The following is a 113,299-nucleotide window of genomic DNA, read 5'->3' as shown; positions in this document are numbered from 1 at the left end:
CATCCTAAGAAAGATCAGCCACGGACAACCTAGCCCGTGACGGGCCCCAGCACGGCGACACCCTCCCAAAGCAGGGGCCCGGGGAGGCGTGTCCCATCCAGGAAACCTCCCGGAGATGTTCTCCACCATCCTCCACATCGTCCAGCCTGGGCCTCGGTCCAACCAGGACCGAAATTGCACAGAACTTCCTGCTTATGATTCTTCCGCATTGCTAACTGCTTGCAAGGCATCCATGACAAGGAAAGGTCAGCAGCAGAGTTTCACGTCTCCAGGAGGGACCGAGAATTGATAAGGGAAGAAAATGCACTCGGATCTGGTTAAAATAATAGGTTGGACGTGGAACCCAACGGCCCCGCATGCGAGATGGGTGCGGCATGGGGTCCATTTAGGCTTTCAGATGAAACAGATCATCTATTCAGTGCCGTTTTCCCGAGCCTACTAGCATATTACAGGAGAATAACAAAGACATGGAAGACGTGGAGCAGAATTAAGCCATCTCTTCTCATTGTTATCCTGCAAAATTACAATTTCACTATATCTAAGCTGGAACATGACTATTTTCCACTATGAGTCCCCTCTTGTGTGTGATATGTGCACTTATTTCCTAGCGATACTACTATGATTAGTATTATAACAATAATTGCTTAAAATACGTGATAAAAATGATCATTTTTATAGTGGCATATGGTCAACAACTCACAATTTTGTGCTTCCAGCCAGCTGCATATTTTGACAGAGTAAGTTCCTTGCTCAACTACAACAGCAAGGTACCACTCCACAGCCTTTCAACCAAGAACTGATATCTTTAGCTCCAACAATCCCTGCGGTCCGCTAGCTAGTGCACTCAATTTATTAAAGAATTCATTACCTCTGTAACCGTTAATAATATGCGACCTCACTTGGCCCCTGCACTGCTCAGATGGTTCCCGGTACTAAAGTTGTGACATTAAAAGAAGGAAATGTAAGGACACGCGTGAACTCAGTCCTGAGAGGGTTTGCATTGTTGTAACTAGTTGCAAAAATAGGCAACTGCAAGTTGCTTTAGGTACATGTATCATGCGGACGAATACAAGAGGGATGCAGATATGAAGAAAAATCGAAAATCAAACTTAAATTGTACCCTAACAACCAAACATCTCATCTCCAATGGCAGAGAGAGTAGCTACTTAACCAAGTGCACATTTTTATTTAAAAAGCCAAACTACATGGAAGTCCCAAAAAAAACCAAGTTAGAGGGCGGCTGGCCCTTGTGTGTGGTAAGAGCACTTGAGACGAACACACTGTCTTTGGGAAAAATAGAAAGACTTCGCTCGCAACTCATGGAGCCTTGCAGCGAAGACCAGACACGTGGCGTACTTTTAGCCAAAGGGATGCGAGACACACCACGGTACTCTATTTGCAGCTGGCCGCCATGGTCTAAGTGACTCATACACTCAGCCGCGGCACTCAGAACAAAGAGGACGAAAGGTGCAACATGTCGGACTGTAATTCAGAGCAGTATCTGTCTTTCGAGTTGGAAGTCTTAGTCTAAAGTGTAAGTATGTTATTAGTGGTACCATTCCGGTGATATTTCTGTAAGGAACAAGTAATTTTGAACTCTTGGAAGTACGTGTATGTGTATGTAACTTACAGCCATCCACCCATCTGCCTGTCCATGCACTTATCCAATATAAGGTCCTGAAGAACCACAGGAAGAACACTCGGGATTGTACGGATTTTATCATTATATGTTTGCCGATCCCCTAAAAGGTGTACAAGATTGGGGGTGTGGCCAAGCAGAAAGAGGGAGTCATGTGACCCAGCATGCTCTGTTGATTCAATTCACCAATTCCTTTGCTCCAAGAATCACTATAGAAGTTTGCCTTCCTTCCCTTTGTCCCTGGTGAGCTGATCCTGAAGGCTGCGTCACGATTCAGTCCCGCCTGAATTCTTTCACTCTCCGAAACGGCGTTTGCTTTTCCTGCCCTCTTCTTCCATCTGCCATGCCCTGGATAAAATGATTCTCTTGGTCCATCCTTTTGTCAAGTGCTTCTGTATCTTCTGGCATATTTCCAGTAACCGGTTGGAACCCCTTCCCAGATTAACAAATCAGGCTGGACACGGATGTCCTGAAGAACAAATGACGGAGATCTTCTGCAAATCTTCTGACTGGAATTTATTGCAGCCAAGCGACCAAGGAGACCAGCCAGGAGAGTCACTAATCCTCTTCCATTTAGCATCCAGCCCCGTTGCCTCCCACAGTTGGCCGCTAATGTTCAGCTCTCATCAGTTCAGTAGTAAGATCTTCTCAGACTGATTCAAGGTTGAGATATGTGGCGTGACAGTGTTGTTGCTGAGCATTGCTTGGTCTTTCTTAGCAGACCAACATAACTTTCCTCCCTTCCCACCACTGCTGTCATTGTTTCCTCACAAATAATCACCGGTCTCTCCACCCATAAGCCATCACTGTCACACTGTCCCCTCTCTCTGAAATCTATGGCTCTCCTCCTCCATAAACAGCTCTTCAATCCCCCCCCCCAAACAGCCGAGTTCATTGTTTACAAACCCCCGCTAAGTCAAAGGTATTAGAAAGGAAACAAGTCTAACGGTAGAGAAACCCATCAATAAAACCATCACACACCCAGACGCGGTGAGCGACCTTCCCTGTGGTAGCCTGCCTCCAGGAAGCTCTCTCTGCAGAGGAAAGACAGGTAGGACATCCCTCTCCGTGCCTGTGTGAGACATCAACTAACCAATCAGCAGCAGTCCTTCTAACCATCCATAAATTTTCCATCTGTCAATCTTCCACCCATCAAGCAAGGCCATGGTGTCTTCCAGTCGAGCACACCCAACCACGATTCGGTTCGATCCGAAAATAGAGTACTGGCTAAAGTCTCATTACTCGGGAGTCAATACAAGCTTAGTAAGTACTGAGCACAGAATTAATACCCAGTACTCAGTATTCAACATCCTCGCCCAGCAGAGTGTGGAAAGTGGCTCTCAGCATTGCAAGAACGTGATGAGGTTCACACGGGCCACATCCAATTTTCTCTAACAGAGCTTAATTCCCCTGGCCAGGTAAAGATTAAAAAAAAAAATGAAATCACAAATAGCTCTTATTCTCACTCACACTTGGGCAGATTAAACTTCCTGTTTCTAAGCACTTGATCCGCTGTTCCTACGCTCCGCTCCATGGTGTTCATTAAATAATTATATCTCAATCAATACTGACGACCATGTCTCAACAGTGGCTGATTATGGCTCGGAGACAATTTGGAAGACTCAATTAGCCACCTCCCATGTCTCTGTCATGCTGAAGACGCGGGGTGGGGGGGGGCGGAATGGCAGGCTGCGGGGGGGGTTTGTTGATGTTAAGTAAGAGCAGTGCTAACATGATGCCAAACTGGAGAGCTTCCATCATATTCTGAGCAAGATTTATACCCAGTTCCCTCCATCCTTTCATTTACTTAATTCTCAGATGGGATGAACGTCGGATGGTGCGTGTCCTTGCAGCACAACGGTGTGGGGGCCTGATGGGGGGGGGGGGGGGTGCTTTATGTCTACCGTCACTGGTTGGCTTTTCATTTTCACTCTGGCCCAGTAACAATTTCTTGTCCTGTTCCTCAAGGTGCTCAGTCAACATGGCGGCATAAAATACTCAAACTAAGAACAGCAGGTGGGCAGCTCCTGGGGGTAAGCGAGCAGGACATATTCCACTGTGGGAAGACCTATCATACTAGTGAAAGAAAAGCAAATATCCAGATGAATTATGGGTAATGCTGGATGGATGGTATCATAAGCTTCTGCTAAAAGAAATGGACCATTACACGAAAACCCATGACAGGTCGGTTTCATGTGCATTTTCAACCCATACTTGAGGAACAGGGTCTTAACACCGATAGCAGCTCTGCCAGGGAACAATAGCGAATAAGTCTGAAATCTGATTGTCCAGCTCTGTCCTGATTGCACAAGCCCCAAGTCAGCTGATTGTGCTGCCCTGCACTGATTGGCTGCTCTCATAATAATCAGTACATATTGCCTAAGTCTGATGCTGGCCATTGAGCTTGACCTTTATTGTTGTGATTCAACACTTGCCAGGGCAGCTCAATCAGGGCTACGGATCTGAAGATTCAGAGTTTTGTAGAGAGGGGCAGTTGAATATGTGAATATCTAACTCCTTCTTGATTGGACTGTGAAAAAGCTCAGTTCTGTGAACTCTGCCATTACCCCCCTCCTCCCATTCGTCCAGACCTCCGTCTATTTTTCTGACTATCACTATACCAAATGCGCCTCCCCCCCCCACCCCACGCAGACACATTTATGGGCTTTTCTGACGCTCAGGCTACCTCTGGCTCCGTTCTAAACATCTTTCCAAGGAATCTCATTTTTACTATTAAATATAGGGAATAAGCATATAGAGACTAAGTGTGATCCTTAAAAACAATGCTGTTTCTTTGTTCTTAATCACGCAAATAAATACGTTCGAGCGCGATGGCCGCACAGAGATTTTCACCTTTCAGATTACCCCTTAACACCCCCAGTGTCGCCTCACGCCGGCCCTTACAGACGACGAGAACGCAGGTTACCTCCGAACAGAGCTGTGCCCATTCAGAATTCTTAGTTAATAATTCAATTAGCATTTGGGCTGGAACGATTTGGCTTTTTAACTCTTTCTGGATGGTTGATGAACTTGGATGGGACACGTCCTTCACTATTAAGGACGGTGTTAAGGCAATGTGACAAGTTTTAAAGGTAACCAGAGTGCAATGCAGGGATAGCTTACCTGTTACTGCCTGATTCCAAAAAACATCATTGACTAATGATACGCTTGGCCCCCTATCCATGAATTATGGCCCTTCTTTTCTCCCACACCTTAAATATTGCTAGAATTGCCTGTGATCTTATCCCAAAAGTCATGATCTGAGGTAAGTCTACAGTAGACATCCCTTCAAACGGTGTAAAACACCCATCTGCTATACAGGGCTGTTGGTGTTTATCTGACTTTGATACTTCAGAAGCTCACATTCTGCTATTGTATCATCAGAATATAATACATTTCTTCTATAATTCTTCTCATCCACAACCTGTGGTCAACTACATCCAACCCAACACCCGCAAACCTCCCAAATCTCCAAACCTCCATGACCTCGGAGCAACTTCATTTCCCTCTACGCCTCTGTATGGGACACCTCTATACCCACGAGTGCCAAGGGTCACCCCCCCCCCTTAAACCTCATTACACTGCTTGTTCCTCTCCTAGACTTGTACTGAAGAAATTCAGACCTGTCCTCCCCAGGACGCACCAGCTGGGGTTACCAATAGCAGTGTCTGAACGGCATCAGTCTTCTGAATCTTCTTCTGTGAGGAATCTGAATTTCTGGATGATCATGAAATGTTACGGGCAAAAATCTAATAGCTCCCCCCAGGACAATAATGAGATATTTGCTGGGGCAGCGAAAGTTACTCTACGGGCAATCTTTACATCTCCTTACACACACAGATCGATGCAACTTTCACGCAACTGGTATTTATCAAGGTCACTTGTGAAGTCTTGCGTTACACTGACACCGTTTTCTGTTTTGATCTCAGTGGAGGACCAGCTTCTGAAATGCCTCGCAGGCCATTTACAGAAACACATGCAGCGCAGACATGCCACCGTTTGGGGTATTAGCCTGTTTTTCCACTTCGTGGTCTTGACGGGACACACCAAGCAACACTGGCTCTGTCTTGGCAACAAACAAACATAAATCCAGATATTTCACTTTCTGGATTTAGGATACATTTGCAAAAAAGCTACCGGGGATTGTGCAGCACCTGTGCTTCGCAGTACAGCCACAGACGTTGACAGTTACTTGGGGCAAGGGAGAATTAAATTTTAAGTAACCTTGGCAAACAGCTAGAGGCTAGCCTTTAACTCAACCTTGCCTGGGAGGAAGACATTTCTGGCTCTGAATTTAATACCAAAGAAAAAAACACACACGACAACTTCCTCTGGCAGAGTGTCCATAATTCAAAGGAAAAAAAATCAATGGTAAATATAAACCATCCATTCTTTCACACATCATTTCCGGACCCTTGAACTTGCAGGAATTGGCTGGTCAAACTGCCATAATATATGACCTGAAGACAGTGTGAAAGAGTTTGACGACGCTACAGGAAATTTCACTTAATATTTTTGCTCGGTCAATCGGGAAGCTTTATATGTAACCTATAAACCATTGCCTGAGATGTTTAATCACTCTGTGGGACAACGCGGTACGGCAGACAACAGCCTGGCGTGCAGCGTCTCCGGACGGCTCCCTTTCGCCTCGGCATGTAGCTCTCGCCTCCTTTTTTATTGCAACACAATAAAAAGAAAACCCGCCTTTACGCTAAACGGATCAAACGCGTCGTGAATAAGGTGATGCTGGACAGGCCCGTTCACAGCTGCGAGTCGGGAGCGGAACATGGGGATGCATCTTCTGTTCGGAGCATAAGCTGCTGGACAAAGGCGCTGTGGTCTTATAAAGCACCTCCACCATGCATGCATATTACTATCCTAAATATCAGTCAGTTCCCTGCAACGATCTGGTCGCCTCCTTCATAACTCTGTTCCTCCGGGCTTACTGCACACGGCTGCTGTATTTCTCGAAGTGTCTGCTAGGTCACTAGTTAATGGCACTGGACATCTACTTTTTTAACTAGGGATAAATACCGCATATAAAAACAAAAACACTCCGACGTCTCATTCAAGCAACTTCGGCGGCGTATGTCACAGTCCAGTTATATTGCATAAATGTTTGCGTTTTACATGCATTTCTCTTTTTTAATCTACCTTGTTTTCCAAACAAACGCATCCAATATAAAAACGCATTTTTCCCTTTAACTGCGAATACACCAGTAACTAATAACGCGGCCGCGCAGGTGTCATTCAACAAATTGCACGTAAATGTCTTACCTCGCAGGGCAGTAGCGCTAACATCAGTAGCAGAAAGATGGCACTAAAAAGATGCATCCTCGCCGGAATGACAGCGTCGCTGCGTCCGGCTCTGCGCTCGATTTTTCCCACCCTTATAATAATATTTTGTTGCGGGGCCGGTCCGCTCACAGCCGCTTCTCCGGTCCCGCAGATCCGCTAGTGGTTCCGTGGATTCGGTGCCGATTGCGCACGGCACACCACATACCCAGCCGGTCCGCTGGATCTCCGCACAAACGCCGATTATGCTCACTGTCCCCCTCGGCACAGTTCACCCTCAGCGCTTATGCAGACGGGAGCGGGTCCGATCTGTAGTCTCCCCGTGTCACTGACAGTTACTTTTATCGGGGGTGGGGGGGGGGGACTAAAAAAACTCAATTCCCGCAAAGAGTGGAGCGGCAATAAAGCATGCGATCCACGATAGTGGAAAATCGGAGGTGGGATTCAGCGGGAGACAGAGACTGTGTGTATGTGAGTGTGAGAGAGAGAGAGAGGGAGTGACAGAATCGCAGAGGTTGGAAGGTGATAAGAGACGAGTTGCCCTTACAGGGTTCCGACGCTGGGGGCAGCACACGGACGCATCATGATCGGGATTGGGCTCCACGTCGAGGTCCAGAGCGCTCCACCCCGCGGTTCACGCCGAGCATCAACCCGGGCACCGCGCAGCACTCCCCAGGACTGACTGACAGATTCCCGTAACCGCGACATTTCGGCTGCGATTGCCGGTTAACTGCACTCCGTTGTGATTAAAGCTAATTACATCTAAAAGCGAAATTCGGGATCGGCGATTATCACCCCGGGTTATGTCAGACGTTTAGCTCCAATGCTTAATTTCCAACTCGGTATCACTTCGACTGTCAACCTGCGCAATGACTGTTCCTGACTTTTGCTGTGATTAAATGTGTCAGGTTGAGCAGTTTGTCTACGGAGAGGGGGGGGAGAGGCTGGGGAATTAGCGTCTCATTGAAAAAAATCTGTCAGTGGTTATCATTTTAAAGCGACCTGAGAGATCTTTACTCAGATAACTGTGTGGTAACTAGAAGTGATGGTGCTCTCTCCTCTGTCGGTGACTCCACTGGACTGAAACAGGGTCAGCCACAGACTGAAGCTGACAATGTGGCCCAGAGCTGGGGGGGGGGGGGATCACAGGTCTTCCAGTAGCAGATAGTGAGTCAACTGGACATGACCCAGTTGGTCTGTCTTATCGTTCATCCTGGCATTTCAAAGCCAGTGACGAGAGCAGAGGTCTTTCAGAGCTCCTTGTTGTAGGTATCTCCACATGTCCATGTTCCAATTCACTTGGTTGCACTCAGTGACAATTTTGCTGGACCTGAGATCCAGCATACATCTTTCTGGTTATTCAGTGCATGTCTGCAAAACAGCTCCCGAGACAAAACTACACACCCCTGCTATCGAGATACATGCAACGTGCAACACTGCAGTAAAGCTACTACAACAGCAATGACCTTATCTGAGGCAAGGACGGAGTGTGTGTGTGTGTGTGTGTGGTCCACAAAAGAAGGCAAAAAGAAGAGCTTTGTGTGTGTCTCTCTCTTTCTGGGGCGAGCAGATGCGCGTGTGTTTGAGTATGTGTGTGTATTAAGCACCAGAACTCAATGGTCCATGTGGGAGTACCATTATTGACCGAATGTTGCCAACCCCATCATTGTATCGATTTTCAGTTTTCAGGAGCTCATTGTCTTTAAAGGAATTGGAAAGAGGGGAAAATGTAGAGACATCCAAAGCAGCCGGACTCCGCAGCTACTGAAAACCCGGCCGAGAAAAGCTTCCTGATGGGATGAGATAGCGAATCTCTCCCGTAAACGGTGTGGACGAGCCACGGACGTCACAGTAGGTATAGCGACTCCTGTCAGACGGTGTCTGGAATCATTTGACTTTATTACGTCGTTATAATAATATTTATTACCATTATTCACAAATCTTATAAGATATTAAAACGGGACAGCTGTGCGATTTTTGTCAGCCTGTTTTTTTGCCACATTACTATTCGCGGCGTGTTCCAAACGATACGTTTCTCAAACTTCAATATGATGTTAATTCCACCAAAAATACCCCTGTTGTTATTAAATAAAGGATATGAATTTCAAACATGACATGGGAAGGGGGGGGCACATTCAAATGCAAAACGTTACCCAGAATGCATCTGGAACAGTGGCTGATCTACTGGGCCGGGTAACTGCTTCTGTCGTTTTTTTTTTTTTTTTTGGGGGGGGGGGGGGGGTAGCCATTGACCTATCAGTAAAGTACTCTTATCATCATACCAGAGCTGTGTTTTTTTCCAGTGCTTGACAGTATCTGCCATGAAACACACACTCATGGTTCTCTAGCAAAAATGGACTACTCAGGAACTTGGGTTCTGACCGGTTCCTGAGTTCACTTGTGTGGCTTTAGTGTTTGTTGAATTGGACAAGGAGAAGCTGCACTGTCCCGGAGAGCCAGGAACCATGCAGGGACCATGCAGGCTTCTGCCAAGAGGCCACCAGCATCTGGCATCTCTTCAGCCTCCAGAAAAGACAAACTATGCCACTCCCCACCGAGGCTGGGAGGTGTCTGACACCCCTGGGTGAAAATGGGCGAGGGGGGGGCATTTGAGGATGAGAGAGGGAAATTGTGTGAATGCACACACACGAACCTGAGCGGGACCTGCCAAACCGGCAAACTCAACAAGGGGGCTTGTGGGTTGCTGTGGCAACAGAATGCTTGGATGAGTAGAATTGGCGGTAGGTGTTTTTCAGTGCGAGTTACACCTTGTCCATGCTCTCAAGTCAGAAAGGTCATGTGAAGGTCGGGGGGGGGGGGGGGTCGCTAATCCACTAATCCACAACCACACAGCTGGGGGATCCAGATAATGCCGGTGCAGAGTGGAGGATATCCAGGGGTTTTACGGTGAACGAGCAAGTTTCCCACTGCGGCCTGGGGGGGCGGTTGAGGACACAACAGCTTCTCTCCTCACCCTAGAGCGGCGAGAGGAGGGTGCTGGCTCCAGTAAGCCACCCGCTGTGGGGGATAAATTGGAAGCGGGGTGGGAGGGTGGGTGCTGTCTCTGGGACTCTCCCCTCCTCCCCATGATGGCTTAATTAGGGCACTGCGATGCAAACAATAGCTGTAAAAGCATCCATGTGTCTGATTCCAAACACTAATTATCTGCTGGGGGGGGCTGATAGGGGGGTGACGGTTGGATTCGCAGAGTTCACCAGGAACGTATTTGTGCAGTGCCCTCCCCACAACCACAGGAGGAAGCATTTCCGCCAATGGACGGAGCGGAGGGCTGAAACCTACAGTATGTGGTACAAGGTGGGGGGGGGGGGACAGGAGTGTGGATTCAGCACTTCTGACGGAAAGCTGGGGAGAGGGCTGGGGGAATGGCAGGGATCGGGGTGTGTGTGTGTGGGGGGGGGAGTGGGGGGGCGCTTTGTGTTCGCTGAAATGCATCCTAGCCTAAACGTGTGGCTGGATGCAGCCCAAACTCCAAACACAGATTTAATAAATCAGCAGTTAGTGGCAGAGCGGGGGAAGGTAGGCGGGGGCTGGGGAAAGCACAACAGCAGGCCTGTGCCCCCCCCACCTCCCCAACCCCCATCTCCAGGCCCTGCCTTTACTGGCTCATTCAGATTGATCCTGGAAAGAGGCTGGAGAGGGGTGAACTAAACAGTGGCTCCAAGCACCAGCGACAGAAAGAGCAGTAATGAAGAAATGAGCGTCGAGAAAATAATTTGAGCGAGTGTTTTATATGTAAAAGATGAGGATGGATGAGCGCGGAGCAAAGCCAGGGCTGCAGGCTCCCAGGGATCCCTGACAAGGGCCTCTCTGTGTGTGAGCGAAATCAGGAGCAACCGCAGTGATCAGAAATCATACACATGCAAACTAACGCAAATATCCGCGCAGATGGGCGGACCTTAAATACCCCCCGCGTCGAGTAATCGCACTGATGAAGCCATCGCTTGCTCTCATGTTCGCACTTCAATCCTGCCTTTTTTTCCCATTTCTAAGAGCACTGCTTCTCACACCGATATATATACCACTGGCCTACATGCACGTGTTAAATATTTCAACATTTTAGTCCAATTAAAACTCCCCTGGACAGTGAGTTTGCACACCGAATACATCTTCTGGAGATTTTACAGATTCCGTTTTGAAGAGGCGGAGACACACTGACAGATCCTTACCGGAGGGCTGGGCCCCCCAACCTCGCTCAAGCCTCCTTTCCCATCCCCTTCTCCCATGCCCTCCCCGGCACGGATGCCAGGGCCACGTCCAGCCGGACAGCCGCCCCTAACTCCTGCATGTTTTTATTATGAGCCCGAAAAGCAATTTGCTCTGCTGCACAAATACATGCTTGGCTACACTGAATAATTGCATCGCAACTCGTGAAAGAGAAGCATTCGCTTTTACTAATGAAAGCTCAGGGGGACCGAGTGTGTGTGTGTGTGTGTGTGTGTGGGTTTGAGTGCCTGAGCGTATGAGACAGGCTATTCCTTATTATTGATTCACAACAATGAAGGTTCTCCATCAGGCCACCCAGCCCAGCCGCAGCCTCCATGGGAAGTGGCCACAAAACTGTCACTGTGTGCTGGAAGATCTCCCCATAATGCTGGAGCTGGTGGCTGTAGCTCCCAAGAATCAGGTACCATGTGACCTAGTTCATTTCACACGTCATGTGACTGTCCCAGTCTCTTTCACACGTCATGTGACTGTCCCAGTCTCTTTCACACGTCATGTGACTGTCCCCTGTCTCTTTCATACACCATGTGACTGTCCCAGTCTCTTTCATACACCATGTGACTGTCCCAGTCTCTTTCACACGTCATGTGACTGTCCCAGTCTCTTTCACACATCATGTGACTGTCCCAGTCTCTTTCACACATCATGTGACTGTCCCCTGTCTCTTTCATACACCATGTGACTGTCCCAGTCTCTTTCATACACCATGTGACTGTCCCAGTCTCTTTCACACGTCATGTGACTGTCCCAGTCTCTTTCACACATCATGTGACTGTCCCCTGTCTCTTTCATACACCATGTGACTGTCCCAGTCTCTTTCATACACCATGTGACTGTCCCAGTCTCTTTCACACGTCATGTGACTGTCCCAGTCTCTTTCACACATCATGTGACTGTCCCCTGTCTCTTTCATACACCATGTGACTGTCCCAGTCTCTTTCATACACCATGTGACTGTCCCAGTCTCTTTCACACGTCATGTGACTGTCCCAGTCTCTTTCACACGTCATGTGACTGTCCCAGTCTCTTTCACACATCATGTGACTGTCCCCTGTCTCTTTCATACACCATGTGACTGTCCCAGTCTCTTTCACACATCATGTGACTGTCCCAGTCTCTTTCACACGTCATGTGACTGTCCCAGTCTCTTTCACACGTCATGTGACTGTCCCAGTCTCTTTCACACATCATGTGACTGTCCCCTGTCTCTTTCATACACCATGTGACTGTCCCAGTCTCTTTCACACGTCAGGTGACTGTCCCTCTTCCATGCACAATGTGACTGTCCGTGTCATGCATCACATGACTGTCCCTCCCAAATGACTCTTGATCATGTGAGCAGAGGCCAGGCATCTGGTTGCCCTGGTGACGGGCAGCAGGTGTGGGGGCGTGGTGCCTCAGCCCCCAGCCGGATCAGCTATCCCAGGCTACGTTAATGAGCAGCTGTCTGTCATCAGTATTCATGAGCCACCGCCCCCCCCCCTCCCAATCTCTGCCCTGCCACTTGCAAGTCAACAGCACTTTGAACAACAACCAACAGGAAATATGCCTCAATCACACTGCTCAAAAAGAACAAACAGACACTGAATTTGGCAGCCAGCTGATCTGGGATCTGTAGTCCAGCACACACAAACACACAAATGCACAAGCCCCCACAAATACATTTACAGATTACACCCCACCCCACCCCACCAAAAAGTCTCCCAGTGGAAACATGTATTTTGGAATGTTCCGGAAAAGGCCTTTTGATCTTTGGCAGCAATAAAACCAAATTAGTGCATATCAGCTCCACGAAGTGTGTGTGTACATTTTGTTTGGGAGCAAAAAGTGAGGCAGTTTATCCTATATCATGATAAATTCTTAAGTATTAGAAATAAGGAGATTGAGAAGATGAAATCATGACTTCGCTTACCTCAGGGAACATGAGAAAGGGAGGAGATACACAGGATTGTCTGGGGAATTTCCTAAAATATCTCTGTCAACAGGTAAGAGCCACAACTTACTGAAATCACATAAATAATAACAATAATAATAACAAACGCTAAGGCTATTCTGTGTATTTTGCTTCTGTCTATCCATCGTCGTAATGCATTTCTCAATTTTCCGTAAGTTCTTCTGGGACAGGGGCGCCGAGAGCTTGGACCCCACCCCAGCACATACAGAGCACATCACAAGACACACACACAAACACACACATCACACTCCAAGGACGGTTTGGAGCAGTGTTTCTCAGCCCAGTCCTCAGGGACCCCCAGACAGTCCACATTTTTGCTCCCTCCCAGACAGACCACATTTTTGCTCCCTCCCAGACAGACCACATTTTTGCTCCCTCCCAGACAGACCACATTTTTGCTCCCTCCCAGACAGACCACATTTTTGCTCCCTCCCAGACAGACCACATTTTTGCTCCCTCCAGCTCCCCACCAGACAGAAACGTGGACCGTCTGGGAGTCCCCAAGGGCCGATTTGAGAAACACTGATGCACCTAAATTTTTTTGACAGGGGTCTCAGGTATTACTATCCATCTCATTTAACATGTTTTTTTAATGTTTAAAATGGCTTTGACAATGCCAGACAAATATAGTTCAATATTTATGAGCGAATCAAGGCGAAATGGATATCAGAATTACTAATTAGATGGAGAGAGTTCTCATGTGTGTCTTTGTGATTCATGAACAAAAGTAGGTGGCAGATATCCTTCTTCCCCGTCTCGCTCTCTCCCTCTCTTTCTTTCTCTCTCTCTCTCTCTCTCTCTCTCTGCACCACTCAATAAATTGTTCACTGCCCCTTTGATCGTTCCTAGAAAACTCTTCAGGGACGGCAATGAAAAGAGCCGCCTTGTTCGTGATTGTTTTAACCTGAATCATAGATGAATTAAATCTGGCTTAGCATGCGAGTGACCGGCTCAGCTCTAGCAGGAGTGTTTTCCAGGGTTTGGGGTCTGGGAGGAGGGGTCACTGAGTGCCCTCGAGCCCACGTGCATTTCCTCACGCGCCCCGTTCATGCCTGTCCCCAGACTCACGTTCCCACCAGTTCCGCTTTAGTTTGAACTCGATTTCAGTCGATTCTCATCAAACTTTAAAATGGCACTTAATTGTGAGTCCCCTCTCACGCACGATACACCCCCTTTTGATGGCGGTTAGTGCATGGGAGGGAGGTGGGGGGGGGGGGGCGCTCACTGTGAAATATAATCTGCCCAGCTTTAACTCCTTTAGGCAAAACACTCCATTCTCTGGGGGACTGAGGAGTTGGGAGAGGACTGTTTATAAATTCATTAAGGGGACTAGGAAGGTAGTGGGTACTCAGACTGCATACCAGGGAAGATAATTAATGTGGGGGGGGGGTACGGTGGGGGTTAGGGAGAGAATGACTAAGAGAGAACACAAAATCAGGAGAGAGAGAGAGAGAGAGAGAGAGAGAGGCAGACAGACAGATGGAGAGAGAGAGTGAGAGGGAGAGACAAGCAGACAGTGAGAGAAAGAGGGGGACAGAGAGAGTGAGATTGGCAGACAGACAGAGAGAGAGACAGAGAAAGAGGCAGACAGTGAGTGAGAGAGAAAGAAACAGACAGAGAGACAGATAGGGACAGACAGTGAGTGAGAGAGAGAGACAGACAGACAGAGAGAGACAGAGTAAGAAGGAGAGAGAGCGAGAGAGAGGGAGGAAGGGACAGACAGAGACAGAGTGAAATAGGCAGACAGACAGAGACAGGCAGATGGAGAGAGAGACAGGCAGACAGACTGACAGAGTAAGAGAGGCAGACAGACAGACAGTGAGAGAGAAACAGACAGAGACAGGCAGAGAGATGGAGGGTGAGAGATTAATTAAAATGGCATTAAAACCGCAAAATAAGTGGAGGTGTCATACAGCACAAAAACAAGTGACCCACTGAGCAAACAGTGGGATGTCCAGGGTTTAAACACACACCATTCCGGATCATTCTCCCAGCGAGGAACCTGGTGCTGGGAAACAAATCATTCGACCAGCACCGGCTGCAGGAAAACAGCCTTGATCTTCCTAAACTAAAATAAACACAAATACCTCCTTTTTTGCTCAGCTTTAATGGTATTAAAAGGTGGATTTTTATTCCAAGCTATTTCCATTGCCTTGATTGGTCGCATTAATATTTCATTTATTTAAAAGTATTACCACAGCAGAGGAAGCCATTTATTTCATGCTGTTTGTTTAGATGCTTAGTTATTTAGGGAGTGAGGATTCAGTTTTATCTGGTGCGTCCTGGAATGAATCCAGGACCTGGGATCTGATCTCTGCTGAGAAGCAGAATCCCAGTTCTGTCTCTGTGAAATTTCTCTGTGTGATACAGACCCGTCCTCAATTAGCTCCTCTCTGCAGCTTTGCATTCACAGACCAGTGTTAACCGTGGGGGGGGGGGGGGGGGGGGGGGCATCCTCAGTGCTGACCCTGTCTGCCCTCACAGGGATTAAATCCTGACTTCAGTCACTGTTGCCCAAACCCAAAGCGACGTAACATTACCAGCCTGCCTTCCAGGCTCAGTATTCAGATCTAATATATATATATATTTTTTTACTTTTTATTTAGCAGATGCTTTTATTCAGTGGAACTGAGGGGTCATGCTCAACAGAAATGACTTTGTCGATTGTGGGATTTGAACCAACAACCTTCTGATCACAGTCTCCCAAATTACTGAGCGACACCCTATCCCCCCATCTGATACCCCAAAAACAGAGACGCCACCAAGACGGACGGCATCAACACCCGACAATGACTGGACTTGGGACTGGGTCCGGATCACATCCACACAGCCTGACAGGCGTTTAGTCGCGGCGGTTCAGTGCCGCCGACAACGCCGTGGGGGGAGCCCTAGTGGGGCAAGGGGCCGCATTTGTATTCGGAGACGTGAAAGACAACCGCACAAATCACATTCCCCTCTGACCCTGGCAGGCGAGCGTAGCGGAGCAGCGCGCGCTAAATGCAGTCACCCCTCCGTCAGGCAAGCAGGTCCTTCACCGTCGTGATGGTCACCGCGTGAAGTGAGGAAGAGGACTGGAGTTATGTGTGGGGAGCAGGTGACAGTCACGGTAATGCAGGGAGCGGGCAGGTGGAGAGTGCGCCCCCTTCAGACCACACGTGGTACTTATAGTACTGCATTCTTTATTAAGCTAAATCATCCCTCTGAGGCGCCCGCCAAGAGATGGAATGGAGACCTCGACATGTCCCGTAACAGGTGTGTTTGCGTCACTTTGTTCCGGCATGTTCTTTACTGTGGTTTCTCAGTCAGCTTCTCTTCCTGCCCTGAGTGACCTATTTGTTATATGTCTGCTGCCTGTGAGCACAGATACACACAAACACATAGACACATCTGTCACTGCGACCCTCTCTCTCACACACACACACACACACACACACACACACACACACACACACTTGTATTCATATCTCTGTGGGGACCGTCCATTCATTTCTATGGGCAAAAAACCTGAATGACAAGCTTAACCCCCACGCAGCCCTGACCTTAACTATAAGTAACCAAACAAAATAATTTTTAGTTTCCGCTGTCATGGATTTTTATAAAACTGAGTTTCCCAAAAGGGGAAATCATGAGAAAATGGGAAATAGGTTTTTTTTTTTTATCACATTGTGGGGACATTTAGTCCCCATAATTAAATACATACATAATTATTATTATGTTTATTATTAATAATTAAACCCATACACACACACACACACACACACGCACACACAGCCCCCTTCTCTTGGTCTTCCTCACGCCCAGCTGAGCTCCCACCACAGACGGCCGCTACAATATTAGCATCCCTGATCATTAGGTTTCTATATTTTAATTAGCCAGAGAGATTCAAGCGACAACTCCCCCCCCCCCCCCCCCCCCCCCCCCGCCTCCGAGAGCTTGGCCGGCCTCGTGTGGATGAGAGAGTACCAAGGCATAGCCCCGCTCCTCGTCTTTCTCCAAAAGAGCCACAGCGGGTGGCATTCCCCTGGGCAGGTCGGCACCCTCGTCACGCGGGAGCCAACCCCCCCCCCCCCCCCAACAGCTCCTGCCTAATTACACCTGCTGCTCGCTCCGCTTCACCGTGTGCCTTTCGGGGCACAGCGGAGGCAGAGTCAGGGGGCCACATCTTTACATAGACTGGCGGTGGAGTTCAAGGTCACATTTGAACAGGGGGGCAAGAATTTCTGGCTACGCCCACCCCCTCCCCGTGCGCCTTATATTGGTTTTGTTAAAGGGGATCCTTATAAAAACACTGGGGAGGGTTGATTAACATACTCAGGAGCTTTTCCGGAAATTTCCACACACTCTGAAAAATCTGCATAAATTTGTAGTCTCTCTCCCTCCCCATCTGATCCCATGGAGGGAAACTCATCTCCCATCCCGTTGCAACAGGTTACGTTGTCACAACATTGCAGGGAAACGTGACCACTTCCTGTTCCGGCCTCCTACAGTTCACATCCCCCAGGGCTCCCTGCGCCCTGACTAGCCAATAAGCTAGTCCCCCCCCCCCCCCAGCAGACAGGGTGCTTCTGAAACAGTCAATTTTGCTTTTCAATTAAAAGGCTCCCTAATGAGCTGGGGGGAGGAAACGCTATCGGGGCGGGTCTCCGTTAGGGGACAGCGAACCCGAAAGCTCAGTCTGGGACGAGCTTTGGGATGGATTAGGATTTGGGCTCACAACTTCCACAAGCATCCAGTAGGAAGATTTCGGAGTTTCGGCACGCTGGTTGTCCAGTCACAGACAGGCCCCCCCCCCACCTGTCTCACATCACTGAATCCAGACAGAGACTGAAAGAGAGGAATGTGTATCACAACAAAGAAGCTAAACATTTCCACAGAAGTGGCATTTATTGCCTCTATTAAAAAAAAAAAATCATTCATTTTGGGGAAACGGAAAGCACTTTTATTTAGGCTGCTGGCCCAACAACCAGCGTTGGGTTAAATTACCTGCAAATCACCGGAGAGCCGCGGTTTGGCATCCGGCGTATGGAAAGAAAGAGGAGAGAAAGAACTCCCCGGAGCATAAAAGGGGGGATTGTGGAAAATAAATTTTCCATCCGCATTTTGATAGCATTGGCTAGCTGACAGCACTACATTGTGGCAGGTCAGGATTCCTTCTCCACGGACAGAACTGCGAGGGGGTGGGGCGTCCATCTGGAATCTTCCAGCATTAAGGTGCACATAGAGATAATTAACGGTAATTACGGGGCTTAATTATGAAGACTGATCTCCACTCGGAATTCACAACCAAAGGTACCTGTTTCCGATCCACCGCGACTCTCAGATGGACTTAACGATAAACCGAAGTGAGAAGAGTGCTCCCTTTTGGACAACTGGAAACGTAATATCGGGCGAACAGAGACGACGGCCAAGGGGAGTGTTTATGCGATCGTGGAATGAAGGGAAAGAGGGAACAACTGACTCAAACTGGGATATTACAAGAGGAAAACGGCAAAATCTGAACCAGGCTGGACCGATAAGAGCTGGCACTCCCACGGACCCGGTCCTCAGCCACATCGGGACAGAGAGCCTGCGGCCGATTCAGCCAGATCTGGGCCTTTTTGTGATATTTTATCTCCTGGTTTCAGAACAAACAGTAAAAGGAAAAAGTGAACAAGTCACATCTTCCCAGAGAGCAGCCAGAAAATCGTACATGAAGAGCTTCACAGTCACTGAGAAGAGAGACTGCAACTTATGCAATGTTACGTTTGACCGACAGTAATTTTTATTCCCTTTTAAAATGTCATTATTAGCGCTTAACTATCGCTAGTTACTGGTCTTGTCTTAAAGGTTTTGGGTAGTTTTTATATTTTATATGCGCAGAAAAAAAGTATTACCTTCAGACTCCGACCAGGATAAGCAGCTTAAAGAGTTGGATGGATGGATGGATGGATGAATGGACGGATGGATGGATGGATGAATGGACGGATGGATGGATGGATACCTTGAGCAAAACCTGCTGAGACAAATCACTAGCACGGAGAACACGCAAGGCCGATTCATTAAATTACATTTTATTTGTCATTCTTCACAAATACAAACTTAACAGGCATTTTAACAGGTTTCTTAAACAATAACTGTAGAGAATATGAGAGTGGTAGCAGTGTCTACCCAAATGGGGTCTCCCGAATGAACACCAGCACCCAGGCATGGACCGCAGGACAAGCCCCAAAGCCACACCGCTCACCCAGCCAGCCCGCCGACCTAGTAGTCAACAAGGAACCACCAAACCGTTGTGGGTTCAAATTCCCCAAATGGATAACTGCCGGTATATAACCCTGAACAGGTAGCTAACCTGAATGGCTCCAGTAAATATTCACGCACGAAAAACTGTAGAAGATGTAGTATGTAGTAATGAAAATCCTTTTAGTTAACACATCCTGGTGCCCAGATCACTGATTTCATAAAGCATATCGGTGATGTGGGATTAGCCTCCATTGTATACAGGTCTGAACAGGTACAGTAGCAGCTCCCATTGTGATCATTGCAGGTGTCACTGGGGCCACCGGGGGCAGCAGAGGACAGATGGGCTACTTACACAGGACAACCCCCAGCCGCTGCCCATTTTTAACCAGAATGAAGGCCTATCATGTCTTACGCATACTTAACGGCCAGTGTTTCAGTTGCATTCTGGGACTGATGCAGAATTACATGCCTGGCAGCAAACCCAAAGCCTTTTGTTTTTTTTTGGGGGGGGGGGGGGGTTTCTCAGAGGAATTGTCTATTTCTCTGTGTTGCCTTGGAGATTAATTTTAGCGCAGTGCTGGAGACAATGAGGCTCTCGGTTATGGTACCACAGGCTGAACAGCATTTTAAATCAGCCCAGCAGCCCCCCCCCCCCCCCCCCCCACCTCCTAACACACACCCGTCTACATCAAAACAATAAAATAAAACACCACTAATTAAAATTTGTCGTTTTATAGCACCTTCAGTTAGTGGGACGCACACATACAAAATAAAACATATAAACATATCAAAAAACAGACGTGTACAGTACACGTACAGAACCTGACAGAGAACGTGGTTCTGATGTTCTATAGATGACATTTAGATGTCCTTGACTATTGGGAGACAAAGCTGTTCCAGGGGGGAGCAAAATTAATTTTGGACACCAGTCACCTGACCGGACAGATAAACCTGACAAACACCTGAGTTTGATGCTTCTGGAATCAGAACCTTAACCCTAGCATGTCGGCAGTTTCTTTCACCGGCGTTCAGGGTCCAATTCACTGTGTGAAAAACGCATTTAGTGCTCATTGATTCTCCCGGACCCGCTGGACCAATCGCTCTAGAGGTCAGGTCGAGGTCGAGTCCCTCGCTTCTTAAATCTGATTGGCCGCCATCTGTGAGACCGCCCACCAATCTGTCCTGGGAGTTTCTTGGATGGTTCGCCATCCAAACCATCAGCGTAGGGAGGGGAAAGCAGTTTAAAGATTCCAATAACATTATCGTGAAGTAAGAACAGGAATACGTCTGAGAAGATTTCCCTTTATAAAAAGTTGCCGTTATCCGTTAGCCAGTTTGCTAAGGGACCTCCCATCGCTTTCATTGTCAAATGTCAATATAAGAGCACGTATCCTCCACGATGAAAATGCATATAGGTGCTTCGTGGGGGGGGGTGGGGGGAGGGGGTGGTGGCTATCCAGCTGAGAATGTCCTTGTGTACCTCGCGAGGTGGATTTTACCCATTGAAACAGACGGGCCCGACCTGGAAGCCGAACTTCTGCTTGCTGTTCCCGAAGTCGGTAGACGGACACGTCCACAATGGGGAGCAGCTCCGATCTCGGAGAGTCGATCTCCAGGATGGTCTGCTCCTGTCCTTCGCGGGACTGATAAATAACGAGCGTCATTGCAGCAGCTCTCCACACATCCCCACACACACCAATGCGTAAATGTCCCTCATGTGACTTTAATATCATTCATCTTCACGTGACACTGCGTGGCCCCCATCCTCACCTGGCAGCCGTCACGGAGGGCCTTGATGAAGGGCGTCTTCTCTTGCGCCAGCTCCTCCTCCCTCGTTCCTCTGAAGCGCAGTGCCTGCCGGTGGCTGCCAGTGGCGCCGTCCAACCATCCCACGGAGTTCTGGCAGAAGTAGGTGAAGTTTTGCCGTGCGGTGGCGCTGAAGAGCTTCAGGAAGGTCAGCTGGACCACGTGGATGGGGTTTCCGTCCAAGTCAATGTAGGAGAAACTAGGTGCAGGAGAGATCAGAGCAGATCCATGCTTTATGATCCACTGTGAGAAGCGTAATCTGTCCTTCAGAACTTCTAGAAACTCCTCACAACAGGGTCCAGATATCCAGAACCGCCGTGAAGCTCAATTTAACCTTCAGAAACCCATAACCATTCCACATGTTAGGGCCTGAATCGCAACGGCCTACCCTGTGGAATCTGTCCCCATATCGAGCCAAACCATCGGGTTCGAAATATACTATATCCAAACCCTCTGGTCATGGTAGCCACCCATTAAGTGCGAAATTATGGTTGCTAAAAGATACATGAAATTGTGTTTCTGTGCATGTATTTTGCGCTGGGGTTAGAGCTTCATTACAGCGAGTTTTATTGCATGAAAAGATGAGGCGATATTTGATGTGTAAATAGGCGTGCAGATTTACCCAGAGGCACATTTCACTGAGAAACGGAGCTTTGTCCTGCTGGTCAACTAGGGCAATCATATCAGGGATGGGGGGGGCTGGGAGGGTGGGGGGTGGTTCCCAACTGAAGACACCACCTGCGCCATCGTTCCGCTCTGCTGTGTTGAAGGCCACTTCTCATGCCTTGAATTATTTACCCGTTTCGCTTTCAGGAGGGAAACCTGCACGTTGACACATTATCTCCTGGATCGCCCAGGAGGCCACTCGCCTCTCCCGTTGGCAAGGGCGATTAAAAGCCAGTCTGGGGGAGGGACACGGCAGCAGGTGGAGGGGGGGGGGGGTGTGTGTGGAGCGAGTATAATAGGTGAGAGATTGTTATGTTCTCCTGTTAGACGATGTGTGACCGTGTGGACATGAACCCGTGTGTACACACACACACACACACACACACACACACACACTCACACACACACACTCACACACACACAAAAGGAAACCGAAAAAGACTGAAGCAGAATATGTGATTTGTGGGGTTTTATAGAGGCTAACAAATAACAATAACCTGAGATCACAAGACGAGAGAGACGGTTGTCCAGAGCATTGTACTCATTTTGCTGTTTTATGCCAACGAGAAGAAAAATCCGCTCTCGTTACTCTCAAACTTCTTACACCGCAGTGGCCGCTCTCTCTGCGAACCCTAAGTCACATGCGTTTGTGCCACCCACACGTATCGGCGTGGGTCCACGCGAGCGACGCACAGAGGGACGGGAAGTGGGTGAAGAGACGCGCATGCGGGCGGCGGCCACAGCCGCGCCCCCCCCACCTGTTTGCCTTTCCGGAATTCGCTGAACCAGCCTCCTGGTGTCTCCTTGTTCCAGGCTGCCAGCTTCACCTGTTCGGTGGCAGGGGGGCGGGGAGAGAGGACTGAAGTTGAGGGGGGGTCCGGAGCCAGCGGAACGTTACGGGTTATTCGTGAGGAATGCTCGGTGCTCACCGACTCAAACTTTTTGTCGGGGTTCAGGCAGGTTTCCCCGTTGGCGGTGAAGTTGCAGAAGACCTTAAAAGAGTCTTTGTGGCATCCTTGATTTGGATCAATCCAGTACTCTCCTGCACCGAGCCAGATTGGGGGGCACAAAGAAATACTGAACTGCCTCATCACGCCACAGCAGAACCCCACGGCCGAAGGGAGCATTAGCCACGGCAATCACAGTCACTCCATTCCCCCCCCGGAACCCAGCTCCCCCCATCCCCACCATTTCCATCACATAACATTTGCGCCATGCAAAAATGAAATTACTGGGGGACAGATAAAATCTTCATTAACACCCCCCCGATATTGTCAAATGGCTGTCTGCCTGAATTGATAATGGCTATCCAGATAGGGTCATATTTATGGTAATATCATAAAATATACAATTAAAACCACATGGATCTCCATGGTAATGTCCGTGCGCATATCAGTAATTATATGGTCGTATATATGGCACTATTTATAGGAGATGATGACATCAGTTTCAGCCAAAACAATGTAACGGTCGACTGAATGGAGCTCAGAATGGTGCTTTAATAGTTTGGAGTGTAAGATGCAGACTGTAGTGTGAAAACAAAATAATCCCTATCAGGAGATCAGCATTATGTGTATCTGCATCTTTATTAGTGAGAACAGAAGATATGTATAGACTCAGTGACTTCAGCTGATATCTAGGGCGACTGCAAATTTCTACGCTGACTTTTCATACTTCTGGTAAGGCTTATATTGATAGCAATGGCAATCTATGTTGTTATCTATGGCAATTGGCGTTGATATCTATGGTAAATGCAATTGACACCTATGGTGATTGCTAATATCTATGGTGATCTATGTTAATGTCTATGGTGACTTCTGCCGATGTCTATGGTGACCTATGTTGATATCTATGGTAAAAGTGTTATCGACAGGCGGATCTCCAGACCGTCTTTGTAGTCCGACCGGCACAGCATCAGCTCCTTGCAGGTACGGGCAGGACTTTCAAACGTGCCCAAAGGTTTCCTCATGATCTCCACCTCCGCCTTCATGGAGTTTAGAGTGGCGTAGACCTCCTCCATGCCGTGCCCCTCAAATGAAGCCTGGTCTCCCTGGTAGTCTTGCGCCATCTCCTCACTCTGCGAGTCTCTCCTCCGGGTTTTCTGGCTACGTCGCACTGGGAGCGGTTCGATTATCGTGGCTGGCGGTCCCTGGGAGGGGCGGAAGGAGAAGGGTAGTTGGAACAGGAGGAAGTAGAAGGAGTACGAGTAGAGAGAGAAGGAGGAGAGAAGATACTTACGGGAGCTCCAGAGGGACCAGGAAGCCCTGTATCTCCTTTTGGACCAACGGCACCCTAAAATTATAGAAAAAAGATCATTCAGTTATGTCGTCACCTAAGATCCTCCTTCTCAGCCTTGTTGTATCTCAAAGCTCACAATTTAGGCACCACCTTCATGCTGGAATTCCTCTAGAGTTCCAATTCCAGAATCTTCTCTTACTGTTTCTACAACCATGGGTAATTATCACTGTATCACAAGTTTACCTGCAGAACACCCCCAGCTTTGGTGTTGAACCAGTCACGTGTTCAAAAGGCACTGGCTAGTTTAGCACAGTCCGCTGAGTAACGCGGTCGGCTCGGTTTAGGGTCAACTCACGGCTGCAACAGACCCCCGAAGGAGCTGCTATTGTCCCCGACAATCACAATCCAGACACACGTGGACCAGAGGCACTTAAATGCTTCCCTGGGATTTCACGAGGGCGGGGATGGGGGTGGGTAGTAGCGGCGTGTAAGAGGCCACCAAACGCACCTGGTTTCCCTTAGATCCCTTCTCACCGGCGGGGCCCTGAACGAGGGAGTCAAGCAGAGAGGGAGAGAGGATGCGAAAACGGTTACGCTTTTTCCAAAACGAGCCTGCGGACATTCCATCATAAATAATGCACTGACATGACAGACAGCGTGAAACAGAGAGAGGCAGCAGCAAACGAGTACAAAGCAGCACAAAGATTCCGAGCTAGACAATAATTCACCGCGCCGTATAAAATTCATTTCAAATTACCTCCAGGTAACAACAAACTGCTGTGTGTGGGGATTTTGTTTTTAACGAAGGTCATCAATAAATATCAAAACCGGCGGTATGTTTTGAGGCCAGAATTTGTCTGCGATGGCACCAGGCAAAAGGCCTGCTGCAGCATGGCAAAATCATCCGGAAATGTTCGTTGGCTCGGGTTCGACTGGCATGCACAACCGCTGAAACAAAACGCCAGAACCCTGAGCCAAAGTCGTTCAGAAAGACCTTCTGCCCATGCAAAAGATCCCCTGGACAGCAAAGGGATTGGGGGGGGCGGGGGGTGACTCAGCAGGTTAAAATGCTGCAGAAGGTCATTGGTTCAAATCCCAGGACTGGCAGTGTCATTTCACCATAAGGCCCTTGAGCAAGACTCCCAGCCCCCAACTACTAAAGGGCTCTCTGACCCCTGCTTTCAGAAAAAAAAATATGAAGATGAAAGCAACCGCAAAAGTCATAAAAAAATTCAAGTGTCTCAACTATACAAATATAACATAAACCGGGTTTTTAAGGAACGTATTAAAAGTGCCACAGCGTCGGAAAAAGAAATGTAATATAATTTACACAATACACCCGAGGAATAAATAAAAAATCATCAAAACAAGGACGGATTTCATCAGCGGGGGGCGACGGAGTGAGACGGGCAGCGCCGGAGCTCGGTACTCGCGTCAGCGCTGCCCGCGGTTCTGGAAAAACCCGTGAACCGCAGCTTCATCCCCGGTGACGTGACAAAGACAAGTGCCTCCGGCCTGTGGAACGGCCAGGTTGGGTTGAGGCCCTCAGCCCTTGGGTGAAGGGGGAGGACCAGGCATCGCAGGACAGAAATATGAAATAATAACGACAGAAAATGGGAAAAAAAAAATTAAACAGTTAGAGCCCCAGTATAACAACCCAGCATCTGAAAGCACCGCATTGTGCTTCATTATCTACAGCAACACAGCATTTAAAGCCGGTTCACATCGACACGACATGTGGGAGTCTTCAACAGACGAACAGATCTAACCGATATTGTAAAAGGAGTTATTTCCACAGTGCCTGGTGGCTCGCTGGGCAGCGCCGCGGGCTCACACTTTTCCGGCTGGGGGTTCCAATCCCACCCCCGCTCAGTGTGTCCACACACGGAAGTCGCATGTTCTCCGTGTCTGCGTGGGCTTCCTCTTGCTACGCCAATATCCTCCCACAGCCCAGAAACATTTCAAACAGCCCGGAGTGCGATGAACTACTTATAATTGTATTTTAAAATCAGTGCAGATAGAATACAAAAGATTAGACCAGTGTATCCCAATCCGGCCCTCGGGGACCCACAGGCAGTTCACATTTGTGTTCCTGGTAGGGTAGGGAGCTGGGAGGAAGCAAAAATATGGACTGTCTGGCAGGGAGCTTGAAGGGAGCAAAAACATGGACCGACTCTAGGTCCTTGAGGACTGGACTGGAAAACATTGGATTAGACAGACAGATAGGGTAACACTTTACTTGAAGCTGTCTTTTACAATGAATTATTGATACCTTCATAATACATTATAATAGTAGTCAGTATAAGTACTCGTATTAACAAAATATTATAGCATCTTCTATTGACAGTCATAAGGTATTATAGGGTTGATTATAATTCTTCATAAATTCAAATAAAGCTCTCATCTACAATGCATTATAAATAACTTCATAATGCACTATAACGGTCGGTATAAGAATTAAGGATGTTTGCCCTGCATTATGAAGGTATCTACAGTGCATTATAGATGTGACTTTCATGATGAACAATACACATGGCTATAATGTGTTGTGCTTCTTTCTAAATATTTATAAGCATGCTCATAATGCTTTATGAATGCATTATAACAAGGCATTCACAGAAAGTATCGCCATAGATACTTCAGTAATCCCATAATAAATTGCAGAAAATCTGTTGAAAATCCCAACAAACGCAACAAAAAAACACTGAAACATCAAAAAAAAACAATAAAGAGCTACTGTAAAGGTGGTCCCTCCTCTTGTTATTGCATCTAAATTCTCTAAAACATTTTCCAGTACTTGATACATACATTTTCTTCTAGTTTTGATAGTTTGGGTGGATTTGGGCGTGGTGTGAGTTTGAGGACGTGGTGACAGGATACTCACAGACAGGCCAGGGGGTCCGGGGGGGCCGTTTGGGCCGGAGGGCCCCGCTACACCCTGAGGAAATGACAAGAGTAAGGACACCCTGCGCCCCAGAGTTCGTGTACATCTGTGTGTGTCTGTGTGTGTGTGTGTGTGCGTGGATAATCCAGTGATCTGTGTTTGTCTCTGTGAATGTGTGTCGTGGTACTCACCCCGTCTCCTTTGGGCCCTTGGGGCCCCTGGAGTCCCGGCAGTCCTCGGTCTCCTTTCTCTCCCATTTCCCCTGGGGGCCCGACGAGACCCAAGAGGCCGCCGTGACCCTAAAGGGACGGAGATCTGGGTCAGCGCAAGAACATACCGCAGACCAAACAGTTAGGGGTCGCCAGACAAGCGGGCGTCTCACCTTGTCTCCTTTAGCTCCAGGGTCTCCCCTCAGACCCGGCAGTCCGGGGGGACCCTTTGGGAAACAAGCGGGAGACACGGATCAGAACCAGGTTGATGGAAGGTCACATGCCAGTGAGACGGGATCCAGGCAGGGAGGTCAGATTTGGGTTGATATTAACATTTTTGAAGCACTGCCTTTTTTTGCCTGGCCAAGACTCGGTCTCCGTCTCCCTGTATCTCTGTCTCCCCTGTCCCCCCTTCACCAGCTTATATTAACATGTCCGCCTGCCACTTCCTGTGCGTTCCTAAGCCCCTCCCACCTCCGTGTGACCGCCGCGTCCCCACAACGACATGCCCGAGAATTCCTGTGACCATCCGACACCGACGGTGCTCGGTCCCTGGAGGAGTGGTTGGAATCGTACCATTGGTCCCGAAGGTCCGGTCTGGCCCGGGGGTCCGTTCAGGCCTTGTTCCCCCTGAGGAAAATATGAGGGAAAAAGAAGTGTTCAGGCCTAGAGAGCAGAAGCCGGTCTCAGGGTGCAGATAAAGACGCCATTTCTCTCCAAGTCTGGCAGCATCAATCATGCCATCGATCGGCGCGTCGGCCGTAATCAGGGTAGTTGGGGGGAGGGAGTTTCGGGCGCAGCCTGACTGACAGGCGAGGGCTGGGAAAAGGCCGCGGGACACAGGCTGAGCGCGGAGCAGCCAGATAGGAACATCAGAGTGTCCTTGTCACAGGTCCAAGGGCTGACATGAAGGAGCAGGCTTTCGGAAAGAGGGGGAGAGATAACTGAGAAGGACATAGAAACGGAGGAGTGGAAGAGGTAGAGAGAGACAGAAAGGGTCAGCGGAAGGTGTCAGGCAGAATGCAAATATGGTTTCCCAGTGTGAGTGTCTGTGTGTGTGTGTGTGTATGTGCGCTCACTTTCCCTGGGGTATGGGGGATTTCAGACTCACAGAAGGTCCCGGAATTCCACGTAGCCCCTCCGGCCCCGGATTGCCAGGGTGTCCCTGGGGTCCCGTCGGCCCCATCTTCCCCACTGGTCCCTCGGGACCTGGTGCCCCCTGTTGGGGGCAAAGGGAACTTCGACTCAGAACTTGGGAGGAACCCAGAGAGAATATCAAAGCATGGTCTCAGATCTCCAGCTCTCACCTTCTCCCCCTTCATCCCCTCCTTGCCCTCATGTCCTGGGGTTCCCACATGACCCTGGAGAAAGACAGATGGAGGGGAGGAGGATGTTTCGTTTCCTAAAAATCGCGGACGAGGCCCCAAATGATACACTCAAACAGTTCCTTATTTCACGGAGCTGCACATAGCTCAGCAGGTTTGGGAACTGTGCCTATGGCCAGGAGGTCATGGCTTCAAATCCCAAACTTGAGAGAGTCCTCATGTCACCACTACACCCTTGAGTGAGGCTTTTCACCCCAACTGCTCCGATGCTGGCTGAGCCAGGCCTGTCTCTCGCAGGAAAAATATGACTGCATGTTTCATGGAGAACAAGATGGGATTCGTGAAAAATAACTAATGAATGAAATACCACATTTCTGTACTAGCTAAATGGCCGCAGCTTTTAGAGATGAGTCCTGGGTGAGGAGTCTGTCGTTCCCCAAGCCCTTGATATAAACCAAGTGCACCTTTCTGGTAAAGCGAAGCCCAGTGACCCCATGTCACTGGCGGCACCAATGCAGAGAGAGTCGTGCAGCTGCATTGCACCAGCTAGATCCCCCTCACTGTGCGGATGGATGGGGGCGATTTAACAGCAAACGGCCAGCAGTTTATTGAAAATAAAAAAAAAAAAACAACGTTTTCAGCACTCTGGGCTTCATCTTGACAGGGCACCGCGCGGACACACGCAGGCACCTGCGGGGGGTGCTGTTCCGTTACTCTGCAGACGGCTGCCGGGGACTGTGTGAAATCTGGCCGAAAAACTGGCACGAGGAAATAAAAAAATCGCTGTGTCTATTTTAATAAAGGGACCCAATAAAAACAGCACAGTTAGAGGAGCTGGCAACAGGCCTGTTCGGATCCCATATTTAGCTAATGATTACCCGTCACGGGGGGGGGGTCAAAACTGCCACCACCAAGTTAAGCAATCAGCAGGCAAAGTACATGACTCTGATTATGCTGTAGAGGTACTTATATTAACCATGATTATATTTGTGAGGATGCTTACATAACACATACCATGGCAACATTCAGAGAACCAATCATTAAAACTGCATCTAATTTTAAAACAAGGGTCAGACGTCACAAAGACTCCTCTATGAGCTGAGAACCAAACCCAGCCCAGACTCCCCCCTCACCCCCCCCCCCCCAAGCTCTAAACTCACCCTCCGCCCTGGGGGGCCTGAAGGCCCCGGTTCCCCTGAAGCCCCCGGGGGACCCTGCAAGGAAAATTTGTTTTTAAAACACAAGCGAGCATGAAAACATAGACCGCCGGAGATGTAAAGGAGACTGGTCAGTGCGGAAGTGGACCGCAACGCAATGAAATCGAATGGAAATTCAGTGCGGGTCACCGAGGCCCGCGAAAAAGAGGGACTGGTTTCCATGGGAACATAAACCCAACTTACCGCCCTGCCAGGCTCGCCGGCGTCGCCTTTCTCTCCGGGTCCGCCGTCAAGCCCCTGTGAGGAGGGAGCACAGCGGAGCTGACACGGCGGAATCGTAAGATCTCGACTTTTAATCGCGAGCTGTGATGTCTTATAAGGTACCACAGCAGAAATGAGATTAAAAAAAGGGTTAATCGAATCGCGCAAGGAATAACTCAGATTTTAGACAGTGATATAGTATGATGTAATTCATGCAGGTCAGGAGAAGAAAAGTGATCTCACTCGGTATCAGGAAAAGGTTTCTGCACCTGGTTTTTAATATATGTGGGATTTTGAAAGATTTCTCTCCCCCCCCCCCCCCCAAAGAAAAAGCAGGAGTTTCTCTGCGTATATCTTTGTGCTGCGTGAAAAGCAGAGAAAGCAGAGCTTCACCAGCACATTCTGCCTTCCTCTAGCTACTATCCAGTTGCTGATCGCCTGCAATTGCTGATCGCCTGCAGTTGCTGATCGCCTGCAGTTGCTGATCGCCTGCATTTTTCACTAGTCTGAGCAAAGAAAAGATAAAGCTCTGAGATAAAGCTCCGATCAGCCTGGGGGGAAATTTCTGTTGTCCTGAAATAACTCCCAGCATAATGCCCCCCCCCCCCTCCAAACAAATAAAAAGATGATAAATTAATAAATAAGAGAGTGAAGTTATTCTCCAGTCCGTGTTCAGTCCTCTGTCTGTTCTCTCTCATTTCCACCTCCTGATCTTCCTCTTCTGATCCTTCTGTATGACCCTGACCTCCCCCCCAACCCCATCCTGAATTTATATGTATGTGTGTATGTGTTTATCTCCCACATGTCTGCATATGTCTCAATATTCATCCATCCATCCATCTTCGATACCCACTCATCCTATGTAGGGCTGCAGGAGCCCAGAGCCGCTCCCCAACACCACGGGTGCAAGTCAGGCAATGTCCCAGGACGGGGGCACCGACCCATTGCAGGGTATGTCTCAAGATGTCATGTTTAAATATCTTTCATGTTTATATTCTAATTATTGCTGTTTACTGCACTAAGCATATGCCCCGTCCATCAAATAGTTGAATATGAATACAAAGACTCTTAGAAGGCGGCCCTCAGCTTTGCTCTTTTCATTCGGAGGTGTCTCCAGACAGCCTTTGTGATCCAGGGCTTGTCATCTGGGGGATCATCAAGGAATGATTATTCTCCCACAACGTGTCAATGTAGAGATGCAGTGAGAGGCGCTGATGATGTCATCACCATCCAGTTCATAAAACGGGGACGGTGTGTGGCTCAGTGGGTTAGGACACTGCGTCTATGACCAGATAGTTGTTGGTTCGATCCCCAGGGTCAGCAGAGTGATTTCACAGTTGGACTCTTAAGAAAGTCCCTTCACCCCAGAGACTGTGCAAATGGAACATGGCCCAAGCTGAACTGCAGAGTCAAAGCTGGGGGTTTCTACTGGAGTAAGTGGCTGATTAGATCTACTGTATGAGCTTGAGGTTGCACCGGATACGAGAACCAAACCACACGCCAGCTGGTCCTGTCTCTCATTATCCCGCACTTCACATCCTGTGTAAATTCTGCTCAGGGAATTTGCAGAGAGAAACATGACTGAAGCCACAAGAGATCCCAAACGAACGCAGCAGGACGCTGCTCTTAAAAACATGCGACAAACCTCACACGCCAGTGGCGGAATGTAAACAACAGCAACCGCATGTGCGGACTCAGAATGCGAGCGGTGCGGCCCTGAGGTCGATTGCCTGAGCAGCAGATTCGTGCTCTCACAGTCACCTGCTCGGGATTTTGCACCACTCGATAAGGGCAGCTATCTCTCCACCTTTCTCCTTTGTTTTTTGAGATCTCCTGAAGGCGGTGAGATGGCAAAGCCCCGGATTCAGCTGACCATCCATTTCTCATTTTGGCTCCCCACCAAGGAGAGTTTGCACTTCTTGCTCGGAAACAATCTCACGTTCCCTATAGGCAGGTGGGGCTTGTAATTTCTCCACTCCCTTTTTTTCCTCTCTCTCTCTCATTCTCTCTTAACTCACCACCCTCCCCCCTCCCCCACACACACACACACACACACACACACACTTTTTCCTATAGTGACTAACAACCAGTTCCAAAGAGAAACTGCTTAGTTTGGGACCTGGGTTCAATCTTAGCCTGAAGAGTTCCTCCGATTTGCAAAACACGTTGGAGGAAATGGAAAATTCGAATGAAACCATAAAATAAATAAAACATAACCAAACATGGGAAAATTAACCAAGCAAACATCTAGAACATGCAAAACACAAATCAAGAAATTGCGAGTTAAGCAGAGGTGCTGGATAGGTCTGCCAATGTTGATTCCATCTTAGGTACAGCTCTCCCTGTTTGCTGTGTGTTACATCAGCGGCTTATCTCTCTGGGTTCTAAGGGCCTTATACCGGTAGCCTTAGAGGCACTGAAGCTTCTTGAGAAAAGAGCTATTAGCAGTATATGCCACCTAAAGTTAGCACCACTAGCAAAGCAGTGGTAATGAGAGACTTTAACCTAGTAGCGCACTGCTAACTGACGACAGCAGAATTACAGACACAAACATACTCCAGACACACAGACACATGCATGCACACACGCTGGTCCACAACGTAACTCACATTGACACCTGGCTCTCCAGGGGGTCCTGGGTCTCCTGGGAATCCAATGGGGCCCTGCAGAGAAACAGACATTTAAAAGACAAAATCACCAACCATTAACTGCAGCATAGCAGGTAGAAAAAAAAAAAACCAAAGCATAGCTAGAAACAGATCTATCGCCACAATCCCCTGGTGTGCTTTCACTCAAATTGGGTGAGTTTCAGAACACAGCGTACCACCAAAACTGAAACTAAGAAGGATTCGTGGAAATCCCGACCTGTTTTCTCACAGCCAAGGCTGACGGGGATGAGCTGAAAAGCAGCAAAATCAGTCTCCAAAACCTTATTCATTTTGACTGGCAATTTTTCCCTTCCACTTAACACAAATGCCTACCAACGGTGATTAAACAACACCAGACACAGGTGGCTGACTGACAGACGAGCCCAATAAGTGACTGGTTCCCACTACGTCACATGTACCAGTGCTGACAGTAGTAACAGAGGCGCGATCGATCGGCTAACAGACTGAGCGACTCAATCAATACTCGGCACCCCCCAGGCACGTGCAGGCCAAGAGCGTATGCAGGGGGTACCTGACAAGGAATTGCACTCTCGGGTAATGGCCGAAGGGGACGGTCAAATCCACTTACTGGGCTACAAGAGCGGAGTCAGCCAAAATCGAACACAGCGTACCGAATCCTCAGGAAAGGAACAGGGGAAAAGGAAGAAAATGAGGCAGAAAAGGCAGGGTAATAAGAGGAGGTAGAAGGGGGCTGGTTAAGGGGGTGGATACACAATGAGATAGGGGATTAAAAAACTGAGAGGGGCCATAGCTGGAAGCGACAGTCAAGGAAAGAGGCATCATAGTCGTTGACGTTGACTAATCTTACCGGATTCCCTTTGGGGCCATCCTCCCCGGGAGGGCCTTTCACGCCAGGGGGGCCTGCAGCTCCAGGGGAACCCGTGTCCCCCTTCTCTCCAAGCTCCCCTTTCTCACCCTGATAAATGCAGGCATCAGCAGGTCAACGCGGGCCGAAGCACAGTCAGAGACAAAGAAGGTAAAGGAGCCCAACTTGCCGGAAGACCAGGTTCTCCGGCTCGCCCTGGGTTCCCTGCTTCTCCATCCTCACCCTGAGATGAGGGAACCAGACATGTGTTACAGGCTCATCTTTTACATCTTCTTGTGAATGGTGAGCTATATCATCATCATCATCATCATCACCTATACAGTCTTTGAATAATCTTTGTCTTTGACCCTCAAGACATGGGAGCTTTACCCATAGATAGGCCTTCCCTGTAGCCAACTATATCCATTGCTAGACCATTAGATATGCAGATGTGGGCACAACTGAGAAAGAAATCCCATAGCATGGCATGATAGATGATGGAAGTCAAATTGTAGGAATCTCTAGGTAGCTGGGTTTCCGTCCCATCAGCTGACTCAAGATGCATAGACGTACCTTCTCCCCAACAGCACCGGGCAGGCCCACCCCACCTGGCAATCCTTGGACACCCTGGAAAAGCCAAAGGAAAGTAGTTGGGAGCGGACAAACAAGTCAGTAGGAATAATGCATCCATGTATGCAAGTTGTGTCCACCCGTGCTGTGTTCATGAACGACCAGGTGTTTCTTTGTGCCTGTGTGATTCTGCACCCATGTTCTGTTCCCCCAGAGACTGTTAGACACCCCAATAACGAAATAGATTTACGTACCACTCCTCCAATGGGCCCCAGGGGACCCATTGGTCCTGGCAGACCCGAGGGACCCTGAAAAGAGACATGCTAATTGGCGAGTGACTGCAGAGATTAAACAGCCAGTGCCGAACGAAGAATTCCGATGAACCAAAGCTGCTCTACTCCCAGCCACACATTTAGACTAGATCATATGACCAGCTACTTCGTCATTCAAAGACAGTCACATAAACTCCAGCATCTGCACAAACACATGCTGAATCTGCATAAAGTACCAGTCAATGAGATCCTGGCGCCAGCCAATTGCCCACGCATTCCTACACATTCTCTGGTGTTTTCGTTCACTCCTGCTATCTGCTTTCACGCGTACAGACGAGCAAGTCTGTCAGTCATTCCGCACTTGGCTATCACTATGTCCAGTTAGCACCGGAAGAGCTCCAGAGGCGAAAAAAAGAGAGAGAGAGATTCCCAAACATTCCCAAGTGTGGGAAAGAGAATGCCAGGCAACGCAGACCAATAAAAATCTGAGTACATTCCTTCATACTTGGCAAAGCTTTGAAATTACTGTCAGATGGGGGGGGGGAAGCTCATTATAAAGCAGAAGCTGACAGTAATCTGGACACACTCTGATTAACAAGGTCGGACCCCTGCCTCCTGTCAAGGCTGCAGTCTCAACAGGGCAGCCCCAGTTGTTCCCTTAAATTGGATCGTCATTCAATGGGATCCTCCCCACAGTAAGAGAGCCACTATTTACAGTAACGGCAGGCACATATACAGGGGTGGGACCAAAGGGGTGCTGGCCCCAGGTGATTGGTCCTTGGAGTGCTCCTTCCCCTGTAACTCTCAGATTCAAAATATACCATTGGCCAATGATACGACTGGGCCCATCATATGAATTATGCTACTCTTGTGTTACCTTAGAACGTCCCCTGAAATGCCTTCGCTCTCAGTGAGGGAGCCCATATTCGCAGTTATGGGGCCCACATTTACAATAACATGGCCCTTGCTCACAATATGGGGGGCCCATATTTATACTAATAGGGCCTTCACTCACAATAAGGGGTCGGGGCCTATATTACAATAATGGGACCCTGTTCACAGTAAGGCGGCCCATATTCACAGTAACAGGGCCCTCACAGAATATCATGGGCATCAGTCTGTCATGGGCTAGAGGAAACAAGGAAACTCTGAAAAATATCGATGCTCTGGAGAGTTTATTACGTTTATTACGGTAAAGCGGCACACACTCACCATGGGTCCTACGTCACTGGTCTCTCCCTTCTCTCCCGGGGTGCCTGGCATCCCCTGCAGAGGTTAATATACAGATAGTCACAGCCACGCGCCGGTGTACAGGATCACCATAGCGATGAGTGCATGTATACATAACCGGTATGTCAAATAGCCACAAAGTAAGGTGAGTCTTCTCTCACCTGTGGCCCAATGGAGCCCATGCCACCTTTAAATCCCTGGAGCCCCTCGTCCCCTTTCTGACCGTACAGACCCAGCTGACCACGGGGACCTGGCTCTCCATCCAGGCCCTGAGATCCAGACAGGAAATAGTTTCACACACACACACACACACACACACACACACACACACACACACACAAGAACCAATGCAGGTTCCATTGTTATCTAGTCAGACGTACTGGTGGTCCTGGCTGACCGATGGGTCCTTGAATCCCCAGAGGTCCTGGGGGTCCCTGGAAACAAAATGGAGTGTGGAGGGGGGGCGGTTAGAAAAAGAAAAGCATATGAACAAAAAAAAATACTCAGAGTCACAGATCCGGCCCCCAAGAGCATGATTGCCATTTGCGTTCCATTTAAATTAGCATCAGAGCCATTCGGTGGACCCAGCGGGAAAAAAACACCGCACTGGAGAGGCATTCGGGGAGAGCGGAACGCAACGCTAAACTCCCGAATAAAGGGGGATGGCGGCTGCATTGTCATTTATGGAGATAGCGAAAGATAGCATGTAAAAAATGGCGTCAGTGGGTTAAGAACTCACCGGTTCACCTTTATCCCCTTTACTGCCCTTCTGTCCTGGACCTCCAGGCTCTCCCTATCCAGCACATAGCACGTCACACACACACACACACACACACAGAAAGACAACCTCAATGACACTAAACATTTGCATACAGCATTATATGCCACACTAGGTAACAGTGAGATATAAACCAAAACACCGCAAAAAAACAGGATAAAAGCTATGATTGCACTCCCCCGAGAGAGCCCAGCCCTATTCCCAGACACACCTTATCCCCATCCTCTCCAGGGGGCCCAAGCGAGCCAGCTGGCCCCAGCAATCCCATGGGGCCCTCGTTCCCATCACGTCCAGCTGGCCCGACCGGACCCTTCTCTCCCTGTGCGACAGACAGGGGGGCGACACGCATGAGTAAACACTAATGGAGTCATACCTTTAGTCGAGGCAAGTCATCGCACAGGATGCGAGCCAGCCAGGTGAAATGAGACACAGACACACAGCCAGTGAGCTGAGAGTGATCTGTGCTGCACAGGGAGGGAGTTCGCTGTCCTCCATTCACAGTCCGGGAGACGAGACGCATGAATCCTGCCTAATGAATGCAGCCGCGAGTTTTCCTGCGAGCTCGATGACAAATAGGCACAAAGGGTGACAGACAAATCAGTCTCCGCGGGATTTAGCCACCAGCGGTAATGTTCCCGTGACAGGTGCTTTCAGACAATTCTCGCTGACAGTGACTGACTGCTCTCCGAAACTTACCGGCTCCCCCTTCTCTCCCATTGGCCCAGGGGGGCCCACGTTGCCCGGTCGACCGGGATGACCAATCGCCCCAACTGGTCCTGCAGGTCCCCCCTCTCCAGGTGATCCCTACATATTATAAAAATGGTATGTGACCATGTACACAGAAAGTAGCTGTTATTTTTTTTTTTTAAAGCCACTCGTACAATAAGTGGAGAACTATCATAAAACAATACTGAGCGTGGCGGGATGGTGACTCAGAGACACTTACAATGACTCCTGGAAGTCCTGCAGGACCTTCTCCTCCTTTCAGCCCAGATGTCCCCTGTAGAGAAAGAAGGGATAATCAGGGAACATCTTACACTGGCCCACCCTGACGTTCAGGTCAGAGGCAGAAAAATGTAAGACAAGATTTGTTTCTCAGTCCCTGAAGATGAGAGTCACTCCCTGAAGATGAGAGTCACTCCCTGAAGATGAGAGTCACTACTTCAATTCTTCGATTCCCCAAAAGATCTCTGGTGAGCAGTCTCACATATAGCTCCACAGCATCTAAGGTATGGATCTCAGTGGTTCTTGGGAAAAGTTTCACTTTATTAGCTATCCAATTATATCAGGACATCTTGAAATGAAATTACCATAAGATCTTAACTGCTTCTTCTCCTGAAAGCCCATTAATCGTATACTTTGGTCTAAGTATCTATGATTTCTCATGCGATTCCCTGATCATTCTTTTTTAAATCTCTTTTAACCCTGTACATTTCGCCGGCAGCAATTCAGACAGAAATACTTTGAGTTTAAATATTGATGGCTTATATATATTTTTTTTTATTTCTCAGGAGACACACAGGGCTGTTAGCAGTAAAATTTTCCCTCGAGAAGCTTTCTAGTTTTCACAGGTTAATAAGCAGAATCCCCTTCACAGCTCGTCACATCAGCTAATAAAAAGCTGAGCCCGGACGCGAAATGCTCAGTCACTGCGACTGTGAGCGGAGCCTGGAGTGCAGGAATGCTGAAGAACTCCAAACATCAGAGGAGGATGCTAAGCTTCAGCTTTGGGAGGGTATCCCGAACACTGAGGCGCGACTGTAAACTCTAGTGTGGGATACGGAGCATCAGAGAGGAGCCCTGAATATCTCGGCGTCAGTTTCCACATGAAACACCAAGCTTCAGAGCAGAAATGTGAATGTCACAGTAGAATCCCATATCAGACCGAAGCACCGGAGTGAAAAGTGGAGGCAAAAGCTACATACAGATATAAAACCAGCCGCTCGTCAACTTGTCAAAAACTGACAGCAAGAAAAAAAAAAAATGTGAATAATGGAAAACCGTGTTACCGTAGTGCCAGGCGTGCCTCTGGCCCCCCTAAATCCCCACAATCCTGGGGGGCCACTCTTGCCAGGAATCCCAAGGGGGCCCGGATCACCCTGGAAACCAGACAGACAGAGAGCGGAACGCTGAAGAAAGACACATCACTGTGTTTATTACCGACATGTCACCCATTAGCTTACTGCAAACCACTGACATATGGAAGGCAATCTGTTGCTGTTAAGATATGCTGCATGGGAAGACGCATGGTGGGATTGCAGCGTGCGTTATTAGTATCTGTTATCGGATAAGGATGGGACCCCTAAGTGTGCACTGGGGGGGGGTTCTTTCCTTAAAGGGGTTTCGCACAATAATGCACAAGCTATGCATCAAAACCCAGGCCTTCAACTTGTATTTTATGCTTTTTAACAAGCTACAGGCCCAAATCTATAAACACTCAGCACAAAGTGACCTCCACAGATGACTGGTCGCTGCTTCAGGTGACTCATTGAGACAATTCAGCCAGCTCAGGTATGCGGCTTATAGTGGATGCGAACCCGGCACCACTGTCTTCCATCCGGCACCCTTGGCCCACCTTTGCGCCTTCCTTGCCAGTTGCCCCATACAAGCCATGTTCTCCAGGTGGCCCAGGTGCGCCCGGGTGGCCTCTTTCACCAGCCGGTCCAGTCTCTCCCAATTTACCCTAGAACACACAAAAAAATACCATTCAACACTGATGTTACTTGGGATGGGCCGATCCACATATTTTCAGTTCCGGTCCGATTCTGATATACAGTTTCCGATACGATACGTATTCCGATACAACGTAAAGGGCACGTGCTGATTACAGCGCATTGCTGCACCCACCACGCGACGAACCACCTCAGGGATGAGAACCTGAGTACAGCCATGCAGTGGGCGTTACCTCAGCACCACATTAGTCCGAATGGACCGGTATGAGTCTTTTCCAGTGGCTGGAGTGCCAATCCTGCCACCAACCCCCAGATTTCACTGTAAGCTAGAGGACCTTCCAACCTTCCGATACAAGAGCTGTGTTTGCTTTAATAATTTAATATAATTTAATATAATAAATAAATTATATATTTTTCAACTTCACGTGCAGATAAAAAATTAATTCTTTAATTAGGCTACTAGAAGCATGCATCGCATTCTGTTAAGCGTTTCTGAGGCATTTGCAGTTCAGTCTGAGTATCTTCCAGGCGAGGATACGCGAGTGCCGAATGCTTCACATGCCCCACGATTTTTCTCCCGCCGGCAGCAGCATCACTTACACTTCGGTGCGATAGCAGCCCCTCGTGTATCACAAGCTGTAGCGAGTGCGCAAAGCAGCCCAACCCAGCGACTCCCAGATCATCCATTGCTGTTTTCATATTACTCTCGTCGTCTCGAACAAACGAGTGCACTTTGTTTAGTGGGATGTTCCACTAAACGCTGTTCCCACCTCTCAAAACTTTGTTTTTACAAAGATTGCAGATCACTGTGCTACTAGATGCTGTTAAAAGCGAGCATAAAATACCCCCCCCCCAGACAGTCACCCTATTATCTGATTTTCTTATGCTCCTGGTACTGCATAGGGTATTCACACGACATCACAGCAGGTGGACGTCACTCCCACTGAGTAGTCAGTGTTATGACTCAGCTTGAACGCAGCGAGAAACACATCTAAAATTGGAAAGAGCTGGCGTGCGATTGATTGTACAAATCGGAGCAATCTTCTTAGAGGCTGCCAAAACCTAAATAAGTAAGTGACAGATGTGGATTGGTCACATACGGACGATATCCGATCCGTCAAATAGGCCTGGATTGGCGCCGATACCGATCCAAATATCAGATTGTGCGTCTCTAGATATAACACAATAGCCACAACTGACTCTGTGACAGGAAGTGGGCTACAGACACAGGAAGTACCTGAGGTCCTATGACACCTGGGGGTCCAGGTGGACCTGTCTTCCCTTGGAAACCCTAAAAAAATGGGAAAAAAGGCCATTAGGATGTGATTGTTGGTCAAATAGCTCACCTGGGCCAAGGACAACTGCATAAAAGCTTATTGCTTCTTGACAAGTAATTTTACTAATGTTACTGCATCTGTTGAAAATTTGTGTTTTAAGTTTATATTACGCTCAGAATAAGGCAAAAAAAAAAGTATATAAATGTTACATATTAAATATGCCAGCTTGTTAGACCAAATGGGAAAAAAGACCGTATGAATATTTGACTAAAATAAAAAATGCATTCAACATACTGTAGACAAGTGTTTCCAAACCCGGTCCACAGGGTCCCACAGACTGTCCATGTTTTTGCTCCCTTTCAGCTCCCAGTAGGAGCAAAAATGTGACCTGTGTGCAGGTCCCTGAGAACTGGGTTGGGAGACACTGCTGTAGACAGTTCATGCAGGGGGTGTACAGCATAACAGAAGCAGCACATAAAAAAGTAATGAAATTACAAAATAACCATGGGGGCCATAGAGGTGAGTCACTGGGTGGAAAGCCAGCGAGCGGTGTGGGTGTCAGCCATCACAGGGTACGACAGCGGCACGGCCATTTGTGAGATTTCAAGGCAACATATGGCAGCTACCAGAGCTCCAAGGAGACCAAAGATCTGGTGCCCAAATTGCCCGTCCAACAGTCACATAAACTATAATTATTCAGTGTGTCAAGGGGAACAATTAAGACAGGAAAACCAAACACACACAAGCCGCACTGGAACAGAGGAGCAACGGCTCACCGGCAGGGATAGAGTGACACTTAACGACGACACAAATGTATGACCTCGGAAATAACCACAGGACTGAATCGGCTCCTCTGCGACCCAGTCTTGACAAAAACTATATGCTTTATGAAGCCAGAGGTTCAGTGGTGTAGCCATCTGGAAGCTGCTGCTATTCCAGGCCGAAACCCTCCCCGCTTAGCAATGGAAGCGGAAATACAGCCTGAGGAACCAACACCGTCCCTTCACCCTGCATCTAGAGGGGTTTACGTTATGCGGAAGTCAACGGACACCTTGATCTCGCAGTGAGGGGAACCGCAATAATATGGGCAAGCAGGGCAGTGATTGGGTCTAATAGCTCTGGTGGTCATAAAACAAGCCAGGAATGCAGATTCATTTTAGAGAACCAGGTATAGCCTATTCTGTGACCCTGATCAGGATAAATGGTTAGAAGACGGATGGATGGATGGATGGATGGATGGATGGATTGATTGATTATCTTAAGACAAATGTTTCCCAATCCGGTCCTCAGGGACCCACAGACGGTCCATGTTTTTGCTCCCTCCCAGCAAGGGAGCAAAAACATTGGACTGTCTGGTAGGGAGCTCAGAGGGAGAAAAAACATGGACCGTCTGTGGGTCCCTGGAGGACTGCTTTGGGAAACACTGCTCTAAGGTCCAAAGAGAATCACATTCTGCTTATAATTAAGATCACATTATGTTCCCACCTTCCATCATGCTCATCACAAACCCCTTGTGTACGGGAAACATGAATCATGTCACTTGTCTGTCAGACTTACCGGCTCCCCCCGCTGTCCTGGATGACCCGGCAGCCCATCCTTCCCTACAGGCCCCTAGAACAAACCCAGTTATCCAAGTATCAAACTGGTGGACTGGTGGAGTGTTACGTAAAAGGTATTTATATGTGAAAAGAACCTGCAACACTGACTACAAATACAGCCCCAGATAATGAGGCAGGGGTTAGATGTGACTCACAGGAGGTCCTCTAGGCCCCGCCTCCCCGTTTCTGCCCTGTGGCCCTGGGGGTCCCTGCGAGGGGCAAAAATACAGCTAACAAACACGCAGCCAGCAAGCTCTCTGTTATGAATATGACGCACGCGTGACACATACATGCTCTCCGAAAGGTCCAGGCGGCCCGTCCAGTCCAGCAGTACCCTGCGAACATTTCAACACAGTTTCGTTCCTTTCATCTTTCTTACAGATTTATTCTCGTTTGAACCCAGGGCAGCCTACAAAATGAGCTATTTGAAGCGTAACATCACGTTAAGTATCTTGTGTGTAAACGATTCCTGATAAGAAGATGTGAGGTAACACACGATCTTCCTATTGAGTGCAAAATAAGATTATTCTGACCTCCAGAAATGCTAGATTTTGGCTATGGTAGCCTTGTGGATAAAAGGGTTAGCCTTGGACCCTGAAGGTTGTGGGTTCAAGGCCCACGTGCTTTAAATCACATTAGACTAAAGTACTAGGTGAGCATATGTAAACTTTGGCTGAACTTTAGGGGGGGTTTAACACGTACCTTTGTACCCGGCTTCCCCTGGGAGCCTGTTGCACCCCTCTCCCCTGGCAAGCCCTATAAACCAAAGGCAAACCATTAGGCCTTCATGCTTTAGTAGAGTGGAGACGAGGCTGAAATGTTGATTTGCGGACAGCGCCCTCTATAGGTCCAGCTGTCACATGACACAAGTCAGCCATCGGCTTTACCAAAGGGAGGCGAAAAGGACTGAAGCGTGTACTCACAGGGGGGGCCCGCTCGCCCTCACTTCCTGCCTGACCGGCTCGGCCCTGGGGCAGAAAGACACGAACGCACATATCGGTTGCCATAGTTACTGCACAGTTATAGGATGATGAGGTCAAATTAAATATACTTGTATTACTGTCATGTTAGGGGTAGCTTTTCTTGTCCCGGTCCTACGGGTCTCAATCTCTCTGCCTGACACCTGCATTCCTCTTACCTGTCTATCCCTCTCTCCCAACTGGCGGTCGGCCGTGTTTACTGAGGGCACAGAACGATCGTTCCAAGCAGGCCGGAGACGACAGATGGGCGTCCTGAGCCAGAGGCGGCCGCCCCGTTGTTACTCACCCTTTTCCCCTTCTCTCCTGGCGTTCCTCCAGGTCCTGGAAAACCCATCGATCCCTGCAGAGCAGGCAAGGAGAGCATTACAGAAACATTTCAAAGGCTTCGTTAACCATTAAAGACGCACACAGATGTAAGGCCTGTCCTGTCCTGCAGCGATAAAGTCATGTGAGTTAGCAGGAACAGGCTACCGCTAACCAGTAATTTTTATTAATCATTATTATCATTATTATTATGTTTTTTTTTTTTTACCTTGGGTCCCTGTCGCCCTGGATACCCCGGCAAGCCTGGAACTCCAAGGTTACCCTTGAGAGCAATGAAAAGGGACAGAGAGAGAGGGAGAGAGAGAGAGAGAATACATTAAGATCATTACCCATATTAGCTTGGGAGAAGCTTTAATTGATCACCAGGCTGTGCAGTCACAGCCCAACACACACAGATAAACAAACACGGCTGCACACACACACTGGATACCTTCTCCCCTGCAACACCCGAGGGCCCAGATTCCCCATGAGGCCCAGACTGGCCTTTCAGCCCCTCTGGTCCATCCTCGCCCCTGGGTCCTGGCAGCCCAGTGTCACCCTATAGAGTCACAGATTCGGGGTTAATTCGGCTCAAACTCCCAGTCCGAGGTAACAGCTTGCGCATTATCCTCTCTGACAGGAAGAGCTTCTTACTCGGTCTCCCTCGAGGCCCATGTCGCCTTTGAAACCCGGAAAGCCATCCTCGCCCTGCAGATGAAGACCAGAGTCACACAGGACCTCTACGCCACCTTGGCGTGTGTGTGGCCGGATAAAAAACGGTCCTCCCCCACATCAGAAGCAGGGTTTGATTTACAATGCGATTAATTGGATACAACGTGCGCTAGCCAGGCAATACATCATGCCATATAATTCCCCGACAGTCCTGCCATTTTTGCAGGTCTACCACAGTAAATAACAGGGTTGCCTCCTGGACCATCAGAAATCACGCTTGTTGGGTTCTACAATGGCTAGTGACAGATTATCCAATGGGATTCCTGAAAATCATCACGTCCGTAACTTGATTGGTTGGTGCCAAAGTAGTACTTGTGATTGGTAGGTGGCTTTAACAGTTTCTTCCTCTCACCTTTTCTCCTTTGTCACCCATCAGACCCCTCAGACCATCAGATCCCTGCAGTAAAGAGAAGGTCAGCCCAGAAGGCGCGCGGACGCCAAACGGACCACAAGCCTCGGCAGAGACTGACAGCCATCTCTCATGGCACCAATTAGGCACCCGGGCTGAAGGATAAACTCATTTCTCATACAGTGGAAGCAGAAAAGAGGAATGCAAACTGCTCATCATCTCAACATCCTCTTACCTTCATGCCTCGGGGTCCGGGATAACCAATGGGACCTGGGCTTCCGGGCAAACCCTGGGCAAAATTTAAAAAAATAATAAAATCCAACAAAAACATCAGAAACAGCAGGGGCCGCGAGCGCAGGTGTCAGTGGAAGTTCTGCTAACAGCCTGAGTCAGATCATTAGCGCACAGCAAGACATGAAGGTGCTGAAGAGCCCAGATGTTTGGCCTAGAAAAACACAGATGGGCCTTCACATCTGCATTGAGGGTCTGCCGACACACACCTGCTGCCCCTTCTCCCCTGGCGGACCCTCTCTTCCGGGGTGACCCTGAGGAGGAAATAACACAGAGCGCCGTCACGCCGTGAGTGACAGCTAGAGGGAGGGGTGGCCATGCTGTGTCATTCTACCAAGCACATCTCATCATTATCTATTATCATGCAGTAAAATTGCCGCCTCGCTCAACATCGCCCCCTACAGGCGATGGACAGAACTGCTTACCAGAGGGCCATCAATGCCAGGATGTCCCTGGATGCCAGGCTTCCCCGGGGGGCCCTGTGAGTAACAACCACACGCAGAGATGACCAGGGTCGCCCACACACTGACACGGCAGGACGCTGGCTCTCCAGGCGCCTCCTCCACTGTGCGTTTCCCTTTTAGATCCTCCTCTAAAGCTATGACTTCCTGCCACGGGAACACGATGTCCTCGCTACCCCCCTCTCGCTGACTGGCAGCGCACACCGTTTGCTCTGGCATATGTTATTGATCTGTTGTCAGGCAGCTCTGTGCACTGTGCTCGAGCCAATAGTATCACGGTAGGCGGTGTCACATGACTCCTTCCACTGACCACCTCAGAGGCGGCGAGGACAGGGGTCAAAAGTGACGCGGCTCGGGGGGTCATGCGGTACCTTTTCGCCAGGCATTCCGATGGATCCCTGGGGCCCAGGTAGACCCTAAATGGGAGAAACAAATATATAAACAAAAATAATCATTTACATAAGCATGTTGTGTCTGAATCGAACGAATGTGAATCTGTAGGTTTGGGTATTAACTCAAACATGGGTGGTTACCTGGTAACCGGGCTTTCCCTGCTGACCAGGGGGCCCCGGCTCCCCTGAGGGGCCCTGAGAGCAAAAACAACACGTGTCAGTTTATCCTTTGTACAGTATCACCCCCAATCACTCCATTCCATGTCGCTCTGAATTGCTATATCCAGACATTTGTTTCCCCACCCAAACACATACATCCCTCCAGCTTTGCCCCAGTATCGGCTAAAGAATAACGCAAATGTCCATCATCTGCATCAACCTGCCTGTAAATATTTGGGTCTGGATGCAGAATCAAAAAGGCACCACTGCTGAATGAACAGCTGTCATTTCTGTCTCGATCTGGCAACCCAGGAACATTCTTCCGAAAGGAAAGAGAAGATTCCTGTGTGCCCTTCCCATCCTACGTGGAAAACCTAGTTTTGATTTCTGCAATCATGTCTTTTCAATGGCCTGAATTTCAGCAGTTCTGACGCATGCCATTTTATCTGCCCTTCGGGTAGTTCGACACCCCTTAGTCTTCCGTATAATTCCATGCTGCCATTACATCATGTTTACCCCTCCCTCCTACCCCGAGTGTCCCTTTACTTCACTTTGCTAATACCGAGCGTGACGGTCATACACACCACATTGCCCTTTAACCCCTGAACACCATCGACGCCTTGAACGCCCTGCGGATGAATGGGTATGAAACAGACCAGCATCAGACCAACACGCACAGAAAGCCTTAAAGTATCATTTTAAAAAATTAAAGGCTTTTTAATCATCGGTTCTTTGTGCAGACATTTTTCAGTGTTTTGCATCATCCTCTTGTCTGGGAAAGACAAGTGGGACCTTGTAACTTAACCTTGTCGTATTTGCCAGCGATTTATGCTCACAGTTACTCCACGGAAGCCATAAATCCTCCTCACATTGTAATGTTTTACAACAGAAGATTATAGGGATTGTTTGGGATCTCTGGGTCATCAATGACTCCGGCAGGGAAGAATCTGGCGTTCCGTGAGCACGTCTCCTAATGAGCACACGTGCGATTCTGCATGCGGAAATACTGCGGGCTTGTGTTCATCCTGTCGTCAGATGTCAACCAAATAAATAAGAGCTCACTGGCTGTCCAAGCAGGCCGGGTGATCCTCTCGGTCCAGCAAGGCCTCGGGGTCCCTGAATATTACAAACAATACGGTAGTCAAGGGCAACATTCAGAGGTCTGTGAGTGTGTGGGTGTGTGTGTGGATTAACGAGACTACGCTGATGTCAGTGATTTGTGTGTCTGTGCCTCTGTACATGTGTCACTGTATCCATGTGTCTGTGCATCTTGGCGTATTGAGGGGGGGCTGGAGCGGGGGGTACATAATAAAACTTGCCGGGCGAGGGTACGAAAAATTATTTTTCAGGAATGTTGAGACAAAAAATATGGGGAGTGAAGCCTCCCTAAATAGGGTCTAGAACGGTCTATGGTGTCAGGGGCATATTCAGGGGCGGAGTCACAGGGGCACCGGCCCCAGCTGAAAGCTGATTGGGTCTCGGAATGCCCCCTCCTCTGTCACCCACCAATTGAAACATATCATTGGCTAATGATTAGATGGACCCCTTTCCCCTTTTATGCCCTCCACCTTAATAAAAATCCTAGAAGCATCCCTGCTACAGTATGTGTCATGTGCCTCTGTAAGTGTGTGTGTGTGTGTGTTATCACCAGCATGCTCCACAGCGATTCTCTATGCGCCTTAGCCAAGCCACCTGTTTGGGAGTCACATCTGTGATCTCCAGGGAGGCGATTGAAATGGAAATATTGTCGGGCTTTGGATCTGCACCCCCCACGCCAGCCCCCGTCCTCCATCATCACTCTCACTGAAACCCTCCAGCGGCCTGCAGGAGACACCTGGAGAGAGCGGGACCCCTGCTGGGCCTCATCGCCACCTTTAGGCATAAAGATGGAGCGTGGAGTTTATGGTGGACATGAGAGGGGCTGACCCACAGGGGGCACTGTCACTGGAGGGCAATTAATGAGCAGTGTGTGTGCGTGTGCGTATGTGTGTGTGTGTGTGTGTGTGTGTGTGTGAGAGGGTCAGTTACTCACAGGTTCACCTGGTTGTCCTGTCAGGCCAACAGGTCCATCTGGTCCCTGAAAAAACGACAGTGTATTCGGCACAGCAACTGGTCATAATGAACGGTGTCAATTTGCATTATTATGCTATTTGTCTTTGACCACTAGGAGGCCAGATTCTGTTAGGCCACTCCACAGCCTTCCAGTGACCTTGATGGGGGGGGGGGGGCATGTGGCTGTGCCCCCGCAGCGTTTTATTGCTCTCTAAGAGGCCTAATTGCACAGTTGCATCCTGTGAATTGTTTTCTTGACATCTCACTCACTCTAGGGCCCGACTCTCCGGGTGAACCATGCGGTCCCGGCCTGCCCCGGTCCCCCTGGAAGGAGAATGACAATTACTCACACACACACAAACGCACACACAGAACACAAAATGACATACACAATAACCGAGTGAGCTCAGTCTTCGTACACATCCAAGGAAGAAACACACACGCACAGACACACACACAGAGACAGACAGACAGACAGACACGCACAGACAGACAGACAGACAGGCACAGACAGGTGAGGTGTGCAGAGAGACACACTTACATTGTGTCCCTTTTCTCCAGGCAGTCCGGGCAGTCCGTCAAAGCCCCTGTCACCCTGAGAATGCACACAGGACCATGAAGACATCTATTTAATTACACATAGACACACACATATACTTTGAACAGCTTCCCTGTGGTCCCTCGCTGCCTGCTCTGCACCTCCCACTCGGGGTCGGGCCTGGGACAGGACCGGGGTCCCCGTCACCAGGACGCATTCCCGCAGATAGAGAATGCTCCGGCACGCCGCTGGGAGGGCTAGTGTGCACCGCGGAGCAGCCCCTCCTTCCAGCAGCTGCGCGCCTTGGCATTGTTGGAATAGCGACGCGTTAGCGAAACATGCCGATGAGTCTCTGAGTATCCCCACCGGCGAGACCCATTTGGGCCAGATCCAAACAGAACACACACACACACAAGTCTGTGTCATATCTTTATGGGGATTCATTTCCATGGGAAAAATGCTAACCCTAACCATGACAACCTTAACCCCTAACCAGCCCTAACCACAAGTAACCAAACAAAATACAAGAGTTCTTGCATTTTCTGTTTTTTCATTGCAGTCACGGATTTTTATAAAGAGGAGTTTTCCCATATGAGGACCAGGAAACTGGGGCTCAGTGGGTTAGGGCACTGTGTCTGTGATCAGAAGGTCATCGGTTTGACTGCCATGACTGTCCCTTGACAAGACCCCTAATCCCCAACTGGGGGACTATCTGACCCCACTTTCTCAAAATTGTCTGTCGCTTGGAATGAAACGCACCTGCTAAATAAATCGAATACTTTTACTCATAAACAGCTCACACACACACTCATAGACATTAGCTTCTGACAGTACTTATCCTAGGAACTGAACCCACGTATGTGTGTGTGTGTGTGTGTGTGTGTGTGTGTCTGTGAGATGGAGCTCACCTTTGGCCCAGTCTGCCCTGGAGACCCCCTGGCCCCATCCGCTCCCTCACGACCCTGAAAATCACAAATGCCCTTAACCAATCATAGGCAGTGGTCTGGACACATGCAAATGAGCCTCCACAGGTATTCTGGGTGACGACTGGAATGTTGCTCAGCCTGGACGTTTGACAATAACTGGCTGTCGCAGACAGATGCCGTTAATCACGGACAGGGTGAAGCGCACGATCTGCCCCCCGGAAACCCACATCACATTACTGGCTGAAATGAGCTTTTTTTTTTTGTTCCACCAAATGCACCAGCTAGCATGAGTTAGCATGATATCAGTCCTGCAGCAGTCAATTACACTCTACTGCTTGATTTCATAGCAGGAGATTCGACTCAGGGTCCTGCAAAACAAAGGCTATTCAGGGCTTTTCATGCACAGATGATGTGATTGCTTCAAATCCAATTAAAGTATTATATACAGCGCGCTTCAGTTCACTTATTTTAAATGACAAAAACTGTGGTATGTAGTCATTTATATATTTAGCCCCAAACTCTTGTGGGAATGTGAAGTGCTTTGACTCCCATTTGCAGACAGGCATTGAGCTGGTCACCCTGAAAAACGTGCACAACCTTCCTCTTTCTTTTTACCACATCCAGGCACGTTCGGCATGCGATCTCAAGTGGGCTGCATACGGCGCAGCCTTCAGTACAACAGCTCCGGGATCTGGGCGGGATATCATTCCTGCATCACACCCCTCTCATACTAACCCTCTTCCCTGGCTTCCCATTCAGGCCCGGGGCACCTGGCAATCCCCGGGGACCCTGAAAACCGCGAGGAGAAAACAAGACGAGCGTAAGAGAGAGAGGAAACAAGGTATGAAATAGTGCTGAATATGTGAACAGTTGTACTTCCACAAGAATAACAACTACAAGCAGATCCCTGTCATGCCAACTGAGCGTCAATGAACTGACAGGCGAGATTCTGCAGCGTTTTCAGAAAGTCAGAGGCGTCGGCAAATCGGGCGTCGAACCACTCACCGCTGGCCCTGGGGCCCCACCATCTCCTTTAAGCCCACCGGGACCGGTGGAGCCCTAAAACAAAGAAAACAAACAATGACTAGAACCTGTATGTCTTGCTGGGTAGACAAAAGGGGTGTATGGAATGCCAGCTCCTCTAGAAACGTTAATATCTATATTAATTATTCTAACACGGGCAGTAAAAGGCAGAGAGTGTGGTAGAGATGAAAGAGAAGGAAACGGTCTTCAAACTGAGAGGGCAGTTACACAGATAAACAAGCAGCTGGAAAAAGAGAGAACAACTTCACAGACTGTGATAAAAAAAAAACAATAGGAGTGAGGGAGAGAAAGTGGGAGAGAGAGAGGGAGGAGGGCACCAAGCTGGCCATCTTCTAACAAGGAACAGAACAAGGCTGGATCCTTAAGTTCTACTGGAGAGCTTACCACTGGGCCAGGACGGCCTGTCAGTCCCTGCGGACCAGGAGGTCCTTTCATGGATAGCTGGGGCAAACAAAGTCAAGCAGAGTAAGTTAGACTTGAGGCTGTTTAATCTGACAGTGAAAGATGCACAGGGTCTCCGCAGAGTCAGTCCACCGCTGTTACGCACTCGCTAGGTGGGGGGAGGGAGGGGTAGCGATGGACGGCAGACAGACCCCTAACATCAAATCCACCAGTTCAAGAACCTGCTGCGCTTCCCTGTAGCAAAAGTGCTTAACCTTAGGAAACGTAACCACCGTGAAAAGGCCCAGATGTAATGAGAATTTCCTGTGAGTCATCCTGGAAACAAGGTGACTCATGTAAGAAACAAATATTAGATAGGAAACCAGAAAATGACAGTAATGCATCAGACGTCACTGTAAATGACTGCGGCAAGTTCACATTCAGGGTGGAGGGGCGGGGCCGTCACAGTGCGAGTCGGCTGGCCCTCACCTGGGCCTGCTGCAGAATGGCCTGCGCTTGGGCTTCCTGGGGGGAGACTACTGGACCCTTCTGACCATCACTCCGGTACTGGAACTGGGAGAACCGGGACAGATCAGGAGACTCCAGCGGCACTGTCACCCAAACTGAGTCACATGTCAGTCTTTCAGCATCGAATGCTCCTTAAAGATTCTTCAGTGAAACTGTGCCGTAATGTAACAGCGCCACCTAGTGGTCTGGAGCCACAACTGCTCCACCATCACTAAACTTTTCTACTCAGAACCACTGTGGTAATCGATTCATAGGACAGTAATGTTCAATCCATGCCACGTTGGGTTTCCCCGGCTTCCTATGATGCGACTACATGCAGATCGATTAACTGGCATCTTGAAATTGCCCATTGTGTGCATGTGCCCTGCAATGGACTGGCATCCCATCCATGGTGTGGCTCAGCATTTCCCCGTGGGATAAATTCCAGGCCCTCATAGCCCCAACCAGGATAAGCAGATGGAGGACCTCAGATGCCGGCCCGGTGTACTTGCAGCATCAGATGGTGGACTATTCTTGACACTCGGTACCGACACACAGGTAGCGAGTGACACATTTACAGGTCAGTGTGCTGACATTGCTGTGAGACTCACATTATTATTTATATTATTTTATGCGGAATTCCAGATCATTGCTTTTGCCAAAGCTGTCAAAGTCGGAATTACTGCTGCTGCAATAACATTTACTTGCCTGTGTGTGTGAATGTGTGTGTGTGTTGCAGAGTGATTACCGGTAACATCAGCATAGTGCCTGGGGGTCCCGGTATCCCATCAGCCCCGGGAAGCCCTGAGCGCCCTGGAGGACCCTGCGAGAGGATAATATACTGATCACCCATGCATCCCTCTGAAAGTGTCGAACTGGTCAGCAGGCACACGGCTATTCATAACAAGTCACAGTCTGATTTCTCTAGGGTCAAGGAGTCTGCTTACACTCTACTCTAGCGTACTTCCTTAAATCACACTTCAGCAATGACAATGTTCAGCATCACACTCCACTATAATATTATATTACCCTACACCACCTTTCAATAATCCCCCATATTACAATCCGCTACACCGTGCTGCATTATCCTCACACATAAACCACATTACACAGCGGCACATTACAGTAAAGCTCACTAGACTTCACTTCACTGCCCCTCACTGGCCAGCTTTCTCTGATCCACTCGTAATTATGGAGGGTTGTAAGTGTCCGCAACATGGCAGATCGATAGAAAAGCGCGGTGAATGTATGCCTATTCAGCGGTAGAGAGGGGTGGGGGGGGGTCATGCTGGAACATGGGCAATGTGTATGTGGGGGGGGGGGAGGTGTAAGTTAAGCGGCAGTGAGTGGAACGGAGGGGACAAAGAGACAGGAAACGACGTGGGGGGTGTCGCTGACCGGGTCGCCACGGTCTCCCTGCGGCCCGGGTGGGCCTTTTGGACCAGGAACGCCCGGAAGGCCCTACGGAGAAGCAGAAACGCCAACATTACCTGAGAAAATCAGCACACAGGCACATACATGCGCGTTCATGGATCGCCGTACGGTCCTCTGCTAGCGTGACAGGGCGAAACGGTCATTCGGGGGCGACTGGATTTCCCGTGCTGTTGTTGGAGGTGAGGGACACCTACCGCCGGTCCCGGGGCGCCCAGTGGTCCTTCCAGCAGCGTCCCCTGCGGGAACAGACATCAACATGACCCTACTGAGACACAGTACTCTGCAAGAGTCTAAGGCGGTTTTCTCATGTTGGAGTAAAACTATGAGATTGTCAGTCAAAGCGTGACAGCTTTGCCATTTCAAAAGCTCTCCCGAAATCACCCCAGCGTTTGCAGCAACCGTCCAACGCACCCATGTGCTTTGTGACTCACTAGCGCACCTTGTTCAGCTAAATCGATACCTCACTGAGTTATTAAATTCAATTCATTAATGAAGTGAGCCGGTGCTGAAATGCAACGAATACAGGTGGACTGAGGACAGGCTTGGGAACAGAAGCAGTACGCGCCTACAGTAACCATCCAACAAGACGTCAGTAACTTTTTGGATAACAGAAGATATTCTTGTTTATTTTTTATTGTGTTACTTAATTTGCATGCATTTTAATGCTAAATTGTGTTTTTTTTCTGAGGAAACATGGACTGACTACCCAGATAAATAGATTTAAACATTTTCTTTCGCTGCCTGACACTTTTGCACAGTATTGTACACAGAAATATATGCACAGTACAGAAACGCAGCCCATCATACACAAAACTGTGGCACGCCACAGTACACAGTATAACCAAACCACTCATGTATAATAGACTGATAACCATTCGTTTACCAGAAAGATACATTGTAGCTCCACACAGAGATGCTGTACTAATTAATCAAACATTGGACAGGGATTCGGCAGGTTAAGCAGAGTGATATCACTGTTAGTACCCTGACTAAGATCTGACCCAACTTTCTTAATAACATATCGCTTTAGGTAAAAGCATTTGCTAAATAAGTGCACGATTAACAATACCCACTTATTCACCACACAGATTTACCAACATGCGAACCAGCCATGCGTCAAATGTTTTGTGAACATCTCCTGGTCTGGTTAAAGTAAACATGCAGGACTCACCGGTTCTATGGCAGCCGGCTCTCCCTTCTGCCCCTTTTCTACTTTCGGGTGTCTTCCCTGGAAAGAGGAGATGGAAAGTTAACCAATTTGGGAAGGTGTGGTCATGTGACAGGAAATAGGCTGCTTGGACTGGGGACTGAGATTGGGGTTGTGTTGGGCCAGGTGAAGACTTAGGAATAGTGAGGTAAGGGAGACAGGGGTAGAACATGTGGTGGTAGCTGGCTTGGGGGGGGGGGGGCGTACCTCCTTCTCCCGAGTGGCCGCCCTCTCCCTATCCGCCTGTCCATACCGATCTTCGTATTCCTCATACTCCTCATACAGCCTGCTGTTGTACTCCGTCTCGTTCATGAAGTCCTCGGAATCCAGGACCTGCGTGGACCGTCGGTGAGTCGTCACGCATCGAAATGCGCAACATCACCACTCAGCACCACATCGCCGGAGGGCAGATAACCCTCGAGGGCAACGAGCCCGTCGAGTGACTCACTTCGAAATCACTGATGTTAGAGCCCACTGTTACTGTGGAGACGGTGATGTTGTCATACACGTCGCTGTAGAAATCCTCCCCCACTGCTTCCTGCACCCCTGCATGTTTGGACGTCCCCTCCACCTGCACGTGAATATCAAGCGTCGATAATGCGCCGTTGCAACCGAAAGATCCAACAAGTAACGTTAATCACACCCTGGGCCTTGTTGCCCTAGTGTACACAGCTCAGGACCTACTGCGTCATGGATGAACTGGCCAAGACGAGGGAAGAGGGACTGGTACAGGACGCAGCGTAATCGGGCTTAGATTAATGTCTCAGGATTCTGGGGTCAGAGTGCGTGCTTTCCCATTGCAGGATTAACTGCGCAGGGACGCAGGTGTGAACAGACGGCCCAGACAGGTAATAAAACACAGTGCAGGGCATCAGAGGGTGGATGGAACAGCCACTGCATTGAGATGGAAGAGCCAGGTCAAGAATATGAGATGGGATTGGCTTCTGAGGCAAACATCTAGCAGAACCGATGATTCTTTTACATGCAACCGTACAGCACAAATTCAGCCACACAGAACGAAATTTTAACATTTGGTGTAAAAATCAAATTTTTACATTGCTATCTTGCAGAGATTCAATTTTTACCCATTACAGTGCTTGGAAGCCTTCTGTAATCTCATGCATTTAATTTATGAATCTGACAGCACTAGCATGCATAAATTATTCCACCGCTATAAAGCCACGTCGCACCAGGCATATTGCACTCTCAGGCATATATACATGTAATTGCAGTTTAACGCACTGCTGTCAGAAAACCCATAAATGTGTAAGGAAAACCTGCTGTAAAATCTCTTGGCACCACAGCGACACCTGCAGGGGAAGAGGTGAACTGCAAGGGTTTTTTTTTTTTTTTTTAAGTCATGCAGAAGCCGTCAAGTAGGGAGGCTTGGAAGTATTAGAAAAATTAACACATCTGGAGGGGAGGGGCAATGCTAGGTCTTTCACATCTACCTCCACTGCAGGAAGAGCTGTGGGCACCGTCAGGAGGACGTCTGGTGTGGAGTCGGGCTCGTGAGTGGGCATCTCAGGGATATCGGATGGTTCCAGAGGCAAGGTGATGGCAGAAGCTCGGGCTTCAGCAGCCTGGGGGGCTTTTGTGGTCTGGGCAGTGACCTTTAGCTGAGAGACTGTCAAAGGAGTTGGTACAGGGACAACGTGAGCGGGGTCCTGAAGCAGATATTCGGGCAACGCGGCAGACACCCCCAGGAGCGTCTCCGCCTCCTTATTCTTCCCGCTGGAATCCGTTCTGTCCTTCTTTCTACGGGATTTGTCTTTCTTCCTCTTCTTGCCTTTCCTGTTCTTCTTTCTGGATTTTTCCTTTCTCCCTGGCTTGTCATGGCCAGGAATCTCGTCGGGCTCCGGTCGGGGGGGCTTCCGAAGAGGAGGATCGAGAGCGGGGGCCAAGGACAAGGGGAAGAAAAAACAAACAAACAGTAAAACACGGGGGACCACAAACGAGGAGGCCCTGACAGCGAAAACACCTGACCGAGATCCTGCCGTCCCGAGCCAGGATTCCTCCGGAGCCCCATGGATACTGGTGGAAAACAATTCGCGATCTGCAAACAGCTCCTCTCTCACGGAGCTGCAGATGATCAGGGCACGTCGGAGAGTGTGCGGCTTCGTGGAGGACGAGGCAGATGCTCTTTAAGCCGTGGTCCCTGGGACCATCGTTTAGCCTCACACGGCCCAGCTCCCCTGCCTGCACTCTCCCTCTCCCTCTCCCCCCACCACCCTGGGCCTCAGGCGGCCAGAATGAGCAGCCCAGAACCCCATGTTCCCGTAGAGCTCAGGACTTCCTCACAGCTGTGCAGATGATCATGGCCAGATACACACACACACACACACACACACACACACGGACAGACGGACGCGCTGGATACCACTGCGTTCCTCCCTGTCAGTGTGATGCTTCATGTTCTCCTAGATTAGGCTAGGTGCTCAACTCCCCCCCCCCAGTAATGATCACATAGCCTGACTGTTGGGGGCGGGGGAGTTGGGCCTTGGGAGAGGATCACCGATCCCGTCCGGCTTGGCAGAGGAGCTACAGCTAACGAAATCTCATCAAATGGACCTCACCCCACCTCCCCCAACTGACAGCTCCTTCCAGGGACTCCTCTTCTCAGCATTTTTAGGATCTGCTTTGCAATTCCTCGGTGGGTTTCCTTATGCACTAATAAATGACACGGAACCGGGGGCCAGACCAGGGGGCTGGCAGCACTATTTATATGTATGCTTGGGTTCTGGGTGGGGCAGCACACAGCCTCAGCCCAGGTGGCCCTGTTTGGAGCTCACAGGGCCTAAGGTGCCTTTATGAGTGGCGACAGGCTCGGGGGAGCCCCCTGTTGGTCACAAACAGTCACTACACTAGCGGCAGCACAAACGTAGCCCTGAGGTTTGCTGGAGCAGTAACATGAGCTTGGCATGTTTTCATGAAGCTGTATAATGACACTTATGTGCATGTGAGGGGCATGTTTTCAACTGACCCTATGATATTTGTGTGTTTTACTCGGCTTTTGTGTGCCTTTTATTCACAGGGGTGGAGGCGATCCATTCCACCAGCTCCTTGTTTTGGGCCTGTTCTGCTTTGGTTCTGACCACAATGTTTGCTTTCAGCTTAGTTTTAGTTTTTCTTTAGTTGATTCTGAAGGGCAGTTGAAAAGCACCTCCGGTGTTTTTATACAGCGACTGGGGACCAAGCGATGGCTGATGAGCGCGAAGCTGGACAGCGTGAGATGGGGCTCACAGCGGCTGGCCCAGGGGGCTGACGGGTAATGATGGGAATCTCTGCCAAGTGCCACGGGGAAAATCCGCGAGTTTATGGCAGTGCAGGTGAGCAGAGGAAATAAGACAGAGCAGCTCTCAGCCACACACGGCCCTGGAGGGACTTTCTGACGTTCCCAGGCCCAAAATCTACTTCTGCAATGCAGCTAAATTGCACTGCATTTTTAGAAATCCATCAAATGATTGTGAACGTAGATGTGCAGTAGTAATAGTGGCTCCCCCTGGTGGCAGAAGGACTCACCTGCACCTCCATGAGTTGATGGGGCAGAGAGCTGTACGGCAGGGGGTTGTCACAGTCGGGGATGTAGAGGCAGCAGTAGTCAGCCGCCACGCTGGGGTCGTCCACCAGCAGCAGCTGCTGGATGTGTCCCTGATGGATAGGAGACACAGAATGAAAGACTAGCACAGTGAAGGAGTAAGACACACGCTTATCCATTCTGTTCACTCCACATACGGGCGTGGTGAGCCTGACATGTCTGTTACCATCTCTGGGGCTTTCTGCACGCTCGGGGTCACAGCCTGACAGGCTGATTGTGTGGAGGGATCAGAGCAATGCTGTGAACAGTGGGTAATGAGGATCAGCAGTCAGGGAGGATCAGCAGTCGGGGGGGAAACAGAGGTTAGAAGGGGATCAGTGGTCAAAGGGGGATCAGCGGCTGGAGGGGAGGTTTAAAGGTTGGGGGCGGATCAGCGTCAGGGATGATCAGCAGTCGTGGAGGATCAGCAGCCAAAGACAGTCAGAGGTCAGGGATGATCACAGTGGGGGGGGGGAGATCAGCAGCCAGAAGGGAATGTTGCATAGGAAGGATCCACGGCTGAGGTGAATCAACAGTTGGGAGAGTGAGATTATCCAAGTGGGGGCGGGAGATCAAGGGTCGGGGGGGGGGGGGGGGGATCAGTGCAGATGAGAGATCAGAAGACACAGAGAGGTACAAACCCCAAATATAGACAGACACACACACACACACACACACACAGTGTTCACTACCGTGTGGCCCAATTCAAACAGCACCTCCCAAGCACCTGTCGCACAGCAGATCCAGCATCCTGAACAGCTTAATTATGCGTGCATCATTAGATAAGTACAGAGTCAATGTACTTTGAAGAGAACCTCACCGTTACAGAAACTGGGAGCCCAACAGAAAATGAGGATGGAGAAGGGAAGTTTTGTAGCTTCCGTAGTGTGAGGTCCATAGGCCAGTGATAAAATCTGGCAGCCAAAAGAATAGACAGGGAGACCCCACAGTAGAATGTATGACACCCACACTATGTAAGTGTTGACTCACATGGCTGGGGTTGAGGGTTACAATTCTGTCCCTGCTCTGAGTTTGCAGGTTTCCTCCAATAGTCCAAACGCAAACAGCATCTCTGAATTACACGTAGTGTGTGATTAAGTGCGCGCCCTGCGATGGATCAGCATCCCCTGCACAGGCTGTCCACTGCCCTAAGCCGCCTGGGACCGGCTTGAGGCCCCCTGTAACCCTCTATTAAATACTCAGCTGGAAGATGGATGGGAAAATGTATCATAATGAGCAAACTTGCCTTTCTGAGTATTTTACAGCTTCTCAGGCTACGTTCTGATAAGAAAATCAAAGCACTTGTCTCTCTCCTCTCTCTCTCTCTATTCATTTCTTCTCTCAGCTTTGTTCCCTGGAAGAAAAGGATCCGCGTGCCCAGGAGCAGCACAAAAAAAACCACACACACACAGACGCTGGATCTTACCATGTCCGTCTGGTGTAAAGTAAACAAGGTCACGCCTTCCTCCACTTGCCACTTGAGGTCTAAGTGGTTGGGGTGATATGTGTTATGAGTCTGCATTGCTGGTTTGCTCTAGACGGGCAGGGGTGAGATGGCAGAGAGAGAGAGAGAGAGAGAGAGAGAGACTATGGAGAAAAGATAAGCAAGCAGCAGAATGTAGGAGGAGAGGCTAGAGATTTGTGGGAGAAACAGGGGTGATCCTGGGGGGCATAAGGTGGGGGGCATAAGAGGGGCTATAATTCATACAGAGGGGCCAACATTATCATTAGCCAATGATGCAACAAACCAGAAAGTCTGTCTGACTTAACCGCACACACCACAACGCACAGTTAATCTGCGAAAATCAACTAGTAAAAACCTTTATTTCCAATTAATCTTTAAAATTAATTAATACTCCCATCTCCACTCTGCAACATGTAATGAGGGCTTTTTAACCACCTCCCCATTACATACTCCCCCCAAATCACCCATGATCTTACACAGTGGCAATGGGAAAACACATAGCATAACACACTAACAACCAATAATGTCTTTAAGGTAATCGACAATAAAATCCAACTACCCTCTATGCAGTGGTGCATGAGGTCCCACATGGCATCCCAGGATACATCCAATGCGAAACAACCCATGCAGAATCTGCCTTACAAACCAGACTCCCGGTGATAATATGTTCAGTGCTGCCCAACCAGACGTGCAAGCCAGCCTGCATGTATGCGCATGCAATCTCCCACGGCCAATTAGTCACACCTGCCTTCAGACAACTTCCTGTTTACGATATATGTGAGTGACACAGGAGGGAGCCAATCAGCTTTCATCTGGGGCCAGTGACCCTGTGGCTACGCCCCTTAAATGGCCCTGGGGAGAAAAAAGGAAGAGTGGCCATTAAAGCCATCTTAAAGGGGAGGGACAGCAGGCCCCGTGCCCCCCCAATACACCTGCCAACCCCTCCCTCCACACACCCCCACCTGTTGTCCAGAAGGCAGAGCTCTGCATTACACCATGACCAGTAAACCCAAGGACTCAACTTAGCATCTAACCAGAACCACGGATGTGCCTTTGCCATTACCCCCCCCCTCCCCCCCCCCCCCCGCCCAGATGTGGGGTCTGGGAATGGCAGAACTCGCATATCCCCTGGTGGCTGACAAGCCTACTGGGTCATAGACCGATGGCGTGATCCGCAAAAAAAAAATTAAAATAAAAAAATAAAAATTCTGTGAGAAAGAAACAGCAGAAGAAAAACATGAGTGGAAGGAGGAAAAAATGCGAGTCAGAGGGAACAACTGTGAGTCATCGATGGGAGCAAATTGTTAAGGCCGTTCTGCGATGCATCCTGCGCGGGCTGTGTGTGTGAGGGGGTGGCTAGTGGCCGGGGAGCGCTGACAGCCCGGTGAGTCAGGCCCGGGGGTAAAGGGAATATGCGATGGACGCCGGTGCAGGACTCCTGTTACCACGGGTCGCTTGGGGAGGCCTGATTACTCACTGCAGAAAGTGCACATTTGCATGCTTAACTAGCAACTGTACGAATGCAGATGCTGAGCCTCTATGCTAATCTAGAGAGACGTATGCTAATCTTGGATGCTAAGGTGCAGATGCGTATGCTAATCTTTGATGCTAAGGTGCAGATGCATATGCTAATCTTTGATGCTAAGGTAAAAGCATATTCTATGCTTTTATGGTAATGTACGCATATGTATGCCAATCTTTGATGCTAAGGTGCAGATGCGTATGCTAATCTTTGATGCTAAGGTGCAGATGCGTATGCTAATCTTTGATGCTAAGGTGCAGATGCGTATGCTAATCTTTGATGCTAAGGTGCAGATGCGTATGCTAATCTTTGATGCTAAGGTGAAGATGCGTATGCTAATCTTTGATGCTAAGGTACAGATGCGTATGCTAATCTTTGATGCTAAGGTTCAGATACATATTCTATGCTTTTATGGTAATGTACGCATATGTATGCCAATCTTTGATGCTAAGGTACACATATGTATGCTAATCTTTGATACTAACATGCAGATACGTATGCTAATCCTTGATGCTAATGTATAGATATGTATGCCAAGCTTCCATGCTAATGTACACATATGAATGCTGAGCTTTGATGCTAATGTACACTCACGTATGCTAAGCTTCTATGCAAAATCTTCTGACTCAGTAACTATTTATTTTGCTTTAGAAATATCTTGGAGGGGCCACAGAAACAATGAACCCTCCCCTGCAGACAGCACCACGTGGTGAACCATTCAGGCTAACACACGCTAACAGGCTAATACTCTGAAAGTCTCTCTCGCCAAGCTGGCGTTATTGGCGGTAGCTTCAGTCCACCTCATCCACACGCCTCACCTCGAACACCTCGTCATGCAGCAGGCGCCCCCCAAACATGGCGATCCCCTCGGTGCTGATCACGGGACCGTCCCCCCGAGCCAGCTCCAGTGTCTGCACTTCCTCGCAGTCCAGGTAGAGCGTGATCGCCTTGCCTCGCACGCTGTAGGCAATTCTATGCCAGCTGGGGGGAGCAGAAAGGGCAGATTGGGTCAAAAGCTAAGCGGGGGGGGGGGGGGGAAGCCTCGATCTAATGGAGAGAGTGCTGAATGGTCAGAAAAATGGCCTGCTAGACAATTCAGTCAGATATAGGAGAAATCACTAGATCCGTCCAGTCAAGTTGTCCCAGAGTCCCTCATCTACAGCCGAGTGAAGGACCGTACCAGAAAACCTCAGTCCCATCGAAGCGGCCTGGCATGACCACAGAGAGGCACTCACTTTCCATCTGCTAGGTCGACCGTGCTGAAGGTGGGGTAGAGCTCGGGTGGGGGCAGCCCCTGGTGGTCCGCGTACAGCAGCACAGGCGAGGGTCCCACCTCCAGGCCCAGCTGCTGCACCCCGCGGGCATCATAAAGCGAGAGCAGGGAAGACCGAGTGCCCTTCTTCGGCCTTACCGTGGCCATCAGGGAGAAGTCTTCGGGGAAGGCGGAGTCTGCAGAAGGGGGCGTGGACATTTCCAAGAAGGCGTTTATATACATGGGCCACACCCACATAGGCCACTCCCTCTTTGACAAAGAATGATGATTAGACACCAGATGGACTGAGACAACTGCTAATTGAAGGTGCTAGTTAATGACACGTCTCTATCGAGCTCAGGCAACACAGTATGTTTCTTGAATGAGAAAACGTGTGTGTGTGTGTGTGTGTGTGTGTGTGTGTGTGTGGATTAGGTTTACCTTACATTGCAGGGACCGAATGTTCCCCACAATGTAATAAAAACCTTTTTTTTTTCATGTTGTGGGGACCATTTTTCAGGTCCCCACAAAGATCCGTGAATGCAATCAAAACAGTAAAAATCTTGTATTTAGTTTGGTTACTTATGGTTAAGGTTAGGGCTGGGCAGGGGTTAAGGTTGTCATGTCGTGATTAGAGTTTTACCCATTGAAATGAATGGAGAGTCCCCACAAAGATATAATTACAAAACTGTGTGTGTGTGTGTGTGTGTGTGTGTGTGAGTGTTACCTGGAAAGAGCTGCTTCGTTGGTACCGACAGCCGCATCTTCTTCCCTATCCGGAAGGCCGCATCGATCTTTGCCGTGTCGTTCCTGGCTGCACAAAGCCCCGCCTCCAGGGACACGCCTTCCATATCCAGCGATAGCTCCAGTAACCGCAAAACATCTGTGGTATTGGCTAATGAGAGCAGGGAAGCAGGAGCAGAAGGTTCCAGAAGCAATCAGAGCCAATCACTTTGCAAAAAAGAGCAAAGCATAAATAAATGGCATTCTGGGAATGGTCTCTGCGCTTTCTTCCCACTCGATCTCTGACACACCGTAACGGAAAGTATACTGCCTGCTTTGGGGCTGAAAAAGTCCCTACTCAGATTGTTCAAAAGCAAAAGAAAAGTCAAATCTAACCTTTTGCACATGCTAAAATTACAACATTTCATCTGTTGTTGGAAATCCATACTTACGGTATAACAAGACAGAGCTTTTATTTAAAAAAATGTTTGTTCAGGACTGGGGCGCGGCGTCTAAACAGCCATATTGGTCACACTGGCAGCGTGGGTCACATGACCCAGCTCACACTGGCTGGATAATCATTTTGCTGATTGGCTCTTGCGTCTCGTAAACACTCCCTCCATAAGAAGTATGAGGCTTATAGAGGGTATCATTAAGAAGTGCAGTAGGGTAGCCACCCCCCCCACCACACCTGCCAGCTGATACCTGCCCCTGTCAGTGTGGGGAATCCAGAGACCAGGCTCCTGCCCTACTTTTTCTGTCCCCCCCTCCCATCCTGCTTCTGCTGACTAAATGTGATGACATTCTAATAGGGGGGGGGGGTGTGTCTTGAAACTGCATTGCATCACTTCCTTGTGCGACGAGCTGACCAGTCCCACCGGAGAACACAATCCCTCAAAGTGTGCCAATCAGGTCAACTGCGTGCAACGGAACAGATGCTGAGCGAGATGCGGCCAGCCAGAGAAGAGCACGTTTATAGCCAGACAAGCATAAACTTCTTATAATCCTGCCATTACGTGGTTGGGGTTAGGAACCGCAGAACACAGTGGAGAACCAACAGAGACGGCCAGTCAGGCGCTCACTCAGTCTCAGTGTTAATCCCACTTACGGTGACGATTCCATTTATAGAGAGCGATACGGGTAACACATTACTTAACACCGTGTTTTTTGTCATTTATAAACTCATTCACTCAAATAATAATGCATTCATAAAGCATTATAAACATGGAAATATATAGTCATAAAAAGGCATAACACATTATAGGCATGTTTATTACGCATTATGACCGCCTTATGAAGCTATCATCTATAATGCACTATAGATAATGCAATACAAAACATTCATAATGCAATACAAAACATCCTTATACTCATACTGACCATTATTATAGTGCTTTACAGATGACAGCTTCATAAAACATTCATAATGTATAATACCTTATCTATAACATATTTTACCTAATTGATAACCATTTATAACCATGTTTAAGCTTTATTAATGCATTATAATGCATTATGAATGTGTGTACAAATTACTAAAAACATGGCCTTATGTAAAATGTTACCGAAGATGCTGTGTTGACCTCGTCACCGGCTCAGGCCGCTGTGAGATCGATGCCCAGTTAAACTGCAAGCAAATCAGCGAAAGCTTAATCACTGGGGAGCGTGAGGTCATCAGCGCGAGATTATCGACGGAGATGGGACCCCACTTCTGATCCAGTATCTGAGATCAAGGCTTAAATATCGCGTGAGACCTGGCAACCCGGCAATGGGAACGATGTACAAGCAAGTGGGAAACAAGGGTCCTCAAGAAACACAGGGATCTGACAGAGATGTAGGTCCTGGATCACATCTAATTCCCCTGAAGGAGCATGCAAAGGGTCAATAAACATTAATAATTACTCCTTCCTACCTCTTCCCTGTACAATTGGCTGTAGCCAAGAAAAGAATCAGCAGTACATGTGAAGAATGTTCAATGGCAAACATCTCATGCAAAGAGTTGGCTAAAGGCCCTGCCCCCGTAACAATGGAGCCCCAGGGTTGGTCACGTTTATAACGGCAGCCGTGATTGGTCTGCTTTTATGGAATCCCGTGTCCCTCCCTCCTCCCTGCTCACGGCTTGTGTGCTTTGGCCCCATGCACTGATTAGCAGTGATGAAACCCAAGCAGAGCAGCGGTGTGGGGGCGGCGTGCAGCTGCCGCATGGTCAGCTGCGGGTCTCGGGGGACGCCTACACCTCCCAACACACACACACACACACACACACACACACGGGGAAACTTCCCATCTCTGCGCCCGTCCCGAGCTCCCGTTGACTCGAGCTTGAACACAGTTACAGTCGACTTGACGCCGTCCCCGCCCCAAACAAAACACAAAAACAGATTTCTGCACACAGAAACTATTGGCACTTGCAGTTTTTTTTAGAGACTATCGTTCTGTGGGGATGTCTCCATAAAAACTTTTTTTTTTTCTAGGGAATTAACCATTTGTTGAGGATTTCTTTTGATGCTGTATCCCCACTAAGATAGCAAAGGTTAAGTCTTGCCACACACACAGCAGTAGCTACAGTAGTTCACAGACTGAAGAGCTGTACAAAAAGACGGCTTGACCTGAATGATTCGACTAAACTATCAGGCATCAAAGAGGATGAAGTGTCACTGGATGCTTCACAGTGTCTGAGGATAATTGTCTGCAGAGCAAACAAACAATGCAGCAGAGCACAAGCAAAGCCCCTCTGATGCTCAGCCACACAAACCAAACCGCAGTGCGCACTGGGGTTAGCCCTGATTGAAAGCCAGGCTGAGACTTCAATGAAGGGCGTAAGATCAGCCCCGATCTGAGACGGGGCTCGAGTCTTTTCATCTTCTCCATCCCTCCCTCCGTCGCTCTTTGAAATGCAGTAACCGGCTGTCTCTGCCCTCCAATCCTGTGCCCGCATCACCTGTGCCAGTTCCCCTTGGCTTCATTGTTGTGGTTTGTGTTGATGTGCCTGTGTGAGTTTGCTTGTGTAACGTGTGTTTACATAAAGAATCTGAAGATAAGACACGGATACGGGAACCTAATCACCTTCCCCGACCTGAACATGCATAGTAGCACTTGCAGTAAGGGAGGACTGAAGTGCAGAGATGTAAACACTGCACCCAATTGGCTGATTCACAAGACCACGCCCTTCCAGGAATCTACACAGCCACTTCTCCGGCCCGAGTACACACAGGCTCCGCCCTTCTACGACACCACCACACAAGCCCCGCCCCCTCCTCTAATCCACACACTCTGTGTGCACTTCTCCTGCACTGCATATCTGTCAATCAAGGGACGGTAAACTCCTCTCTGACCCACCTCCCCCACTTCTCCACCCACCTGACAGCAGTATTCATGGAAACAGAACATCCTCGGGAAGAAGAATGTGAACTGGGAGTATTACTCATTTCAGGAGGGTTCCCAAGACGAACACGCTCAGAAATAACGGCAGATGTCTGGGGGTCACTTGGGCCCCAAGGTTGCACAGGAGACCCCCTGGAATCTCTTGCTGAGCTCAAAAGAGGGGTGGCCATCGCCACCGCAACTCTACATCTCCCCCTAGGGGCGATGGCTGTCCTCACAGTCACGGGACACCTGCTTCTGAAGGGAAGAATTAAAGCATCCAGGATTGGATTGGGATGAAAAACAACCCTTAACTTTGGGGTCCCATATTGAGGGGGGGTGGTGTCCAGCAGGAAGATGCCCAAAAAATGCCAGATGGCCAATCCAGCCCTGTGTTGCTCAGAAATAAATAGGGGCTCAGAAACAGGAAATGGGGGGTGGGGGGTTGTTTTACAGCTTGTACTAACACCATCGGAGAGCCAATGCCAACCCACCCACGAGTTTCCCACCAACCTGCTAAAGGGCATTTGACTGGCATCCAGTGACCTCCAGCCACACCTTCTGGTGAGGGGGGGTGAAGCAGTGCAGAGGGGTCCCAGAGGACAGATTGGGCAGCCGGGCGCATTGCTTCACGGTTCCCCATTTGCTACATCGGTCATCAGTGGCAATACTTGGTGCGGTTTGTGTGTGTGTGTGTCTGTCAGGGGTTACTTCTGCTCTCCAGATGTTCACGCCTTCTGTGTGTGTGTCTGTGTGACTGTGCATGCATGTGGGTGTGTTCTGCAGAGGGAACATACTTTGCAAAGAAAGAGACACGTCCATGTTTTGTTATGGTGTTTATCGGGGTCTGAGAGACCAAGGGCGGCAGGCTGCCGCTGCAGTGAAACTTGATCCAGGGCACCCGTTGGCTATCAGGCATCAGGGGGAGGGGCCCAAGTGGTCTGATTGGCTGCATGTTACATTAGGGTTCTGCCATTGAGAACAAGGTCTATTGTAGGAGATGAAATGTTGAGAAGATAGACAGAAACAAGGGGGGAGGCAAAGATAAGGACACCACCAACCATTTATACTTTCTCAACAGCACCTCTGCCCCCATCAGTATCCCTGCTTTTGAGACCTAAGGGATGAAACGGCTAATTATGACCAGGTGCAAAAATCTCCATGGAAAGGCCAGGGTGTGTGTGAGGTGTGACAGACTTAGGTCCAGAGAATCCCATGTCTATCTGGCTGCCAAGTGGAAGGGGGAGGCTGAAGAGTGAGCGAGCAGATACCTCCACCCTTCCAGTGAAAAATATCGTTACTACTGTTCAAAAAAGAGAACCAGGCATCTCGACTTGACTTTCCACCAAACGGAGAAGGTCCATAATCTACGAGGGTCTATAGAATCTCTCCACAGAGTGGTTCCCTTTCGTAGACAAACACACAGGTATATACAGGCACCCCTCTCCCTCCCTCTCTCTCTCTCTCTCTCTCCCTCCCTCTCTCTCTCTCTCTCTCTCTCTCTCTCACAGTTTTTTTCATGCTAACATCTCCACTGATACGGAATACTGACTGTTCTTATTGCCAGTCAGTATAATTACTTGTCATTGACATATCAATGCAAAGAACATTCTGCCACACACACAAACACACATGTCCCCCCCCCTTCCGTCTGCCCCCCACCCCCACCCGCTGACACATAGAAAACACACATTTTCCTCTCTGGTCTCCCCATAACAGCCCCCTCCTGTGGAGCTGGTAATCACAGCCCTGCGTGACTCAACAGGCGAGACTCCAGGAGGACGAGGGCGTGGGGGGGGGGGGGGGGGGAGCTTCCCAAGCCGCTGTCATGGGAACTGGTGTCAGCACTCCGGGGGCGAGGGCCGGGGCACAGCCAGGAAGGCTTTGATCCCAGCCTGTCAACCGCCACACTCACTGTTTACCCACATTTCACTCGTGCCGGGCGAGTTCCACACCACCGACAGCACACTTCCTGTTCCACGCGCGTTGCCCGTGATGTTTCGAGCTCTCCATGTGATTGGCAGTGCTGAAACCAGGAGCTGATTGGCTGGGATGTAGTGATAAGTCTGATAGACACACGCTGGACCGACCTGTGTCCTGATTGGCCGATTCACAAGCAAGGCCTGACTGCATTAACTAAACCACCGTCCCTGAATGATCACTCCTAGAACATGCCTTAAATGACCTCCATATAATATTCAGCACGGATGACCTAAAAGAAAGAAGTATAGAGGAGCAAGTTCTTTTGGTCCTAAAGACTACATTTCCCATCATGCTTGTTTGTTAAACTACATCAGTATCACGGATCACTGGCTTTCACCCATTCCTTACACATTCAGTAGATAAGCAGAAGGAACTGCACATTCCAGAAAATACTGATTCCGTTACCCACTTGGCCCCACCAAAACTGGGTGGCAAATATGGCGAATCATCCGACGGCGAGGGTTTCACAACAAAGCGGCGTTTAGTAAGTCAGACAAAGGCTCCCACAGTCGCCGTGCTGGACGCCTCCATGCTGGGCTTCGCACGACAAGCAATGGAACATTTTTCTCTCCACAGTCTGAAGGTCAGAAGCATCTGGTTTCGCCCCACCCTGCCTTAATGGGACCGACAAAACCTCCTACACATTGCATGACACATGACGGTACATGATCCATGAGAAGGTCCCGCTGACTTCATGGCCCCTACACACTTTCACATACTATAGATGCAGTTTGCTGTTCCCCTGTGAATGACTGTAAAAATATGTAGGGTGTATCACCATTATTCATTCACAACAGACATTTTGTCTATATTGAATGAATAAAGCTTTATCGGTTATTGTTTGCAGGTGATCTGGAAAACAAGTGGGATGTAACAACAAACAAGAAAATTTTGTTAGTGGAATAAAAATAAAACCATTGGTCTTAATAATGGACCACACCTACAGGATCATAAATTTTCCACCCTGCCATTGGAAAATGTAACGCTGGACCGGTGCCCTGGTTTGGGAAGCGTGGTGGGTGTGGCCAATAACGCTGCCGGTACCAGAGGGAACTTCCAGTCTTCTGCATTTCTTACGTTAACGCTAAGCCGTTTCAGTCACCGGTGCACCAGTAACCTTCGTCCCACGCCACGAGTCAAAACCCCGCAGGTCGTCTGATTAATTCCCATTTCGTGGATTTGGCCGCATTTCCTACTCAGCACGAGTACAGGAGTGCAAAGGAAAATCGTGTTACATGCCTGACAAGTGCGCTGGAATACAGAGGGACGGGACAGCCGTGAACGAGGTCCAAGTAGGACACGGGGAGGGTAAGAGGGGGCGTCCTACATATCCTAATAACGCCCAGCATGTTAATGGCCTATTTTAAAATAAATAAATAAATAAAGAGTTTGAAATGACATATTTCCAGTATTTTCGCGAGGGAGAAAAAAAAATCACACTTCTCATTAAAATGACTCATCTGTAGTGCCTAATGCCTGAAATCACGAACGCGAGTGAATTAAATGGAATTAACTTGGAAGCCCAGTCAGGCTGCAATCCCGCACTGTAAAGGCCGCCAAATGTCAAGTTTGCAATAATGTGAGGATTCAGCCCCACATCAGATAACTTATCCAAAGAACCAAATATACTCCAGGGGTGTTTCTGATTAATACCCGGCACAAAGCACGACGCGGTGCTCCGGGACAGCATCAGAGGCACAGATGCACAAGATGACATTATCTTATTATGTGAGGTACAGCAATTCTGCGGAAATGCATTGTCTGCCCCCCGACTAATGCAGAGCCGGCGAGACTCCGAGCGAACAAGTTCAAACCAGCAACGTTGTTAATTATGCAGCCAGACTGCAATAATACATCGGGTCCATTTCAGTGCACGGATCTGGCAAATCGGATGCATCTACCGAAAAGTTTCCAGCGTATAACTTTGAACTCTTCGCAAACCAAAGTGCACTAAAGGGAGACTTCAGTCTGAAATGTGAAACGAGTGCCACACATGCCCGATCCTGGATAAGTAACAGGTTGGTATAACAACCAGAATTTAATAATAATAATTACTCACCGGACGCCTGAGCTGCCCAAACGGGAAAAACGAACAGCAAGAGCAGCCAGAAGCTCCGGCTGCCGCCGCTCCTCTCGCTGAAGGTCCGGCGGTCCATCTTCGAGGCTCCGTCCTCCTGTTTCGATGGGAACCGGTACTTTCTGAAATATACGCCAAGCGATCTAACTGTCGAGATGTGCAGCCATCCGGAGAAAAGACGAAATGGCCCGTTCCCTCCCTCCAACTAATGGCTTCACCCTCATGCAAACAGCTCCGGCAGCAAATACAACTTTTTTTTAAAGATCCCGATCTGCGCACCCCTCTCCCCCCACCTTTCAATCACGGTCTCCCTCCTCTCTATCACTTTCTCGCCCTCCCTCGTCCCTCTTACTCCCTGCCCTCCTAGCATGCCCCCTCCCTCCTCTCTTTCAGAAGTGATAGATGAAATTGTGCCTCCAGAGGACAAATATCATAAATCACTTTTCTAACGCTTGCCCGATAATTGCTAATGAAAGACCCCATTAGCTCCCTAATTACTGATTATCGATTTTTTTAAAAAGCATAATAAACGATTGAATTGCGCCCATGCCGGCCGTTTTGCATGACTATGGCCGTTATATTAGAAGTACAAATGTTATTTCCCACGTGTCTTATTTATAAAGCTGTGGGACTAGTTAGATATTCCCAGACAAGTAATCTACGTTCAAATTAAGTTAATCGCAAAGGTCACATATTATTATTATAATGATAAGTAAAGTTTTTGAGAGATAGCAAGATCAAATAATACAAGTACACAGAAAAAATCCAAATAATTACGATTCATTTAATTCATATGAATGTAAACAACTTCTGTAAGTAACTGGCGTACAATTCACAATCAATGCACATTATAGAAATAATTGTCCTATTTGTATTTTTTAAGAAGCTAATTCAAAACATATATTTCTTTGTTTTATTTTTAACCGACTCACACCTTTGGAATCTTCTTCCTGTGGTTTTCTGTCCTCTCACACTCTGACATCATGCAGTCCAGGTAAACTGGAAACATTTAATTTGTTGCTTTGTGTGTGTGATGCATCAACCTCCCCGGAACATTCTGCGGCTCAGGCTTTGAACCGCCGTGACCCTGAAGGGGTAAGTTAGAAGTCCCCGGTGGGCGGATGGTATGGGGATCCACGTCTGCGAGGCTGTGCCAGGTCCCAAGGCCAGTGGATGGCAGACCGCGCCAACTGGGAGCCCTCTAATTAAAATATTAACCAGGCTGACATCACTGTTGCCCAGACGGCAGGATCCCTTTGTCTGGGAGCCAGGAAGCTTTCCTGCCTGTGACTTGTACCTCACAGGGATCAGAGCAGCTAAAAGCCATCAAACGGCTCATTGGTACGTGTTTTGGTTTATGTGTTTTTAAGGACCACAGTACATTGCAGGGTTAGAAATGGGGAGTGAGCAGGCAGGCACACACACGTACACACACACATACACACGCACACACACGTACACACACACGCACACACACACGCACGCACACACATACGCACGCACACACACGTACACACACACGCACGCACACACGCACACACACACATATATACATATACATGCATTCCTCTCTTTGTGGGAACTTCCCATTGATGAGTAATGCGAGTCATTTTTTTTATTTAAAGCTCACTAACTTATTAGAACTAGAAATATTTTCCTCATGGCGATGCCCCCCCCCCTCCCCCGCGCCTCCCCCCCCCTCCCACACACACACACACACACACACACACACAGAAAAGCATGCTGGAGTTCCACAGGGGACACGAGGAAGAAATCGGAACTGTGGAAACGTGCAAATGACTTCACGGACTCCAGCTGATCCTACAGATAAACAGGAACCCCCCCCCCCCCGCCCCCCGCCGCCCATCATCCCTCATGGTTAAGCTCTCCGAAATCTGCAATACATTCCTGGCAGATTTTAGCGGATAGTTGCCAAAAGTTTGGTCAGGAGTCTAAGCTGGTAGTGAGAAATGCCTCCTGTACCCTTGTGAGAAATACCGGCCACCCCCCCTGCAAGGCCGCCCCCCCGTACAAGCCATCCCAGGTGGCTGCGCAGTCGAGCTGCACGCAATGCCCAGCTGCGCAGTCAGGCTCAATGAATTCCACCTAACTCCGTCCGCCTTGCAGTCGACCTCACCGCACGATCTCCGTCATGATCCTCCTCCGTACCTCTGACCAGAAGGTCACCAGTTTGAATCCCACGCTTGCCGGACACCAGAAAGGCCCTTAACCCCCCTGAGAAAATGCTGGAGGAAGGTTCTGGGTAAAGCTGCACTCTTCCCTCTATGTGAGCGTCTATATGCAAAATAAAAGGAGATCAAGATGCGATATGTGGGGGGGAAAAACACATTCCAACGTACTTCCATCTAAGCTTTAATTCTTGCATAGTCATATATCACTGTTCACAGTATAAACTATCATCAAAGAAATAGGAACTGAGCTAAGGTGTGAACTGAGGTATATTAACCTCCTCACTCCAATACACTCAAATCCATTTTATATTTTACCCTGTTTAGCACAAGCTTTTGTCCTAAGCGATGTGCAAGTGAGGCGAGCAGCACATTGCAAACATAGATACTGTCAGAGTCAACTTGGCTGAGCTCCCAATGGACACCCAGGTACCAGTGTAAGGAGTAGGAGCATGAGCTACACCAAAGACATGGGTTTGGTTTCTGCATTGGTAGGGACCAAATCAGCCCCAACCCCCCCCCCCCCCGCCCCCCTAAACAGACAAGGTACTTCCACAATATTAGTAGGGACACGTCCCTACAGTCCAGACACACATCTACGCCCTTGAGCTACACAACAACATTTAGCAAAGAAAAAACCCAGTAAGACTGATCAAGCACCGGAAGTGCAACATATGAACATTGAGGAAACATAAAGAGGTACCAGGTTAGTAGAGGAATTCTTGGATCAGATGTGTCTTGAGGCGTTTCTTGAAGGTAGAGAGGGAGCCTGATGACCAGACGTGGTTCAGCAGCTAATTCCACCATCAGGAATCCGACAAGAGAACCGTCTGGAGTGACACTTCTCACATGGAGGACGGAGCTCCGAGTGGCGCTGGTTTGCTGACTGAAGGGGGCGAGATGGGATGTAGGTCTTGAGGAGTCTGTTGATGGAGATGGATGTCTGTCCAATAATAGAGTTGTCAGCCAATAGGGAGCCAGTGTGGAGACACGAGACAGGGTGTAACACAGCGTTCATCACCATAAGCAGATCACATCACACCCAGTTATCATGGAGTTAAGCCACGAAACGCATCTCACCTGCTCCTCTCCTGGAAACCCAAAAGTGAGCGTTCATTAGCTGTGATTGATGGCCTCCTACCTTCATTATCATAATTTCCAGAGTACAAACGCTTGCTGAGGTTATTTCGTGATGTCAGGCTGCCCTCGGGGGAAGCAGCTTCATCATATGCGGTGTACAGGTGCGATCTCAGCTTTTGTTTCAGGTGAGAGATAATCCTCAAAGCTTCCCGACCTAAAGGCAGCACTCAAAGCCTGGGCCAACCCCCCCCCCCCCCACCACAGCCTACTAAAGTGCTCTAAAAGCCCCGCTCCTTATCGCGCCTGTCACCCCAAATCCTGACGTCTGATCAGCCGAAGAGACGCCTTTCTGCATGCGAAACTTCTACGCCTGGGACTTCTCCACCTTCTCTTCATCTTCTGCCGCTCTCACTTTGCCGTCACGCAAGAAAAAGCAGGTTGGGGATGAAACTTCTGGTTCTGGGCTTGCAAAGAGCTGACCTGTCAGATCTTCCCACCTCAGACAAGCTGGAACAGAGGTTCAGCCGCCTGCCTGATGGAGGTGCACATCTAAGTCGCCGAGCAGTAAGAAGACGAGTCACTTTCCCTGCCAGAAGCGCCGCATGTATTCCCTAGATAAAAAAAAAACACAAGATAGAACCTGCATCATTTTTCAATGTCTCTGACACACTGCATGCATTTTTAATTGCGACCAGCATGTCCTACCCACAAAATGACAATGTTTAATGTTTTGTTTCACCGCTCCAGAAAGGATTCCCCCACAACGGCTGGATCCTGTTGCAGAAACCGCAAATCGGAGTCCTGTTCATTGTCCTCCAAGACTTTATTGCAAGACGATGGTGGGGATACATCTGAAGTTCTTCAGCTGGACACAGGAAAAGCGGAGAGGCTTCGCCTGCGAGAGGCAGGACCAGCGAGTCGGGAATTCCGTGAAGTGGGTGGGCCGGTCCGGGAGTCATTATTTTCCATCTCCAAATGATCAAAAACAATTCAGATGATATTGGGAACATTCATCATTTATGAAAACCATAACATCGATAGCTGACGCGGTGTCCATGTCGTCCCTCAAGGGCCTGGGGACGGGGCTCGAACGAGATTCGCCCGATTCATCAATGACAAGGCCATCGCTTTATCGGTGACGGCTCTATTTGTCTGGGCACTGCGGGTACGCTGGATGGGACTAAGGCCTGAGCCAACTGTTCATCATCATCTTCAGCCAGAGACCGACTGCATGAAATACGGATAGATTACAGGTAAAGTACATGTAGACGACCGATAGATGTTTGATATTAGAAAGAGGATAATGTTTCAACTCATTATTTTCAAGAGCACAAATGCCACCCAGACACAGAGTAGGAGAAACACAGGTAAGTGTGGCTTCGAGCTGGACCAACTCCTCGTTCCCCTGGAGTGAGGTGAAGCTGTGCTGGGCGTTGGGTCAGGGGTGGAGGTCAGGGGTGGGGGGGGCAGACGTCTTTATTTTCTGGCAAATGTGATGGGGCATCCACTTCTGATGGGGTCACCTAACCCAGACACACACACACACATACACATACACACACACACACAGGCCTAACTAGTCCCCGTGGCTGGAAGGAATGACAATCACGGCGGTGTTAATTACACTCATTAAGGCTCCAGGACGACAAAGGTAATTCACACATAGGTTCTCGTCTTTTAAATAAGCTGTTCAAACAGACATTTATTTTTTCACCAAATAAATTAGCTCCCCCCCAACTCCCCCACTCTTTCTCTTTCCCACTTGCCCTCCCCTCCTCCATCCCCCAATCCCTCTCTCTCCAGCTCTGCACTTCCGCCATCCACCTCTCCCCGGCTCGTTCCCCTCCGTGACCCTCTTAGGCCGAGGGCTGTGTGCATTCCACACCCCGTTCGGCAACAGTGAGCGCACGGAGAACACAAAGACCCCCCACCCCACCTCCCTGGCATACACTCTCTCCCCCTTCCTCTCTCCTTTCCTTTCTCTGTCTCTCTCCTCTTCTATCTAAATCTCCCTCCTTCGCCACCTCTCCTTCTGTCTCCCACTTCCTCTCTTGCCCTCTCTGCCTCTCTCCCTCGCTCTCTCTCTCTCTCGCTCTCTCTCTCTCTCTCTCTCACGCTCGTAAACCTCCCGTTCCCACTGGGCTTCTGCTCCGCCTAAGAGATGCAGTTTGGGTTGGAGCCATGACCTCGGCATTGTCGGCGAGCAAGAATAACCACAAGCGAGGGAGACGGCGATGGTAAACAGGGAGGTCGGAGGTCAGAGGTCAGGGGTCACATCTGAGGGACAATGGCCTGGCTACGTTTGGCTGTGGGCCAGATGCAGCGAGAAAGATGAGGAGGAGACCTGAGACTTGGGGCTTGTGTCTGCTTGTCCTGCTGCAGAACAATGCAACCCTTCCTTGTTCACAAAGACAGACACACACACATGCACACACACATGCACGCAGACGCAGCCTCTGTGAGACAGGCCTCCCCTGCAGGGTTTAGCGGTGTGTCAGTCGGCATGCGTTTGATGTGGCTGCCGGGAGCTCTGCTCTCTGCGGCGAAACCGGCGCATTGGAAGCAGCCTCAGGTAGAATAAAAAGACCGAACATTACCCAGGAGGCAGATTTTTTTTATACAGTGGGAAGTCCAGTATCCCCACATGCGGCGATTAGATCCTGCCACCAACCGGCACTCGAAAGGGCTGCATCAAACAGCAGCATTAATTACTAGTGCCCAAGGAAAACAGATCATACAGATCAAATCATGACTAAGATTTCCTCTGACCCATCAAACAACACACCACATCTCTCTATATACTGAGCACTAAAGCACTAGTGAGATATCCTGGTGAACACAAAGTACCAACCCTGAGAATCCTTAATATAGGTGAAGAGGTGAACATATGAAGTGGTGATGAATTATTATGGGGTGTCAAAGAGGTTGTCATGAGGATTGTGGTGTTTGCATGACCCCCCCGTGTCCAAAGTTTGTCTCTTCTCTCCTCTTTTGCTCCCTCTCTCTTTCTCTCTCTCTCCCCCTCTTTTCTCCTCCACCGCTAGCCAACTTTTTCACAGCAAGGCTCGACCTGTGTCTATCCCCGTCCGGCTGCGTGTTCTAATGTGGCAGAGAAAATGGAGCCCGGAGCATCACAGTGCGGACCGGACTGCACAGTGAGCACGTGAAGCACGTATTCAGAGGCGGGCATTTCAGGTCCAGAAAGTAAAAATGCAGACTTTGTTTCAACCAACCAGGTGACTGTGACTGTGATTCTGTACTCAACTGATTGGTTTAAACAAAATCCTGGATTGGATTTTTGCTTTCTGGATCTGAAATGTCCATCACTACTCGTATGTACAGTATATGTGATGCGTCCGGAAATCCGGAAATCCTATCGAAAGGCCTCCTTTAGCAGAATTAGCCGGCCAGAGGGCGGGTCCCTCTCTGCGGATTTCACCAGCGGGGGGCGCTGAAGCAAATTTGGCTGGGAGTTCAAATAAAATTTTACTACTTTGCTATATGACTGACCAGATAAAGGGGGTTGGTTGGGTGGGAGGTTCAAACCCTGTATTTTACTGTGTGGCTACATACCTGATGTGCAGTGAGTCAGTAAAGGTGTGTGTTTGAATGAGTGTGCATGTGTGTGAGCATCATACCTTAAGCACTTGCTTGCACTCATAACTCATTCGATTTGAAGCTATTTCAGACACTCCTTATATCAAACAGTCCCTGACCGTGACCTCTGAACTTTGACCCTCCACCTGTGCTACAGGAGGAGCACTGACATCTTCTGCAACTTGAACCCCAGCTGCACCTACTAGCCACCTCAGTCTCTAACCCGATCCCACCATGTCCAGGATCATCTATCCACACTGCTGATTAACACGGGTACTCTTCTCCACTCTTAATTTTCCTTTATGTGCTTCGACCATTTCTGTTCTGTAAAATTTGTGGCAAATTGCCGTGTTAACCTACTGGGGATCGGAAGAGCGTGAACGGCAGCCTGGCCTGCAGTACAAAATTTCGACAGTGGGGGGAGCTAGAGCGCTAAATTTCCTACGCTCGAACCGCTGTCGTACCTACATTTATATTTACACCTGTATAAATGTAACCCATCAGATTTACCAAGTGCATTTGATAATGTGTACATTATGCACTGCTCTATGACTTCAGAACAGATAGTTAATTGGTTGTTAATAGATCCTGACAGTGATTTGACTTGTTTCGTACGTTTGTTATTCAGCAACTTGTGCTAGAGTGGCGCGCTGACAAAAAAGGAAATTACAAAGCTGTTTATCGTTGTATTCGCAGCACTTTTGCAGTATTACGCCACAATGTGCTCAAGCAAAAACAAAAAAAAAGAAATCATTTTAAAACGTATTAGTTTGAATTGCGCCTTAATTTTAATACACGCACATACATTATTAGATTCTGCACTTTTTTTACACTATTGGTGAAACCTGGAAGTCCAGAGGATGACCGACCGTTGCAGATTTTCCGATTTAATTCCCTCTTAAATGCAGCCTAATTACTAAGTTTAATATCTATAATAAGTAATGTTATGAGGCATAACGAGGAGTGCTATTACAGTTCAGCATGTCTTGGAAAAGGCTGCACATTTAGCAGTAATTGTACCTGCTTTTACTGCGGGACATTTATAAAAGAGATTATAAGTATTATAAACTTTTATTACGGGACACTTATATGGATACTTTCAAGTGTTGCCGATATATAAACTTTTAATTCCACGTGTACAGTTACTGTCCCATTTGTATGGCAAATAGTTAATTCCGCGTTATGCACACATATATCTGTTATGAGAAGTAGGCACAGAAGAGAAAAGTTCGGAAAAAGAGAGAAGAAACGGCGTGCATGGATCCGTCAGAGGGGGCACGACAACCTGGGCGATTTCGCCTAACATGTGACCATACAAACTCGCTCACATGGCCGGCCGGTTGCATGATCCGCTTGATTTTTCCAACCCGGCGGACAGCAGCCCGGAGCGGAGAGCGACGCGGACCCACGCCCCGGCACTGCGGACTATGGCGAGCGACGGACGCAAAGTGGTGCTGATCACCGGCTGCTCCTCCGGGATCGGTCTACGGATCGCGGCGACGCTTGCCAGGGACGAAAAGAAGCGATACCACGGTAAAAGTCCCTTCCTACCCGTCCATACTTCTCTTCCGGACTGTTATTGCTGATAAAAAAAAAAAAATCCGTGCGCTGTTTATACCGCAAAAAGGTGCGATAAAGTTTCCGTCAATTAATTAAAGTCCTCTTCCTTTTGTCGTGCGTGCGTGAAAATGTCAGTTACCTGCAAACTCAAGGGTGTCGCTTAAACACGTACAGTATACTGACACTCCGCCGTTCCCCCCTCTCCCCCAAAACCCTTTCTTCTCCCCTTTGAGAGACTTCCAACTGTTATCAATTGAAAGCACGGTTTCCAGGGGACAGCTCCGGGAGGATACCGTGTGCCAGGCTGCATCAGAAAGGGACTGCCAGTTCTCTTTCAAGTGACTTCTCCCGTACAAAGACCCCTTTTATCGCAGTGAATTGTAGATCGCTGCTCCGGTTCAGCGCCGTGTCTAACGCGCATACAAGCCGGCAAACTAGAGCGAATGTGGGGGGGAGGACAAAGTTTGTGAACTGTACAAGCGAGGGTTCAGGCTGAAGCTGGGGGGCCTCGCAGACCTTCACCCGGGATTACGGGAGCGAGGAGTCCCCGGCTAGGGTTTGACGGCTGGGCTTTTCCCACCCTGCTTTTGTGATGCTATGAAACCCAAGGACTTAAAATGCTTAAAAAGCAATTACTGAACTTTCACACATTGGATAAACTTTGCAGAGACATTTATAGGTTCGCGACCGTGGGAGACAGCCTTGGTAACTTGATTGTTTATGCATAGAAGTTGACGTTCCTGTGCAGAGACAGACTTTCTGGCCTGACAACGGTGTATTTAAAAGAAACGCAGGTTGTTGTTCTGAAGCGCTGGCTGCTCTTTTTTTATTAACGAAATCGTCCTTGTGTATCTGAACTTATTAACAATTCTGGTTTGTGTCCACATTCCCCGTTTGCTACCCGGGGTCCACGGAATCCTGCTTGCGGAGGATTTAACACCGCGCAAATCTGCCTCCAGCGCGCCCGAAAGAACAATGAATCCATTTTATTTGGTCCGTAGATCTGCTGTGAACCTGCCATTAGCGGCTAACGCGTATTTACTCAAATGCTGTGTTTTTTTTAATGTTTTGACATCCCAACATTTTACAAATACATGCCTGTGCAGAGTTAAATATTCCTGTAGACAGATGCATGCACAAGCACACACACACACACACACACACACACACACACACACACACACACACACACACACACAAATGGACAGAAAGATAGTAGGCCTATATTCCCAAACATGCATACTCATGAACCAAAATACTTGTGCATATATGCAGACAGAATCCTGCAGAGCTATGCATTCGAGGACGTGTTAGGTGTTCAAGTTGGTGGGGGGGCAGGGGTTAGAGGTCTGTCTCCCATCAGGGCTGGCCCCCCCCCCCCAACGATAAGCGAGTAGACTATGGAGCCATTATCTATCAATAAGGACTCCTAACCCTCCCCCAGGGAGAATCTGTCCCTCCTAAGTGGATTGTGGGTAAGTCCGCTGTAATCTGGGGCCCAAGGCATTCCTCAGGCGACGAGGGCGATTTTGGGGGGGGGGGGGGGGGGGGGGGGGTTTCAGGGACATGACGGCGATGCTGACGCCACGGCAACCGTGACGATACAGCCAGCCAATAGGGAAGCACATAGGCACAAGTTAACCCTTAAAAAAAAATTCTGTTTACTTTTCAGAGCAGAATTGGCAGGGGAGGTAGTGGGGGGGGCAGCGAGCAGGGACACTTTACCACTATTCAGCTCCCATCCTAATTGCCCCCTCCTTTCCAATTACCCTCCCCCCACACCCTCCCCCAGTGACCCTCGTTTCTGTGGCGACGAGAGGGCTGATAACAGCCCCCTGCCTCTATCTGCCGCAAAGGGGATGTAAATAAAGAACAGACCAGGCCCGCTTTTGTTCCCCACGGATGGGAGACGCGCCCGGTTCCCAGCTCACTCAGCCCCCCCCACACACACACACACACACTCACTACAAGCACCAAAGAAGCCAGAGGAACGTTCCTCAATGGACCAAATCAGATAATCTCATTAAAGCAGCCTCCGGAAAGACTCACAGGTCCTCGGATCCGTGGCAAAAGGCTAAATGCACCGGCCCCCATCTACATGGGGGTCATGTAAACACCACAGTCCCCTGGATAACCTCTTTGACACCCCATAATAATTCATCACCCCTTCATGCTGCCATTTTAAGGATTCTTAGGGGTGGTACTGTGTGGCCAGAAGTGTGTCATTGCTGCCTTATTGTCTTGGCATATAGAGAGATTCGCTGTGTTGTTTGACGGGTTAGGATATTATGCTCGTGACCGGAAGGTGGCAGGTTCAAATCCCAGCAAAGTCCTTAACCTCTGATACTGTCTAACCTTGGTTTCATAAAAGAAAAATGTATGTTTGCTTTGGATAAAGGCATCTGCTAAGAAATATAATTGTATTACATGATGTACATTTGTGAGAAAACAGGGATTTGAACCATCAGCCTTCTGTTTACACGCACAGCATCCTAACCTGGGTCATGTGGGAATCTCAGTGTGTCTCAGTACTAACGTTACATACAAACATTCCCTGAGTCTTAGCATCATCTTAAGTGCATCTTGACGCCAGTACCTTGACATTCTAATGAGAGTCCCGGTCACAGCGAGTCACAGTGGCTTCCTGCCTCTGCCTGCAGTCATAGCCACCATGCGAGACCTGAAGAGGAAGGAGAAGCTTCTGGAAGCTGTGGGCGACGCCCACGGGGAAACGCTGACACTGCGGGTACTGGACGTCTGCAGTGAGGAGTCGGTCAGGCAGTGCGTGGGCGACCTCGAGGACCGGCGCGTGGATGTGCTCAGTGGGTGACCTCTGACCCCCACGCTGACCTCTCCCCCCCCCCCCCCCCCCCACCACGCTACCTGCTGTGTTTGTTCACATTGGACCCACTGTGGCTAATGTCATAACTGCAGCTCGTGGTAGAAAATTACTCAACTGATTCGTCCGTTCATTAATTGGCAGACTGATTGACTGATTGGCTCTTCCTCCATCAGTCAATAATGCGGGCATCGGTCTGCTCGGCCCGGTGGAGAGCATCAGCATAGAGGAGATGAAGAAGGTGTTCGAGACCAACTTCTTTGGCGTGGTGCGCATGATCAAGGAGGTGATGCCAGACATGAAGAGGAGAAGGAGCGGGCACATCATCGTGATGAGCAGCGTCATGGGCCTGCAGGGTGTGGCACCGGGGGGGGCTGGGCATGAGGGAGGTCCACAGGGAGGGTAGGACAGTAGGGATCTGCAGGCAGAAGCTGTGTAGTGACACAGCCCAGTGCATGATGGGTAAAGTGCTGTGTAGTAGCAAGGCCCCAGTGCATGATGGGTGAAGTATCTTAACTGAATGCAGACTGAAAGGGTGACCAGTAGTGTGTGGCTGCCCCCTACAGGGGTGGTGTTTAATGACGTCTACACAGCCTCCAAGTTCGCAATGGAGGGCTTCTGCGAGAGTCTGGCTGTACAGCTGCTCAAGTTCAACGTCAAGTGAGTCATGACGGGTCTGTCTTAGACTCTGCCTCTTCCTGCGGTGTGTCCGATCTGTCCTGATCTCCCTTCCCCTGTCCGTCTCTTCTCTCCCGCAGGAACGCAGATAATAATGAAGGGTAATGGTGGTTCAAAATAAATGTGCGTGGTTGTTGTTAAATAAATATTGTGAAACCGGGTCAGTCACTTTAACGATAGCAAATTGCTGACAGCATTCTCAGCCTTTCTATGCACTGCTTTGCATTTGAGACATTTTGTGGTGATTCCCAACAGAAATTGTAAAATGGCAGTTTGAACCGGCAGGCTCTCTCTCTCTCTGTCCCTGTCTGTCTCTCTCTCTCTCTCTCTCTCTCTCTCTCTCTCTCTCTCTCAGGCTGTCGATGATCGAGCCAGGCCCCGTGCACACAGAGTTCGAGGTGAAGATCATGCAGGATGTAGCGAAGATGGAGTTCCCGGGGGCAGATGCAGACACGGTGCGCTATTTCAAGGACGTCTACCTGCCCTCCTCCATCCGCATGTTCGAGGCCATGGGTCAGTCGGCTGATGACATCGCCAAGGTCAGTGCCCCCCCGTGCCCCCCCGTGCCCCCCCGTCCCCTCCTCCTGCGAGACAAACAGCACTGTTTAAACTAAGTACCAGGTTCAAGGGTACAACAGAAGATCCCTACACAAGATTTCAGTTTTATGTCTACATCCCTTACAATGGTTATAGGGTTTTATTATATATTTCTAAATTAAATGAGAAGTAAATGCACAGTGCCTTTATGTCCATGAACATTTAATATAGGTTAACATGAAATGACACCTTGTTCTACAATTATCCACCACTAGGTGGCGCATTAGCTTTAAAAAAGGATGGAACAAAACACACAGCTTATGGCGCTGACATCGCCACTGTGACCTGACAGATGCCCTTACTGCATGGAGAGTCACCAGTCTGAAGGGATTTGTCTGGCTCTGTTTAAGTGCCTGTCTGCAAAACATCCAAGGCTGGAAAAGCCCTGGTGGAGCAGCTAATTAGTGCCGCTATTCAAACCTTATGTGGAATGTGAGGAGCTCTGGACTCAACAAGAAAGAAGCCAAACGAGGCCCAGTGTTTGTCACCATGGCCGACGCCCCCCAGGACCCTCCCAGGGCCGGTGCTGGGTCATAGAAAGTGGTCCAGACACACACCAGCGATGCCCTGAGGGCTGTCACCAGGTTCTCCGGCCCGCACATGTCTGTCCGGTGGTCCGGCTTGCCCCCAGTCCCTCACAGGGACACGCTGAGCTTTGTTCCCGGATGCGGCGCCAGTCATTTACTGTGGGTCCTGGAATCAGTTTTCAGTGTCACCCGGCATTTGTTGGCTTCAGAACCATCACAGCACAATAACAAATAGAACTGGTCATTTAGCTGTATCATGTAAATATAAATGAAATGAAATTATTTATGTGAACTATAAATGTAAAAGAACGTAAAAACATGTTGGTGCTCCAGTCCTCTAGGGCGGCGCTCTGATCTTTCGTAACTTTGGGGACTTAATTGAAACTTTTGGAATTAAAAGAAGAGCAAAACAGCAACATTTCTAGCAACGTCCAAAACCTCTTGTATGACTCTGTTGCTGGTTGTGCCAACTCTTTGCATTATTAATAATTAGTTATTACCCCCAGGAAGTGTGCACCCCCAGTGAGGATAATAATAACCTCCCCTCTCTCTCTCTGTCCATCAAAGTACACCAAGAAGGTAATTGAGGCGAGTCGCCCTCGATTTCGCAATCTGACCAACACCCTCTACACCCCCATCGTGGCCATGAAGTACGCAGATGAAACCGGAGGTCTTTCCATCCACACTTTCTACAATCTGCTCTTCAACTTCGGCACGCTGATGCACATCACCGTCAGCATCCTCAAATGCCTGACCTGCCGGTGCTTCCGCAGGCGCAATATCTCCCCTGACTGAAGGGGGCGCTGGAGAGTACCGGGGCAAGTGTACTGCTGCTGAGACTGTATTTCTACTCTTCCTTAAGGGCTGGGGTATAAACAAGTAGGACAGTCTTTCCCCCCGGCCACCCCTGTCAAACACACACACTTTTTATTTTGTAGCTCTCCTGAGGGCTGTAGCTAAAATATAAAATTCATCATGCTGCTTTTCTGCCCCAGTTTACAGGGGCATAATTAAGAGCAGGAGAAAAATCGATCATCTGCTGAAATCACAGCAAAGTACTGTCACCTCAAAGGGCACTGTTGAAAAGAAATATCCATCAGTTCCAATACTGAAATAGGGTGCTGAGAGGATCCTCACTGCAGGACAGATCAGTTAAATCAAAGGAGAGACCGGTAGGAGCTGGAGAGGGGAAACGGTAGCGGAGATTTTCTCGTAACCTGTCACTTTTTTGTTCAGCAGCAGAAGAAATTTAGAAGCTCGAAGTTGCTCACTGATTATATCTTCTCATGTAATTCTCTGTGCCTTTTAAATGTTTTTTTTTAATACTTAACTTTTTAAGATCGAGCAATGACTCTGTTTTTAAATTAAACAATGTCCTGATTTAATCCCAAAGAGCACGTGATCATTTCAGACGTGACGCCGAATCCAAATCGAAGGCTCTCGCGCGCAGGAGGAAATCCAAACTGCAATACTGAGGCTGACTGGCAGAGGGGAGTAAAGCGTCTTGATTGCCGTAGCAGCCTCCGGCACGCTCTTCAGCAAGGCTGGATTGGTCTACAGTCACTTATGCTGTATTTCTGGGTTGAATTAGCTATAAGAAAATGTGACAAAGGCACTGGCCATATGTAAGTAGTGTTCAGGGCATTTATATGTAAGTGCACCATTACGGGGCAGATTGGGTGCCTGGTGTTTATGTTTGCGTGTGTAACACATACTTAGTCTCCGAAATAGGGCAGTGCCAATCGAGACCACATAGGGACAATTTACCCCCCACCTCCCCCGCTTTACCACCCACTGGGCACAGGATGTTTCTGGCCTTCCCAGGCACAAGCGGGACCCACCCCCAAGTACCTACAACGACACCCGACGCTTATGCTTATATAATCACCCACAGGCTTGTGCGTCCTGTGGGGAGACGGTCCCCTATTGTTGCTCCAGTCCAGTGGGGGGGGGGGGGGGGGTGCAGTAACCCGTGCAGCACTTGTGCGTCTTCATCAGCACCGACGGCTGCAGCACAGTGGGACAAAACATCTGTCAATCTCAATCAGGGCAGGACCACGGGTGGGGAGGGGGGATGGGTCTGGCAGTGAAGGGCCAAGGAGGAGTTTGGGGGCCAGAAAGAGGGCCTCTCTCCCCAGCTGAATCGGTCAAGGTGTCACCCCCCCCCTCCCCTCCATTCAGGGAACGGACCATGCTGCCGAACTCTGCGTCTGAGGGGGGCGAAGCGCATAGGACGATGGCACAGCGCAGAACTGCACAGGAAACCATAGAACACAGAACTGCAAAGCATAGAACTACCCAGGACAGAACTGCACAGGACACCACAGAACACAGAACTGCAAAGCATAGAACTACCCAGGACAGAACTGCACAGGACACCACAGAACACAGAACTGTAAAGCATAGAACTACACAGGACAGAACTGCACAGGACACCATAGAACACAGAACTGTAAAGCATAGAACTACACAGGACAGAACTGCACAGGACACCACAGAACACAGAACTGCAAAGCATAGAACTACACAGGACAGAACTGCACAGGACACCATAGAACACAGAACTGTAAAGCATAGAACTACACAGGACAGAACTGCACAGGACACCATAGAACACAGAACTGCAAAGCATAGAACTACACAGGACAGAACTGCACAGGACACCATAGAACACAGAACTGCAAAGCATAGAACTACACAGGACAGAACTGCACTACAAAGCATAGAAGAGCACAGAACTGCACACAGAGCCAAGGGAAACCCACAGCTGCACAACCCCCCCCCCCCCCCCATCACTCGACAGCATAGCAGAAGGCTGCTAGACGCAAAGCAGGAAGGAGGAAACGAGAAACTTGACAGACCGCGAGGAGAAGGAAAAGTTGCAGGAAGACAGGGAACCTGCTCATTACACACAGCTTTCAAACAGCGGCCCGGGGAACCACTGACCTCGGCGGCCCCCACAGAGGCCTGCGACCCCGACCGGGGTGGAGCCGAGAGAACAGGCGACTCTCCAGGAAGGAGTCCCTGGGAAAACGGGCGTCGGAACCGGGCCAGGTCACCTACTGCTCCAACTACCTGGCAGTCAGATCCTGGCCACTGAGGACCTTGTGCTAGTTCCGGAACCAGAGCCACATCTAAGCAATGCTTATGAGTCAGAATAATTGGTCAGATGGGGAGGATCTGAGCTAGAGAAAATTTCAGCCTGGAAACCAGCCCCCATCTGCAGCACCAGGAGGTTATTGGTTTCAACCCCCCCCCCTGTCTATACCCGGTAACCTGAGAAGGGGGCGTGGGCTTGTGAAGCCATGCCCTCTGTTCAGAGCCAATTGTGTTTTCAGTCACCCATTCAGCATTCGAGCCTTCTGGCATTACTCTTCGGGTTTTATAGGATTTGACATTCGCATGCCCAAGCTGAATGTTTCATATGTGTAAACCTTGAGCATTTCATGCACCGCTTTTGTGTTGTGCGTGATTGCAGTCATGTGGAAATACTACTGCGTTCATCGGACCTCCCAGGGGCCAACCTGCACCCCCGGACCCGCTGACGGGGTAGGGGGTCCGTGGCAGCCGGAGGAAAATAGACCACCAGAAATGGGCTCCAGCACACCAGAAATGGGCTCCAGCACCCCCTGCAAGGCTTGCAGCCGGGGCATGGATACCCTTGCAGATTCAGGGGCCCTGTGCTTTACGGGGGCCCTTGAATATGTGGGTGTGGTGCTGGCAGTGGAGCCCAAGGTAACATTTTGTCAAGGGGCCCATAATTGTTAGCTATGCCCCTGTCTGAAGTCCAACTCAAATAGTCACTTAAGGCCCTCCCAGTGTAGTGACTGTTAATGGCCAACAGGGGGCCCCCAAACCTCAGGGGGCCCACACAAATACATGATTTTAGGGGCAGTAAGTACCACTACTGTCCCCAGCTTCCATTATGACATGATGTAAATTATTTGAGACAAAGCCGGGTCTCCTCTCCGTCCCCCCCCCCCCCCCCCCCCCCCACCCCTCCGCCCCCCAAAACTCTGGCTATGTGCGTAAATCCCTCAGATTACTAACCTGCCATTAGGACGTGCTGTTGGGAGGCGATGGGAGCCATGATGGGATCTACGTTGGTGCTGCAGGAAACCTGAGCTGTGTCTCGGGAACCCGACCGGCGTGTTTTTCATCAGGATCAGCGAGGAGTGGATAAAGGCCCGGAGGGGGGCTGGAGTGCACGCTTCCCGAGCTCACGCACACGCCCAGAGGGCAGTCACGCACACGCATGCCCACGCACTCACATGCTTGATTGCAGCAGGGCATGTTTCAGCTGTGTGTCTGCGTGCAGCTCGCACCCATGTGACCCCGTCCCAATTCAGGTGTTTCTTGGCAGCTGCACGTTCCCACGGTAGCCTGCCACGCCCCCCACCCCGTGAAGAAAACATCGGCGAATCTGCCATAATCCGTTCCCTGCACTCCTCTGCTGTGCTCCTCCTCCTACCTTCCCCCGTCTCTCCCTCTCTCTTCTCCTCCTTCTCTCCTGATCTCTCTCTCTCCCCGTTGTGTGGGGATTTTTGTTCCTGGTCTTTGTAATTAAGAGCTTTTGTCTCTCCCCGCCCCACCCCGACGGTCTTCAGCTGCCCTGATTTCACAGCCTCCTCTCTCTCTGTTTACCTTCGGTGACCCTGGACAGATCTACAGAAAGTTCCTCCCTTGAAAACCTGCTCAGGTGGCTGGTCTTCAACAACAGGTCTGAGTAGAGCCCAGCTTAGTTGTCCGTGGTGCCGTGATTAGACTAGATTAGCCGGACTTTATTGATCCCAGAGGGAAATTCTTGAGAGTGTGTGACGGCGAGAACCGTGGCCCGGTGATTGTGGGCATCGATTGTGACAAGACCAGACAGGCAGGACAGATAACCTTCGCAGGAGACAGCGATGAGTCTGGGCTAGCGTCTGAAACAATGCCACTAATCACTGTCCAACAAACACCCAATCACACTTCACTCATGCCAACTATTCTGACCAGGCCAGCCAATCAAAATACACACGCCCTGTCCCAGTTTCTTAAGATTCATTGTATTAACCTCGTGCCATGGACCCAGAGCTTCCAGCAAGACAGAACCAAGTCAGGCGGGTTCCTGAACAACTACCAGCCAAACGGTTCCAGTCCAGAGCTCATTTGTTTACTCAGCTTGGTCGCGTTACATTTTGGCTGCCAGACCCGGAGGATTATTATTCCGAATGTTATTTAAAAAGCGACGAGGCATTTACACACACATATACACATGTCCTGAATCACGCCCCTTATCGGCAAAGAAAGAGCCACATAGCTACCAGCCTCGTAAACATGTATCAGCGCATATAGTTAATGCACACACACTCGCTGACATGGACGGCAACGCACAGACACACACACGCTTCTGGACTGTCGGCGGTGTGTGACTGACTGATCGGTCCCCATGAATCAAGAGCGATTCGTCAGAGTTAATGCCGCGCTCCTCCATCTCGAAACATTTTTCTCAAATGAATTTACTCGAAATATTTGTCCTGAAACTTTTTTCATATGGCTAGGAAATGAGCGGATTTCTCTTTTATGGAAGCGGATTGTTTGTTGGTCGTTCTGTAATGGAAATGGCTTATTTGAATCACTAGACGCCATGCCTCCTCGTTCCCAGGGAAAATAAGCAAACTTGCCCCCCCCTCCTCCTCCTCCCCACCCTCTTCCACCTCCTCTGCAGTCCTGGCTCCTGACCCGTGGTCTGGTTCTGATTAGTTCTGCTTCACTGAGCCGGGTTCGTTCAATCTTCGGTTGCAGGAAGACCATCTGACGTGCGTGACATCGAGAGTGATCCAGACCTGCGAAGGGCGGGGGCGTAGGGTACACGTCACATGCTCCCGTGTTGCTGATGTCACTTCCTGTCCCGGTTCGCACAGGTCGCACAAGCAGAATACCCGGAATGAGGGCGTGTGTGTGGGTGTGTGTTTTGTGGAACGTACTTGTTTCCACCAATACAATTGAGACCTTCTCCCTGCGCTGATTATCATATGATTATAATGACAATCATGTCACATTACATGGTCCACATTGTCCTGTCCTTCTCTAGCTGAGCTCAGATGCTGGTCTGTGTCTTGGATCGACGGCGAACAGGACTGCAGCTATCAGCCCATTCCCACTCATGCCTCCAGGAGAAGAAAGAGACATTATGTTTTTTTACGGTGAAGGAATCCTTGGGAACAGGGTCCTCGTACGCGGAGTGGCCCCGGGTGGCATTTAGGGGCCACGTCTCTCCCACCGCCACCACTGTCCCCTCAGGGCACATGTAGGAAGGCGCAGCGGAGATGGGTCAGGGGTCAGGGGCTGCTGGGCCTGCAGTGGCGACTCTGAAACAGTTTGCTCCTTCTTCCCAAGAGGATCAGGTCAGGAGCCTGACCAGAGTCACCAGGCCGGCCATAAGTGCCCCGGCGGCCTGCGGGTGTTTCATACAGGACACATCCGCGAAGCGCTGCTTCGCTGCAGCAGCCACTGTGCCTAACGGAGCCGCACAGGCAGAGCGCGAGAGGATACGTCCGTCACGCAGGCTCAGAGGTCAATGAGAACCGGGGCATGGTGATTACCGATGGCCGTGACGGTCAGGACAGGAGGACGTCCGCAAGAAGAGCATGGGAAGAGTCAGACATGTGTAGGATGGAGAAAAGGGGACAGGGTTATAGTCAGTGTGGTGCGTTTTTTGGATGTTGTTGCTGCAGTCGGAAGGTTGTTGGTTTCAATCCCAAGGTCAACAGAATGATGTCACCGTCAGCCCGTGAGCAAGACCCTTCTCTCTCAAAAATGCACATCGCTTTGGATAAAAACAACCAATAAATAATTAAAAAGGCACAAACAGCTTCAATCTCACAGCGGCAGCCTTCAAACTCAGACGGGAGAAACTGGATACTAGAGATGTTGAGGGCCGCCTGACCTTGTGAAAAGGAACAACTGGCTTGTGATTATATGCTGATTATCAATCCCAGGACGGCTGTGTTCCGCTCACTCTGGCCCTCACAGATAGACCGGCTGCTGCTTCCTCTTTGAGAAAAAGGCAGAAAAACACCAAAAAAGCCCAAGTTCCATCCCACGCCCAAGGATCGGAGACTGCAGACGTGAATCGCGGCTCCTGACCTGATGAAAAACGGCTAAAAACAAATCTGTTAAATACCAGAATTCTTCGCTGCCTGTGCATTTCACGAAAACTCACACAAACACCAAGCATGCCCTTTACATTAAGATACTTTATGCATAACGGTGAGACTCCTTGGTTGAAAAATAAGTCTCTCTGCGCCTTTAAGAGTGACGTCGGAGGGATTGATGCATCGCCGCCGCAGGCGTTCCCACCCCCATCAAAAGCCCGAAGAGGAAAATAATAACCAGACAAGCTTCTTGGGAACCGTTCCCGAGCATGAGCGCACAGGACAGGACCTCTCCGCCCTCTTTGGGAAGATCTGCGGCGCACGGCAAGCCCCTGCCTGACTGTGGAGTCCATCGTCGGACTGGAAAAACCCGCCGGGCGGCCCGGACTGCCCCCGAGCGGCCTGGGGTCTCTCTTGTACATGTGCACTCAGACACACGGATCTGCAAGCACACGACCACGGTGCTGGACTCGCGTTCTGACACGTGTGCTCTGAAACAGACAAAAGAAGCAGAATCGCGTACAAACAAATACAAACAAACGCAAACAAACGCAGACAAAAGCAGACAAACACGCCCTGCTCTTCGGTCACAAATAAAACTGTAGCCAGTGGATAGTTTTCACACCAAAATGTTCAGTCGCACAAAGACACACACATAAACCTGTTCAGGCCCCCCTCCCCACACACACACACACAGGCGTGTTCCTGACAAATCAGCACCCCACACTATATGCCAACAAGCAGCAGGGAAAGTTAGGATGATTCCAAGGGCCCCTGAGTGACAGAAGCCCTAAAAATATTTGGAATATAATTTGATTGGTCTAGTTTGGGGCCCAAAATCTCAAGCTGCAACCCAACCAACACCAGGAAGCCAGGAAGTATAACTAGCTGGATGGTTTGTACAGTAGACAGCAGTGTGAGATGCCCGTGATGTAAACTGCGGACCACAAACAAGCAGACCAGACCGAAGGGGCAGGAAATCCTGGAATCTGTCACGTTAGGGATGGGGGGGGGGGGGGGGGATGTTCCCCATTTTGTTGGTCATGAACCAGGGAAAAAATCCACAGCTGAGCAGCATGATGGACAGTTCACAGAGTTGAGCGTGTACATGTCTGACCCTCGCAGACGGATAACGTGTGTCAACATGTCACCGTGGTCCTCAGCCCCCCCTAACCCCTCCCCCCACATCCATTCCCTGAAAATGTGGGCCGCAGATACTCCATTCTTCCACAGGTACAAGGACAAGGACATTTACCGTGAGGACCATCTCGGCACAGGGGAACAAGTCAGACAAGGCGGGTTTCTAGTGCAGTGTAGTAACTGTTTGTGGCCAACAGGAGGGCCCCAAGCTTCAGGGGGGGGGGGCCACACAAAATGGTGTGCTGGTAAGCACCCGCACTAGGGCCGGGAAATGGGGACCTTCCCATGCAACACAGCCCTTCTTCCGTGAGGCAAGAGGGTTCCTGGCCACTAGTGAACCGCTGGGGGGATAGATGTGTGAGAACCCCCCAGACCCCCCCAGAGAACCCCCCAGACCCCCCCAGAACCCCAGGCCAGTCAGAGGCCCAGTGCCAAGGACCTTCTAAGGAGAATCGGCCCCCATTCCTCCAGCCTTACTAACTGCTATTTAAAGACAGGGTCTGGAAGTCTCCCACGCGAGGCGGAAGACTGGGGTGACTTCATTTATTTATATTTAATGTTTTTCCAACAAACGAAAGGCCTCAGTCAGACGGGACCTAGAAAGTTCCACGGCTTCTCCAAGCCTGGGACAGAGCATCCGGGAAGGCTGCCCTCCCCAGTGACATGGCCACGGTCACCAGCGGAGGCCCTACCCACCCCATCGGCATTAATTAACTGGAGGACTTAAATACGGGATCTAGCTTGGGAGAGGCACCTTCACACATGCACAAGGCATGCTGTGCTCCCTAGCTTCCCAGCAGCCCCCGAGACGGCGTGTGTTTTCCATGGCGACGCCACGGCAAAGCACGTTTCCATGGAGAGCCCCGCCGGAATGCATTCTTGGAAAAGGTGAATGAAAATCTCCGTCGCCATGGAAGCGGGGAGGATCAGTCTCTCGTTCTCTCTCTCTCTCATGTTTCATTCATTCAATATCGCGGGCGGTTGCTGGATCCGTCTGGAGAGCCCATCCAGGCCGACTGGGGAATCAGACGAGGCCCAAAGACGGATCCCTCGCAGACAGGCATGAACGAGGTTTAACACTGGGGCCACGGCGTAGCAGAACCGGACGCACTCTCGACGCCGATGGACCTGAACGACAGACAGAATCCTGACAATTGCATGACCTCTCAGATTGGGTCCATGAGAGTCACAGTGCCCAAGTCCCGGTCCAGAAGGACAACGGTATCTGCAAGCCCTTTTTTGAAGTCCTCGGCAGCCAGATAAAGCCTGTCGGCATCTTTGGGGGGGAGGGGGTCGCATCTCTGGGTCTGGCATAGAAGCGATAGCTCTAATCTGCTAAGTGCCTCTGGCCCCGGACCCTCGAGAACCCTGGAAGGGAGCCAGTGAGCCACCCACCCCATCGCAGGGGCTACCTACATGCTCCCTGACCCTCCGATGACTTTTTAAACAAGTAGCAATTATAAGGAGACTTCCTCCTCACCCACCCCCCCCACAGCCCCCACTCATGGCGTCCCTCAAAATGAAACGAAAACAAAATTGCCTACCCACAAGTGTCCCACAGAGATCGGGTTCCAGCGCATGGCGGACAGAAGGGAGATGGGGTCTTGAGTTGGGGGGTGCAGAGAATTTCAGGCGAGGCTCATCCTCAGTGTTACTTACACCGCTGCGCCCCCTAGTGATGAGAAAGATCCAGCAGAGGAAATGGCGGCCTGGTTTTGTTTAATTACCGTGGCTGACATGCAGTGCTGCAGACGGCCAATGATGGGGGGTCTCACCCCAGGAAGCGAGGGAAACCGGGGCCACGGCGGTTCCCATTGTGAAAGTTAGTGGGGGGGGGGGGGCATTGCAGCTTATGGTTGCAATTTGCTGATGCTTATTTTAGCCCCTCATATATGTGGGAAGTAAAACATCCAGGGAGGTGGATGAAGGGGTTGGGGGGGGGGGGGGGGTTGGTTGCGATTAGTGTGGAATTCTCTCACTTTGGTGGGGTGGGGGGAGTGGGGGGGGGTGGGGCGATCATCGAATGTCAGGAATGTTGGTTTAGCCAGAAACGGCAAGATACTGTGAATCGTCCCAAACAAACATAGCAGAAACGTGGATGCAGTGCCATGGAGTCACCCGGGGGGGGCAGGAAAGGACTCGTGGGTGTTTGGGGGGGGGGGTGGGTGGTAAGAGAGAGTGTGGGAGCCTGTGTGCTGGATAAACGTGTGCAGGCACGTGTGTGTGTGTGTGTGTGTGTGTCTATGTATGTGTCTGCGTGTGTGTGTGTGTGTGTGTATGTGTGTGTGTGTCCCTCCGTGGTTCCCAGAGTTCCATCCAGCTGGAAGTTGATTCTGGGGGCTCAGTGATCCAGTGGATTGGCACAGCTGCTTCTTAACCTGATTAGATAGGGGGCGTGTGTATCTGTGTGTGTGTGTGTGTATGTGTGTGTGTGTATGTGTGTGTGTATCTGTGTGTGTGTCTGTGTGTGTGTGTGTGTATGTGTGTGTGTGTATGTGTGTGTGTATCTGTGTGTGTATCTGTGTGTGTGTGTGTGTATGTGTGTGTGTATCTGTGTGTGTGTCTGTGTGTGTGTGTGTGTATGTGTGTGTGTGTATGTGTGTGTGTATCTGTGTGTGTATCTGTGTGTGTGTGTGTGTATGTGTGTGTGTGTATGTGTGTGTATCTGTGTGTGTGTGTGTGTATGTGTGTGTGTGTATGTGTGTGTGTATCTGTGTGTGTGTCTGTGTGTGTCTGTGTGTGTGTGTGTGTCTGTGTGTGTGTGTGTCTGTGTGTGTGTCTGTGTGTCTGTGTGTGTCTGTGTGTGTGTGTGTCTGTGTGTGTGTGTCTGTGTGTGTCTGTGTGTGTGTGTGTGTGTGTGTCTGTGTGTGTGTGTCTGTGTGTGTGTCTGTGTGTGTCTGTGTGTGTCTGTGTGTGTGTCTGTGTCTGTGTGTGTCTGTGTGTGTGTCTGTGTGTGTGTCTGTGTGTGTCTGTGTGTGTGTGTGTGTGTCTGTGTGTGTGTGTCTGTGTGTGTGTCTGTGTGTGTCTGTGTGTGTCTGTGTGTGTGTCTGTGTCTGTGTGTGTCTGTGTGTGTGTCTGTGTGTGTGTCTGTGTGTGTCTGTGTGTGTGTGTCTGTGTGTGTGTCTGTGTGTGTCTGTGTGTGTCTGTGTGTGTGTCTGTGTCTGTGTGTGTGTCTGTGTCTGTGTGTGTGTGTCTGTGTGTGTGTCTGTGTCTGTGTCTGTGTCCCCTATCCATGTTTTCTCTGTTGGAGAACAGGAGGTCCAGAGCCCGGCCAGATGTCACATGGTGCAAGGAAGCTGTGAAATCGCTGGATCCGTTTGGGTTGGGGGGGGTTGTCTTTCTTGTTGCCCCTCTGTGTATGGACTTGATGCCCCCCCCCGGAATGGCACTTTAAAGAGGATTTGAAACAAAAGCGACTGTCAGAATGACGTCCCGGGCAGCTGCAGCAGGACGGACGGACCCACCAAGAGCGGAACTCAGCAACCGTGGCGGAGCAGCTGGGTGGGGGGGGGGGGCGTGAGGTGGGGGTGGGGGCAGCCAGGGGTTTAGTCATGTAGCGCATCATGGTCAGGCGCTAGCCAGTAGCAGTCAGCGGTACCCCGGGGGGGCCGTGACCGATCAGAAGTGTGGGGGAATTCAACTCGACAAGCATCCCCCGGGCTTAGGGGCCCCACGGATGAGCTGGCGGGGCCCGCCGCTATTGTCCACCCCCCCCTGGCACCGGGAGAGCAGGCGCACCTGCTGGGGGGCCCACGTTTCGGGGCTCCTCAGCCCAGGAGGGCAAGGAGTTCACACTACCCCCCCCCCCCCCCCCCCCCCCCGTTCCCCCCACCGAGCTAATAGACTCTGAACCCGTGATCGCGTTATCTATAACAGACTCCCCCATTCGCTATTCTGCTCCGCTATCGGCCTCAAACCACATTCCACTAGCAAAAGAAGGAATTTGATTCATTTGATTATTATTCACATGCTTGGACGTCGGTGGCAAGCGAGGACCAACGGCACGGCGAATTCTGACAAACACCGCGATCAAAATGCAGTTCGTACCACGGATACGGTATTTAGAGGCAGGCAAAAGTTCAGGTAAAATGGTGGATCACTAACTAAATGGCTTTTCTTCGTTTTACAGAAGGTCATTTCCTGGACTTACATACTTCTAAGAGGGATGGTTTGAGTACGGGGGGGGGGCACTTGAGGTGGAGCTGATTCATTGACTTTCTCTGTGTCTTATTACTCATCATTTAAGTCGTATATAGCAGCGTTTCCTGGTGCGGCCCCCGGGGACCTCCATACGCTCCATGTTTTTGCTCCCTCCCAGGGGTCCCTGGGGCCCGGATTGAGAAACACTGCTTCATAAGATCATATTGACAGGGCTCTTCAAATCCGGCCCTCGATTCCAAATCCAGGCCTAGTTTTCAGTTCTCCCAGATAATCTAATAATTGCTGATTTTGACTGGCCACAGCGGCTGGAAAAGCAGCAGGACTCGGACCTTGAGAAGCGCGAGTTGAATAGTCCTGATATGTAGTATAACTTCTCCAGGCCCCCAGCATTTACATTTTATTCATTTAGCAGATGCTTTTAACCTGAATCAGGGTCAGCCAGTCTCTGGAGCGACTGGGGGCTCGACGATGATGTGACGTCTTTAGCAACGTGGGATTGAAACCTGCGACCTGCCGACGACAGATGCAGACCTTTACGCCGTCGTTGCCCATCTCATTCTCCCATGTTTCCCTTTTATGAATAAATAAATGGCCGCCCTTTCTTTTCATGTCTACCGACCGTTTCGTTAAACCTTTCTCCACCACCATTCGCAAATCAAATCCCAGTTCCTCGTGCCCAATTCTCGCAGTTCTGTCCAGAGCCGGTCTCCTGGTGTGCAGTCGCGGGGGGTGGGGGGCCGGCAGGGTATGGGAACATCCTGCTCCTGTTTTCCTCTGCCACGCTCGCCCTGTCTTTTTATAAACAGCTATCTGTGGCCCCTCGAGCCGTTCGACCCTCGAGTCCAATCAAGTGCCTTTTATATCCCTCTCTCAAGGGGCTTTGGCGGGGGGAGGTCACATTTTTCCATTCACATCCCCCAAAAAAACATTCGCCATGCCTCAAGCCAGCCTTTAACCTATGCCGTCTCTCGCATTTTTCCCATAATGCTGTAAATTCCCCACCCCCCCCCCCCAGGACCCACAAACCCAGCACATTTCTGGGAAAAGCAGGCTGGTGGAGACCAGTACAGGCTGGGAACTGCACCAGGTGCCCGAGAGAGAGCATGTCCCAGGCTGGATGGGCGCTGGACCAAAACCTCCGCCCGGCTCACCGGCCCGTCCGTCCTGAAAGCACAGAGAATGGGACAGATGGAGCGCTCAGGAGAAAGGGGAATGTAATGGGGGGGAGGGCAGGGGTAGTGGGAACAACGGACTTTTCCCAAATTTTCAAAATGCCAGCTGATATCCTGCTAACTTCTCCTCCCCCCCCCCCCCCCCCCAGCCCCTGCTCCCCCTGCGACACTCGGAAAGCCTCTGCGGCTGCTCTCTGTTTACGATGCCCAGTTATGGATGAACATTTCAGAAACTGCTAATCACAAGGAGGGCCACGCTAATTAAGACATAAGAGCATTTAACGATCTCTCTCTCTCTTTTTTTTTCCGTCTTAGAAGCCCTCCTTCAGCGTGGGGGGCTGAGGGGGTGGGCAAGCCACTCTGGAGTATTTCACTCCGGGCTGAGAGCAGGACCGGCCTTTTTTAATGACTCGTCCGGGTGTCGTGTTGAAGACAGACACCGGGAGGATTATGGGAAATCCAGTCTGGACGTGTCCATAGTGCTGGTGGGGCTGGGGTAGGGCTGGGGGAGAGCCGGGGGGGGGGGGGGGGGGGGGCGATGGTCCTCATGACGGGTCATGGGCTTCAATCGACAGTCACTGCGCTCTGACCCCCCCTCGTTCAGCCCGCACTGACGGACTCAGGGTCACGGGTTCGCGGTGTCCATGGGGACACCGGGATCGCATCGCCAGCCCCCGCTCCAAACGGACTTCACAGCGGGCGGGACTTCGCGTCCCCGCTGACCATAAATGGAAATGTTCATAATCTCATCCCAGCAAATTTTCCCAGATTAATCATAACGTCGCGTTTAAAGTCACAGTCTAGTGGAAACGGCGAAGCCGCAATCCGATAGGGCCGGAAGCTCGGGTGTCTGCTCCGACACGACCGGGCTCCCATTCCTTCTGCCCAGAATCCCGAATCACACACACAGCTTCAGGCACAACCGTCCTCACTGAATCAAAATCGTTTGTTTGTGTCACTGCACTCCTTTCCAGTCGTTTAATACTCTGCACTCCCATGAGCTATTGAGTAAACTGAGCGACCCACGAGTAATAGTTACATCTGTTTGAACTGGTTTTATCATTAAATGCAAGATCTTGAGGAAAAGCAAAAACCTATCTGTCATGAGCTCACTGGCCTCCGAGACTGAAGCACGGAAAATGAAGATGGGATTCTTCTCTCATGCTCTTTTTAAATCACTTTAAATTTGGAAAAATCCCACCGTTCTGCAGGTTTTTTTCTCAGGTTTCCTGGCCTGTGACTCGTTAAGGGCAAACTGGGTGGGTGGGGGGGGCGGGGTCATTTATTCCTTAATTAGCAAATGGCTCGGGGCTCTACAACGGAGAGTTTGGTCTGGGTCTATCGTCCGTCACCAGTAAGCAGGAATGGAACTGGGCAGTAAAGTATAAATAAATAACAGACCATTTAAAGGGGAATTGCGTCCAAGAGGGACATTCATCACCTGAGGTCGGCTGAAAATGACCTCTGACTCTGATAAGCCACCATGCATCATACTCCCAGGGTGAGAACAACCATGGTTTAGGTGTTATGACATGCTTTGCTGGAGTAGCAGATGAGGAGCCTCAAGATTCTGTTTCTGACTCTTTCTCTACCTCCTGAGGTCCTGAGTCTCTGCTGCTTGACTGATGTTCCCCCAGTTTTATTCCCCATCTTCAACACAAGGAACCAAGTGCAAACGATGCTGAGTTCATGGAGATTACTTATACAAAAATGTTTTGAGGGAAACTAGAGGAGGTGGGACCAAAACATTTCATTGGTTGGACTCACCTCCTACACAATCTGATTGGTTATCTCTCGGAACCAATCATTATTCTTTCTGCCCCCAGAACATTTTTGCGCAAGTAAAACTCCCTACGAGCAGATGCTGAGGCCTGGAGCACTGGATTTGCCCCGAGCCTGTCTAGCAAGATGGTGTTAAAGGGTGATCTGAAGTCAATGAAATAACATTCAAATTAGGGTGACCCTCTTGTGCACATTCTCAGCACATAATGTTTTATTCATTTAGTGGATTCTTTTATCCAAAGCAGTTTACATTTTTGTGAGAGCGGGGTCAGCCAGACCCCGGAGCTACTGGGGGGTTTAGAGTCTCGCTCAAGGGCCCAGTGGTGACATCACTCTGCCGACTGTGAGATATGAACCAGCGACCTTCAGCTCACCGTCTGAGCCGCACACTACCCCACACTTTTTGTGTGCACATTTTTAAAAAGGGGGCCCCCCTCCACAATCGTTTTTTGATTTTGAAATTTCCCCAGATTCCTCTGTGGATCAAAACAGGAAAGCAGGCATGCAAAAAGACGGCCGAAATGCTCACTGTGAATTGTGTAGAACTATGTGCCGCTACCCACAGACCAGGAAAGACACCGAAAACTCTGCTTCGCCGATTATGAAAACAAAACAGACCCGTGCTATATTAGGAATGAGGAACAGGCTACAGAAAAATGCTCATATTTCGGATCTAATTAAAGAGCAGAAGGCAGAGAGGCTGCTAGAATTATACACCCCTCCGTGCCTCAGGTTGAAGACACCGGCAGATGTTTAGGCAAAAGGTGGGGCTGTGGACGAGGAGTGTAGGGAGCATGGAGCCCTCGGCTTCACACAAGGAGAACCGTGATCTCTCAGGAGAGGAGTGTGAATTCCACCCGAGGAACCCTTTCGCGTTCGTGTACAGGCACGGCTGCTTCGATACTCATTTGCACATCGCACACTCACACCCCCCGCCCCCCGCCCCAGGCTGCCGGACTTGTATTTCCCCAGTGTAGCTTAGAAGGTGATTTGACATTTTACAGTGGAACACAGACAGGGAGAGGCGAAGACTTCCTTGCTCATCTCGGAGTGATAATGCGTGGTGGGTGGCCCTGCCAGGTTAGGACTCTGTGCACGTGATCAGAAGGTCGCTGGTTCAAATCCCATGGCTGATGGAGTGATGCCACCCATTGGGCCCCATGAGCGAGTCCCTTAATCCCCAACAGCTCCAGGGACCTTCCAACTCTGCTTTCTCAGATGTATATCACTTTGCATCTGCTAAATAAATATCAATTAAAGGGAATAATCAGTGGGAGATTAATATGTTCTCTCTTGCTTTAAATGGGCATGTGGCCGGTCTAGCGAGCATTACAGAGAGAGATAGAGACGAAGCGTCTGTAAAAACTCATGCTGAAACCGTCTTCTAAAGCTGGGGGGAGCTCCTCCCTTCACGGGCCACAAGCTCACAAGCCATTCCCCCCTTTTCATTCCCTTCCTTTTCTCAGAAACTCTGACAATTTACAACTGAGCATCACCGCATCAGAAACATCCGTCATCCCGCCGCGTTTCTTCGGAATGTCTCTGTAGTCCCCAAAAAAGGTCGAGCCCGTTTCGCGGTCACTCTCAGCAGACTTTTGTTGTGGTTTGTTGTGAAGTTGTCCCAGCTTCGCACATGCATCTGTCCTCCGTCTGTGTCCTTGTCTCTGATTGGCTATCTGAATGCATGTATAATAATGAGAATGTCATAATTTATCCAATCAGACTTCGTTTTTAATTACACCCGCTCTGTCCGTCTGCCTGTCATTTCTCCATGGGACACTCTACACACAGACCAATTGGGAGCAACAGTTTCAAGTTGTGTCTCACGTCAACAAACTGTACATCTGTAACTTAAGTGCTTTTTCCACCTGTTTCCAGGATTGTACTTCAAAACAAATATGAAATAGACAGAAAACATTTTAAAAAGCAAAGAAGAAACAAGCAAAACCCAAACAAACAAAAAACAACAGTAAAACAAAATAAAATAGTTACATCGCATAAGGATTCAGATAAATTTTACTGATCTCAGTGGAAAATTCAGATGACATAAAATAAAGACAATTGCAAGTAATGTTGAGATTGTTTTTTTTATTATTATTTTGCTGTGAATTTGAGATTTTTTTGGCCCAATGCTGCGGTGAATCTGGGTGCAATCTGAGAGCGGTGAGAGGTTAGCGCACACGGGGACTCCTGCCACCTCCCGCGGCACACGGGAGCAGTCGCAGGCTGAGCGTGAGCATTAGCGTCGGTCAGGTACAGACAGGTTCCCGTTATCCTGACATCTGCCGTCCTTCGCCCCCATCACACCGTGGGTACTGACAGCGCCGGATTCTCACACCGAGCGACGGGGTTGTCAGGTGGGCGGGGGCGTTGGGACGTGTTCTGATGGGAAAATGTTTGCCGGTGACACCCCAGTGGTTGGGGAACCTGTGCGCTTCCTGCTGCCATGGGGGGAGGGGGGGGGGCATTCTCCTCCTCCCCGTAACCTCTGCTCTGCATGCTGCGCTGAAATCACAACAAGGACAGGATATTCTCACAGCACAACAGGCCCCCACGGCACCCCCAAGGCCACTTCCACACTCTTATCTCCCCCACATCGATTCCACCAAGCGACGTGGCCTCACTGCCCCGCTTTCCCACCAGGCCTCTGCCCCAGCCTAAGCACCCCCCCCCCCAGACATCTGCTACCAGTCCCAGCTCTATGGCCTGCAAGGGGCAATTCCACTCCTAGCCCCTGCAGAATTATAAGGCTGTAAAGGCAAGGTTTGCGGTACTGTTCACATCAGTGCAGAAGTCCGTCCATCCATCCATCCATTTTCCAAACCGCTTATCCTACTGGGTCGCGGGGGGTCCGGAGCCTATCCCGGAAGCAATGGGCACGAGGTAGGGAACAACCCAGGATGGGGGGCCAGCCCATCGCAGGGCACACTCACACACCATTCACTCACACAGACACACCTATGGGCAATTTAGCAACTCCAATCAGCCTCAGCATGTCTTTGGACTGTGGGGGGGAAACCGGAGTACCCGGAGGAAACCCCACAACAACATGGGGAGAACATGCAAACTCCACACGCATGTGACCCAGACTCAAACCCGGGTCCCAGAGGTGTGAGGCAACAGTGCTAACCACTGCACCACCATGCCGCCCTCAGTGCAGAAGTGTTCAAGATAAAAGTTAGCCTTTGCTAAGCTTATAGTTAACGTCATGAACGTCAGGCTAGGATCCCATTCAGTGCAGAGCTGGGGTCCAATTCAACTAGCATTAGCGTACTTAAGGCTAAGATAGATTACTTGCTAACTTTGCTAACATCTTCCCTACCATGCACCCCCCTCCGCATCTTCATCCACCCCCAGCCTCCCAAGCTTCGTCTCTCTCCTCCTCATCCTCATCCACTCGCTCCCCCCATCGCCATGCATTCCAGATACACATGCTGGAGACCCACCCTTAGCGCCATTCCTTGCCCGCTCTCACATCATCGACACATTCCACACGCACGCAGACACCATCGCGACATTCCCACCCCCTCCGGATCCATTTTTCTGCGCAATTATAAATCAATATCGGCAATATTTGAACCGCAACGAGACACCAGAGGCACGTGAAACACATTTCCAATATCCAGAGAGTATCAAAGCCAACCCCCACCCCCCCCCTGAGGAGGGCTGGATACCAGCAGCTGTGTTTGAAATGAAAGCATCGCTGGGCAGCCTGGGCCAGTATTGCTGAGGAAAAACAAAAGGTTCTTGATGGGGGGGGGGGGGGTCTTTAAGCCTCGGACAGAGGAGCTAACAGTGAGGAGTGGAATTCCAGGGTCCTGGCTCCGGTTTCGATCTGAACCTGCCATGTCTGTCCGCCATAAGGCCGGGTGCCAAGGTGTGAGGCCCCCATGCACTGCGCAAGGATCTGAAAAATAACCAACGTTGTACTTTTGACGTGCGGCCCCCCCTCTCCCATTTGCCTGACGTACTTCCTAGCGCTGCTGCCAGCCGTTTGTTGTGTGAAACCAGGCCGCTCCAACTTCTGCTCAGCTTTCCATGGGGAGGGAGACGGGGGAGCCAGGAACACTCTGGGAGCGTGAGGGAGCACGAAGGGGATAAACCGACACCGGCCTTGAGCGTCGGGCCGAGCCAGACCCCATCAAACATGTATGTGAGGCGTAACACCGGCTCCGGGGAGTAAAATGAAATTGAGTAAGAGAGAGTGAACTTTGCGGGCCAGCCAATGGAGAACCTTGCACCGAGATTTTGGAGTCAAGCCGCCCGCGTGGAACAGCCTCCGTGGGAGACAAAGGGGGGTGTAGGGGGGGGTGTGTAAATCAACCACTCCTGTGCCTGGAGCAGACAGTGTTTTTTGACTAATGAGAGCTCATAACAGTGTTGGGTAAACGCACAGACAAGTTTTCATGTGCGGGGAGCCATTGGAGGTGGGGGGGTGGGCTCAATATGTTGTGCAATAAACATCAAAATTCTAGAATCCTGAGTGAATCACTGGGATACCCAAATGATTCCGAACATTCCCCCCCCCCAGCCCGTTCTCTTGGCTGAAGTTCCTAATTCAAAAAACACACTACAAACCCAAGCAAGACTCTGTGGTGTCGCAACGAGCAGCGCAGAAACGTGATCGGATCACACACGTGGCGGGGGCCTGCAGGTACGTAGCTGACGCGCCCTGTCGGCGGTGGGGCGGGTCCCCCTGGGAGGTGGGCTTGTAAGGGGGGATGGTTCAAGTTCCCAAGAGGGGCCCGGTTTCTCCCTTAATCCGATCTGCTTCCGTCAAACATGCAGTAAGTAGGGCTTTAAAAAACATCTTGTGTGACAAGTACAAATGTGACTATGGATCTCAAGAAAAATCCACCAGACACCTGCTAACATCAACCCAGCCCAGTATCACGTAGCGAGAACATTCAGTCCTGCCCTGATGACTTTTCAACCCCAAGCCGAGTAACAGTTTTACCAATTCTTCCCCCAATATCTTTTCATTCTTTTCATCATTTCCATTTAACTGACGCTTTTATCCAAAGTTATTTAACTTACAACATAGGAAAGAGTTAAAAATTGTTTGCTGTCCATTTCCACCCATGAGCTCTCATTGTAGTTATAGCTACGTTGCCTTTTATCTCTATGCCAGCAACCAGGGCTATATTTGGACATAAATGGACAGCAAACCATACTGACCAAATAAAAAGGTTAAAAGGTCATAAATAGAGGCTGTGACAAAGTAAAAAAATCCAAATATGATCTTTAACATTCGTTTTCGATTTAAAAAAAACTATTAAAACAGCCTCTGACCTTCGGATGAGACGTAAAAGGCCGAGGTCCTGACTCTCTGAGGTCAAAAAAAGATCTCTGGGCATCCTTTGTAAGAGTAGGGCTGCTGCCCTGATGACCTGGCTAAAATGCCACTGTTGCCCTATCAGATCTGGCCTCCTAATCATCCTCTATATCTGACTGGTGAATTCTCTCCTGCCTCATCACCAGCTTAGCTACTGTGTGTCGAGCTACTGGTGCGGAATGGCTGCCGTCACATCATCCAGTTGAGGGCAACACAGTGGTGGTGGTTGAAGTGGCTCCCCAGTGCTCTGGGTGTCTTGAAAAGTGCCACATAAATGCATCGTTCATTCACTCATATGTGGCTCGTTCCTTAGATGTCAGGAAATAAAAAGAAGCCTTATTTGTCTGAGAAGAGGTCAGTTCTCACAAGTCCCGCCTGGCTTCTCCTTTTGTAAGAGACACACATTTGAAAGGGAAGCTTGAGGTACAAAGTCAGATGTTCGTCCAACACCCCCTAGAAAATTTTTCAGGGGACTTAAGGGCCTTTGCTCAGAGATGTAAAACACTCGGTGACTCTGTGACCTTCTGATCGCGGGCTAACCCACTAAGCCACAGACCCTCCCCCCCTGGAATTATTATGGAAGAGGAAAAAGTTCTTCCTTCCATTGGGTATTCCCAAGGGAATGAGATCTCGACCTGGCTCAGGATGATCCAGGTAGGTGGGTCAAGCTTGGAGGAGGAACAAATTCCAGAAGATTCCAGGAGTCACCTGCGTTTATGGGCCTGCTGGCTGATCTGTAATCTCCAGCCTTTAGAAGTTGCCACAGGTGTCGTGTACTGGAGCACGTGCGTCCAAAAAAAAGGGGGGGGGGGGGCATGTGCGGACACAATAACCACAGGTCGCGAAACCGCCAACCCCTCCTCACCTCCTCCTCCTCCTGGCGTGTCTCCTTTTGAAGGCTGAGCACTTCCAGACACCAGACAACTGCTCCCAAATTAGAGGCCGGCTGAACAGGACTGGAATTCCAGGGCTGCTCCCAGTGCTCTCCTCCAGCCATATGAATCCAATACCAGTCCCACCAGCAAAATCCCGTGGGATCCCTAACTGGTCTGCATCCTTCTACAACCTTACGCTCAGAAAACCCCTTCCGAAGAAACTGCTGGTTCGGCAGAAAAACGAAACACCCGATAATAGATAAATTAAGCCTAAAAAAATTAAGCTATACCGACACAATCTAAGGGAGTACGTTTCCACAAAGCACATAATGGAGAATTATGTTACGGTAAAAGATACACACACCCTGAAAGGGGACAACAAACATATTACCAAACCAGTTTTCAGAAAATGTTGGGTAATCTGAGCCAAGCGCAAACGCAAGATTCAACATATCGCTCCATTCAGGCGACACATTCACACCGAAAAGAGAAAAAACAGGTAAATGGCCGATTCAAAGCAGAGCTCAGATCTGCAAGCGGACAGACGCCAGAGCAGAACCAGATGTTTCAAACTCAGGACAAGTTCACTCCAACCCAGTCTGTCCTAAACACTTAACTTGCAAACACTTACTTTTAACTATGAGACACTTAACAACCAAGGCCCACAGGAAAAGCTGAGAACCGAAGGGTTAAATACAACCAGACGGCCCAGGCAATACACCTTCTCAAAGAGGATTATGCGGCATAACAATAAAGCTTAATTAATTACATTATATTAATTACAAAGACAACATAATTATAACTTAAACGAATACCTAATTAGCTTCCTAAGAAAAAAACATTATACGGCTTATATTTCAGCTTAAAGGAATATAACACAGAGAATTAATTCATTTCTTTAATTTTTTTTTTTTTTGAAGCTCAAATTAAATGAAAACTTAGTAGCCGCCAAACTGGGAAGACTAATCCTGTACATGACGCTGATTGGTGTTCGGTGTGGAAAAAAGGCGTGGATCTGCACGGTCGGGGAAAAGCGGATCGACTCTTAGTGCTGAGAAGCGCGTGTGGCCATGCAGCAAAGACCACCAAACGGAGATCCACATTCAACAGCTTACAGGCCGAGTACAGCGACAGAGTCCGACCAGAGGAGCAGCGGGCCGGGCTGCCCGACCGGTGACCATGACACCGCGCAAAACAGGTAGGGAGGAAAAAATGAAAGCGAACGGATAAAAAGTGGCCAATGGCGACCACCGCTGAGGCTCCCAGGCCGAGACAAACAGAACATCTGACTAAAAAAGAATGAAGTCATTCTTCCCTGTGTGACTCATCATTTTTCACGCCTGCTAAAGGCCAAAGCGGTTTCACAGGAAAACCCTCCAGCACTGACAGAACATTTGTGAATTAGTGGAAGGGCTCATTTTAATCGTATTAATCACGGCGCAATCTTACTGTCAGCGTCTTTGACGTTAAAGAGGTTATCTTATGTGCGCATGTTTGTGTCTCTTCTCCGGCAAGGAAGCAGAAAGACGTGGTTCTGGACAACAGAACCTTTTTGAAAAGGCCTGAACTGGCCCAGGAGGAGGTGAGGAGAATGGGGAGGGATTTCATGGCCAAGCAAGACAAACAGCCCCCCAGAGACCAAGGCGAGTCAGGCCCCCCCTCGTTTTTAATAAAAGAGGCATTACTGTAACCTCCACTACCTCCGACTACACACTTGGGGGGTCGTGCATCTGTGAGCAGCCCGGATGTGAAGCAAAGGACCAGCATCTGAGAGTTTCACAATCGTAGCAGCGGATTCCCACCCGGGCGCAGAGGGCGGGGAGGAAGGGTCCCGAGGCGCCACTCCCCCCCCACCCTACGGCTCCCAGCTCTTCACCCCACATTTTTCCAAAAGGGGACTGCGGGGGCAGGTGGGCTCTGGATGGGGCCTGATAAAAATAGCATGGAAAGAGGATGGAGGTGATTCCCCCCACACACACCACAGATCCCTGGCTTTCTCACATGCCTGAGATAACCCGCCCACTTGCCCCCCCCTGCCCCCCCTGCCCCCCCCCGCCCCCACACACACACACACACAATTTCCAACACCCCCAGTCCCACCACAGCACGGGAGCCGGGAATCCCCCCTCCCTCTGTGACCAGAAGAGTCTCAATTAGTGCACTCCACCCTTCTCCTTTGCCCCCCGACACCTCATACCCCCCTACAGTTGGCACACTACCCCTCCCACCTTCATACACTCTCCATATGACCCCCCTCCCCCCCCCAGGGGACACACCTCTCCCACTCACACATAAAGCTCCTCACATTAGGTCTTCTGGAGCCAGCCGAGGTCAGACCACCCACCCCAGGTCTGAGCCCCACCGTGCCCCCCACTGAGGTCACAGCTCACTGGTTTCCACATGATGCTGTGGTATGACTGTTACACTTGTGTGTGTGTGTGTGTTTGTGTGTGTGTGTTTCTCCGCCACCCTCCCAAGCCCCATGCATGCGAAGAGGAAGAGGAAGATGATACCTAGAAACAGATGGTGATGTAATCTGATCCGGAATCAGCAGGTCTGGATTAAGAGGCGGTGGCACCGTCATGACGGACGATGCGACATGCGGCATGCAGCATGCGGCATGCGGCATGCACGTCGTGTCTGTCAGCACTCCAGGACTGCGGCGACGTGCATGGGGGGTCACCGCCACCCTGGCAGTCCAGGACACCCATCCGGCAAAAAATGGGGCCACAGGTTTAAACGAGCCCTCTTACTGGATTTTCCTCTGTAGGGTGAAAAGATGAACATAACACCCAAATCTGTACACATACACGTCTGGGCGGGGGGGGGCTTCTGCAGTGACAGTCCCCCCCGGTAATTATGGGTGTCATGATCCTGTTTGTCATAATTATACTTGTCTGGCAATCGCATTATACTTTCCTTTCTAATATGTGACTGAAACTCCTCCAAGTTGGTGTTCCTCTCGGTGGGGGGAGGGTTGGGGGATCATAGGTCCAGCTGGGACAGGCAGCAGCAGGTGTATCCGAGTGTGCAGGTACACTCACCTGGGCGTGAAGCTGTGGGAACCAGCATCCCAGTAGCAGCACACGAGTCCCACGCCCTGGGGGGGGTATGGTGTAACCTGTCCCAGTAACTCCCCCCCTCCACCCCCAACCCAGCGTGACACATTCACACACGAACCACCGCACGCACCAACTTGCCGGCCAAGCGCAACTGAGGCGTCATGATATAACCACCAGGGCCCTGGGAGCTGGACCCCAACACGGCCCTAATACCCTCCCCCTGGAGCAGGCAGGCGCCGGGAACCCATCAGACAGGTAACTCCACCTGTCAGGGCGTCGTGACCCAACCTGCCCGCCGCGCACCACGCACGCTGAAATCACGGCCAACCCAGACGATCATGCAAACAAAAACCATCGCAGGCTGGGTTCTGCTCCACATTAATGCTTTTAACAGCTATTTATTTAACAGGCACTTTTATCCAAAGCAACGTACAACTGAGGAAAGCGGGGTCCCTACAACAACTGGGGGTTAAGGGCCACGCTCAGGGGCCCAACAGAAAAACCACTCTGCTGACCCTGGGATTTGAACAAATGACCTTGCGCTAACAAGCATTGACCGAACCCACTGAGTCACCCAAAAAACGATATATATATATATATATATATATATACACACAAAAAAACCAACTCATTTAGATCTGGGCCCTGCACTTGCAAAAAAACATGTAGTCTTTGAACTGCCGGTTGGGAACTCCCTTCATGTACACATGCATGTGTAAGCAGATTACTCACCTTACACAGTTATTGCACGAGCGAGTATTAGGGTGTGTTCCAGGAGAGATGAACCCCACCTTGAGCTGTACCAGTCTGACATGCGGCCGAATTCGTGGCTGACAGGGCAGAAGACCATCGGACACATTTCGCAGGTTACCTGCCTTTCACATGTATGTCCGCTGAACAGGGAGCCACCTGTAGAGGGCGCTAATGGAATCAGCCTAGATTTCAAGAATTACCTCAAGCTTAAGCAGGCAGCTATAGCTGTAGAGCCAATTCCAGTAGAAAACCAAAACAACATGGATCATTAGAAGGAGCTTCTGCGGAGGTGGGCGTGTCAGGCGAAAGCATGCAGCCATGCCGTCCTGCTCCTTGCACCTAACGCTGCTGATGTTGTCTGTGGAAGGGGGGGGGGCGAGTGCGGGGGTGATAGATGAAAGATAAGAGTTCACACACACACACACACACACACACACACACACACGGCCAGTGGGGCTTCGGGCTGGCAGCTGTTGCCACGGCGCTGGAGTCCGCAGGTTCTGACGAATCTCTAATGGCCGAACCAGATGTCCCGAGTGCTGGCTGTATGGGCCCCGGGGGCTCCAGGAGGCGGGGAGGGCATGGGAATTTGCCCCCCCCCCCATGGGGGGCGTGTCCCAGGGGCTGTCTACACCCTCTGAAAGGGCAGAGATTGATGGGGTGGCAGTAACACCCCAAACGATCCGAAACAATTGCCTCGGAGGGACGGAGGGGAACAAGGCGTAACCCCCCCCCCCCACAATAATTTTCTCCTGTCATTCGCAGTAATAATTCCATCATTTTTTTCCCAGAGACTAAGGCACCACACAACACAAGTCAGGTCCCCTGTGAATTCCTTCTCAACTCACGAGAAAAACATTTAATGCTTAAACGCGCAATCGCAGGTATGTAGCACAAAGCTCACATGCATCCCTGGAAGAAACCCCTCCCTTCCACCACCGCAGCCACGTGCAGCTACACACCCCGCTCAAAGACCTTTCCCTACAGGTGCGTAAGTGATGTTTTTAACCAGTGGGACTGATGATATCAGAGGTTTACTGGAACAACATGTTTTGACAGCAGAGCGTTTAAGTACTCGGCTCAGAGATTTCCTTCTGAGCTCTCTTTGGACTTGAACCAATACCCTACTGGTACTGCTCATCCAACAGTCTACCTGCCCTTTACATGCAAGGGATATTTCTGTTTAAAGTAATTGTCCTAAGAGTTAGTTGGAGTCCCTGCTACACACTCAGCTGCCAGACACTTTATTAATTCCCAAATAAAACTGCAGGTTAGCATCAGCCAGAACAAACATTTAGTAAAATATATTTATGCAGTAATAAAAAATAGCAATCAATTCGGTTTCATTTCACTGCCCCCATTTACCGCTGTTTGCCATACTGCTGCGTATTTGATAAATAAACCGTGATTTGATTTAAAGGTCATGAAAACTATCCCAGCATCCTCCTCTTCTGCAGGTGCTTGACATCACTGGCTGGGGGGGGGCAGAAGAATGAGAAGTTTTCCCTCAGGCTGGAGGAGATTTTCCATGATGCTGGTTTATTTTGAAGGCGATTCTACGCGGCCCTGGGAATACGAGGAACAGCCGGGTCTCAACGGGCAGGGACCCTTCGAAAAAAAACTCATCTTTTCCACGGGCATTTTCTCAGGGCCTGCCTCAGCCCCCCCCCCCCCCCCCCCCCCTCCCTGGCCGGCTGCGGTCCCGGCGGCTTATCGGTGCGCGGCAACGCCCCGGTGCTTCAGCACCACACACAGATCCTGACCCCGAGCGTCGTCCAGGAGAAACCCCTCAAGAGGCCTTTCAGCAGGTCCGGGGAGCCACACGTTCCTGCTGAGATTTACAGCCCAGCGGGGGTGGGGGGGGGGGGTGAGGGGGCGCTGCCTGGCAGCTGTTCCCCTGGGTTTTAGAACGCTATTTCACACGGAAACACATCCATGTCACTGGGCCCATCTGGTTCAGCTCTGTACCCCCACTTGAACAGAACCCCTCCCCGGCTCCCTGTCAATGACTGCTTTCTAGCCTGCAGAATAAGCCCTCAAAAGAGAACTTTCCCCTTACTCCTAACCCTCCCGAAAAGAACGTTTTTCTAGACCTTCCTCGCATCTTCTAGAAGAGAACCTGCTCCTGCATAACCTTTTACCATGCCAGCTCAGTCGCCGACCGTATATCAAGCATGTGATCAAACGCGCAGTGCACTCTGGAATTTACGCCAATCGATGCCTATCGCACAAACCTGATTGGACGTGCCAGTGAATTTTAAATTAAGCGTCTGTGGTTTGGCTTCTTGGATTGGTTGAGTGTTCACTAGTTATTTAACAGGCTAAGCAGTTTATATAGGTTAATTCTAGGATCGGGGCTGGGAAATCTGATACCGGATCAGCGTAGGATCAGGATAGCTTACATTTCCAACTCTGCCTCGCAACCCTTTCAGAATTGGCCTCGACCCAAACTTGACCCATGAGTTGAGAATCAGTTTTCTTCTCTTTCTACATCACCTTCTAAACAGATCTCCTTCCCGACAGATCACTCAAAAGCAAGACATTTCTCCAGTGATCCTCCTACGCTGCCATATCAGGACCTTCACAGCAAGGTGGTCAGAAGCGGGTCACTGTTTGGTTCTGTGAGATGGACGGTTCAGATCACCCAGGATATGACTTCAGTCCTTCTAGTCCTACATCATCTGAATGATGGGAAACTGGCACCTTCGTTAGTCCGAAGCACCGTGGGCTTAGTCCCTCGGTGTGACTTCCTGCCAGTGAGCCCTACAATTATTATTTGGAAATATCTGCACATACGTTGCATCATGGCAGGAACTGGTGAAAGTGAAAATTACAGAGTGAGCAGTGGCTGCACTGGGATCCAGTCAAAACAACTTCACACCCATGAACTGCCCTCTGTTCAACACCCCGCCCCCCCCCCCCCCCCCCCCCAGCAATCTCTGCTCCACCGTTCACCCTCATTTCACCCAACATCCCCTCCCGGCTCATCCTTCACCTCCTCACCCCAGCCCAGATTTAATAAACGTTTGGAAGAGCTGTGTGAAAAGCAAACACCTTTCCCCTGATGAGGCCATTACTCACATTTAGCTACATGAGAAAACAGACCTGACAGGCCAGACTACTTCATGTCTGTGGCTGTTACTCGGAGGTATGCGGATCACACAGGGCATTGTGATAAAGCTTCTCCCGAAGAAACGATGACTTAAACCACAGGAAGCGGCAGCTTGTCTGTTTGATTCTCTTACTCTTACGGAAAGACTGTGGAAATACTCAGAGAAATGCTCCCAACATGACCCCCAGAGCAATGTCACCATCAGTCCCATTCCCGGTAACCACTTCCCTCAAACTGTCCATTCCCAGAATCCTTCATGCTATCCTGCATCATCAACTAAAGCTTTAAAATTTTACTATGTGCTTGCTGCCCTTTTTCAGAATAAAGGTGGTCTTCTCTTCAGCTACACGTTCACTCGGGGATGCTTCTGTTAGCCACTGTTTCTATCTGTGCCCCTCTCTCGTCCTTCCTCTCTTCCCTCTGCTTCATGCCCCCGATGTGGTTATAGTGATTATAGCAGCAAACGACTGAGGGAAGGACCCTGAGGAGTCAGACACGCACTAAATCGACCACTGAGCAGTCGTACACTCACACACACTCGTACGTCTTCACAATGATTGGACGTGGTCACATGATCACGGAGGGGTGTCACATGACCACAGCGGGAGTGATTTAAATGTTTTATAATGCATTTAATGGTCTGTGTTTCATGCGCTGTTAAACCCTCTACACACAAGTCCTCTGCTAAAGAGACTATAGCAAAACCTCCGAAAGAAAAGCCCAAAGAACATACTAATCTTACTTGTGCAGCACTACAAATTTTGAACGATGGAAATAATTTAGGAATCAGTAAATCAGTGAAATGCGAAACATTTAATCATAGATCTAGATGTTTTACCCCAGAGGTGGCGTGGTTTACCTGCAGATACAACCCACAGCCGAAGCACAGCGACCCTCCCCGTCATAAATGCTGACAGATGAGGCAAAGATACCAATTTCCCCAGCTTTTTCACTGACTTTACTACCACCTTACCCTGAGAAACTTTTGATTCCACCGGGGGAGGGGCCATCAGGTGGATTTTTATTCCGCCTGTCTGTCACAGCCTGGGGCCCAGTGTGTGACTTTATTCCGCCTGCTGGTTACAACCTGAGTGACAGTGAGTAACAGTGAGTCAGTGTGTGACACTTCACTCTGTTTGTCTATCACAGCAGGAGAGATTGTATAGCGGAGCATAAGTCATTACGTCACAGCCCAAGACTGTGCAGGACCGTTACAGATAGGGAATCTGGGTTATAGCAGGAAATCTGTCTTCAGACAGAAGAAATCTGCAATGCAAACTTTAACACTAAAATCAGAATACCAGTAGGTATGAAACAACAGGATATTTTAACCACGTTTACTAATTGGATGGGACATCTGTCCGTCGGGAGTTCAGGTGACTGATTGGCCTTTGACACTTGTTCCGGCGCTGGTGAGCGGTGGGCCCAGTTCCCCCTAGACTCCACACTGGAACCTTAGGATTTTTCCCACGTAAATCAGCCTTTTCCAAGTGGTAAAGTCATCACTTCCAAACATCCTGTTAGCACAGGACCTTCTTCAAGTTACTGCCATTTTTTCCCCATTTGACTTTCGTTCACGGCCTCCTCGGGGGGCGGCACAGGAGCAAGGAAACGTGGATGAATCCTTCCACTAATACTCTAATTAGACATCTTATACTAGCGCTGCCTCCGTTTTCAAAATAAAAATACTGCATTAATTTAGCAAGGAAAATGACCACCGGGGGGCATAATAGTTAACAACTATTATGCTTCTGGTTCAAATTCTAGGCTGTGTCCCACTGTTGTGCCTCTGGTGAGGGGTACTTATCCAAATCACCGCAACAAATGAATGAAATAAATACACATCATGTTTTTCCTGTCCTGTTTATGACTGAACCTGCCTCTGTTGTAAATCTTGTTTAGGAGAACGTTCCCAGTTTGGCTGTTCTTCTTGCCCCAGGGGCTCAACGGAACCGAGTCGCCGACCATGGGGGGGGGGGGGGGGGGAACGGCATTACCGCTGTCAGGTCTCACGCCTGCGGTCCTCACACACAGATTTGCATTCTTTTCACACAACAACCTGGGTGACTTACACACGTTTTTTTTTTTATTAAACCTACAGCATCACGAATCACTGGAAAGGAAATATAGAAGGTAGGAAAAAGAATTATAATAGAATACAATGAACAAACCAATAGGCGATATCATGCAGTAAATACATATGGACTGTTTAGGTTG

At 49.7% G+C, this 113,299-nt stretch overlaps 3 protein-coding genes and 1 long non-coding RNA gene across 5 annotated transcripts in view; 1 reads left to right on the top strand and 3 right to left on the bottom strand.

The window, feature by feature from the left end:
• olfm2a (olfactomedin 2a) overlaps positions 1 to 7,412 on the bottom strand; it is a 39,343-nt gene extending 31,931 nt beyond the window's left edge. The window contains exon 1 of the mRNA XM_048991957.1: positions 6,917 to 7,412. Within this exon, the coding sequence (XP_048847914.1) occupies positions 6,917 to 6,973 (57 nt within the window). The 5' untranslated portion in view covers positions 6,974 to 7,412. The remainder of the gene's footprint in view (positions 1 to 6,916) is intronic.
• Positions 7,413 to 20,729: 13,317 nt separating this feature from the next.
• Positions 20,730 to 69,813, bottom strand: col5a3a (collagen, type V, alpha 3a). The gene is given in 68 exon segments (XM_048991519.1): positions 20,730 to 20,910; positions 20,912 to 20,995; positions 21,123 to 21,356; positions 22,583 to 22,651; positions 22,754 to 22,866; positions 23,712 to 23,973; positions 24,063 to 24,116; positions 24,571 to 24,606; positions 26,947 to 27,000; positions 27,138 to 27,245; positions 27,329 to 27,382; positions 27,732 to 27,785; positions 28,267 to 28,374; positions 28,463 to 28,516; positions 29,641 to 29,694; positions 29,881 to 29,934; positions 32,508 to 32,561; positions 33,376 to 33,483; positions 33,563 to 33,616; positions 33,946 to 33,999; positions 34,197 to 34,250; positions 35,427 to 35,480; positions 35,606 to 35,713; positions 35,825 to 35,878; positions 36,184 to 36,237; positions 36,434 to 36,541; positions 36,919 to 37,026; positions 37,169 to 37,222; positions 38,232 to 38,321; positions 38,798 to 38,905; positions 40,132 to 40,185; positions 41,729 to 41,782; positions 41,925 to 41,978; positions 42,060 to 42,104; positions 42,472 to 42,525; positions 42,693 to 42,737; positions 43,036 to 43,089; positions 43,282 to 43,335; positions 43,504 to 43,611; positions 43,707 to 43,760; positions 44,137 to 44,181; positions 44,369 to 44,422; positions 44,634 to 44,678; positions 44,850 to 44,903; positions 45,257 to 45,301; positions 45,419 to 45,472; positions 46,021 to 46,065; positions 46,499 to 46,552; positions 47,469 to 47,513; positions 47,759 to 47,812; positions 48,030 to 48,083; positions 48,935 to 48,988; positions 49,688 to 49,741; positions 49,958 to 50,011; positions 50,381 to 50,437; positions 50,867 to 50,950; positions 51,633 to 51,707; positions 52,283 to 52,345; positions 52,513 to 52,554; positions 53,490 to 53,546; positions 53,733 to 53,858; positions 53,974 to 54,096; positions 54,977 to 55,396; positions 57,048 to 57,176; positions 60,908 to 61,070; positions 61,325 to 61,538; positions 62,069 to 62,236; positions 69,470 to 69,813. Coding segments are annotated over 68 exon segments (5,622 nt in total). The 5' UTR covers positions 69,567 to 69,813; the 3' UTR covers positions 20,730 to 20,847.
• A 7,882-nt stretch (positions 69,814 to 77,695) lies between these two features.
• On the top strand, positions 77,696 to 83,850 carry LOC125718453 (retinol dehydrogenase 8-like). The gene is made up of 6 exons (XM_048992309.1): positions 77,696 to 77,886; positions 80,574 to 80,735; positions 80,929 to 81,108; positions 81,319 to 81,412; positions 81,786 to 81,969; positions 83,122 to 83,850. Exons 1-6 carry the CDS (start codon positions 77,781 to 77,783, stop codon positions 83,347 to 83,349), a joined length of 954 nt encoding a protein of 317 aa, XP_048848266.1. The 5' UTR covers positions 77,696 to 77,780; the 3' UTR covers positions 83,350 to 83,850.
• A 16,168-nt stretch (positions 83,851 to 100,018) lies between these two features.
• Positions 100,019 to 108,315, bottom strand: LOC125718515 (uncharacterized). Of its 2 annotated transcripts, XR_007384835.1 has the most exons (3): positions 107,950 to 108,315; positions 106,669 to 106,919; positions 100,019 to 100,450 (listed from the first exon to the last, which is right to left on the bottom strand). It is a non-coding gene; the product is annotated as an uncharacterized LOC125718515 (long non-coding RNA). The 2 variants fall into 2 exon arrangements; XR_007384834.1 differs by lacking the exon at positions 107,950 to 108,315 and having other exon boundaries at positions 106,669 to 107,812.
• Positions 108,316 to 113,299: the final 4,984 nt, after the last annotated feature.

Source organism: Brienomyrus brachyistius, chromosome 22, assembly GCF_023856365.1.
Source record: "Brienomyrus brachyistius isolate T26 chromosome 22, BBRACH_0.4, whole genome shotgun sequence".
Lineage (NCBI taxonomy): Eukaryota > Metazoa > Chordata > Actinopteri > Osteoglossiformes > Mormyridae > Brienomyrus > Brienomyrus brachyistius.
The sequence above is the reverse complement of the archived record's forward strand: the minus strand, read 5'-3'. Positions and strand labels throughout refer to the sequence as shown.

Bases quoted from the DNA above. Each gene is read 5' to 3' on its own strand.
- LOC125718453 (XM_048992309.1), top strand. From the start codon at position 77,781: ATGGCGAGCGACGGACGCAAAGTGGTGCTGATCACCGGCTGCTCCTCC. The intron at 80,736-80,928 runs GTGGGTGACCTC...TTCCTCCATCAG, and splicing joins CCGGCGCGTGGATGTGCTCA to TCAATAATGCGGGCATCGGT. The intron at 81,970-83,121 runs GTCAGTGCCCCC...TGTCCATCAAAG, and splicing joins CGGCTGATGACATCGCCAAG to TACACCAAGAAGGTAATTGA.